Source organism: Catharus ustulatus, chromosome 12, assembly GCF_009819885.2.
Source record: "Catharus ustulatus isolate bCatUst1 chromosome 12, bCatUst1.pri.v2, whole genome shotgun sequence".
NCBI classification, from domain to species: domain Eukaryota; kingdom Metazoa; phylum Chordata; class Aves; order Passeriformes; family Turdidae; genus Catharus; species Catharus ustulatus.
Genome location: NC_046232.1, coordinates 10426215 through 10552052, shown reverse-complemented (window position 1 = coordinate 10552052; position 125838 = coordinate 10426215). Strand labels below are relative to the sequence as shown.

The 125838-nt window shown below is 40.3% G+C and overlaps 5 protein-coding genes and 1 long non-coding RNA gene across 19 annotated transcripts; 2 read left to right on the top strand and 4 right to left on the bottom strand.

Annotated features, from left to right (window-relative positions):
* Positions 1-18856: 18856 nt before the first annotated feature.
* On the bottom strand, positions 18857-25529 carry DUT (deoxyuridine triphosphatase). 2 transcript variants are annotated; one of them, XM_033070189.2, is made up of 7 exons: positions 25428-25529; positions 24708-24870; positions 23154-23245; positions 22043-22087; positions 20612-20686; positions 19600-19670; positions 18857-19189 (listed from the first exon to the last, which is right to left on the bottom strand). In XM_033070189.2, the coding sequence occupies exons 2-7, from the start codon at positions 24866-24868 to the stop codon at positions 19133-19135; spliced, it is 501 nt and encodes a 166-aa protein (XP_032926080.1). In that variant the 5' UTR covers positions 24869-24870; positions 25428-25529; the 3' UTR covers positions 18857-19132. The 2 variants fall into 2 exon arrangements, with proteins under 2 accessions (XP_032926080.1, XP_032926081.1); XM_033070190.2 differs by having other exon boundaries at positions 25253-25471.
* Positions 25530-26107: 578 nt separating this feature from the next.
* SLC12A1 (solute carrier family 12 member 1) lies at positions 26108-77337 on the bottom strand. Of its 2 annotated transcripts, none has more exons than XM_033070664.1 (26): positions 76443-77337; positions 71903-72037; positions 71628-71703; positions 67238-67333; positions 65777-65916; positions 65208-65318; positions 64171-64282; positions 63590-63717; positions 60807-60891; positions 58394-58545; positions 56713-56820; positions 55837-55960; positions 54863-54964; positions 52840-52995; positions 49936-50035; positions 49740-49851; positions 47206-47346; positions 45223-45329; positions 44305-44387; positions 41644-41787; positions 39610-39741; positions 39264-39375; positions 36618-36704; positions 34371-34506; positions 32348-32415; positions 26108-31603 (listed from the first exon to the last, which is right to left on the bottom strand). In XM_033070664.1, the coding sequence occupies exons 1-26, from the start codon at positions 76851-76853 to the stop codon at positions 31468-31470; spliced, it is 3294 nt and encodes a 1097-aa protein (XP_032926555.1). In that variant the 5' UTR covers positions 76854-77337; the 3' UTR covers positions 26108-31467. The 2 variants fall into 2 exon arrangements, with proteins under 2 accessions (XP_032926555.1, XP_032926556.1); XM_033070665.1 differs by lacking the exon at positions 67238-67333 and adding an exon at positions 66501-66596.
* On the top strand, positions 65299-80884 carry LOC117001940. Of its 2 annotated transcripts, XR_004419186.2 has the most exons (6): positions 65299-65386; positions 66687-67087; positions 73892-73982; positions 76284-76314; positions 78490-78560; positions 80346-80884. It is a non-coding gene; the product is annotated as an uncharacterized LOC117001940 (long non-coding RNA). The 2 variants fall into 2 exon arrangements; XR_004419185.2 differs by lacking the exon at positions 78490-78560.
* An 82-nt stretch (positions 80885-80966) lies between these two features.
* Positions 80967-86377, bottom strand: CTXN2 (cortexin 2). Of its 6 annotated transcripts, none has more exons than XM_033070674.2 (3): positions 85972-86377; positions 82141-85445; positions 80967-81414 (listed from the first exon to the last, which is right to left on the bottom strand). In XM_033070674.2, exon 3 carries the CDS (start codon positions 81358-81360, stop codon positions 81112-81114), a length of 249 nt encoding a protein of 82 aa, XP_032926565.1. In that variant the 5' UTR covers positions 81361-81414; positions 82141-85445; positions 85972-86377; the 3' UTR covers positions 80967-81111. The 6 variants fall into 6 exon arrangements, with proteins under 6 accessions (XP_032926565.1, XP_032926566.1, XP_032926568.1 ...); XM_033070675.2 differs by having other exon boundaries at positions 82141-82766; XM_033070677.2 differs by having other exon boundaries at positions 82141-82280.
* Positions 86378-94190: 7813 nt separating this feature from the next.
* Positions 94191-111544, top strand: MYEF2 (myelin expression factor 2). Of its 6 annotated transcripts, none has more exons than XM_033070667.2 (17): positions 94191-94458; positions 98910-99139; positions 100347-100399; positions 101655-101662; positions 101775-101868; positions 102742-102933; positions 103570-103723; positions 104120-104169; positions 104257-104320; positions 104468-104569; positions 104770-104820; positions 104896-104964; positions 105245-105343; positions 107587-107658; positions 108886-109088; positions 109199-109250; positions 111006-111544. In XM_033070667.2, the coding sequence occupies exons 1-17, from the start codon at positions 94259-94261 to the stop codon at positions 111167-111169; spliced, it is 1857 nt and encodes a 618-aa protein (XP_032926558.1). In that variant the 5' UTR covers positions 94191-94258; the 3' UTR covers positions 111170-111544. The 6 variants fall into 6 exon arrangements, with proteins under 6 accessions (XP_032926558.1, XP_032926557.1, XP_032926560.1 ...); XM_033070666.2 differs by having other exon boundaries at positions 104896-104967; XM_033070669.2 differs by having other exon boundaries at positions 94244-94458; positions 104923-104964.
* Positions 111545-111891: 347 nt separating this feature from the next.
* On the bottom strand, positions 111892-120220 carry SLC24A5 (solute carrier family 24 member 5). Its single transcript, XM_033070679.2, has 9 exons — positions 120180-120220; positions 119806-119985; positions 118436-118519; positions 118244-118347; positions 117826-117926; positions 116775-117058; positions 115630-115836; positions 112759-112860; positions 111892-112214 (listed from the first exon to the last, which is right to left on the bottom strand). Exons 2-9 carry the CDS (start codon positions 119870-119872, stop codon positions 111892-111894), a joined length of 1272 nt encoding a protein of 423 aa, XP_032926570.1. The 5' UTR covers positions 119873-119985; positions 120180-120220.
* Between the last annotated feature and the right edge of the window lie 5618 nt (positions 120221-125838).

The window sequence follows — 125838 nt, the reverse complement described above, 5'->3', positions numbered from 1 at the left end:
TCTGAAGCTGGGCTCAGTTTCAAGTATTAATAGGCCAAGTTTCAGACAAATCTAGGCCAAGTTTTGAGTAAATTTGGAGTGAACTTTAGGTGAATAAAAAATGATTTATGGTTTTAGGTTGAAACTATACCAACCATGGACTCTTTGCTTGGTTTCAACCTATAACCAGGAAATCTTGGCACTTTGGCTGAGTTTCACTTTGGTTTTGAGTTTCAGAACCATAAGAGCAGAACAACCAGAATAAAGATGTGGGTCTCAAGACAAATCACACATAAACTGGTTTACAGTGTGGGAGCCCTGCACTGCACTGAGCACATGCCTGTTATGTGCCCCCACTGCAGGTGATGCTGTGCATGGTCTGGTTTGGGTTCTACTGTGCTGCTCTATTAAATCATCCCCAAATAATTAAGCCTTCCCCAGATTCTTAATCTGAAGTTGCATGTGCAATTTCCAGGCATGGAGTGTGCTGACTTCAAGTTTGACTTATGCAACAAAGATCCAGTCCATAATGTATGTTTGCATTTTGAGGAATAAATTCAGCTAACAAGGGAATTAACGAGAAGGTTCAGGAGAGGAGACCAGTGGTCCTTATCCCCACATTGCATTTAAACATGGCTCACATCCAGGCATATAATGCAGAAATGGACTTCCTACCTGAAATGCTGAGATTCACAGTGATGTGGTGCCAGTTCTCTCAGTTGAGAGGTGCCCAACATGACTATGGGTCTCATCTTCTCAGTGCTGCCAGCTCTGCCACAGCACAGATACCTCAAAGGTGGAAAAGAGCTGAAAACATTTGTCAATGGAGATTTCTTTAGATCCATTCAGTCATTTTAAAGGAATCTTCTGATACAAAGTTCCCTTTTAAATTTTTTTTTAAATGTATCATAATTAAACCCCTTTATCACAAATTTTTTTTGCATCAAACATAAACTGTAGATGTAAAATATTTGAGCAGGAGCTGGAGTCAACAAACAGGCAGAATAATAACTGGGAATGCAAGTGGTGGGTCCAGAGAAGAAAGTGGTAGCACAAGTTGCTGCTGCTTTGAGAAACCTATGATAGAAGGGATGGGTAGGAAGAGAGGAGGAAGGTGTCAGTGCAGAGCAGACAAGGAGCATGAAGGGACCAGTCTGTATTCATACTAGGAAACTGGAAGAGAGGAGAAGGGGAATGAACAACACAGTAGCACTGGCTCTGCAGGGCAGCAGCTCAAACTTTCTGATGTGCATCACCAGCCATCTGCCTTTGTGCCATTCAGCTGCACAAGGCTGCCAGCCCTAATGCAAAGCCTTCCCTGGGGCTGATGCTCCTGAGCCAACCAGCACTTTAGGAATGACTGCAGAGCACTACACAGGGCTTTGGCTGGTAAGAAGTTACCAAATGAACCAAAGAGAAAAACCCCAGGAAGGCCCATCAGGTCTAGATCACTGTGAGACTTTAGCAAGTATTGTCTACAGATTAATAATCCCTTAAAGATAATTCAGTATTTACTGAATTGAAAACAAAAAGGTAAGTGATGAAGACAGAATTTAACAGTTTTCCCACTCCATATGTTTAAATGGTATTTGCTAAAGGGATGAACCCCCTTCACAGAAAGCTTTCTGCTATATTGTTTTTGCCTCCATTTTAAAAATATGCTTCCAGAGAGATATCCCAGTACCTTTTCAAGATCTCAGTGTTCTCACAGTACTGGGGAGAAGTAGCCACAACAAAGGATGGAAAGCTCAGAGATCATTTGTTAGTAGAACTCTTACATCAAAGCTCCCCAGAAGTGAGATGCTGCTGTGTCTTAGACCAGCATCAGCTTTTACTGTTGGGGTACAACTGTGGCATGACACAACTGAGGCCAGATCTGGAGAACCCCAGGTGGAGTCTCAGGCCTTGAAAGCTGCTAAATGGCATGGAAAAGTTTCAGTGAAGGATGGCTGGAGTCCTGAAGAGACCTGGTCTTTAAACCAAGTATCATCTGTGGGTTTCATGGTTTAAGACAGAAAGCAGCACCCAGCAATGGAAGGGAGAAAAAAAGGCTGAGAAAATCTATTACACATGCTCAGAAGAAAGGAAGCAGGAAGCAGAACTGTAATTAAAAAATTCACTCTTCAACAAAGCCAGCTCTGTGTGAATTTTTCTGTTATACATTTCCCTTATAATATGATTATGTCATTTAGGAGACTGAATTTACTACAGATCATGTTGTGACCTATACGTAGGCAAACTCCACACTCCTATATCCCAAAATATGCTGAGAACAAAAGTGTTTTCTGCAGCACAGATAAAACCATGGGAGGAAATTGTGGCTCCCAATGTGACTGCCAGGCCTGGGTTGAAGGCCAAGTCTGGCGGAGTTGCACAATGCTCTGGTCAAAAAGACCAACTATTTGTGTTGGGCTCATTTGTGCTAACCAACAGCACAGTCTTGAGCTCCCCACAGACCAGCCTGGAATTTATTTAAAAAATAGAGAATTGGTAAAGGATTTATGCAGGGGGACCTCCCCATCAGCCCCCTCAGCATTAAATATCTCATGTTCTGCATGATCTCTAACAAAAGCAGTGCTACAAGAGAAGCAGCTGAACATTGTCTTTGAGCACCAGCTGGGAAGGCAGGGTAAAAAAATAAGAAAGTAATGCTGTCTTTGGTGTCAGCTGAACCCCCACCCTGAAAAATCTGCAATTAACCAAACATCATTTGCTGCAAGTCTCAGTAGTGCCACCAGCCTGTCCCAGTCAGACACACTCTTCAAATCTACTACAACAATCAAGCCCTGAATGATAAATCCACTTAATCTGCCACATTCGAGCTGCTGTGATCTGTGCTAAAGCTGCTGCTTTGTAGCATGTGCTGGTTCAGCACAGTCACATGTCAATGGCACCTGTCTCTGCTTGAGCAGCAGAAGCTAAGTGCCCAAAGTGCCCCAAGGCTGTCACAGAGCTGCCTGGAGACAGCTCCTGTGCAGAGACTTCAGCCACGGGCCTGCAACCACTCAGGTCATTAATGCAGAAATGGCTTTTTCAAGGCAGCAGTGCAAAGGCAAGTGAAGGACCTCCAAGTGTCAGAAAGAAAATACATATGCATGGAATTATGTTCTATGGGAGGTCGGACCCTGATACTAGCTGTTCGGTTTTATGTACTTAGAAATGAGAACAAAAGTAAAATCCAAGGGTTATTTTGTGTTCCATTACTTTAGATTTGACCACCTTCTTGGGTAGATACCTTTATCAGAAAGTAGGTTTGGTGGAGGATCATTCTGCTTATGCTTCACTGCTCCAGAAATATATCATCAAATGGATCTCTTGTGACCCAGGGTCCTGCTCAGAACAGTGGAATTATGTTTATAAAGTCAAATAAGAAAGATGATGTTGATCAAAGTAATATAAACTATGGCATGGAAAATGAAATTTGAATGAAACACACAGATAAATCATTTATCCTCACCAATACCCTCTCTGTGCTTCTTATCCCAGTAATTGAGACCATGTGTTGTGCTGCAAACAATAACTATGGGAAATTACTCACAATTCTTCCTTCATAAACATGGGAAATGAAAGTGATGGGAAGTATGATCATCTTCATTTTTTTTTTAATGTTAACAGCTCTAAATTATTAGGGTGGGAAGAAAATGTCAATAGAACATAAAAGTGCTTTGTATAGTGTTCACATTTGCTCATACTTTCAAATCCACTGTGGCTTATTAGTTCATGGGAAAAATGACAAAAAGGAATAAAACCCAGAAAATGGATCCAGTATCAACATCTTGCTTCTATAGTAACAGAAATTGTAACTTTTGGGTAAAAAGTGACAATATTAGGAAATGTTTGTTGGGCAATTATGGTAATTAACCCCCTCCTTTCCCCAGTACATCCAGCCTCCCATCAGTCTGACACATTCCTGCACATTAGAGGGTGCCCAGTGCTCTGTGCTGCTCCTTGTATTAAAAACTTGGAGCTAGTGAGGGCCTTAACCTCTGTTTCAAGAGTTTATTGCTCAGCTTTAAAAATTCTCCCAGGGCTGAAACTTGACAGAAAAATGTCTCCGCCTGGGAGGAGTTTCTGTTCGGAGTTTGGTTTGAATTAGTTCAGCCCTTTTCCACTTGCAGTGGGACAATGGAGCAGGATTCCCTCTCTCCTTTTTTTCTTTTTAAATAAAGTGACCATCGTGCCAGGGCAGTACACATGGCAGGCAGCACTCAGACTGCAGTCCTCTCTGCAGCTTCAGCACAGGGTCAGTGCTGGTTGCTGTAACGAGCCAGGCTCCATCCCTTTGCTGGTGCAGCAGCTGCCTTGGAGGGTGACTTGAGCCAGCTTTGTGCTGAGGCTGCTGAGGGCCAGCTTGGCCATGGTGCAAGCTGGCAAAGATCACCCTTGCTGCTATTGCTTGAGGACTCAGCCCACTGCAAGGCAGAACCACCTGGGCTACACCTCCATGGGACTTTTGGCTTTTCCCAGAGCTGGGCTCTGGTTTTGCTCCTGTGGTGGAGGCACAAGTCAGTCCCACTCAGCTGCAAACTTACAGTGCAATGCTAGCTTGGTAGGTTTCCCAGATGAAGGGCTTGGCACAGGGAAGCTGCTCTCTGCAGACCTTGGCCTGAGCCGGGGGATTCATTTCTAGAAGCAAGAGTGCAAGATCTGTTACACTTCTGCATGGGCTGCCTGCAGGGCTGGTAAATCTATTAAAACAGTCAACACTTTATGAATGAAGTCTGGCCCCACCAAAGTCAATGGCAAAACTTCCACTGATTTCTCTGAACAAGATCCTCAAAGTGCCCCTGGGATCTCACCCATGTTCAACACAGCCATCCACAGCTCCAGCAGAGGAAAGGAAAACAAAGAGCAGAAGAGAGCCCTGGTGCTTCCTTAGTTGAGTCTGTGTCCTGCTCAGACTGATGTGCTTGGACAGATATGAGAATCTCTTTGGCAGTACCCACAGGCCTGGGTGTGAGATAGGTGCTGTGCAGATACTTTGGCTCAGAAACAGAATTTCATAGGTCACTGGAGTTTTGCTCTGAGCTCCCAGAGGGCCAGAGCATAAGTAACACAAAAATAAATATTTTTATGTATGGAGATGGAGAGATGTCCCACCCACCCAGAAATGCCTCAAGCTGATGCCAGTGATCCAGCCTCCAGAGTCACTTCTTTGTGTGCATTTAATTGACTGGACAGCCACTTGCTATCATCTAGAACTGCTTATAAAATTAAATGCTATTAAACAAAAGGGGAGACAAGTCTGCCAATGCTTATTTCAGTAATGATGCTGTGCTTTCCACTCCGCAGATCTGAACTGCCATTTGAGAACTCAAATGACCCATAACTTCACATATTTTATCCAGCTATAAATTCAAGCAGTTTCATTAGCTGGACCTGGCACTGTGTGATAATTTGTCCACCTTTTTTACAACCATTTAACAGCCTCCTGCTATTACACTTTCCTATTACCCCTGCACACATGACCTCTAGTGACAATATTTTGCCATCTACCTGAGTAAATTAACAAGTAAGATCAACTAAAGAAGTTAATTGCTGTTATGTAAGAGCTATTCCAGTGGTTTCTTATTTTGCCAACTCTCCCATACCTTACCATTTGCTAAACTGACTGAAAAGTTTTCCCCATTCTTTGATTTAAACAACATTTTTTTCTTTGACAGCTGCTTTAGAGTTGCTGTCCCACTAATCACAGGTGAGCTCATCTCTAAACTGTGCTGTGGGATTTCTCGTATATGGAGCTCTTTCAACACTAATATTGGAGTGGGAGTTCAAATCTGAAATAAGACCAGTCTGGCACCCTAAAGGCAAGACTTTTATGGCTAGGTTCAGTCAGGTCTAGTCCCCACAAGTGCATTCAGTGGTAACTCCTTCCTATTTGCTGCAGGTGAATACAGGTGAAGCTCATCCTGCTTGTTTTTATTTGGGTGGCAGCTAATCCAGCCTCTCCTTCTCTGCCTTCTTTCCTGGAAGGCATTTATGAGCTCAGCAGCTGGTTGACATTTAGCTCTTGCTTCAGTCTGGCTGCTGCTGACCAGTGGCTTTGGGCTTTGCACTTTTACTAGAAGACATTTAAATACATACACAGAGACAGCAACAGTGAATATTAAAGTTAGCTCACAGTCACTGTGGAAAACCACTGAAAAGGACTTGACACAATTTCAATGCTATATGAGAGGCTCCTTTCCACTCCTCCCTTTCTTTATAGAAGCTAATTAGAAAAATTATTTCTTACTTCCCCCCTGCCCCCAAAGTGCTGTAAAAATAAAAAAGTCCTTCAATTGCTTTGTGGTGTGATACCATAGAGGTTTTTACTTAGAGCCAAATAAGTATCAGGATGGATTCTGAAAATCAAACCATTATTTTTATTTCCCCATTTATTTGCTTTGAATGTACAGAGTTTCCTTCTGATTTTTACAGTCATTTCAGAGATTGCTGACAGTACATGGTGGCACAATCAGTGCTCCAATGAATGAAACAGTGCTCAAAACTATTTCATTTAGCTTAGCATATGAACTCCTTCATACTTTCCCCCAGGTCCTGGTCCCTTCAGGTCAGAAGAAGCAGATGACATGAAGACAAATTTATTTTCAGGAATTACAGGAATATAAACTGATCTATTAATTATGTACTGCATGCTCAGGTATAAGTACAAAACAAAAAGTGCTTGCTTATTCTCTTTTGCAGAGCTGGCAGAAGGAGACTGTGTGTCTACAATCTATTCTGGGACTTGGTTGAACTTTCTAGTCTCAACTTATCTTCAAGACATTAAGACAGTGAAGGATTAAAGAGAAGGAAACATATTCAATGAAGTCCACAGTAAGTAGATTAAATCTTCGTAGTCCTGATTTGGGAAGCTTAATATGTTTATTTGCTCACCTCAAGCAATAAAAACCTCTCTGTCCTAGAAAGTGGCAATCCAATGGTGTTAAATAATTGCCTCTTCCAAAATTAATTTTTCTACATATGCCACTAAGATGAGTTTTGGTTGCAGACTGAATAAATTCATTCTAGATGACATCATAAGCATTTTCATATGAAAAAAATAATGTAGTGAATGCAACAGCTAGCTGGAGAAAAAGAGTTCTAGGACTACATTCCTGACAGATTACTATGCAAATCAAATAATATGAACGATTGCTGGTATTGCAATATCCAGAGAAGGATGATCTATTGTAAAATAACTGTCTACTTAGATATCGTGGTTTAAGATTTAGAAAACACTTTTCAGGAAACAGATTACTGCAGAGTGGATTAGCAGCTCTAGTAGAGCTCAGGCAGACTTTCAATGAACTCTCCCTACTAGCTTCCCATCAATGAATTCAGCCATTTGCAGATTATCACCAGATACTCGTGCTAGTGTATATACTTCTGCCCAGAGGAGTTTTGGATGGGGCACTGAACCACTTGGTCTAGTGGAAGGTGTCTGCCTTGGCAGGGGGTTTGAACTAGGTAATCCTTATGTTCTTTCTAAACCAAAACAGTCCATGATTCTGTGACACTGCAATTAAAGGTAGGAGGCTGGCTGGTGTAAACAGCTGCAGCCAATAATTGTAGCTTGTTCTCATTCCCCTGCTTCTTGAGTGTTTCCAGCATTGCTGTGTTGGTGAAGGGAACATGATCAATGTGTTCAGGGTTTTAAATACTGAAGAGGTAAGTTCTGTTTTCCTCTAATCTAACCTGTTGTTATAGATGGTGTCTCTAACCCACAGTCTCTCTCAGTGGGTTATGGGCTGGTTTGGTTGCTAAAAGACTAAGAGAAATAACCCAAGAGTCATGTGAAGCTTAAACTTAAGGAGCAGCTCAGAAAATCCTTCTAGCTTAGCAAAAGACTAATTTGGTTTCCTAAGACTGAAAGGATTTCTCAGGAAAGTTTTATTAGTGAGGTATGTGGAGGGAAAGGAATTGCTCGACTGCTGTTGCTGTTTAGTTTGTATGCTGAAAACACAAGGGGAGAGGGAGTGATATCCACTGAGGATGATATTCCTCAGTCACAGCAAGGCAAGCAAAGCTTTGAAGTGCCAAGGCCAAACTGCTCTCCTGTCCTTGGCCTTTCCCCACAGCTGGGGAAGTGCCCATGGTACAAACATCACTGGAGATTTTGGAAGGCCCTGTCTAGGGTACATCTTTGCAAATTAAAAGTAGATTCCCTATTCATACTGTTCATGGCTGGCAGATGGGGAATTTTTCTCATTTGTGTGTTGATAAAGTGTTCGTGATACTAAAGGACAAATCAGCCTCCCCTGAAATGGAAGCACTCACGCTCCAGCCTCCTGATCCTTGATGACTATTGCATTAGTCAATTTGTGGCTAGCCCAGTAACTCGATAGCAGTGAATTATGTAGTTATGTGGGAACTCTGGGTTTTGGAACAGGCAGATGTTCCCAAGCTCAGGCCCAGCACTGCTAGGGTGTGTCATCTGTGTCAGATGTTTAGTGGAAAGAGAGAGCTGCGAAGCCACAGTCTCCGGTGCTCTCTGGAGCACAAAATATAGCAGTGATATTACATTAAGGTAAGAATGGGAACAAACAGAACCATTTCAGCACCAAGAACTTTTCTCTGTAGTGAGAGACTGATTGGTAACAGAATGCTGCTGCATTCAGACTTCAGATTTACTCTGGAAAGTAAACTGGATTGTGATAGAGCCAAGAAATCAACTGCTAAATTCATATGAAACATTCACAAAACCACCAATACAGCCTTTAAAAAGAGCAACCTAAATGTTACTAGGTGTCAGATTCTGTTCTGCCTTCCACATGTGTGCAGTATGATTCACTGAATAGCAGGGATACTGGCCTATGGTGGACCCTTACAGTCAGCTTTCAAGTCTGGAGGAGGTTTTTCCACAGGGGTATTCTGCAGAACATGGAAAGGTCTGGATTTTAAGATATTTTCCTAAGTCACATAGCAGGGGTATGTTTGTCTGTGAATTCCAAGAGATACAATAGTGTTGAGGTGTTCTATTTTATACAACAGCACAAGTGTTGGCTTTCATTTTATGCTTATTGATGTAAGTAAACACATGGACTTTGTAAGATTATTGTATAGTTGTGTCCAAGGCTACCATATCAAACATGTCTTTCAGAGCCAAGATTCTTGTCCAAGAACCCACCCAAAACTTTACTGTTGAGGTATGAAGCAATAATGGAACCCACTGATTCATCTTTTGATGAAACCAAGAGTGCCCAGTATTGCCCAACAGAAGGTTACATAGGGCCCTAATGAAGTGTTTCTCTTGCATAAAAGAGAACAGATGTGGCCAATCTCATGAGAAACTGAGCTGTGACCTGCTGTGAGTTCCCACTGGGCAAAGTTTCCTTCTGATCTGAGAAGTTGCTCCAGCTGAGTCAGAATATTCCTCTGGTACCACCAGTCTTCTAAAGGCCAGATTTCTAGATTCAGATCTGGGTTGCTGTAGGCTACATGCTCCCATATTTCATCTAGTTAATGTATTGGCAAAATATCTTTTGGCTTTGTGAACTGTTGGAAATCTGACTGCTGGCTGAGGAACTCGGCTCCAGGGACCAACAGAAACTGCTCACAAACTGATTCTGCCTTAGGGGCTTGTGATGTATCTGCTGTGGAGAACAAGTGACCAAGTTTTGGGTGACAAGAGAGATTGTGAATATTCCTGCTGTACTTTGAGGTAGAACTGGAACTGTTTGCCCCTTAAATAAGTCCAGTGGAAACAGGGTAACATAGAAAGTCTGGTCTTCAGACTAATGAATAAACCTGACAAAGGTGCTTTTGTGAGCTTTACCAACTTTACAAGTGGATGTGCTATAGAGAAGAGGCTTCTGGTAGGCACAGACTAGGTAAAGAGAAGAAATACTGAGATATTTGTTGCTGAATGGGGTTATCTAGATTCGTTTCTGTATCTCCTAATGAACCAAAGTCTTGGGACCAGGCCAGACACGTGAGCTTATAAATCCAAACACTATCTTGGGTAAACAGTACAATAACTGGCTATGTAGGGTTATAACAGGGTCTTTCTGCATTGAAGTAAGCAGCATGCTGACAACCACTGCAATTAGAATGTATTGATGCAAGTGTTTCAGGGGATCCTGGTATTAAAGGCCAGAATAAACCCAACTAGCATGGGGCATGTTCCCACTGCCATTCTTGTTGCCTCTCACCCCTAGAATTCATAATAGAATAATTTGCTCAGTGGTATTAGTTGTATTTCTGAGTTCCAAACCAGACCTTTATTAAGGTTTCCAGGAAAGTAAGAGCACCGTGGATGTCCACAGGGCCTTCAGTACCAAAGCCACAGAAGAAAATTACAGATGGAAAAGACCAGGTCATCTACTCAACCTACCAGCCAGTGCTGGGCTGTTGTGTGTGCTGTGTTTTTCCTTTCTTTGTCTGCATCAAGCCAGAGGGGTTTCCACAGCATCCCTGGGGAGAATATGACATAGGTCATTGCCCTTAGGAATAACTTTGAGCCTCCAGAATAATAGAAGCATTCTATGTTTCATTTTGATGGAAAAAAGGAGCTCTGAGAGAAGGTCCCTCAGTCTTATGACTATACTGTATCACAGATGTAATTCTATATTAATGACTTCTTGTATGCAGATCATATGAGGCCAATGCTGTGTCCCACCCCACAGCTGTCTCCTTTGGTAATTATTCCTTAGACAGATTTTTGTCATCTCTCAGTAGTAAATAGTGCAGAGACCCTGATCAATTGCATTTCACTTGGCAAACATTCAAAATTTACCCTGACTAGTGTTTGAAGTGTCTGTCTGACTCTCATTCCTTTTAATTGTGCCAAAGTTCTTTGGCAGTTTTTGAGCTCATGTCCCAGAAACACATAAAAACCCCATAATTCCAACATATTTTCCTTAGGTGACTTAAAACCACTCAACACATGTTTACTAAAACCAACTGCATTTATAGATAGAGGAATCTTGACAGCTATTGATTTAACACTTCCAAATGTTTTCATTCAAATTCATTGGGCACCTACTGTTGATCAAGTATAACTTTCTGGCATCTTGATCTCTTGCAAGCAATGATTCTGGCCAAATATATGAATTTTCTTTTTGATCTTGAGTATTGGGCATTAACAAACATGAACCCAAATATTTTTTCAGAAGGAATGAAACACTTCCATAGCTATTCAAACATGCAATCCTCTCACTTTTCTTGAAGACTGCGCATAGAAACTGTTTAATTGAGGATGGAGATAGTTTTAAAGCAATGCCAATACCCTTAACATTCTGATGAGGGCTGTATTGGTTTCACAGTTCTCAGCTGCTGAAAATCATATTTAGCATGCAGGATAACTTGAAAGATATTATAGAGCTACGGAAGGCCATGATTAATACCATTTGGTGATTGTTTGAATTGTGCTTCACACAATGAGCAAGGATTCAGAGGAAGCCTTTGTCTCACTGCCACTTTGGCTATGGGAAAGGGGGGAAATCTGAATACCAAACATGTCTTTGTTAGCAATTCAATGTTGTTTTCTTTTGTTTAGCATTTGCACAGGGCTCTATATAATAAAGCTTTGCCAGCAACAGCACCAGACTTTGGGAATATGCACAGACCAGTGAGACCATGGAATGCACTTTATCAGCAGAAGAGGCAACTTAATAGACCTATGATGGAGTTTAAGAAAAGAGTTTTCCCCGGACTATTGGCATGTGCTTTATAGTGCTAAGCCAGGAGCTTTGATCTTAGGTGTAATTTCGATTCTAATGCCTAACTTATAAGCGCTTTTCTTTAGTACCAGTTAAATACGGCTCAAAGTATTTCTCTATTGTTCATTAGAAGTGAGCAAGTTTCACATGAGCTTTTCAACCTGCTATTTAATCACTCCTAGCGTTGCCTGATAGCACACCTGCAGATCAAAGCTGTTTCCAGAAGGTAGAGATCAATGAGCAAAGGCATGAGGAGAAAAGGATTTATCCAGGGAGATCCTAAGACATCGTAAGATATGACTTAAGCCTAAGCTTTCTCCACATCTACTCCATTTGTGCAGTATTTGTAATAAACTCCACTTATATAATTTCTAAACTGGGTTAGTGTAAACAGTGTCTGATTAACAAGCCTATCATAATTGTGATTTTGATGTGCTGCTGTTTCTGCTGATCTGGGGCTCTAGAGGCACTTGGTGTTCTCCAGTGAAGACTGCAGGAGAAACTAATTTTCTGGGCAGATGTTGTTAGCACGTAACAATGCACGTTGTTGTGCACCAGCTCCACAGTGGGGTAAAGCTGAGTCTTCCAGACACCCATGGCTGTGACACTGCATGAGTTTCTTTAGCCTGAGTGCCAGCTTAAACCGATCCTATCCCTTTTCTCATCCAGCTGTTCTATTATTTTGGCAGCTACTCAAGATTTCCTGGAATAATTGCAAATGAGTAATAATTTTTCATTTAGCTTGTATGCAGCCCTGGAATCAATGATCATTTGCATGGTGTAATAAATATCCAGCCATGCCTTGGACATTAGCTCTGTACATTTGAATAGCAAACTTCAGGAGGAGGGGGACAGAAGTAGAATCCAATTTGTTATAATTGTTATTAGTTTAGGTTCTCAAAGTTTTAAAATCAACTTTATTAGCAGAAAATAATGATGTAAAAATAAATAGGCAGGTTCTGTTGGCAAGCAGCTGGCCAGGAACAGACAGATTAAAAAAATTAAAAGTCCTGTTGCAGGATCCAAACTACCTGGAAGTGCCTGAGCTGTTTTTCTGTTTAGTCCAGGCTGTCCCATAAATGCTAAGCATCTCAAAGGTCATCCAAGTAAAAAGTAAATGCAAACAGAGGCTTCTTTCTCCCACTCAGCAGACCTCTAGCCTGCTCAAGATACAATAGTGAAAGCTTGCCTGTTTTGACTATTAGTTTTACTCAGCTGCCACTTGGGAAAGTTATGAACAGCAGTCTGGGGGCTCTTTGCAGGTGACCTAGGGTGGGACACATCTGTGAGGCTTCCAGAAAGATGAGGGCCTCTTTAAAGCCACTCTTAAAGCTTTTCTTGGCTAGAAACCGATAACAAAGTGTACATTAAGGAAAGATTTTTGATAAAAAATACCCAGTACCTTGTTGCCTTCCTGGTGCAGCACTTTGGCTTTCCATCTGGCAGCATCCTTCCAAGCAGTGAGTTTTATCCAGTTTTTGCTGGAGAACATTTAGTAGCTTAATTGACATGATTAGTACTAAAGCCCAACTAACCAGACAAAAAATCCCATCCCAAATAAAATAACCCTCACGAAGATGAATGGAGCTCTCAGTCACCTCCTCTACATGTCCAGGGAGAGCAATGAGTTGTCTGTTGCAGAATCCATGATTTCCTGTTATTGTCACAGCTCCTTTTTCAGTTTTCTCACGTTACTAATAACTTAAATGCAAGTTGAGAAGAAAGGTAAGAACAGGACTGAAATACCACACTTTCTCCCCTAACAAAAGACCTCCTTTTCTTTGACTGCTCTAGCCTATATATGTTGCTAAGATACAGCATCATAGATAGGATGAAGAGAAATACTCTTGCAGAATTTCAATGGCTTGAATCACCTGTAATGCTGATCAGCTTGGCTTGCTGCCAGCAGTAACTCCTGTGTGGGAGCATAGGATAGTGAGACTGGTGTTTTTGTGTTTGCTGCTGTGAAAACCTGACAAGTGGAATTCCTTGATGCTGTCCTGCACCCTAAGGAAGGGTCTCTGGAATTTGGCAGTGAGCAGAGTGTAAGCTAAGCAGGTGGGAAGGTTGTTATCAGGACTGAGGTGTGTTAGCAAGACAGCACTGGATAACTACGGGGCTTGCCAGACATGGCACAATTAGTTCAGCTGCAAAGGAAAGATGTTTCCTTCCAACTAGGACACATAGTTATTTTGTCTTGGAGACAACCTTTCAGAATAGGAACTCATAAACCACAAAAATACTCATGTTAAAAGAATCTGGCCAAAGATGCTACATTCATGTCTGTTTGTTTTTCCTTTTTCCTTTTGCGAAATGAAAGCAAGCGAATTCCTTTGCTACAATCAATAGTAGACAAAAGATAACTCTCTTCAGTTCAAGGCTATGAGCAGTATTGATTGAGACAAAACTCTTATTTGTTACAAATTATACAATACAAATGTTCTCTAAAATGCTGAAGGTTAAAATAAAATTTTTGTGACAATGAAAATACCCATCAAAATGCAACGGAAAACAAGTAGGCACACACAGCTCACATGTGTTCGTTTAAACATATTTTACATGTTAAAATACAGCAGTTACTTTCTGGATGAGAGCTCTCAAATTATAAAATTAATCTGTCAGTTTTTCAGACTTGGCAGGGTAAAAGGCTTTCTTGCTGTGTTCTGAGTAGGGGAAAAGCATCACTTCAGTGGTAAAGAGCTAAATAACCACACAGTTAATGGAGGCAAAGTTTAGGAAAATAATTACGTAAATTCACTTCATCTGCAACCTTTAGCCATGCAATGACATTCTTTGCCCAGCAGCAGACCCGAATTTACACTTTGCAGAATCACATCCTTACTGAGGTAGAGACTGCCAAATAGCTGTTAGTGAGGGAAGTGCCATGTGTGCCAATTCTAGAAACCAGTAAGGCAGTACAGTCTGCCCTATATTTTCAGGCTTTTGGTAACTTACATAACTAGGTGCAAAATACTTATTTTATTTCTGGTTCTTTTCTTTGGAAGTGCAGTCATGTGCAATCAGGTGGAATAAGTGTGCTGATAATTTTCCTTCAGAAATTGTAATGGTTAGTGATGTGGACACTTTTCTTTTTAGGCAGAAACCATGAGGTACTGAAGCAAGCATTCATTTTTCTTGCACTTGAGGTCACAAATTTATGCAAGTCAAAAATGCTGGGCCTGCCAAAAACATCATGCTACACTCCACCAAATAAAAGGACACTGTTATTCTTACAAGGAAAGGTTTGACAGGACAGGAAATAGGCAGGGTCATAGAAGTTTACTTAATACCAAAACTCACTTAACCATCTTGAAGCCAAAATAGAATGATAGTTATTTAACAAAAAAACCCAAACAAAACAAAAAAAAGACAACAAAAAATTGAAGGTGAAGAGGAAGACAAATGGACAAATGCAAGAGCTCCAAACTGTGTAATTACAGGAGTAGCAACCAATACAGAAACTAGGGAACCTTAACTTACATAATTCAGGTTACTATATATCACCCACCCTTACTGAGTTAACATGCATTAAATAAGTTTTAATTTATATCCCGAACTTGCAGCCAGATGCATCTGATTTGGAAAGTCCAATGCAGAGTTTACCAGGCTATACATTACTTTCATTACAATGCAATCCTTAAGTAGACAGCATTCCACTTAAAGGAATGGAGGAAGAAAGAGCAAGAACACAGTGAGTACGAAAGATAGGAAAAATGTTGCTGTTCATTACAATTTTCCATTTTTGTTGAAACGCAGCAGGAGAGAAAAGCCACAGGCTTCTCTACTGCTCTCGCATGCCAGGAGGGATTATGCAAACACTGCAACCACCCAAATCTTATTTAAATTATAGTCATTGTTCCTCCTTTAATGGTTATACTTTTGCCTGCTTTCACTCAAATATTGCTGCATCTTGCTTTCCACCAACATAGTCCCAGTGGGAGTCATCAACTCTTAATTATAGATGAACAGAGCTTTGAAAAATACCTCTGAAAAAGAAGTGGAAAAGAAAGCAAACTTTAAGTGCCATCTAGTGGCTGAACTAGAAAACACTAAATAGATAAAAAAAATTCCTAAAATGCCATAAAGTAATATAACAGGAGCTGAGGAAACTCTGCCTAAATTCTCAACTACTAAACACCAGGTTAGCAGTCTGTGGGAAAGAAAGAACTAAAGATCAATGGTAGCAGCGGTATTACTGTCATAATTCTTAAGATTTTTGTCCAAAAGTGGAGAGTTTGAGTGGTAGGAATTGTATAGAAATCCCAAGTTTCTTCAAAACCCTCATGGGCTTATGATCCTCTGTCTTTCTATAGGCACAGAGATTATCACAAACATTGCAGAGCAAATAAAAAACCAGAGCCCTCTCAGATCTCAGAGTAGAACTCAAACCATGATGGTGACTCTGGGGCCAAGCATCTCAATTTCCTTCCAAATTCACCTGGGGTGGAAGGCTAGATTTTCTCTCTTCCTGTAACAAGTCAAAGCCATTTCTAAAGAAAAGGGAAGCAGATTGTTAGTAATGTCCTTTTCCTTACCTCACAGGAAAATGCTCTTTTCTGCTGTGGATAAGAATTCCCAACAAATCACTTTTCATTTATAAGATTCATGTTTAATTTACACAGAGGATGTTCCACAATATTGTTCTTCAAGCTTTAGTTAGTTCCTCTTGCAGATGAGAGTAGTTGAAGTAAAGAGAGCTTTGCCTGGATCTGGCCAGTGATAGTGGAGAACAGCACAATGTAATTTTTATTTAGAGGGATTTTCATTTTGTTACTTTGGAAATCACTTTATATCTCTTCAGTTTCATACTCACAGTGAGCCCTGGGGATCACACCCCAGTGGCAGACACATTTATCTGTCTGCACAGAAGCCCTGTGCACATTGTTGGGTAACTTCTGAAGTTACTTTCTTGAGCTGAAGCATATGCACTCTACGACACACTTAGGCAGTTTATCACTGAATTACAAAACTAATTTACAACTAGGTAGTCTAGGTAGGACAGGTCTCAGATAAAGTGAAAATGAAATGAAAAAGACTTTCCCAGTGCCCTCTCTCTTGCCAGATAGCAAGATAATATACTTTTGTAACGTAGATATTATAGGAAAATGAAATTGTGGGACTATAAATAAAAAAGATGTAGATAGCTTGGTTTGAATCATAGAGTAGCAAATGCTGTTTTAAGAAGCCTTTACTCAGTCCCAGTAAAAAGTTTCAAATGCAAGCCTTGATCTGCAGCAGCAGTATCAACCTAAGAACTCTCAGTACACTGGTAATTGTTGTTGCCTGGGTAGTGGTATTTGTCTTTCGTAGATTTGCTACTTTTATTGAAGCAAAGCAAACCCCAACACTACAGGAATTCTGGTAATTCCTTACCCATGTGCAATGGCTTGGTGTACAGGGAAGAGCTCAGTGTAGAGATGAGCCTGAAAGCATTTCTCCTTTCAGATAAACATTCCCAAGGTCCTACTGGGAAGGGCCTTGCAGCAATGTAAAACTCGTGACACGCTTCTCTAGAGAAGTACTAAGAAACAATGGAAAGGAAATCCACCATACTGATTTTCAAAATAAGTGAGCCTTTTCTGGTAATGACAGATAAAACTGTTTTCATGTTGTCAAACTACAGCAGGAATGCATGTCAATTTGTTTTTTTCCTCATAGGACTGAGATAGCTTCTGAGATTGTGCTTATTCCAGCAAATTCTTACCTCAGAATCTGTAGTATTAGCATTCTTTTCAAAAATGGAAATCAGATCAGTAGGTTCCTTGTAGGTTGCTGTTCCAATTGAGGCCATCTTGTAGCATCTTTTTTAAAAAATGGCTTGCATCAGTAGAACCCCTGCTGGGTTTTTGCTCTAGGAGGTGAAAACTAAAAATTGCAGCAAAACTTTATCTTGACTTACAGTCCAGCAAGAGGAAAGAGATTTTCACAGAAGGATTATAGATTTTAACACCTTTAAATAGCCTTTAAGTTCCTTTTTGGCAAGTAACAGAACTGAAGAAACTTGGTATCAAGCTCAGCTTTCCCATGTTCATGTAGACTGCATTGGTATGATGTGCTCCTTGCTTGCAATGGCCTTTGCAGGGTGTGCCTGCTTCTGGTGGTCTGTCTGGGTGTACAGATGCAAGCAGTGTTGTGATGAGGGGTAAGAACCAACAGCAAAATGACTGATCAGCATATCATGCACTTAGAGGAAAAGGCCTCTACCCTAGACAAAGATGAATCTAATCTACTTCTTGTTTCAGCACTGCCAAGCCAGTTTAACGCCTATCCCATGGCTGAAGGGATCTAAATATTGTCACACTGCTCTTTATTTTCCAACTCCTTGCAGGATAAAATGTATAAAATGTAGTGTTCACTAAAAGTAGTCCTAGACAAGAACATGAAACTAATACCAACAGGACTATCCTGAGCTGCAACTACCAAGCAGAAGAGCAGTAAGAACATCAACCTACAAAGGGCACACCTTCCACTGCTAAAACTTAAAGCAAGTATTTCCTACCTCTGATCTTCCAGATAAGAAAATCTTAAAGTACAGACAGCTGCAGGAAAAATGTGTTTGACAACTTCAGAGCCCTTCTAATTCTTTTATGTAAAGTAGAAAAATAGTCACTTTTTTCCCTTTTTTGTTTCTTCTCTTCTCTGCATGTTCTTTCATCTAAAAATTAGAGAATCATTTAAGAAATTCTGCATACTTATTAAGTCAGGTTTAGGACAGATTCCAAAAGAATTCTCTGTTAACTGGACAAAAGTGAGCTTAAAAAACCAAATTTTGCACTGCTTCAATAATTCAGAATTTTTCTTCCATACAGTAACGTATTAATAAGTTTGTAATAAATATTTCAACAGCATATTTCATAGCTCTTATTTACTACACAGAAGTTATTTCCAGATGAGTTGTGTTATTTAACTCAAACATTGTATTGCTTTTTCTTCTAATATAAGAGAGCTGAAAAAAATGGCCACTTGAAGACCAACTATGGATCAATGTCTGAACTTCAGATTTGAACAGAAACACAAGTATTTGGACAGGCTGTAGAGGATGCAATATTAAATATCTTTGTCTGATTTAGGGGTCAGAGTGGGAAGTCCTATTGATACTGTCACTGATGCTGTATGAAATAGGCTCAGTATGAAATCCTGAGCCATGTGGAAGATAGCTTTCTGATAACAAAAACTGGCAAGGGAACAATTGGCTGTTGCAGTTTAGGTGAGTAAAATAAAATAATTAAGTCATTTTTCTCATTTATTGCAGTATAATTGCCACATAAACAATGCATTCTGACTGCTGAGGCCCAAACATCTGGAAAGAAAATAACAGATCAACTAGTAAGACAAGCCAGTCATGCACATTTCCTCATTATGCAGACAAATTAATTGGAGGACAGATACAGAGAAGCTTCAATAAAACTTGAAATATTTTCATGTACTCCAAAACTCCTACTTCTAATTCAGATGAAAATTTAGAAATACTATAACAAAAAAAAATAGAAAGTGTATTCAAGTAATTTTCAGTTCTTTCCAGTAGAGCCAAAGCCACCTTCACCACGTTCTGTATCATCCAGAGCCTGAAAGACATAAATTATAAGCTGGTTTAGTGCCTTGACTTGCCTTTTGTTTCTATACAAGAGACATTGTCTGTCATTTACCTGTAACGAGCTACAATTAAGAAACTAAAAAATGAGGCACTTTAGAATATCTCTTGTACAAGCTTAAATACATGCTTGTGAGACAACCATTTCTAGTATACACTGAACTGTTTCTCAAAAACTTTGAATACTTACCAAAAAAGAAAAAAAATCCAAGCAAGTATGTTGAAAGAATCAAGACTTTCATCCAGGTAGCACTGCTGCTACACAGTTTTTCCACTGAAAGTAATTTTAGCAAAGTTTTTATCTATATAATAAATTTCATCTTATATACAAGTATCTTTAATAATCATTGAAAAAAGCAGAAATATTTTCTTTTGGTAACTTACTTCAACTTCTTCTAGCTCAGGATAATAAATGCGTTCACAGATGAGCTGGGCAATTCTATCCCCTTTTTTAACTGCAGAGAAGTTAAAATACTGTCAGTTTCTTCAAATAAGTGAACAATGATTACAGACTTTAAACAATCTCTTTTCAAGACTACCAGAATATAGTAAAAGTGAAAACATTTATTTGAAACTCAGCAAAACAGATGTTAACAGATCCAGAAAAATATAGATTAAGATAAACTTTTGTTTGGACCTCCTAAGGTGAATGTCAGCAGCTGTACCAGCTCAAGACCTTTCCATTCATTCCTGCTGCCATACTCTGGCATTTTAAGTTCATTATGCATAAGTACTGCAGAGATGGAGAGACAGCTGTATCAATAATGTAGCTCCTTTTCTGAACCAGACCCAGGAATCTGGGAGAAAAAAGGCAAACTGATAAAAGGAGAACGGAGTTTCTTACTAGTAACCAATCTGTCTCACAGAACTTCCATAAGCAATTTGTGATGTGAAGATGCAGAAGAGGCCACAAAAACACATCTTGTAACTGAGCACTGAAACTTAAAAATGACTTTTTGTAAAGAAAGATAGCATGATAAAGGGAAAATCCTGTCTTTGTTACTCATGTTTCCCAGCATTCTGGAGAAGTTTTTTATTAAATACTGCTCAGCTAATTTTTTTTTTCAGAGAAAGGTAGTAAAACAAATTAACACAAAGTTGCATTTCAGTACAGCTGGTGAATCTAAAACTTAGCTAAGTAGAGATGTTTTGGTTTCCTTTTGTGGTGGTGTAGTGGTTTTGGGGGCAGTTTTTTTGGATGCTGCTTAATTTGCTATGAGTAGAATCTTTTCATGTTCCCTTGACAGGACATTATTAAGTATCTATGTTTTTGTTAACTGAGAGAAGAAAAATGTTCCCAGCTAGTTCTACCTCTGCATAAACTTTTAAAGAAAAAATTAGTTTCTTACTCCCAGTCAGATGGCTGACAATAGGATCTGCCAGGCTTAACACTTACCTTCAAATGTCTCCTTGCCAAAGTTGAACAGTACCACACCAACATTTCCCCTGTAATCCTCATCAATAACACCAGCTGTCATGAGAAAGAATTTCAAGACATACCAAGTTAGTAAATGTCAGTGTATGAGATAACTAGATTGAGTAAAGTTTAGATTAATAAATGATTACAGTATCTCATAATGCTATCCTTTGTACTTCTGATGCACAACTATATATGCAAATACTGAGACATCTAAAAATGCTAATCAGTCTTGCAAAAGGAACTGAAAAACACCATCACATGTCAAGAAGTGCTTCACCACTGTACTACCAATTTTAGTAGTAACACCCTATCTAAAATCAAGACAGCTGGACCAAATTCAGGCTCCATTTGTTCTGCTAACTTCAGCTCTTTCAGTGTCAAGCAGAAATCTGTTCTTAACTGTAACATTTCATTTGAGAGCTTTGGATTTACACAGATCCAAATCCTGTACCTCTGGCAAGGTAGCAGAATCAGAGCTGTAAGGAAATGATTTTCATACAGCTATATTCAAGTACCAAGACTCTAAAGCTAGCTTACTCTTGGATTTTGTATGACTGTATTAATGACATAGTTCAGAAGATTAGCTACCAGCGCACACTAAAATAATTATATTCTGCTTTTTTAGAGTTTTTTTTCTCAGAGGAAATGTATTTACAGTAGAAAACATGAGTTTGGGCCTCCCTGTGGTCCCAAGTATTTTCCAGTCTACTTGCAGAAATAATTTAAATACTAAAGTTAAATGCTATTCTAAGACATTCCCTAGCTCATACAAAGAACTACCATTAGAGACTACTGATACTAGAGAAAACTGCAGTATGAGTGCACCTTGAGCTTTTAATGTTGAACCACAAAATGCATTTAAGAATAAAAACCTTCTTTGAAGTAGTTCCTTCAGCTTTTGGAGGAATCATTGTAGCATATGATCCATAGCTACCATGCAATCTCTGCAGTAGTTCCAGTGTGGAAAAGGTATTTACACAGCTCTCTTATGTAATGTTTTGGGTTAATCCAATGGCATTTCTGAACAGCTTCCTAATTAAGGTGCTAGTTACAGTGGGAGTATCCCCTGAGTTTTGAAAATTTAGAAAAACATGCAATTCTCAAGTTAACTTGCTGGTTAAAAAATGGAGAAACCAGCAAGTCATCTTTAATGCCTAAGCCAAAAAATAACTTCTAAGGCACCGCCTACAGAAGGATGATAGAGTTATTATTTTAAAAAATCAGTAATCTCTTTTATAATTGTTTTAACATAATTGTGATGACCTGTCTCTCTCAGGTGTTACCCAGGCATCTCCTTTGGCTAGACTACCCAAGAAACCATCATTTATTTGCACATTACAGTGTGAAACTAAGGCACTTCTGTGATCAATATTTACCAAGTCTTACCAAAAAGAACAAAAAGCTTACCTCCAACATCTATGAAGTGCTTTGCAGCTAAACCAGAACGTGGTGCTATAAAAAAATTTTTTTTAAGTATTATGATTTTTTTCTTTAAAAAGACAGTACTTACAGGTTATATAGTATGCTTGTACAGTCTTGGCATTGACAATTGTTTCCAGTCTTTTAAAAATAAACATACTACAGCAATTACTCTAAGAGTTTACATACATATTAAACAGAATAACAGTTGCAACAGGCTACAATAAAATTGCAGTCTTTAAGTGATGAACTGTATCTTTATTTGACCTGCAATTGCAGAGTAGGTTTGTCCAAGGAAGGCAACTGGAGCCGACAAAGACTATCTTATCTTGGTTAATTTTCAGTGACTAAGACTGGTTCAGCATCATCTCAGTAGAATATCAGGTCAATTAAGTTATGAAGGAAAGCAATATTTGGCAAGCAATTTCCTAAGCAGTATTATACACTGATAAATTATGTGTGGGGATTTGGGTTTTCACTTACCTTAGCCTACTGTGATGAGGAGCTAAAAATGGTATGATCTTCAAAATTTTCTTTGGGCTAAGAGAAATGCATGTGTTCTTTTACATTAAAGGACATGGCTAACTCTGATCATGTTCTTCCACTGGAGTGGCTACTGCTTTTTTACTTTAAGAATTTATACATAATTCAGATAGAGAATGCACAAAATAAACAGAATATATTGTACAGGTTGTCTCAACTATTCCGTCACAATAGGGAATCAAATTCTACTACACTGGTACTCTGGGGTCAATTTTTAAACATGCAGGGATGCATTTTCTGAGTGTCCATTACCTGTTAGTCTTTGTGATTTGAATTCTGAAACTGCAGGGAAATAATGAACTACTTTGAAGCCTATAAATTTGTATGTAGAGTACAGGCATTTTTGCTGATCATCCTTTTGTCACTTGACATAGACCAAAACCTCAAATGTATCTGACAAGAGGTAACAGGAAAATTCTTTTACAAGATCTAGTAAATCACAGAGTCACATGGCATCTCTTTTTTGTGTAGACTAATTCTGAAAGCTTCAGGTGGAATCTAAATGTGAAGATGGTGTCAAACCTGTTCTGCAGCTTTTTGACAACTGTGTACTCACCTACTCGGCCATAGCATCCAGAAGGAAGTGCTATTTGAATGTCTGTTTTTACCACAGCCTTTTCCATGGGTGGTATCACGCAGTCATAGGCACTACATTGAAGAAAGAAACAGTTTATAGAGAATATTTTGTAAAGTTTCTTTGCTGTAACTTAAGGCACAAAATTAGCCAGAATTAATCTGCTTGGGAATTTATACCATGAAATTTAAACAAATATTTACAGATTTGCAAAATTTAATGCAGATTCTAAAAGGGAAAATGTTGCCATTCTGATGGTGCTAGTTTAAGATTCCAGAAGTGTCATTTGAACATCATACTCCTGGCAGTTGCCAGTTTGAAATGCTTTTTTAATTAATAAGATAGACAAAACCCACAAGTTTAACTTTAAAGTAACCATTAGGTGAACATGGTTGTACATTCTTTTGTGCAAAAGCAGAAACTTTAAGGATAATACAGTCTGATTAAGCTTTCTACAGCAGATGAGCTAGTTGTAATCAAAGTTAATAATCTATTAAGTTAACTTTTAGGCAACATTGAATTTTTTCTGAGCAGTCTGATAGTTCACGATTCACATGATTCTCCTGGGAACTCTGAAATACAGAGATTTTAAGAACTTGCTGAAGCTACCCAACTGGAGGCCTAATGAAAAGCAGTGGTGATAATACTTGTCATATCTTGACCTTGATGAAGAACTGTTTTTTAAATACTGGGAAGCACTGAAAGGTTTTCTACAAAACTGAATTTTTCCAGGTCAACAGTGCAACACTGGAACAAAAACAAACCTGGTGAGGTGAAAGCGATACACAGAAAAAAGGGTAAAGTGTGGTGTAGCAAATATTCAGGAAAGAAGTCAGAAAAAGGCTGGTTATTCTACATAATACAAAAGGTAAGTCAGAAGTGGTGGCAGCAAAGTTCACTCGTTCAAAACTAGTGTCTTGATCACAGAAACACTAACAACCACAAGTGCAACTACAGGTATTCTGTACACTGAATGAACACAGTGAAAGCCACTGAACAAGGGCCATTATTAATTCAAACAAACCAGAACCTAAGTCTGTCAAGCCAGGTGGTTTCCAGCTCGGAGCCCTATCAAACTGTTCCAACGCCCTTTGGCGGGCAGCAATCCCGGAGCCAAGAGGAAAGCAGAGAAGCACAAGAGCTGCCAAGGAGGGCCCACGTGCCCTACCGCTGTTTCCTTTCAACAGGAACGAAACCTGACCAATGTGAGCAGCAACAGCAATTCTGGATGCTCTGTCAAGTGTGACTTTTAGCCAACGTCTGTATCTGTGCCTGATGAGATCAGTGCTGTGACATGGCTGGACCACAGATACCCGAAAACAGTCACGGATGGAGGAGCAAGGGAGCTACAACTCGGTCAGCTCCAGCTCTGGCCTCCTCTCCTGCATGGCCAGCGAGACTGTCCGGGGGCTCAGCTCGGCAAGAGGCCACAAGAGCCCTCTCAGCCGCCGGAGCCCCGCGCCAGGTCCCGCCCAGAGGGGCAATAAACGAGCGCGGGCTCCACGCCCCCGGTGCCGCGCCCTCACCGTCCCTCACCTGTACAGATCATAGCCCGCAGAGCGCGCGGAGCCCCTGGAGGGGGCGAAGGCGTTCTCGGACAGCTTGGTGAAGCGGAGCCGCGTGGAGGCCTCCCCAGGCCCCGAGCCCTTCTGCCTCTTGCTGGGGGACGGCTGGGGCACGGCCTCAGAGGCGGGCATGGCTGAGGGACGGGAAAAGACTGTTGGGAACGGCCGGCCAAAAACCCCGCCGAAACCCAGCGCGACCCACGGGGGATGGAGCAGGGGGGAAAACCGGCCCGTCCGCGGCCTCTCCGCGTTACGAACAACCCCATTCCCCCCTCGGTGAGAATGGCCTCGTCCAGATCCTCTAGGGTGCCCCACTCCCTCACGGAGGGTCCCGCCCCGTGCGGCAGGCGGGGCTCGCCCATCGCCCCAAACCGAGGCCGCTGCGTTGTAGGGGGCGGCCCCGGGGGATGCAGAGCGGGCCCGTGGGGCGGCTGGGGAGCGTCTGTTCCCCCCAGAGCCCTCTAGGGCTGCCGGCTGGGCAGCGTGTGCTTCCGCAGCTCCCCCACCCCTCCTTACAGCGCCCGCAGGGGGACCGGAGCCACCGGAGGGACCGGGCCAGCATAGTGCCGCCGCCGCCGTGTGGGAGGCGCGCCATGGACCGCCCGCCCGGCGCTGCCCGCCGCGGTCCGCACGGCTCATGGGGCGCGGGCGGAGGCGCCGGAGCCCCGTTCTCCCCGTGCCCGGGTTCTACCTGCCGGGGCAGCCCCTCGGGCAGCAGCCCGGCCTGCGGCGCTCCTCGGGACGCGGCTGCAGTGCTGCCGCGGGCTGGCGGGCGGACCCCGCAGGCCGCGCGGCGTTGCCGGGGGACGCGATTGTGGCTGCACGGCAGGCGGGGCCGGGGCTGGAGCGGGGGGCGCGGGAGGTCACGGCGCCCTCAGAGGAGCCGCGGGGCCTGTTCTCGTTCCTGCATCTCACAGCCGGGGCGGCGGAGCACAGCGGGCTGTGCCCCGCGGCCTGCGAACAGCCGCTGTCGTCACACAGTCACCGGGAGCTTGGGGCTGGGAGGGACCTCCGGAGAACATCCAGTCTAATCCTGCTGTTAAAGTAGATCTTGCGGCATGTTGCACAGAGTAGAGGCAGAAAGAGATTCCTTCAGAAATGGTCAGGCCATGACAGAAGCGTTTGCCTTATGAAAGGAGAACGCTTCTTGACGATGCGTTAGATGAGAAAACCTGTTAAAGTTCGGCCTGTCCTGTTACTCTGTCGTGGAGCAGAAGACTTCTTATTTCACTGTCTTTAATACTCTCTGCCCTCTTGCCATTCCATTTATGATGTAATTTCCCCCCCTATTTTTCATATATCTGTATAGTCTTTCTGTCTACATATTTATCTATATGTAGCTATATAGATATATTCTGCAGGACATAGCTATATCCCTAGGAGTAGGGAATTTCCTGCATTTCCTGTATGGCTCTTCTCTGGGCTTAAGACTGTCCATTGGATTCATGGTTTCAAAACAGTCCCTGGTAAGGCTAAAGGAGGTATTTGACTCTGCGAAATTGCTGCAGACTTTTGGATTCTTTTTGCTGGTCTAGATTTTGTCAAACAACTAGTCTTTGTAATTTTTGTTTTAAACTCCAAAGTGCATGTGATTGTCTCCTTGCTATGTTGCATTTACTAAATGCAGCCAGATGGCAGTGAAACCTTTGCAAAACATTGCAGTTCAGTTGTGAAAGGTATTTTTAAGAATGTCCCAATTTGGGCTTTCTTTTATTCCTGTTCAGTCTATTTTATTCCTATTTTCAGTCTAAAGAGTATGCGGTGTTTGAAAGAGAATATGTATGTAACACAGACCCACGTGAAAAAAACACTTAAAATATTTTATGGCTTTGTAAGCCATATGTAAGCTATCCAAAAATTGAAGTTTATAGGAATTGAAGTTGTATCAAACTAATAGATATTGTAAATGTTTATTTATATAAGCAGGACTTTATAGAGTTTATGACTGCATCCTGCGTTGTAGTGTAGAAAATGACCAATTTTATGAATGACCAGGCTTGGTGAGGCAGGCTGGGTTCTAAACTGTGCTTGAGGTAGCCTTTAACCCCATTAATAATAGAGAGGAGAACTCATCCAAAGATACGATTAAGGAGAAAGGACTCAGCTGAGTGACACTTGCTTTTTTTCCCAGATCTTTACAAGGGGAAATCCCCTCTCACTCCCAGCCTTATGCTGAAAGTCTAAAACCAAGTTTACCTTAGTTGTGGGAATGTGTTGCTTGCTCTGTAGATAGTCACTAAACCTTCCTGCATTCCTGATCGCTGATAAGTGCTGCTCTCCAGCGGGCATTTCCTCCTGACTTTGGAAAACAATACTGGGATTAACTGAAATCATCTGCCTTTCTGCCTGTGCTGAGAGCAGGAGTGGAGGCTGCTTTTTTGTACACATAAGGAAACAGAGCTTCTTTCAGGGGTAATAGCTACAATGTTCTCCCTTACTGAAGTTTTAGTGTTAAATTGAGGATTTTTATTAGAAGAAAACCATGGCTTTGAAAGGGTAACTTCCCATCTCGTTCTTAGCACAGCTGTCTCTTTCACAATGATTAAGGTTTGTAGTTTAAAAAGGCTGTTCTGATGTTGTCTGTTTATAATGAAACTCTATTTTTGATTGTATGTTTGCAGTACAGTGTGGGGGTTGTGGAATTTTGCCATTGCTTTTTACTCAGTTCCAGACAGCCTCAATGTGTTTGATTTTGTTTGAAACTTAATTTCCTCTGATGAAATTCCAGCAATGGCTTGACTGTGGGTTATTGCACTTGTTTGTGGAGAATGTGAGCTGCAACTCGCTGTATTTGTTTGTTTCCATTTTCCCTTGCGGAGCCAGGGCCAGTGTGAGCAATGCTGGCCACATGGTCTCCATGGCCTACGCAGCTGCCAAGGGCTGTGCCCTAGGTACCAGCATGAGCAGATGTTTGAACAGTGGCCTGACCTTTGCTGAAGCACAACACTTGCTAAACCTTGACTTTCCTCATCTGTAACTTGAGGGATGAGTAACTCATTTAGCATAGAGTTGCAGCACTGAAGGTTTTTGCTCTGCTACCAAGAGTTGGAGAGGTAACAAGGGAGAGAGAGCAGGATCTTGGAGTGATCCACTCTTAATTGAAGTTCAGTGACAGCCAAACCACCTGAGGAAGAGGTTTGAGGGAGACCCCTGAAATTCAAGGTGAAAGCACTGAGGGTTACTCACATTCTGTTCCCCCAGCTTTGCTCCCTGGTCAGGGAGCTCTGCCTGAGGGGAGGTGACAAGTAGCTGTGGGAGGTTAAATGAGTCAGTAGTAGCTAAGACTGCTTGTAGCTGTTTGCCCCGTACATACAACTGCAGTGCTGATTCCTGGTACCTGTTGATGTCTTGCTTGTAAACTGCTGATCAGTTGCTGAAACTGTTTTTGCCAAAAAGGTTGTGAAATCCCACATAGAATTAGAGAAAAAGAGAGAAAAAAAGAGAAATATCTAGGCTTTCTGAGGATTAGTATTGCTTAGCCAGGAAAGCTTCTGGTAGGACTTTTCAAAGATACAAGGAAAATTGCAGAGGCTTAAGATGATGAAGTTTCCTATGCTGGTGGCTGGAGCTTCATACTTTGTGATGATGAAGATTGAGTGGAAACTCCTTTGAGTGTGAAGTAGGATAACATGCTTTCTGCAGTGTAGTTGCAGTTGTTTATCCTCACAGTGGAGTGCCTTTTTGGTTAGGTAGCTTTTCTATTTGCACTGTTGGGCAACTGATTTAAAAATAAAATAAAGAAATAATCTCCTCAGAATCTCTGTTGGGGACTGAAAAATCTAGTGAAAGGCCCATTGGTAGAATGCTGTTCTGGACAGCATAATCTGGCCTGTGCTTTAGGGGTATGTGATCAAGATGGGCAACTTTCCAGTGGTTGTAAAAAGATTTAAGGAAAGTGTTATCTCTGAACTATGGTGAAATGCCTTCTGTGATACCTCTTGGAGCTCCACTAACCTTTGAAGGGAAAGGTAAGATTCACTGATGAGAGGAACCATAGGGGATTATTTTAACAGGCCCTTAGGCACAAACTTAGCTATGCAGGATGCCTAGGCTTTTGAACAAAATTCAAAATATTCTTTGTCCTTGCTTCATAGCGATGGTATTTACACACTTAAATGTCCCTGGTCACTTTACCATGTTTGCTTTTGTAGTAGCTGACCAAGTCCAGCCTAAATTATATAAACTTGTGGAATTGGTAGTGTGATATAAGCTAAAAATGTGCTGCTGTAGAGCTGTATTTTTTCTAGAGATGTAAACATGTAATTAGAGTTTAGTTACTAACTTGATGATTAAAATTCAGCACTTGTTTTATGCATAACTTATATAAAGAAGTGTCTCTTACAGAGCTCAAAATGAGGTGGGTGGACTAACAAAATTTTGCAATCTAAGTTGCAATTTAAGATAGTCCATAATTAGTATACTCTCCCAAATTGGTCCACACACATTCAGAAATCATGGTGAGGAATAGGAGGTAGAAGCTGCTAGGAAAATACTTTATATAAACTACTTGTGAATTTGTGGAAATTATACCTTCAGGTAGTTAAGTGCTGTTGCATCCTGAGTTTATCCCATTACACTGTTGTGTGGGTACATCTTCTAATTATTGTAGTGAAAGCAAGAAATTTTATAGAAGTGTGTATGTTAGTACTTAGTTTTTGATAACTATTTCTTTAGAAAGGTATCTCTTGGGATTTATTTTTGCAATGCCCACAGCAGTGTGTTTGTGAGAGAGAAGTGTGAGTAGTATTGAAAGTGCCAGTGATGGTTCATTTTGTGCTCATTCTCTTTTTGGATCTGCTTAGGTCCCCCAGAACCTAAGTTTGGGTCAATGTTCCCTATAGATTGAGAATTACAGTACTTGGGAGTATTTAGGAAACAATCCCCAGCCATGTACATAATTAAAGGGCTTAATAGAGGTGTATAATTCCTCCAGGTCCTTGTGTAGATTGTGATAAGAAACACACAAAGCCTAAGTGGAGCTTCCCCAAAAGCTTGGCTTTGGCTGGGTGCCATTCAGATTGTATCTGTGGGGTGAGAGAGGTGGAGAGGATGGTGACCATTACAATTCTACAAGGAGCTGCAAGGACCTGGCAGCATGTAACCAGCTCCAGTATCACTGCTGACATCAGTGTGAAAAATGAGAATAATCTTGTTTTGCAGGTGCAGAATGTGAACTTTTGTTTGCTCAGAATTGTGCAGGAAGTCTGGTATATGGAGGAAAGTTCTGTGTAATGCAGTTAGGTTGTAAAATGATCCTTCAGCCTGATTGTAAATGTGTAAGAAGCAAAGGAAGAACATTATGAGAAAATATCAATATTTAATATCCTGCCTTTAATAGATGAAGAAAATAAAGCATGGATTACTGGGCTTCATTACCATGTTCTGCTGAATTGCTGCTGTTGAACTCAGAAAAAATATGAATATTAAATATTTGTCATTTTTGGAGATGGAGTACTACAAGTTAAATTCTAATAATTCAAGCAAGATAGAAACTGAGGCCTGCTTTAAAATATACATTTAGTGAAATTCAGGGCTCCCTGGCTTTCATGAGGCTTACATGTTGGTTGATCTCTGCAAAGGAGTTGCAGGACTACAGAAAATAAATTAGCCATGTTCCTTGATGGTCTTTAATTTAAATAGTGCTTACACATAGGATATAGCTTTACCCATTAAAAAGAGAAGCAGCTTTTCTTGACAGCTGAAATTATAAAGTACCATAACATTGCAGAGTAGAAAATAGAAAAATTACACAACTTAATGAATTGCCTTTATTTTAAGTTAGTGTATAATTAATATTATTTAGAAAGTCAAAAAAGAGAGAATCTTTTCTATAAATCAAAAAAAGGCATTCAACTCAGCTAATGAGTTTTTGTTGTTCTCTAATCACATAAATCACTGTACATATTATCCAAATGTATAATGTCAGATTGTATTAACCCTAACATTCATAGCAAAAATTGTCAGAATATTTAGTGTTTTACTAATTTTTTGTGAAATTTACTCACCACATTTAAATATTTCAATCACACATTCCATTGCATGTCAGAGCTTGAAAATGCATTATCAAGTCTTGTAATAGAGTCCATGTTTTTATATATCTAGTTTTTTTGTTTGTCACTGAATTAGAAATGTTTGAATTAATTTAAATGAGCAGAATATTTTAGGTAAAAGCATCTGCTGTAGGCATAGGTCTTAATTTGGCAATATAGCAATCAAAAGCATTGCATATACTCTACTTGCATTCTATCAGTTCATGACTTACACCTGATGGATGCCATACAGGTTTTTGTCTCACAAATTGGTGCATTTCATTTTAATCCTACTGTGTGCTCATTAGCAACTATGATAGTGCAATTTGAAATAATTATTTAGAGATTTAATGCTTTCTGTATTATCACAGTTAATTTTTGCTTTCTAGGATAAATATCACAAACTTTTTCAATACCTTATAAGATCAGAATTACTTTTTTGTGTGCTCAAAATATTTGCTGTCTCATATGACATACAGTTAGATTTTCTGTCTTTTGCCTGTACTGGAGTGTAACACCAGCAGGGGCCAATTGCATTTTTTGTCTAATACTTTGCTGTGTTGCTTTGGATTTTTGAAAAAAAGTCTGTCAATTATTAAAGTTTTAGATTTGTATTACATGAGTGTGTTTTTGATGAACCATTGCCATTAAAAATGTAGCTGTTGGAATCAAGCAAGGCATATTCCAGGCACTGGTGTTTTTCTAAGAATAGAAAGTCAGTACATTTTTGTGGTTCCCTCTGACCATTAAGATTGGAGGAAGGTTCTTGGAGAGAATTTCTAGCCAAGCCATGTACAGGTAATCAGACACTGCTCCTTTTCTTGCCACAGGGAGGCTCCTGTTTGGGCAGAGGGAAAAATAAAATTATTATGAAGGCAGGGGTAGCCTAGGCTTCTCATTAAATACCAAGCAGAAAACATCACTGTTCATATAGGGCTCTGATATAATTAGACTACAAGATTGTTTTAATATGATAAGGCCTTAATTTGCACACCCTTGCTCGCCTGATTGTACTGGACATGAACTGCTACTGATTGTAGCCTTAAACTGGCAAAGAATATTTTTGGAGTCATAAAACTCACACATAATATGATTTTTAAAAAAGGATAAAAATGCAACACATGCACAGTTTTATAGTCCACCAGCCTGTTTTCTGATCTGCAGTTACTGTGAGATGGGAGTTCTAAAATATGGGTCAATTTATGATAGGCATTACGTGGCCACCCCTTTTTTTTGAGACTGAATTAATAGAACTGTAAAAGTTTATCTATGTATCACAAGTGCAGGCTAATTTATTGAAGCTGTGTGTAAAAATGTCTCTGTAAATAAAAATCTATTCTAGAAAGTGCCTTTTTTGGGTAATTTTATTGGTAGCCTCTTTTTTCTTTATGCAATTGCTTCATCACCAGGAAAGATTCATATTCAGTGCAGTCCCAGAGAACCATCAGTCCAGATGCAAGTCCTCCAGAAGGTACTTAAAAGATTACTTCTGTGCTCAGTGAATTAACACAAGGGTTTCTGTTTCATTTTTTGTTCTGAATCCCATTGCACATTATTCTTAGAATCAAAACTTGCAACTCACAGGACAATGAGGTTGGCTGCTCTCGAATGCTCTTGTAAGAGTTCGTTCAGACGGACTTGGCGGTAACTCTGATTAAAACACAACAGGGAAAAGAAAATAATCAGGTGAGTGATCCTCAGTTCTGGTGTCTTACAGACTTCTACACTCCCCCTTGCCTGCATGATTTTCTGCTGTTGCTTTGGCAGCACTGGAAGGCAGGTCTGCTCTGGAGTCCAGAGTCTCAGCAATGGCAAAATATGAGGCTAAGCCACACTTTTTGGTTAGTAGTGTTACATGAGGGCCACTCCAATGATTCACCCTGTGTAAGGTTTCCTGGGGATAGAGGTTATTTTTGTACTGAACTTATGGTCAAGCTCAAGCCCTCAAAATTTTTATAACTTAACCACAAGTCATGGGGAACAAGAGACTGGGGCAGGTTTGTGTAACACAGATGTATCTTAACTGATTTTGTGAATTATTTTTTCTTTCTCTGGAGAAAGTAAAAAGCAGGTTTTTCTCCATTCAGACCTTAAATTTTCCTTCTCTGCAGAAATTTCAGTGTTCTTGTACATGTTATATAGGTAAAAACCTCTATAATTTAGCCAGCTGTTACCTCATGAGAATCATCCTGTAACATCACCCTTTATCTGTGCTGCCAGGTTTTTCTCTGTTGAATTGTAAAATGTGTTCTAATGTCCTCTGTAAAATTCCCAGAACTGCCCTACTTCTGAAGATAAAAGGGCATGTCTTTCCAGATATGTAAGCTAAACTTTTTTTGCTGTTCTTTATAGAATTATTTGGCATTTTCATATTGCTGAGTCTTTTCAGCTTTTGAGGAATTTTTCTGGTTCCTTAATTAGTGACCTAGACAAGACCAAGCTTAATCACATTTTTTTCTGTCGTGTCCTCACTGTTTCTGCACACAAGTGTCTGTGATTATATTCCCGTTGTCTTTTATACTGAGGTGTTTTAAGGGCTCTGACTCTCAATTTTTGATAAATTAAGGTGAGAATAATTCTAAGGTTTTCTGCCCATAGCTGACTACTAAACCTTAGGCTGTTTATCAGCTGCATGAAGAGGGTAATGCAGTGAGCAGTCAATCTGCTTCCCAGCTGCTGCAGTCAGTATTATAGTGTGTTATCTTAAATCATCATTGATTTCTGCTTGTGTTGATATGTCAGGCTGTGACTTCTGGCAGCTCAGAGCTCAGAGTCACAATCCTTGCTCTGCTGAGGAAGTTACCAGCACCATAAAGTGGAGATAACTAAACTCCCAATGTACTCAGGTTAATTCCACAGGAATCATAACTAAAATTGCTAGATTAATTCTCTGTGAGTTATAGGAGAACTTGCCTCTTAAGGGTGAAAGAGTTTGCATCCTTTTGTCAGTGGCCTGATGAAGCCTGGTGGTTCATTGGTAAAAAGAAATTTTTCCAGCAAATTTAAAGAGCAGACTGGGCTGTAATTCACCCAGTGGATCAGCCAGCATCAGCCTAGAAGTTCCTCTGAACTGCAGCAGAGCTTCTGCATGGTAAACTGGTTTAGTCTTCCCTCTGCCATTGAGGTAAGTATTCCACCCTGCCTTTGGAGAAATTTCTAGCCTTAGCTGAAGTGTCTGGATTCAGTTCTAAATTGCCCAAAGTAGTGAATATTTGGAACTGCACCCTTTAAGAGATTCAAGCTCCAAAACAGTGGAGCCATTTAATAAACCTCAGCAGACCTAATTAGCTCAGGCTCAGTACAGTAACTGTGTGGCTTCTGGTTCAGAGGTGGTTTTCATCTGGCTGGCTTTGATGTGGGCTGAGGTTCTCATCAGTCTGGAAAATACTGTGTAAACATGCCAAGGTCTGAGAGAGCTCAATAATGCAATCAAAACACACCTCTGCAGTGTTTACAATATAAATCCAATCTGTAAATATCACACACAGGTTTGTACATGTCATGTTTCTAATGTCATATCTGGTATTTCACTTTTTCTGACTAATCACTTCAAACATCTGGTGGTAAGAAAAGGTACATATGTAAAAAGGTAGGTGAGGCTTTACCTTCTCCTTGAATGCTTCCAGCTCTGCATCTGTAATTTTCCATGGAGTCTCTCGCTTTAATTTCTCAGCAGTTGTTATATCTTTGCAGCTTTCATGGAGGCGATATGGTTCAATCATCTCTTCAAAGAATTTCCAGCTGAAACAGGAATTACAAAGGAGGCCTTGCTGCAGGGTATGAACTCACTAACTTATTTCACAGTCACTGTGTATGACGGGCCTCACTGCTAATAATTATAACTGAAAAGCAGGCAAAATCTTTCACTATTCTTTGCTACATTGTGCCCCCAGTTATATCTGTGCCACTTCTGTATGTTTGGGTTATTTGAGGATAATTAAAAGGTTATTTGAGGATAATTAAACTGCATTTAGCAGAGAATTTTCTGCATTGCCCTGGTTCTAGCAAAAATACTGAAATGAGTTTTACAGTAACTCCAAACTGCAGTATATTGGTTACTAATACGAACAATGAAAATGGGTCTCCTCATAAATACTGAACATTTTATTATTGTTTCAGCACTAGCTGGACCAAGAACCTCACTGATATGGTTTTACTGATGGTTTTAATGCAATGGATAAACAGGTGATACAAATTACCTGTGAAAAGGGGCTGAAGGAAACACAGTAGATTTTTTTGCTATATGTGGACTCAGAATTGTGTTCAGATTTTATCTCTAAATTTCAAGTTGTTTCTTGAACTTTTGAATGTTTTCATCTGGAGAACCTTATTGTCCTTCTCTACTTCCTTGCTTGCCCATTGTTGAAAATTTCTGGTATCCCACAGAGACCCCAGGGAGTTTCTTTTGTATGGATGTGAGTGAATTTCTCTGAGCACTTGGTGCTGACAGGCCTTGCTGTGAAGTGGGAGACTGGGCACAGGCTGGCCTTGGCTGTATGGCCAGGAAGCCAAGAGATGGGTTAAAGGCTGTGATATGCAGCATTTAGTGTTGCTGTTGCTGAGTTGTCAGAGTTTGCCAACATCCTAACTGTCTGTTTCAATATGTGAAATAGAGATAATCTTCTTATTGTTAATGAAATAGATGGGGTGCCAGCTGAGAGAGAGATACAGTGGTGTGTCTGGCATATAACTCACTTGTTCAGTTCAAATAGAGCTGATGCAGCAAATGTGTGTGTTTTTTATGTCAATGCCAGATATTAATTCTTTTTGATAGCTTTTATTTATGTAAAATCACTGCATTGTACTGGAGGACAAACAAGATATGTATTGCACAGTTCTTTATATGATTAAAAATATTACTTGAGAGATCAAGAGGGCACCAAAAGGAGACTTTAGGTATCTAGTTACAAAATCTTTATATTCTTCAGTTGCATTTCTTCAGTCAAAATCTCCAATGGTCCTAGAAACCCTGGTGAATCCTATATTGTTTTTCCAAAGTTCTGTGTGTGTGTGGAAACAGGACACAGAACGATTAAGAGCCTAACCAGGGATTGCACTTGAACCCAGAGGAAAGGCTTTGGTTGGATTAAGGGATGGGATGGAAGAGGATATAGCAAGGTGGGCACATTTTCAGAGGAGGAATTTAGGTTTACTTACTCCCTGAACAGCCTGCTATATACTTTTGTCTGCCCAAGCAGAACATATCTCTATGAAAGCAAGGACTTAAAGTTTGGTTTGTTTTCTTAATTTAGCTAACACAGTTGGAGGTGGTGCTTTTTGAGCACTCTTTTACGAACTTCCTAATCTCTGCTTGAGAGCATTAATTCTGTAGAAAAGTTAATTTAAAAAAATATTAAGCCTTCATTACATCTGAGTGATAGGGGAGCATTATAATATTGTCCTCATGGGACAGAGGAAGTATGCTTGTGTTTGATCAGAAAAATGTTACAAATTTATGTAAAACCCAGAAGGCTCCGTTGACAGCAATGGCAAGTTTACAGGAGAACTGCGACTGACTGGAGTCTATTGCAACCGAAATAAATATGAGAAGTCATCATAAAATGTCTGTTAAATTTTGTGGCTCATAAGTATGGTGTCTAATTAGTCTTTACAACATAAAGAAAAAGATTACACATGGGTTTGACTCTTTAAGCTGTGATTGTTAAAAGGTTCTTTCCTTTTTCTTGTTCTTGGTAATTATAAAATTATTAAAATGAAGTGACAGTGTTATTTTCTGTGTTGGGGGGTGTGGGATTTTGTTTATTTGTTTTGTTTCGAATTTTTAATATGAAATAAATAAGTTCTAGATAAAGACTGGCTGCTAAATAGTGGATTTTGGTAATACTTCTTACCTCTCTTTGTTGGGCTTTATATTGATATCACAAATGATATTAATATCAGCAAATTTTATTCTGAATTTGCTTAGTAGTGAAGCCATCCTGAAAACAGAAGAGAAAATGTTTTACCATTGTACTTCGAGTGCCTTATATCAAAGAACACTTGTAAATGAGTTAGACAACTGCATTTTATATCTTATCTTTAACTATATGACAAATTACTTTAAATGCTTTAGTGTTTCAATATCCAATTACAGAACAGGATTAATGTGACTGCTGTAGCATAATTCATTTAACTGATGATTGATGAAAATCACAAAATAAAAAGAAATTAATAGCAGACAGAGGGCAGAGTATTTACATTTTGGGAAAATAATGGTACTTGAAGTATTCCCAAAGGCTTGAGTTATAATTGAAGAATATTCAATATACAGTATGTCAGAATTCCCCCAATACTTACAGAAGGCTTCTGTTACTCTGTTACTGTCAGAATGCCTTGGATGGAGTTTTACAGTACTGGTAGTGCATGTGTTGGTGAAAATTTGGTCCAGAAGGCTGATGTCCAATTCTTGAAAGAATCTTCTTCATCTTTTTCATTTATTTATTCACATTGATTTACTCACATGTTCATGAAAGAAAGTACTTTGCTTTTCTGCCCCAGTTGGCAGAAGGAATAGTTTATAGCTTTTTGTGTGTTTGTGCTGAGGATAGAGAGGTTTACAGTAATTTCAGGACCATAAGGTGCACTGCACTATAAGGCGCACCCCCCAGGAGTCGGCAAAATTCGCAACTTTGTCCATCAGATAAGGCGCACCGGACTATAGGGCGCACTTCTGGGTTCGGGGGAAAGTTTTAGTCAAAAGGGCGTGCCTTATAGTCATGAAATTACTGTAATTAAATCAGTTTTGCCTTTGTTTGAACCATTGTTGGGATCTTGTGGTTCTTCCCCACACCTCCTTCTCCCACCTCCTTTTTTGTTTCTATTTTTGGTATGTAAGCTTTGGATTTTGAAAAGGTCAGAGAGTTCCTAGGAGCAAACCACAGTAGAAATACATATTTGTTTATGACCTGAGAGTTTACTCTTTTTTTTTTAACCTATTTATATAAAAAGAACATACTGCTTGTATAAATCTTAATGTCCCTTGTGGCAATCCCTGGTTTGAACATGATAAGGAGCAAAATCTCAACTTCTGTGGAAAGGTTCTAATATTTGGGGAATTACATGCTGGTAAAAGTCCAGTTAAATTTGACTTCTGATTTCAAAATACATGGCTGAAATTGTACTTGGGTGATTTTGTATTAGATCTACCAGGGAATGGAGGAATCACCCAGGCCAGATTTATCTCTCTGAAGGCTTTTGCATATGGCAGGTAGGTCATGTTTTGAGAACACTGGTGTTTAGGTAGCAATACAGACACACACAGTTTTCTTGGGGACAAACTGGGTCTTTGGCAGCTGTCCTGATCATGCTGTTCACTCTGGCCTTTGTGAGACAAGCAAGGTATGCAGGTGTCAGAACTGCTTCTGTGGAAGCTGTCATTTTTTGACAAATCCCATTTGGTGTCAAAACTTCATATTTTCAGCAAAATCAGGTGACTGGAGGGTCAAGGTTCGGGAGCCTATTTGAAGTCTTGAACAGCCAAGACTGGGCAGACTCTGGACAGGGAGCAGAGAACACTTCCCAGAGGGTCCCTGAACAGCTCTAGGGCTTTTTTTACCCAATTATAAGGATAGTTTTACAAGTACAAACACTTGTGAATCTCTTCTGCAGAAGTACATTAACTTTAGGGTACTTAAACAGTATCTGATGGAACCACAGTGGAGTAAAGTTTGCTCTGTGTGTTCCTTTTTGCTTTATGGGACCATCCTGTGGCAGCTGTGTTTCCAAGGCACTATGTTGTAATCCTAGTGAAGCTGGTGATTCTAACTCCTGTCCTGGCACCCCTCTCACTTGTTTACCACTGGAGTTTTGGCTGGAGGTGTTTTTAACTCTCTACATGGTGCTTCTGCTCTTTGTTAAGCAGTCACTGACTTTCATCCCAAATTGAGCTGCTTCTGCTGGTGGTGAAATGCTGCCTGTAATGTGTAAAGTGCTGAGGAAGGAAAGGTACTACATGTAGTGATGATAACAAGAAGTTTGTATTAGTACCTTTCATTTGTTCAAAGGCCAATGATGATTATGAAGTCTAGACTTTCTTAAAAACACTGACTAAAATCAACTTCGCCTTAAAGTTGGTTAACTTACTCTTTAACTTCTTTATATTTTACTACAGTTAATCACATTACATGAGCTATCTGTCTATGCTATTTGCATGTGAGAGCTTCATGTGCAATTTCACTTCCTGTTACCTAGACAGTCTCATGTAAATCCCATAAAAATAATTATACTCTCATTACAGAGTGCAAACTGCTCTTCTCAGAGAAGGGAATATTAATGGGGAAAAGTGCTGAATGTGAGTTTCCTTTGGTAGTCACCATTTGCAGAGCCTTAAGGGCTATGCCATAAGCTTAACACCTTTCAATCAAGTACATTTTTTTCACACTGCCCACAGTACAACAAACCAGTTGTGCTGAAAAATTCCCACCTTCCTACTGTATATGCATTATATTAAGCATCAATTCAAACTCTTTAAACAAGTGAGACAAAAAAGATGTATTTACACTAGTTTTTCTTCTTCAATCCTATTGACTTTTCCTCCAGTGAAGATCCTTAATTTACAATTCTTCCACTTCTTCCTAATAGTTAGAATGTAAGGAATTAGGATTGTTAGACCTGGAAGAACATAGAAAATTGGAGGAATATCAAATTAGTGCATTGGATTGTAACAATTCCATCTTTCACTTCAGCAGTGTTGGATGTAAGTTAATTTTAAAACATTTAAGCCTGACATAAAATTGATTATGTAAGCTTAATAAAACCCAGTTTTATGCAACTTCCTAAGTCTGTTTTTATATTTGGTAACAGAGAAATCTCTCTCTCTCTGTGATTCTTACTTGAATTCCTTACCTCCATCATCGAACAGCCACCAAATGTCAATTGTGCCTTTTCCTTGCTTCTTTTTAAATTGAGTGCTGGCTTCTAGCAGCCTCTGATTGAATTCACCCACATGCATTGACTGCATGGTGTTAATGGTGCTCTCTGTAATGAGAAAGAAAAAAAATGTGGAAGGATGTCTGATAAGTGAGGCAATAAGTAGCTTTAGGGAGCCAAATGGAGGGAAAGCTTCAGGAAAATGAACTGTTTCTGACATAATTTCTATCCTTTAAATCTGAAAAAAAAGGTACAGAGTAGATGCTTTGGACTTTTAATTTTCTCATACACACAGAAACCAAAGCTTGTGTAACACACTGTCACTAGATTATAACATTTTGAAAAAGGTTACCTGATTATTTGTTCTCTGTTTCTTTTTAGTTAATGTAAAATTCACCGGGGCCTTAAAAAGCAACTGGGGAATATCTGATAGATTTTAGAAGTAAATGTGTCATTTTGCATCATTTACAAGCTCAGCTGTCTTGTAAAATACAGAGCTCTCTGACAGGCACAGTCACAGGGGATGAAATGAGCCGATGGGATGCAGAGGTAGCATAGGTGAAGCTGGAAATTAGAAAACACAAGCACATATAACTGTTTCCCTATGCTGACATGGTCACTGCTAATTGGAAATAAATTTTGATTCTTGCTGTTTGCTTGGCTGGCTTTAAAAGATACAGTCTTGACTCTGTACTAACAATACCTTCTCTCATTCCACCTTTTGAGGCCTGTGGTTTTATTACTGCTTCTCTTTCAATGATTTCAAAGAGATGTCAGAGCAGTATTCTAAGTGGAACAAACAGGCTTCTTTAGAGGTTTTACTCTGGTCTACTAGGTTCTGAAAATGCTTTGTGGGGTTTTCCTGTGTTTCTGGAATGTGTACAGGCTAGTTCCAAAGCAGTTATTGGCTTTTCTCTGCAGTTCTAGCATCTCTGCTGGAAGACGGAACAACTCTGGGGAGTATGAATATGAAAACAAAACAGAGAGGTGGGGCTATTTATTAACATTATCTTATACAGAGAGCCAAAATGTGTAATATTTATCTACTTTATGCATTTCTCAACTAAATCAAAAAGGGAAGTTGAAACAGGGGTACACACTCTTGGTGGAATTGTCATAAAAATATGTTCTACTGAAACAAAATCAACTGAAACCTGCCAGCTGAAGAATAGTGGCATTTTATGTTCCCAGTCTCTAGATCTTCCTGGCACCTGGTGGGAGTTGCATGCACAACCAGATGTAACAGTCTCTGCAGGTGAAAACTCTCAAAATACATGTCTGTGTACAAGCATGGCTTCAGGTGGGTCATTATCATTACAGCCTAGCAGTTGTGAAATGAGACCTTAAATTGGGTCTGTATCATTTTGCTATATCTGAAAGGTAATATTGACTTCATCACGTACACATTGAAGTTATGTGTTAATTAGGTATTTGACAGTATGCTGAATATGTGCTTTCAGTACTTCTACCACCTTCACTTGTGCATTTTTATAAAATCATGCTTAGAATCTAGAGCACTTGTGCTATTTTTACCTGTTTTTTCAGCTGTGTACTGAGTTTGTATGTGTGCATGTTAAGTGAAGTAAGATTGCTTGTTCCCTGCATATTGTGCATATGTTCCAATTTTCTTTAGAGAGGAGGAAAAAAGGCCTCTTTAAAAGCTTAAAGCACCCTATTAAAAAGAAAAAAACAACCCCAAAACCCCCCAACCAACTTGTTCTGTATTCCTCAAACTTTAAGAACCGTGTTCTACTTTTGACAAGTAGAAGCTGAGCTGAGAAGTTTCTCTAGCAAATGAGGGGAAATGTGTTGTAGACAGTGTGTCCTGTGAGCCAAGGATGTCACTGTGCTGCATTACAGGGTTGTACCGTGGTTTGCACAAGCAAAGTTCTGTTCCAGGGGCTTCTCTGTGGCTCAGGAAAGTTTGGCTTGGAGTAAAGTCCAGTTTGCATATTGGTGAAAGTGTGATGCGTTGAAGGGCTGAGGATAAGTTGTCATTTTGGAACTTACCCTTCTTTGTTTCGTGTTTTGAGATATTCAATGTGCTGGCTTTTTTGAAGAATCCACAGATGCCCCTTTTTCCTTCTTCAAAATCATTTTCTTTAATGGTGGCTTCCAATGCCAATCTCTCCTGCTCCAGCTTCTCTAATTCCTCTATATATTAGAAAAAGTAAAAAAAAAAACCAAAAACTGGTAACACATTGCTTTCTTTTAAATTAAATCCCTTACTAAAGTAATGGTGATGATGTAATTGGTGTTGTGCTTTGTAGACAATTTAAAGCTCCTGGTACGAAAATTTCTTTTAGAATGCTTTTTCTTTGCAAACCAGTAGGGAGAAGGAAGCTGAATTCACCTCTGGAAGCCCTAGCTTGGGCTGCCTGTGCCTGCAGCTCTGTGGTGTTCCAGCTGCTCTCAGTTTGTCTCTTCCCAGTCAAATTCAGTATTATGACATTTTATAGTTACATGAGATATTATTTTTTGAGTTATGTTTTGGATGCTTAGTTGGTTTCTTTAGCCATGAATTTAAAAAGACATTAGTAAAGCTGTTTTCCTACACTAAGGAAGCTGAGGTATTCAGTTCTAACCTGTGGGTCTCTTTTCTTAGAACAAATTCTCATGGTTTATACTTTGAGACGCTCAGAAATGCGTAAGGATGCTCAACATACAATCATTCTCCATGCAGAAATATTTTTCATGTTTTAATTTTTTTAGCATTAGCTGCAAAGATGTAAGATTCAGTTAATCAGTTCTGTAAACTTAGTAATACAGAAGAACAATTTAGTCCTAGCAATATTAGACTTCTGCTGAGAAAACAGTATAATGTGTTATTGTGGAATATATTATGGTGAGGCACTAATTAATATCATCCACGCATTTGCCTGCAGAAAACTTTTTTCGTAAGGAAATCTTCTGAGTAATACATTAACTAAATATGAGGTAAGTTCATTTAAGACTTTGTGTTGAAAAAGTAGAATAAACTCTCACTAGCTAGACATTATTAGCTCTGTTAACACTCTCAGTTGCCAACAGAAAGATTATACTTTCTTTTACTTTTTAATCAATGACAGTCACATACTTCTGATTATTAGACATGGCGATAGCCACGAACTTGATGGTTACTCAAAACTAAAATTCCAGCTTTTCTATTGAACAGAATGCTGACCCAAGTATAAGAGAACACAATGATCATTGTTTAGCACTACAATGACTCTGTATCTGCTTCAAAATACTTCTTTGTACTTGAGGCTCTTGCCCCCTTAATTCTTTCTGACTCCTTGTGTCAACACTTGGAGAACATTTGCTTGTTTGTGAGATTGCAGAGTTGTTTTTCACTCTATTTTTACAGGTGTTCCAATGACTGCATATTTTGAGCACTCAGCTGCTGACTCCCATCAAGCAGAGGTAGGCAGGTTATCTCTCAGAAATCACCAGGGAGAGAAGAAAAACTTGATTATTTTGGAATCTTTTCTGAATCCCTGTAGTTTTGCCCCGTGGGTCTCCAAGCACGTCAAACTGCCAGTGGTGACTGAGTGTTCACCTGCCCTTGTTTCTGTAAGGAGTCTCTGGCGCCTTTTCATTCTGCGGGGTGATTCGCCTCGGGCTTCCCTGCGTTAGCTGAGGCTGCGGCCGCGGCCGACGGGGCTGTGCCGGCGGGCGGGCAGCAGGCGGCAGCAGAGAGCCGCGGGCCCGGCCCGGCTGCTCAAGGTCCGGCCCGGCTGCTCGGGGTCCGGCCCGGCTGCTCTGGGGTCCGGCCCGGCTGCTCGGGGCCCGGCTCGGCCCGGCTGCTCTGGGGTCCGGCCCGGCTGCTCGAGGTCTGGCCTGGCTGCACCGGGACCCGGCCCGGCTGCTCTGGGGTCCGGCCCGGCTGCTCTGGGGTCCGGCCCGGCTGCTCTGGGGTCCGGCCCGGCTGCACCGGGACCCGGCCCGGCTGCTCTGGGGTCCGGCCCGGCTGCTCTGGGGCCCGGCCCGGCTGCTCTGGGGTCCGGCCTGGCTGCACCGGGACCCGGCCCGGCTGCTCAAGGCCCGGCTGCTCTGGGGCCAGCCGGGAGAACTGGCTTGCTGGAAATGTATGGAATTGTTCGCCCTCGGCCACCCAGATGGCATGTCTCCCGAAATGGTTGTGGTGTGGCAGAATGTTTTCCCTTTCCCCCTGAGATACGCACTGCTAACCTAAGGAAGAATGGAATGAACAAAAAGGGGAGAGAGGGAACTGGTGTTTGCTGTGCCTTTCAGGTTTTTGTGGGGGCGGGAGCTCTGTGCGACTCAAGAGTTCCCCAGAGATGGTCCCAAACTGCAGCTTCCCTTTTCCGTGTGTCCCACAGATAGAGGTTGGCAGATAGAGGAAGGTGTGCTAAGGCCAAGAGGGAAACGTGCAGCAGAGTAACTGGTTGCTGTGGCACAAAGATGATTTTGTTGCTTTAGTCTGTGCCTGTGCTGGAACTGCTTTGGGAGTTGAGTTCTCTGGGGTGCAGAACCCCTTAATGTGGGAGGCTTGGACTCCTGTCACTGCCAGTGATCAGCAAGCACTTCAGGCAGGATTTAAACTGCAGAAGCAAGGATGAACTGTGGAAGTTGTGAGTGTAGGAACTATTCTAGAAAGCAGATGGTGACTCTTATGAGTGTCAGAGTCCTTCTTATGCTGTGCATCTAACCAGCAGAGTCACCACATACCTTGAACCTGAAGAACCTGAGATATATCAAATCCTTGGCTAATTCTGACGATAATTACACCGAGCTCAAAATCAAAGGCATCACTGGAAAGAAAGAAAAAGAAGAGTAAACATGATTTTACACCGTGCATGTTGATGAGGAAAGCTACTTTGAAAAGATCTGTGCAAGTGTTCACAGGGAGGACAGGCTAGGTAAAATTGCCCCAGATTAATTTGTAGTACTTCTCTTCCCTCGTTTAAAAAAAAATGTTTGATTGGGTATGGGAACAAATCAGCTATTCCTGAAATGGGTCTTTTAGACAGCACTCTTTTAGGAACTAGGTTGCCATAGGATAATTTTTCCCCCTTTCTCTGAGGAAATAACAAAACTGAGGTGGGGTTTGTTGCTCTGTAACTCACTTCAGCTTTACAAGTGAATTTTGAGCAAGCATCTATGAGAAGCCTGTTCTAAAATGACTGCTTCCTAGCTAAATCCCAACCCACAGAGCTGCTGAGCCTTAGGCACACATGAGATTTGAAGCAAAGCTCTTCCTCAGTCTCCTAGGCTTAAAAGAAGAATTCCATGATGTTCTCTTATTCCCTTAGTACGTACATTAGGGTTGTTTTTCTCTGAGCTCCTTCCCACTAAAAACGGGAAAATACAGTTCTGCAAAAGCACTGCTGGCAGCAGTGCAGCTTTTTTAGCATTGTCAAGCCACATCAGCTCTGATGGTGCCAGGTGTTTGCTAAGCAGATCCTACGAGGTGTGGGAAGCCAATGAACCTTTTTGATGGGCAATAACTTTAGCCACAGAGCTAGGATGTGTGAGCCCAGGTTTGTACATATGTTCTTGCATTGTTTCTACACATCAAATTTTGTATGGAAATCTACATTAATCTAGTCTAAGAGGAATGAAAAAGGAGGTGCTGAGCTGACTTACTGTATAATGCCCACATAGTTCTCAACTTGAGTGGCAGGTGCACTTCTCCAGTCCTTCTTAAATCCCATCACCAGGGTATTTGGTTTCATTCTACCCAAGCCTGAGGCCTGCCAATATTAAAACACTGCGTGAGAGAGGTATGCATACATGCTTTTACTGTAAATGAAAACTAATGGCAAAAGATAACTGAAGCAATGTTCTGGAGACACTTACAACTAGATTGCATTTCATAAATGTCCTTCATGCTCATACCCATGCAGAAAGCAGAAAGATTAGCTTTAAATCATTCCAACTATAAATGATTTTAGATGACAGAAGTGTAGCTTTGCTAAATTAGCATTCATTTGCATTTCTTCTGACATGCTCTCATTAAAATGGTTCAATAACTTGGAATCAAGAGGGAGTTCAAGAACTGTTTGTATGCTCATTCTAACATAATGGCATAAAGCTTTTATCAGCTTTGGAATACTCAGTAGATGAAGTGGGTCTGAAGTCTCTTAAAACATCTCAGATACACAGAGAAGGCATAGGCTCCCAAGAATGTTTTTTGGGGTTTGTTTTTGTTTTTGTTTTTTTTTTGCCTTGAATTTGGAAACTGTTGCTCTTTAATTTACTGTGTTCTTTTCTAAAGATTATCCAAAATCAGCTCAGCATGCTTTGTAGATAAAATTATCGTTTATAAACAGGAAAAATAAATGGTTTGTCAAGGTATTGGTTTGCCTTCAAAACAGGTTCTGGATTATAAAACCTGGACATGTAAGAAAAGTAAGATTCAGATTCAGCTAATCTAGTGTTATAGAAATCTAAATATTCTATGTACTGGGAACCTTTAGGAGGAGACACACAAAACACCAGCTTGTAAAGTTCTTACACTTGCCAACTTTTTAGTACTAGCAAATAGAAAATAGGTAAAAACTGTTGAAACTTTGGTGGGTTTTTTTGAATAGCACTGTTTATGTTGAAATCAGTAACTGTTGCCAATGTCTTTAGGTTGCAATAATGATGATATGGTTATCCTTCTGTTTGCTGGAAGAGAATTATTTGGGGTCCAGTAGTTGACTTTGGCAATAATTCTTAAGTAGTAATGGAAAGGAAGAGATCATCAGACCGTAGCAGGTCTCAAAAACATCAGAAAGATCTCCTGCTGAGACAATGTATAAGCCCAAGATGAAGTGTCTTTGTGAGGCTTTTACAGAACAAAGGGATCTTTATTAATAGCATTTCATCTTGCTCAATTGTACTGTCCATTCAGCAAGTGTACAAAGAGCCCTGGTAGGACACCAGTGGGTGAGTTACCCAGAGTATTTTAGTTGGTTCCCTACTGTCTCAGTTGGCACTGATGTCTTTTCAGCAGTGTATTTTGTACAAAGGATATGAATTTTCTCTACATTTTGCCTCAGTACTTATATGTTTAAATATTCATATATGTGATAGAGGAAGGGAGATGGGAAAAATGAAAACAGTGTCTCTGTGTCTTCATTATGGCCATTTTAAATGGACTGTTGGAAATGATCTCCTGCATTCCTAGAGTAATAGAAAAATATTGCAGATTTTTATTTAAATTACCTTCTCACTATTTGCAGAAAATATATATTACACATTTTCAGTTTTCGTTTATTGCCAAAGCATTCTCAGATACTTAGTATGCCGTGTAATACCAAACAATAGAATTTATTTGAAATGTGTCAAGTGTCAGCTGCATAGATATTCATATGTTGCCCTGTAGATGCTTATCTTTTTTCATAATAGTGTCTTGTTCATTTAGGAGAGAATCAATCTGCCTGTCTCATAATACCATAGCCCAGAACTAGATCTTTATGAAGTAATCTGTAATATAATATTCATGTACCCCCAGAATCCCCTTTCCATCTATAACATTACCTATATATATGTAGAGCTTCTTCACAAGCTAATAGTAATGACTCACATAAAGGGATGCTTTGATGTACACTCTTCTGTGTGTTCTGTAAACAAAAAGCTTACTTGAAGTAGACTTTTGACTCCATCTCTGAAGCTGTCAGCTGCCACTGCTGCATAAAAAGCTTTTCTTTTGTTCTTTGTAAGCCAGGCCTGCTTTTTTTCCATGCCACTGTTCATCTCCTTAACACAGAGCTTGCGTGGTCCCTGCATGATACAGTAAAATATTATTATGAAGGCTTTGTACTGTACATCACACGGTGATTTTGAAGGAGTTACCAATCTGCTGTGGGAGCAAATGGAGAGAGTCAGAAAAATACCTTTCCAAAAAGGGTCCACAGAGATTCAGCCCTTTGAAAATAACTCTGGTGCAAACATAATTCTCATTCTGTTGGAGAGGGCTGAGGCTGTTAATGGTACTTAAATGCAGTGATTCTGACAGAAAGAAGGACTACTATGGATTGTAACATCTTAAAAAAACATCTAAGGTATGATAAAGCATCTCAGAGTGAATGAAGTCCCTCCATGACTTAACTGTGTGAAAGAGTCTCAGCAGATCTAAATATACATGGTTAAGTTCCTGACTACTGACATAAGAGAAAAGAGTTGATGCAATGCAATTAAAGATGCAAATGCCTTTGTTGCCAGGTTTCTTTCAGTGGTCATCTGGTAATTTAATGGGAGAAATTGCATGTGCATATCCAAGTCACAAGACATCAATGCAACTTAAGAAGAATTTGATCCTGGATGCTTGAAAAGCTGGGAATAATAACTTGAACCATAAGCTTCAAGTTTCACTGTAAGGAGAGGCAACAAACAAGTTTTGCCCTTCTTCCCTGTCTCTCAAAGGAAAGCACCTGAAGGTGTTTTTGCAACTGGCTTGCACAATAAGTTTCTGCTGGCTAAGGGGCCAGACCCACCCCTGTCCTGGATGCCAGCCTGTCTGTGTCCTCCCATGCTCCTCCTTTGCACCTGTGGAATGTCTGTGCAATTGTACAGGGAGTCCAGGGAATTTGCAGACTGAGAACTAACCCTGAAAAAGTATTTTGCATGAAGGCAGGGAGTAAAAGCAGAAACAGTCCCTTTTACTAGAAATTCAGACTGTTCAAGCCAACATGCAGCCATAACCTCAGAGACAAGTAAACTTGCAATCATCTTCATGTTCTCTTGTGATCTTTATTTTTTCTGTTTCTGAGCTATGTATCACCATGTTCCTGGAAAGTTTCTTGCTGCCTTTTGGAAGAATAGAATGGAAGATGTTCTCTCTGGCGTGGTGTTTCAAAACTTTGTGCATTGCTAACAGCATGTCAGCTTTTGAGGCAGAACATGCTGCGTGTTACATTTATGGCTGAATAGTCTTGCTGTATTTGTTGTGATATATACTGCAGGCTGCTCTTCAATGTGATTGCTAGGAATTTTATCATCTGCTTTTTACCACAATTTTGCAATTCATAGAGGTTCATTTTGTCACACTTTTATTACCAAGAAAATTAAATTTCACTTAAGTTGCTGAAGAAATAATTTGAAAGTCCCCCTAAACAATTACAAAAGCTTATACTAACAAAATAGTCTTTGGGGTTTTTTGGGTAGACAGGACTAAAAACTCAGTTCTCCATAGAAAGAGAAACATGCCTAAGAATTCAGAAAACTTGCTGAAACACAACTTTAGGAAGCTGCATAATCTCAGGATCTTGTTGGGATTGGTTCTATCCTTACTGAATGTAGTGGGAAATGTGACAATAATAGTAGGGAAGAATTAGGACTATTCATTCTTTATAGATTTATTTGATGTGGGAAGACTCACATGTAGATCTTCCATACTCTGTTTCTGTGATGTGGCAGCATCAAATGAATTATTCCTACGCTGCTGTAGAGGAATACATTATCTCTATTATCTAGATTCTGCAGCCCCATTTAGTGCCACAAGCTGTTTTGTTCTTTTTTTTCTCTCTCAAAATTAAAAGGGCACTGTAATATTTAAAATACTTTTTCTCCCTACACTACAAGCCTATTTTTTTTCTGTCCTAATGTGAGACTAGATCTTCATCCTCTAAGATACATAATTTGCTGTGTATTTATATCTAGAAATACACTTTGGTCCTCTCCTTAGATGTCAGAAGAGCATATTTATCCTCAAAATTAGCATTGTAACAGTTTTTGAACCACTGCAAAGAGAGCAGAATTACTTGCCAAACCCCAACTCTGCAAATCAGAGACAAAGGTGAAAACAGAACCTGGTTAATTTGACTCTCACACAATAACCCTTCAAATTTTGCATTTTGTGTAGTTTGAGGGTGTTCTGTTTTCTAAGCCTAAAATCTTTCCTTGTAAGTTTTTTTTTTTTTCTTTCCTCCAAACCATTTTTTGGTTCACCTGCTATGAACTTTGAAATGCATCTCAGTGAGGCATTTACCAGCAGGCTTTATATCAGCTGATAGCTTTCGTGTCTAGAATTATGACAAAATTCATTCTCAGCGCAAATCTCCTTGGTGGTGTGCACAGCAGCAGTGGGAGCACAGTGTACTGAATGAGAGTGGAATGGAACAGGGACCTGCAGCCCCCCTGGTGCTGGGTGTGCAGATTTGGGTGAGTTCCCTTACCATGTACACTTCACAGCAGATACACAGCCCGTTGTTCTTGGTGAAGGTGTGGGTGATGTCTAGCAGAGCAGGTCTGACCATAGGAGCTCCTGTTAATGCTAGGCACTGGGGTCTGGTGGAGGAAAAAGAGGTTGTATGTAATTGGCTGATGTACAGATTCAGGACAAGCCATTCTGTTGTTCACTGGAAATCTTACCTGAAGTTTTTCACATGGTCTTCCACTGTTGTTAATGCCAGGGCGCTGTCTAAGGCATTAACAAAGTAAAGAGCCTGTGTGGAGGAGCCCCAGTTTACTTCTGCATATAATAAAGAGAAATAATGTATATTAAACCACAGGCTTTTCCCCACTTTCTGTTGCAAAAATCAGCAATGGTGTTTTTTATGAAAAGCAGAGTACTTTATAAGATACAGACCTGTTGTTCTTTGTGTTTTGCTTGTGTGATGCAGAAAACCCCATGCAAATAAATAGTTTCATTCTTTACTTAAATGTTGTAGTGAATGTTCTTCCTCTGCTTAAAAACTATTTTCTTATTTGTTTCATTAACTTTGTGTCCTTCTCCCATTTAGAAAATTGACAGCCCTGAGTCATGTATGTGGTGTGGAATTTCAGGAAGTGCAAATGAAACCAGTAGGAAGGAACATTGCTGGTGCCAGTTTGCTCTGTTCCACTGTATAGGTCAAAGATTATTCTCCAAACCCCATTTTACATCTTTTCTCATTACTGTGCAGCTGTTTGGTCAGTGGAGACATATAAGAAATGTCTTTCTACACTCTGAGATCTACATGAATGCAGATCAAGTCCTGTTATGCCAAGGTGCAAAGCCAATATTAAGTGAAACTAAGTGGAGGTTTTGTATAAAGTTGCCTTTTCTCAGGAATATTAGTTTTTTCTGAACCCTCCATTGGCTGGTAAATTAGTGCTGAACAAAAGTCACTCTCTTAGCAGGAGACAGAGAGCTTTTTGTACAGTGGCTGCAGTGAATTTAACCAAACTTTGAGGTGGTACTTTGTATCAAGGACCTGGCATTATCCAAGGAAAGGGTAGAAATCCTGAAACGTTTTTGACAACTGGCTTGAGGTGGGTGTGCTTTCCTGCAGCTGATGATACATTTACAGGAAGAGAGGTACAGACCATCCCAGTGGGTGTGAGAGAGCACAGGTAGGGAGGACAGACAACAGCAACAGAAACAATTACACAGTCTCAGACCAGGTGTTGCTGTCCCAAGCTAACTCCAATAAAAGTACATCTATTGCTGGGAACCATGCCTCTTTTATTTGTTGGTTTTGTTTGATGTTTTCTGCTGCAAAGTACAGTAAATTCACGAATACAAGCCGCACTGACTATAAGCCGCATCTCTGGGTGCTGGCAAATATTTTGGTTTTTGTCCATAGATAAGCCGCACACGAATATAAGCCGCTCTGTCGTTCGCAGCGAGGACCCGCGTGCAATTATTAACAGAACGGCGGGAGGGCGGGGCTTACTGGCTGAGCTAAGGCTGTGCAGGCTCGGCCCGCTAGGGGCCGCTGACGGGGCCAGGTGGCCCAGCCCGGTGCTGCAGCTCGGGGCCGGCCGCCGCTGCCCCTGGGCTCGGTCACCCCGGGTCGGCGCTGCCCTGCGGTGGCAGGCAGGGACGGAGCTTCCCCTGCTCCTACGGCAGCGGCGGCGGGCGGGGACGGAGCTTTCCCGCGCCCGTGGCGCCGGCGGCGGGCAGGGACGGAGTTTCCCCGCTCCTGCCGCGGCGGCGGCGGGCGGGGACAAAGCACCCCGTCGGCTCCCCGAGCCGCGGCAATGGCTGCGCGGGGCTCCCGTCGGCTCCCCGGGCCGCAGCAATGGCGGCGCGCGCTTCCCCCCCCATCCCTGGGCTGCAGCAATGGCGGCGCCGGCTTCCCCCCCCCCTCCCCGGGCCGCAGCAATGGCGGCGCCGGCTTCCCCCTCCTCCCCGGGCCGCGGTAGGGGCGGCCCGGGTCCCCCCTCTCCTCCCCGGGCCGCGGTAGGGGCGGCCCGGGTCCCCCCTCTCCTCCCCGGGCCGCGGTAGGGGCGGCCCGGGTCCCCCCTCTCCTCCCCGGGCCGCGGTAGGGCCGGCCCGGGTCCCCCCTCTCCTCCCCGGGCCGCGGTAGGGCCGGCCCGGGTCCCCCCTCTCCTCCCCGAGCTGCAGCAATGGCGGCGCCGGGCCCCCCTCCCGTCTCTCCCCTGGGCTGTGGCAGAGGAGGAAAGAGAGCTCTCCCGCCTCTCTCCCCGCCCCCCGTGCTGCCTACACGGAGCCAGGCTCCACCCGCGGTGCAACAAAGTAGCGATTTGTAACAATCGCAAAATGCCGACTTTGCAGCTGCTCGGCTCAGCACTCTGGCAGGCACTTCTGAGGTTGTATTAGCCGCTCCTGATTATTAGCCGCATTTCCGGTTTAGGAGCAAAATCTTAGTCAAATTGGTGCGGCTTGTATTCGTGAAATTACTGTAATTCAGGTGGTTAGCACTAAAATCTGGACCTGGGTTCATTTTGTACTGGATATGAATAGCCAGACTGTCTAGTCTTGTACAGCACACAGGTTTTTGAGGACAGCTCCTGTGATTTGCTGAGCTACTAAGTGTTTTTTTCCAGCAGTAAAGTGGGCCCATCTGTCTTGATTTACGGGGGATTTGTAGGGAGGTGCTGGAGGATGATCAGTTCATAAGTAATTCAGCTTGCATTTTTCTTTTATAATGGTCAGCAAGTTTACATTTTGAGTGAGGACTCTGCATGAGTCAGCTAAGAGTGCTGCAAAATTCAGGTGAGGTCTTGTGCGTGAGTGGAAAAAAATTATGAGTGGTACTCAAGTAAAAGCCCAAATGTCATAAAGATGTGGTGGGAATAAACCAGTCTGCTGGAATGTTTACAGAAAACTCTGAACCACACTTGAACTGCTTGTTAAATGGGCAGTCACCAGACTATCAGCTTAATCTATATTATATAAAGTGTAGTTTAATGGGATGCTTCAGACTTTCCTTTAAATAAAGATAGCACAGAAAAATAATTTCTAATTCTGTTAGCAGAATCTATTCCTTTAAAATCCAGTCTAGCAGCACAACATATACATGTAATAATAGTGGGGTTTGGTCTTACCTGGCTTCTTATATGTTACATAAATATATAGGAAGAACTCAATGGCATAAGTGATGAGAGCTGCCCACCAGTTGATGACAAACATCACCCCGCAGCACAGCAGGGCTCCAAAAAGTGACACCCACATGTTATAATATCTGAATGCAGGTCTCCAACCTGTTTAAAGAGAATTGAGGAAATGGGAAGAGTGTAAGATATTGATAAAATGGTGATCCATTATTTTTGTGCATAAAATCTCATGTACAGTTTGTTTCAGGCTCTGTCAGAAGGGGTGGGAGAGGTATCTGTAACTTCTTAGGCACTGCATGTACAGATATTTTCAGGTGTTGGCTGATTTATTTACAGAATAGTGGATCTTACAGGTCTTCTACTACTCTTTCTTACTGCTTTGTTCAGCCTGGCTTTGAGTAGCTATTCTGTTCATATACATTTTTTGTAAAATTAAAGTTTACTGGATCAGAATATTTCAGAACATCAGAGGATTACCTGTAACTCCAGGTTATCTCCTGATTAATCTCCTGAAGTCACCTGAAAACACTGATGACTGTGTATTTTTGATGCATATACACAGAACTTATTATTGGAAGCTAAACTCTTGCTGAGAGGAGTGTTTCTTCCAATACTGTAAGTGCACCTGTCTTAAACTTGGAAATTGCCTGGCCTGGTGGCAGAAAAATAAAATCATCTGCAATTGACTTTAAAAAGATATTATTCCTGCTGCTCTTCAGCTGCAATACTGATTCCATCCCCTGCTACCAATTAAAATGATGAGGCAAGCACTGAGCCCTCATGGTTTGCAGGTCTCTGCCAGGTGTTCCACAGAGCAGACTTTGGAGAGGGGAAAAACACAGAAGATACAAGAGGCTGAGCAACCTTGGATCATCTTTATAATGAGGGAAAGGGAAGGACCTGCTGGGAAGAAATTTTCTGTCCTGCAGCCTTGCAATTATTATAATCTGTCATTGTGAATTGGCAGAAATTAACTGGAGGAAATGAGAAAAGAAAAATGGCTACAGTTTTGTGTGAAATGTTAAGTAGTGGCAGAGTAGAGTCAGATGTACGCAGATGAAATCTGTAGAGTAATTGTCACTCAGCTCCAAGGCCGTATGGAACAGATCTGCATCTGCTCAGCTGTGCAGGTAATTAGCAGAAGTGCTCATCTTTTCTGCCCTCTAAACAAATGGCACTGTGCAGATCCATAGGAAGGAAGCTGATGCAGGCATTTATGTGACTACTGCAGTTTCTTCACACTAGAAACCAAAAATGTATTCCTCGCTCCTTGAGTTGAATAATTAATTCATAGAAGCAGGAAATTGTCTTTCCTGTGTGCTAAACCAGTGTTGCTCAGCTGATTGACTTTATTCCTGAAGGTGTTACCCCTTCATTCATGAGATGGTGGGAATCATTCTGCTGTGGCAACGCACAAGTCTGACAGCCAGAATGTTCCTTTGCTGCAAATGTAGAGGGAGGATCTCAAGTTACCCCTGAACAGGACCTCGTTGTGCTTCACAATTGTGCTTTACAATTCTGCTTCTAGGCTCTGCAGAGCTGTGCTGTGCTGTTTGATGGACCTGCTCTTGCTCTACATGTTCCCCTCCAGGCAGCATCACTTGTAGCATTGTTGTGGTGCTTAGGAATCTCCCTGTACGTTTTGCTGTAGATTTGGAGAAAGGAGTGATGACTCCCCACTCTACATTGCTTGCTTCATTGGCCAGAATTGGCATAAGCTTTTACCCACACATGCTTTCTAATAGGGGAAAAAAATACTACCCTGAGGAGAATTGTTTTTTCTCCAGTGGGATACACCAAAGCCTTTCTCATTCTGTACTGCAGGCATTGTAAGGACTAGAGCCATTTTTTTATCTTTTGGAGATAAATAAAATGCAATCATATTCAATAAAACATCAGATTACATAACTTAGATACTTTACACATACTGCAGTTATCTCTGACATACAGTCTAAAGCTTCCAGAGATCAGACTAAAAAGCCCATATTTAAATCACTGCTGAATGCAGACTCACCTGGAGATTTTGCATATGAGGCATGAAAACAGGAGAAATTAATCAAAGCATATGAAGCCAGGAAGAAATTGGAGATGATGGGAGCAATGGTATTCAGTTCAGCTGCAAGACACATACACAAGTCAGACAGAGGCACCAGTTTCCTGGACTGGGGGCTAACTTTTTCCTCATGATGCATTTAATCTGAACATTGTCTGCATTTATCATCCAGGAGCTTGGGTATTTTCCTGTCTTACTAATTTAAGGCCATGTTGATCTACCTTCATTCATATGAATTATGTCTGCTAATCCTGATTTTAATAACATTATGTGCTATGCAGTGTTATACTTGATACTGTGAGTCAGCATACTGTCTCTTAATGATGTAGAGCTGATGTAAAGTTTAGAATTTTGAATACATAATTGACAGGATGGGTGCATTTAAAAAAATATTTGGTTACAACTTAGTGGGAATCAGAATTCTCTACTAGAAATCCTATTTACTTAGTATGAGACAGTTTGAATTTCAAATCTTGGAAAAACTGATTTAGCAATCCCTGCATCCTTAAATGTGGTAGCTGGGATTTTCTTTCACCAGTGCTGGTAAACTGGGGCTTGATTTGGAGCTGATGGTGAGAAAGGCTTGGGCAGAATAAGCTTCCTAATTCTGTCAAAATTGCCTCAGAGATGTATGCAATATAAACTGGAAAACCATTTTCAAAGATTGTGACTTTGCCTTATCTGATAGAGTTCTAAGCACTCTTCCAGCAGAGTAAACAGGAATTGCAGCTACTTCAGATCTTGGGAAATGAGGCTGTGGTGGTAAGTCACTGGAATCCCTGCTGGTTTCTTTTGGCTACCAGAATTTGTAATATACTTATGTCAGAACTTACCCAACTGGAAATTTTTCAAACCACAGCTACTGACTGTATTACAGTGTCAGTTTTTTAATTTCAGAACATGGCACTATAGCAGCTGTGTAAGGTTATACAAACCAATCAAAATGAATGCCATGGCGATGACGAAAGTGAGGACATATCCCCTGATAGGCTCGTTGTTTTTTCCATATCCTTTGGCAAAGAATTCTAGCCCTTTGTAGACGTTGTCCTTGCAAAGAGCCTGGTAAGAAAATCAGCACATAATTCTATTAAGCAGCACTTTCTTGCACCAGAAGTCACTGTCTGTGAGTGGCAGCTTGCTAGGCTTTTGCTAAGCAGAAGTTAAATCTTAGTGCTTCAAGTGCATCAACTGCTGTGGCATGTGAACATTTGAATAAGGTCATAAGACAATGTACTACTATGTTATTATATTGTGGGAAATACAATCACAGGCATTTAATACTTATTCAGTGCTTTAAAAGAAAGAGGTAATTAAATAGCTAAATAGAGTCTAAATTGAGAGAAGTTGAAGCATAAATCAGTGGCTTGATGTAATTTGTCCGGCTTATCTCTTCCATGCCATCTGCTCCCAGTCTGTCCACATTGCTGCTGCCCAGACAGCTTCTGTGCAGCCTGTTAAGAGCACACCTGACAGCACCTGCATCTTATGGACCTGAGGGCTCCTGATGCTCCTGTGCTTGCAGGGTGGCTTTTTGTAAGAAGATAGAATTGGTCTTCAAAGTACCCTTGAAGCTATTTATGACAGGCACATGAGTATCCCTTGCTCCTGCAGCAAAGCTGAGCTCTGACCAAAGGAACATTATTGCCCTTGTATGATAAGAACCTGTCTTTTTCTGCTGAAAAACATTCTACATATTGTTTTCCCTGCTTCTTCCTGCCACATGTGTCAGTTTAAATGTACATTACATTTGGCACACAAAGTTCAACTTTGAAATTAAACCAAGTATAAGGAAATACATAGCTTAATTTTACCTGGAAAACTTTGGGTGCGCTGACAAGAGATGCTAGAGCTGATGACAGAGTAGCTGAGAAGATGCCAGCTGTGATGAGAGGACCAAAGCCAGACACCATGCTCATCACCTTTAGGGAAAAAATGAAGGTAGAAAGAATAGGCTTGCATTTGGATGGACTTTTTAATGACAAACCCATTTAAATGTTCTATGTGTCTCTGCTTTTCATGATTCTAAATTTAATCTGCTGTACTATTATTTCTGTTTAGTTAAAAGCAGTGGAGGCAAAGCCAGATTCTTATTCAAATATGCAGCTGTCTGCTGGGACAGATGAGTACTCTGTGAGATTTCCTCACTGCTTTTACTAATAAATTGCTGTAACAGCCTCTACTTGATGAGTAAATAGTCAGCTTGTGGCAGACAAGAAAATGGAAATGGCAGGAAAAAGCACCAATGTATGAAATATGGTTGGAGACACTTTGTTTGGGTTTTTTTCTCCCTTGTTTATTTAATATGGCTGAAAATGAGAGGAAACTGCCTGATGGTGCTGACATAACTGCAGTGCTGCAAACAGTAATGATGATCACTGTCAGGCCTCCCTCAGCCCTCCCAGCAGCACTGGGCTGGCCTCTGTGACTGCTGAAGTGAAAGGGCTCTTGAGCAGCACCAGACAAGGAAATTAAAAGATGGATGGATGTGATTGGTGATGTGTGGGCAGTACTTCAGGAAAGAAACCAGGGAATCCTGAAGATTTGTCAGATGCAGTCATAGTGATTTTCTGGCTCTAGTCTGGCAGGGTAAATGCAAGAAGTGAAAGTTCTGGCTGTAGGGAGGTCACTGGTTTTAAGGGGTGCCCTGAGTGTGGGCAGCTGAACTGAGGTGGGAGGAAGGATGGTAAATGATCAAGGAAGGAAGAGAAAGTAGTCTATGAAAGGGACAGCATATCCCTTTCAAGGTGGTTTACCCAGCCCTGTCATTTAGCAGAGCCAGCTGGGAAAAAAGCCAGTGACTTTAAAAGCTACAAATGACTGGTTGAAAAGCATGTGCAGGTGGGTGGTGAATTCCTCTCGCTGGCCATGAAGCACAGGGGCTGAATAGAGTTCTGGGACCTGTGGTTGTCAGGCTGCAGGACTGCTTTACTTTGATGCTTAGCCTAAGCTTTATTTTGAAGAATAAAAATGGCAGACAGTCTCTCTCTGGCCTAGGAGAAAGACTCCATTACTTCTCACTTGATTTTTTGCTCTACTATTTTTGGATACTTTTTTAAAAAGAAGTCAGAACTCTGGTTTTTATACTGTGACACAACCCTTTAACTGTGACCACAGCACCCCTGGGGTAAAATCACATCCATATGTCAAGAGTAGTGAGGTGACTTCCTCATCTAACAGGAGTTCCTGAGGTCTCTGTTAAGTCTGGGCTTTCAGTTTGAAGATGTTACAACATACACTGCTGCACAGAACTTGTTAAAAGGGGAGATAAAGGCCTTACCAGAGTGTTAGGAAGGCTAGTGATGGGCAGTGTGAAGGTAAACATGCAATGCAGGGGATTTTTGCCTTTCATCACTGCTGTAGTTTACTTTTTTAGATAAAACTGGTTGTAGTTGTCTGCAAATAATGGTTTTGCATGTTTGTACTTATGTATTCATGTATTGCATCTTATGCTAATATATGCTTATATGCTAATATATGTGATCTCATTAAGACCTGAAAATTATTCATCAGCCCATAATCACATGGCTGACTTGCACATCTGGAAAAATCATAGCCTAGGCCACAGGCAGATGATCCATTGCAGCTCATTCCAGGTACAATTGTATCATTGACGTTCCCAGTAGCATCTCGTACGACACAGGAGGCTGTGGAAACAACGATGTATTTTTATTTTACTTCCTTGAGATATTGGAAAAATGTTCTTGCCACACTTTGACTCCTAAACTGCACACTTTTTGTACAGCTGCTGCCTTAGACTCATCCCAAAGAGCAACATTTTGTGTTGGGCAGGGATTACTTCCTTGAACTGTGAATTTCTCATGGTGTCTCTAAGCAAATGATTGCTTCTGTTGCTTTTAAAATAATCAGCCACTTAACTAATAAGGATTAGCATATTTCTGAGATAAGAAACCCAGACAGAGATCAACAATAAATTGACTAACTTAGAAGTCTTTTGTCTTCCTGTTACCACTTTTAAAAGTGCCAGTATTCAGAGCAAACAGCTCAGAGAGGCTTTTAGGTCTAGGCATACTCTTTTTCTGTGTAACAAGGGCACAGAATTACTTTAGAGACCCAGATCCTCAGCTATTCAGATTTGTCATAAGCCTATTAATACCAATATGATGAGTAGAACTTTGAACAGGAGAAATACCTATATTTTATTTGTGTTTATTGATATATGTTGTCTTTTTTTTTATTTTTGCTTATGTCCTCGGGTGACTTTATGATGCTTGTATCCCCAACTGACTGTTCTGTTTATGCTGGGTATTAAGTTCTACACCTTTAATACTGGTTCCAAGAACTTTTTAGTTAGCTTTTTTTTAGCTAGCTGAGGCAGAGAAGTTCCCCAGACTGTGGCTTTTCTTTTTCTTGGAACTGATCAGGCCTGCTCTGGACTGAAAACCAGAAAACACCTGGAGTTCACACCTGTGACCCACCAGGGCTGGGATGTGGCATTTTCCAGCAGGAGAGACTGATAGAGACCGACTGAACTATAGCCCATGACAAGGACTTTCTGAATTTGCCAAGGACTTTCTGAATTTGCCATCTCCAGAACAGCAAGAGGTTTTATTGTTTAATATTATTCATTTTTTATGTTTGGGAACACTTTACTTGATAAATAAACAGGTTTTTTTCCAATTTTCTCCAAAGAAATCTTTTCCTGAACCAGTTGAGAGAGGGGCCACTTAAATCTGCTTTCTAGAGAAACCCTTTTGAAATTTCCTCCCAAGTTTGCCCTAAACTAGGACACCACCAGACCAGCAGAAGTGAGAAGAAAATGGTGGAGTGTTGATCTCAATGTCTTTAGTGGCCAAAATGTAAGTTTATGTGATATCTTCAAATTTGTCAAAAACATTAAGAGTCCCTAAATACCCATTGGCTATTTAGGAAGCTAACAAGCAAACATGGGGAAAAAAAAAAAAAAGAAATATTACACTGATAAATGCACAGCTCTGAAGCTGAAATACAGCTGCTGCTTGTGAGAGCAGAGCAGTGTTCTCAAATAAACAACAATTTATAATATAAAGGAAATTTATAAAAAGAAGTGAAGAATGACTACTTCAATTTTAATTGCAGTGGGAAATTTAATCCAAATAATGCAATGACTTGAGCTGAGGCTTGAGCCAAGTATTCTGCCTTATGTATAAAGTCCAAGAACCATGGAAGTTAAGAGGACTTGAGAGTTGTCTCCCAGAAAAGGGAGTTCTCTGCAGGGCTTTCTTGTGGTATTGAGGTATATGCTCATAAGAAAGAGTGTTGCTTACAACCCTCTTTCTTACAATACTATTAAATACAAACAGAAAATTATTTATTGTGTGCTTGTAATGAGAATTTAACTGCATAATCCTCCAACACAGTTCATGGCTTCAGTACAGGCCTCCTTTTTGTTCATGACTATTTTGTTACCTCACATTCCACTGCTATAGAACATGTACTTGTGTAGTCCCTTTGAGACAGGCAACTGGTTTCTGTCTTTGACATATAATGTACAAAATGTGTGTGTTACCTTGTTCCTGTGATTCTCATGAGTGTTCAATAAGAAAACAAGCAGAAGCCATGTGAAATTTCAGTATGAACCAGGAACAAAAGATCAGCAGATTGATCAGAGGTTCCTTTGATCTTTATTATGCTCATGGATACTATATGCTGGTGGTTTTTGTCACTGAATCTTATGCAAAAATAGCCATACAAGTTACCTGAAGGTCCAGCTGCCAAACAGGGACTTTTGTTTGTACTGATTGCTGATTTTTTCAAACCACTGTTTTGACATACAGTAAAATCAAAACTACTGTCTGTCTATATAATAAATGTGTGAAAAAGCAGTGAGGCCAATCATTCATTTGCATGCCAAGCTTTCAAACTTAACTGTGCAAGTGAGGACATGCAGCAGAGGTTCTGTACTTACCTGCACAAATTGCAACAGCAATGTAAGCAATTGTGGTGATCAGAATGGCCAGCATTGTCCCCTGGGGTATGGCACTTTGTGGGTCCTTAAACAAAGAGTGACACGAGAAACACTGTGAGTTTGTGTGCTGCAGCCTGATTGCATTTGCATGTTGGGAGTTCTGCCACACCGTGGTATGAAGCTACCCTAGAGAGCACATTTTTATCACTCTGACTGTGCCAGGATTTCTGGTGCCAGCATGCAGACACAGCATGCTCCTGTGGTGCAGCACTCCTACCCTGCACATAGTGAAGGATATTCTGCAGGAGCAGAGCTCACATTTATAGCAACAGAAGGGTCCTGAGGTCTGCATTTCTTGAACTCCAAACTTTCTTTACATTGCAATTGGCTTTATTTTAATGCTTCATGATGTAGTGGGTAAATGTTACTGAACCATCAGACTCTTGTGGATGACCAGATGGGACCATTTTTGCTTAATTGGTAAGATAGATGTAGTCACCCTGTACAGAATACAGTACTTCTGCAACCAGTAATTGTTAGTTAGGTCTTCAAAACAGCTAGTTGCTTTCACTGTATTGACTTAATTTAGATAATTTAATGAGGCTGGGTTATAATGCTTACAGACTGGCTCTCAACAGTATCAGCTTTGATAGTGCAACTGTAAGTAAGAGTCCAAAGATCTGCACTGTACATTTTAAAGGGATTTTTAATTCTAGATAACCTTACCATTTAGGGTGTGTTTGTTTATGCTAGGAAGAATTTTTTAATGAATTCTTTTCTTAAGTTGGTTTAGCATGGTTTTTTAAATCTAAGGTTTGTTGAATGCATTTTAAGTCACAGACTTTTTATAACTACGCTTGTTGCAGGGTAAAAAACCAAAATACAAATCTAGAGTTTATTGTGAAGCATGCATGAATTGCTTAGCTAGATTAGTAATTAATATAATTTTTTAATGAGCTGAGGATTTATTGAGCTGGAAAATAATTGTGGAGTCACTTCTGCTGCATAAGAGCCTTTGCACTCAGTCCATGGTAACTTTATGCAGTTCTGATATGCATGTTTTAGGTCATTGTTTTTGTGGAATCTTGTGGGTTTTTTAAACTCTGTAACATTGCATCTTAAGGTTAAACCTTCTTACAACTTCTGTGGTTTATGTTTTTAAAATTTAAACCCATATTTACTGTGCTGAAAGCACTTTTGGGGCTAAACCCCACTGAAGTCAGTAGGAAGTCACTAGGAAGCTGTCCCTATAAGTAGGCTCTGGAGTGCCTGCAGGAAGATGGAAGTGTTTGCAACAAATTCTAAAGAAAGTTTGACTGGTAAATTTTACACTTTTTGAACACTCCTTGGCTTGTCTTTTAGATTCTGGAGAGGCTGGTTAATTTAATTAGATTTGTTGAATGCATCTAAGCGTGCTCAGTGGGGAATTGGCTGCCTGGAGGACTTGGGTACAGAAGTCCACTTATTGTGAGACTGAAACGACTGCGGAGATCCAACGGGAGAGCTGCTTCCCTAGGTCTGCTCAGATTGTTTCAAACGGCTGATGAAAGAAGTGCTGCTGCTTTGGGAGTCTGCCATACAGACAGAGCACCATATATGGCACAAGAATCATTTTTGTTTGATAAAAGGATGGAGATTGTGTGAGGCTGGTGCAGTCTCACTGGGCAGAAGTACAATGGGTTTTGTTTTTTTAATTAAAAATGGAATCTCATTGACGCTATCAGTGGCTCAGTTTCCACGTATTTTCTCTGTGCCTGGCTTGAAAAGCAGCCCTCTGAAAACAAAGGAGCTGAGGCTTGCAGCTCAGGTTGAGGCAGGGGAAGAGAATTGGCTCTCAGGGGTGGTAGGATCTGGTGAACTTGTGACTGCTGTGCCAGTACAGAAATAGCAGACCTTTGGTTGAATCCTCTAAGGTCTGCAAGGCAATGGATTTATAGGATAAGGCCAAGTAATTTCATTTGCCATGCTGGGGTTATTGAGCTGTGAGCCATGTCTTGTTGGTGAGTTTCTTTTCTTTATTTATTTTGGTGGTTTTTTGAGTGTTTTTGTCATGAAAACTAGAGGGCACTCAAAACTAAATTCCTGTCTCTAATTTACCTGTGTGTTTAGATACTAGAAATTCCATCTCCTAAACTGCAAGAGGAGAATGGGGAACTGACAGAACAGCCACAGCAGGACAACTGGGCATCCTTGGACCTCCTTTCCCTTTCTCTTCAGACTCTTTTTTTATTATTATTATTTTTTTGGTCACAGGTGCAAGCTTGCAGCTTTTCCTTTGAGCAGCAATACTGACATGGGATTGGGACATACTTGCTTTCATTAAATGCTCTGTTTGCTCTGCCCTTGCTATGACCCTGAATACTAAAAGCTGGTCTCCACTGATTCTTGTGAGTACAAACATGAGCTTTCCAGGTATGCTTTTTGGGATGATACTTGGATTGGTTTACAAAAGATGAGCTCCAAGAGATACACACGTAATTTCTCTTATAGCATGTGCTGCTAATGGGCTGTTAATGATATATTGTTACAGGTTATTGAAACATGTTTTTAAATAATATAGCAACCCAAATCTAGCTACAGTAATTTCTGTAAATATCCATAATGCATTATGAGAGAATTTGTGAATTGGTGTTTCTAAATAATAAAGCAGGTACTTAAAAGAGAGAGCTTTGCTTCCCAAATTAAGACATGATTTAAAACTGAATACAGTGTTGATTCATGATTGGTTTTCTTGTTACTTTTCCAACTCAGGGCTAGTATTATGAAGTTCATGAAATACCTACTTTCAGATCTCCTGAGATATTGGCTCCTGCAAGAATGCCAGTGGCAGCTGGGAAAAAAATGGCAAACACTGAAAAAAATCCTTCTCCACTTCTGAAATCTGGTCCAAAGTTTTCTGCAAATATTGATGCTGCAAATATAAGTGAGAATGAAATATAACAACAGGATTTGATTCCAAAGTTACTTAATGAAGGAGGTGAATAAGGCAGTCTTTCACATCTGGACAACTGGATTTGAATCTGTCTCACATCACAAGCAAAGTGAATTTGATTTCCTTAGTCTGCTCCCCAGAAGGATATGCCTGTCTGCATCTCAGAGCTACAGATCCATGTTGAAGTGACAGAAGTGTCACTGCAGCACTTGCTCTTAGCTCTTTGTTAAAGTTTGTTTGTGCTCCTGATGTATAAATGACTCAAGCTGCATCTTACTGGTTACCAGCTGCAACTAAAAATTATAGAGGAAATCCATTCCCTTTATTTATTTATTCTGATCTTGTGACCTTTTTCAGTGGAATCCTTAGCTTACTATACTATTAAGTCAGAAGAATGCAAACAATTTTATGATAGATAGCAAGGTTGCTTACCTTGGTAATTAAAAAAGCCTCTTGCCTTCTTTTCGGTGTTGGTAGGAATGACTGTCCCAATAAAGAAGTTTGCAATGGCAACAAGGAGAACAATTAGAAGAATAACTTGAGCCTATTAATAGAAACAAAAAGATTCTCCTGTTGTTTTTAACTTTGTTGCTGTGGAGATGGCTATATAGTAAGTTATCTGTATCTGTTCCCTATAACGAGTGATTAATTTCTACAGTTTTTGAAAATACCAGGACTCAAAATAGCTGAATCAGCTAATGACAACAGCAGATGATTTTTACTAAGGGGGTAATGAAATGTAGAGTTATAATTTAATTTTAGCTTAGCTTCCTTACAAGAAAAGGCAAAAAGGAACAGCTAATGCATTAGTATCAAGTATGAGACATTTCTCTATTATAATTTTTTTTACTTGCAGGGGGTTGTCACTTGGAAGATTATAATATAAAATCATTTTCTGATCTCTTTTACAAGTTGTCCTAGTCTCCATCACAGCAAAAACAAGCATGCTGTTGAAGGTGATTTCTGGACCTGATTCTCTAAAGTATTTCCATTTGAATTTGCATTCTGACCTTTTGTACAGGTGAAGGAATAGCAGAAATTGTTAGAGATTAAGGAATGGGTAACAAATAGAGCTCTTCTGCTGAGTAGGGCTTGAGAGAGGACAGTGATAAAACCATATATTATTTTTGCTACTGTTTATTCTATCAAGCTGCATCAAAAATAAGGGCAAAGGGGGCATGTAGCCAAGGCTCTAAATGATGCCATGAATTATAAAAATAGATATAACCAAGTTGTCTGCAAAACCCAAACTTCCTCTTTGCTTTTAAATGTATGTTCAAGGAAGAGTTTAGAGTAGTTGTACTTTCATTGAATGTAATGATTAAACTACTGTTGCTTTTAGAAAGATTATGCATAAACTGAAACTGAGTGCTTTTGAAAATTCCATCTGTTGAATAGCATTTCTCACACACTAATGCTGTACAGCAGGTTAATATACTGCTTGCTTTTATATTCTTTTAAAAATTTACCTTTGCTTCCCATTCCATGCCAGCAACAGAGATGCCAAGAAGACACACCACAGTGATGGTCCCTATGATTCTGATGTCGTTGAACTCATCTACCATCAGTGTATCACTCTCCTGAAAGTGGTTAGAAATGTTATGAGAACCAGTCTTTCTCTGCCCAACTGGTGGGATCAAGTAACAAGGTAAAATAGAAAGCAGTGAGCTGTCAAAGTTTCAGAGATTTGTGAGACCGAGTGTTTGTTTGTATGTCATGTTCCAGCTGGCTTTTTGCAGTTGGGGTTATTTGGCTGTCTAATGGGATGTCTGTTCCTATCCTGATTTTGAGATTCTTGTCAAGAAATGTATGCAATATATTCAAAAGGTAGAAATAATGAAGAAGCACTCTGTGGCATGTTTAGACAGACCAGCTTCCTCCCAGCTAAAGATGCCCCTCAAGCCTTAACTAAACCATATCGCTACTTTTGCAAATACATGATGTAAAACAAACACTATTACCACCACCACCCCCAAAAAAAAGCCACACAAAACAAAACTGAACCAATTTCATCATATAATGAAACATCTATATTTACCTTAAGAAGTTCTACAACTGTTTCAGCAAATCCAACTACATACATGGCAACTGCCACTGCATTTGCAAAAGCAAAGATGAGTCCTATAGATCCACCAAACTCTGGGCCCAGACTTCTTGAGATAAGATAGTATGCTCCACCTGCAGACAGAAATGATTGTTATTTAGCACAACTAAACACTCAGCTTTTGCTTTTTTTTCCCCTCCAGATAATTCTTACTGGAGAAATCTGTGCTTTTAATCTCACAAGTATAATCAATCTTTGCCCTACATTAATAGAGGATGCTGCAAAAAAGCAATGTGTTTTATACTGGTTCTGCCTTCAGACTTTTCATTATGCCTTTTCTTCCAGAAATCTTTTTAGTGCGTATCAGTATGCAAAAGTGAATCTTGTTATAATTTTCATGATGTATGATATAGTCACACAAAAGAGAGAGAACTTCACTTCCAAAAACGTTCTAACTTAATGGATCTATCCCAATGTTAACATGAAAGGTCACATTCAGTGGTACATTGTTTAAGTTCTGCATCATAGTGATGCAGTGAATCTTTAATGTTTTTTGCATTAGATCTATACACATTTCGATTTGCTGTTGATCCACTGGGAGAAATCACTGCAAATATACACACTATTTCTTTGTTTACAACACAGTTATCTCAATTCCATTAATTTTTTAATTAAAATCTGCAGATTTTTGTATTTTTCATGAGATCTATTCACTTACCTCCTCTTACTACTCCATTAGTGCAAATGGCAGACATGGAGATACCTGTCAATGTTGTTACTACTACACTCAGAGCAATAACTATGACTCCAAGACCTGAAAAATCCGAAAAAGAAAGTATATGCAAGTGTATTGCAGTACCTGTTCTGCTTTAGTGACGTAGAAAGAACTTTCCATTTTCCACAGGGCTTAGACCAGACCAGTTAACTTAAAGACTCTGAAATGCACCAAAACTTTTTTTCACAAAATACCTGACATGGACTTTGACAGCCAAATTACTTATCCGTCTTCCAAGGAGGGGCTGAAATGTAAGGAGTGTTATAAAGAAGGCATTAAACTGAAGAAATCCACTGATCTGCATCAGTCTTCAAAATGACAGGAAGAGATGTCTCATGCTCAGTTTGTTGAAGAATATCCAACCTGGAATGTTCTGAACAAGCTGAAAGGTGAAAGAACTCCATGAAAAGCCAGAACCATCCCTTGCTCAGCAGTTGGCAGGAACATCTGAAATGTACTTCACAGACTGAACTGAAATCCGTGGTTTATTAGAAGTGACAGCTCAAACACGCCTTAAATTGTGATGAGAGGTGAGTAGAATTGTTACCTTCCAGTTCCATTAGATGTGCCCTTTGGTTTATGGTCCCTCTGGTTTATGGTCCCTCTGGTTTGTCTCATACAAAAATAATACATAAATACCCTCTGGGGCTTGAAAGCATTAGTAACCCTAAGATTTTTACCTCCACGGACAAACCCATTAGTTGCTATTGCAGAAGTTGACAACCCAGTAATTGAGGTTACCATCGTGGCGAGGAGAATTATGATTACTCCAAGACCTGTCAGTAATAAGAAGATAAAATATTTTACTCGTGTTCCATGTTTCCTACAAATCATTCTTTCTTTAAATTGAATTTTCAGGCCAGAATCAGAGCAATGAACTGAAAAGATGGTTTGTTGACCACTTGCAGTTTGCAGAACATTTTCATGAAGTCTGTGTCATGACAGTAAATTACTCCCATCAGTCTTCAAGCAGTGATTCTTTGGGATAGGAATACCCTGTCCAGGAATTCTTATGATTTCCAAAGGATGGAGGAAATAAACAAACAGGTGTCCCTTGACATGGATGCTTGTATCTGCCTTTAACACACACCCTGGCTGTTTAAATGAAGAGATAGACACATTAACCAGAACTCTTGTAACAATGCTGCTGTCTTTTACCACTTAATTAAATGCTGAATCAGAGCAAGACTGACTGTATAGATTCATAGTGCATGAGGACTAAGAGTCTGTCAGGCAGAGGGACAAGAACTGAGTGGGAGCTTTCTACATCCTCACTTGCTAAGCTATCAAGTGCTGGGCTTTCCCACTCTCTGCTCATCTGCCTCTTTCCCTGCAAAAAGTAGTTTTACTCTAACACAAAACAAATACTAGAAAATGGAAATAGTGCTTTTTAAATGCCATTTACTTTAAGAGGTCACCTGTAATGTATAGTCATAGAGAACTTAGAATCTTTTCCTTTTTTTTAGCTGATGCCACAATGATAATCAAACATCAGAATATCAGTGATAGGTGATTAGTTATAAGTAACTGGGTTTCAGTGTAAAACTGAAATCTGAGAATGTTTCCAGTCTTTGACGATATGCCTGAATTTCTGTTAACTTTGTGAAACTGCTAGAAACTGTATGAGCAGGATGTGCTTTGTATGAATTAGAATCATAGAAGCGTTGGTTTGAAGTGACATAAAGATCCACACCTCTTTGGATTACATGTTCTAGGGCTAGACCACCTGCCCAATTAAAAAGCTTTTGTTCATGTACAAACTGCAGCTCCCGAGGTTCTATTGCAGCCACTGCTGTTACATTTCTGGCACTACCTAGAGAAGTTTGTCTCTGTAGTTCTAGATCTCCTTTTTGTGAAGAAATAATACAATGTTTTTCTCTCAACTTCATTGCTATCTATGAAAAGGGAAGGAGAAAACCAGGAGAAAAAAAAAAGAACTACAGTTTGGTGCCAAGCCTGGAATCAGTTCTTTGACTTATCTGAGCTTGCTAAGGCTTATGCAATATCTGTCTTGTTTCCATAGGGTACATGGGCATTCAGTGTGGAACTGGAGAATATACATTGCTTGTAGCTCTATTTATTGATCAGGGCTCATCTAAATTGAAACTTAGATCCTACAATTGACATTGAGCTAGAAGTACTACAAACTTATTGATTTATCTGCTGTATTTCTACCATCTGACTTACAGATCAGATTCCTGAGTTCAGTTTATATTGAATGGTTATAGACATCCAGTCTCTGAACTAATGTTCTTTGCTGCTTAAATTATATCCATGTTATCACAATCCTTTGAGATAAAGCAATGTAATATGTGAGCCATAAATGATATATAACATAGTGTAGTATATTTAAAGTTATTTGAGCCTCTAATAACTCATGTTTATCTTACTGATTTCTGAACTCTTACTGTAACTAGTCATGCAAGTGTTTTATGTGCAGATTTGTATAAAAAAACCCAAATGGTCATTCCTTTTGGTCAGCTACCATTACATAGAAGGATATTGTTCAACCATGCAAATTTTGTGTCTAAGAAGTGGCTGGATATGACTTTTAGAGCTGTTAACTCTTTAATTGAGTAAGTTAGACACATAATTCTCAAAGCAGTTTTAAAATTATTTGCTAAATGTGCATCCTAAGGATACTTTTCAAGGATGTTCTATTGCATTTCACAATTCATATTGTTAACATGTATATGATATATAGGGTCAGATAATTTGCTAATCTGATGGTAACATCTTCATGGGAAGGCTTTAACGGTAAGTTTTTAAAAAATATTTTAGCATTTAAGAAGAAAAGTGCATAAAATAAAGTGACTCTACCAAAACGTCATTGTAATGTAATGTAATGTAACATAATTTTAATATTCAGGGCCAGATTTGCAGGTAGCATTAACTTGGTGTTTTTCCCTGCCTCTGTCTAACCATTCCATGTACAGGTAAAAAAAACAGATTTCAGAGAGTCCCCAGATATTAGGTGGAAATAACAGACTAGTTTTGGACCTGGAATCTTGTCAGAACCATGCTGTCCCTTTTTTCCTAGCTGATGATAGCCAGAGAACCTTGTGGAATCCTATTTTTCCCCCTGTAAGAGCTTTTGCCCAAGACAGCCTATCAGGGTACAGAAATAATTGGGTTGTGTCTCTTTGGCCCTCTAATGATGGGGATGTAAATGGTGCCCAGATGGTGGTTTAACTGTCTCATTTAATTTCCATGTTAGTAGCAGTACCCTGTGAAATCCCTGAGCCTTGGTGATGATGAGTTTCCATCACTGTTCTCCTTAAGCAGCTTGGCTGGGGACTTAAAGCTTATTGCTTATAAGGCATTCCAAAAATGCATTGAGAAATTATTCAAATGGAATTTGACATCTCATTTTCAAAAGTAAAAGTAACCCCCTTGCATAACACATGCAATTTAAAAAAGCAACAACAGAGCATTAAACCATGAGAAAGAAGAGCCTGCTTATCAATGAGTTAAAATGGTAAAATTAAAAATGAAAGCAGAAAGGTTGTAACTGATGTTGGTGAAAATTAATGTTAAAATCTGATTAAAGTTTAGATTGAAAACCAGGCATATGGCTCCTAAGTAAGTTGTTCCAAAATGAATTACTCTTGCCCATGGCTATTCTCACACCTCAAAACAAAGTAATACTTCTTGATGATCTCAATAAGTTACTAAACTGCCCTTAAAAACTAATTTTGCATGAAGCCCCAGAGCAAAGTCTTGGCAATATTAAGATGCAGAATTTTCATGGCAAGGCATATAGTTATGAGTGCCCTGGGCTGTATGTGCTCATTTGGTATGCATCATAAAATCAGAAAGCACCCTTTTGTCAGGCACAGTGCTGGAGCCATGCATGGAGCACTGCAGAAGTAGTAAAGTTCTTCCGCTTAGTTCTGCATCTTTTATTGTTGGGTTGGTTTTTCTTTTTCTGTTTGTGTCTCTGTAAGTTTGTGATTTTTTCTTAATAAGTGTTTGGGTTTTTTTATTAAAAGCTCAGTCTTTCTCAAGTGAAACTTCTGTAAAGTTACTGCTTTTTATTAGAAATGAGACTTCAACGATGCAAGCCCAAGCCCAGCAGAGCTGACACCCCTTAATATAACTGAACATTCCCATTCTGTGATCATCCACACTGAACTACTTGCCATCCTGCTTTTGCTGTTTTTTATAACATCTGGGTAGCAGTCAATGATCAGGGTCCCATTGCTCTAACTGTGTGATCATGGATCACAAAGGGACAGTGCCATGGCAGCTCAGGTTTCTGTGCTTCCCCAGAGCAGTAGCTCTAAAAAGAGAATTGTAGCACCCAGCTGTGGGACACTGCACCTTGCTGAGCTGCTCTTGCAGTGCTGGAGACTTGCAGTGTTGGGAGCACTTCCCTCTCTCACTGGTCTCACTGAACACTGCAATATACTGGATGGAGGCCTGGGGCCCAGTCTCCCAGGGATCTGGAATCTGGATTAATTAAATTGCACAACAAAGAAGCAAAGATACAGCACACAATGAAATGTACTTATTTCATTTTTTGAAAGCTGTAGCAAAGTTTTTAAAACTTAGTCTTTCATAGTACACTAGTATCAAGTGCTGTAGTTAAAAATAACAAAATCCTGATGAGATGAGACCTCCTTCCAGTTCTGTTTTCATCTTGGCAGAGAAGTGTGAAGAAGGGTTGTTTATAATATGTAGATGACAAGGTTTGGGTTTCACAGATAAGCAAAGTGTGAACTCTTAAAGGTTAACTCTGTATGCACATATTAGAAATTGGCCCGAGTCATAAAGTTTACATCTGTTACAGGATCTAAATACAAATTTCACTAAAGCTCAGAAATATTCAAATGTGATGATCATATGCATAGTTAACAGATCTATGCCTCTAAGCAGTAATTTGGCTGTGAGTCTGGAAAATTCCAATAGTTTTGAGAATTAATGTCTTTTACCCTGGCAAGCATTTGAAACCATTATTTAGTTCAACATGCAAATGCACATCTCAGATTATATATTAATCATGATCATGTATAGTTTATCCTCTTTATCCCTTTCACTGTTGAAAATGATATTAAATAAGATACATACCAATTCCTGCTTGACCTACAATCCAGGAAAGTCGAATAAAGAGCATGACACCCCAAATATTAAGCATGCATCTTACCTAGGTTTTAAAGAAAAATTACTGCATTAGTTCAATGTTGAAAGCAATGTTTAAAACCAGAAGGGTGATAAAGTGTATTTCATCCCAAACATCCCTGAAGTCTGCCTCCCTCTCTTAATTCTTCAAAGACTTAAGTGTAATAGAACTGATTTTATTTTATTTTAATTATTTTTTTTAGAAATGCACGTAAGTTTCTCACCAGCACACCCTTCACCCATCCAAACTTGACAAATCCTGTTTTGTTTTCTTCTTCCTTGCTGGCTGCTGTCTCATCTCCAGCGGTGCTTTCTCCATTTGCCACTCTCTCCACTGAGCCCGTGCTCACAGCAATGTTCTGGAGGATCACACAGAAAACAAACACATTTTTTTGTGCCAGGCAGAGGACACCTGGCTGCATAAGGGAGGCATAATAGAAAAGAATTCCAAAGATCAGGTTTTACAGTCATTGGAGTAGAGAGCAATATCCTGCTCACACCAGGCATCAGCAGGTGGGCTTGCTAACAAGGGGAGGAGATGAAAGAACCACTTAAGCAGAGTAAATACATTATTACTGATCTGATACTGACCTGTTTTTATTGTTAGCTATTCCAATATATGTTGTGTTGATGTGTTAGTAGAGCATCTAACATAATGTGAGTCTTGTGGTTGGCCTCTGCATGCTCTTGCAACAATTTATGAATAACACTAAGTGTAGAAACAGGGAAAATTGCAAACAGTGAAAAGAGACCTAACTGAGTGCTGCATGGCCAAGTCCTGTGATGAAATTTAGTGTTTCCTATTGAATGAAGTACAAAACAGAACTGCAGCAGCAGATGGGTAACATATTCCTGAAAGTAATTAGAGAAATGCCAGTGAAATGTAGAAATTGAATAATCTTTTCTGTGGCTTATCCACCACTGGTGTTACCAGAGTAGATAGGATTAGGAATTGCCATATTTATGGGGTAACCAGAGTAAGTAACCCAGAATTTTAGATTGTTCACTTCAGTTACAGACATAAATGTGTGGTTTTTTCCTCTTCAGCTCTTTGCCCCAGAATCTTTGAGGCAATTTAGCCCCATTATATGTCTCTTGTGGCTTGAATAGGAATTAGTTATTGTGCTGGGATGTATACTCGTTGTAATTGTCTTTTAATTTAATTGTATTTTTTTTTTATTCAGAGCTCTCACTGTTTCTGTGAGGAATTGGCATTATAGGTTAGCAGTTGCCTGATTTTTCTGGGTCATCCTCAAAGGCCTTCAGGAAGGACCCTGCATGTTGCCATAGTTTGGCAGAGAGTCAGGAGTGGGTTGCACTCCTGGAGAGGAATCAAAATGCTTTTAGGCTTTGGAGGATGATGAAGATATTTCCAGATTAACTATGTAGGTCAAGGAGGAAAGATATCTGTAATTCTGTGAAACATGAGATTTTAAATCTTGGTTAACTTTAAGGTTGTTTCTATATTTTGCCCATAATTTTAAAAACAGCCAGCACACAAACCCAAAACATACACAAAGACCAAATGGATATGCCTCTTATATTAATGTTTGGACTTGCCCCTCAAGGATGAGGGTTCTAGCCAAAATGATGTGAGGTTTTAGAATGCCTTTGACACAGTAAATCCCTGTGCTCACAAATGAAAAATAAGTGACTGGATAATGTGTTTTGTCATGAGCTAAACTTGGTGCCTATTGCCCTGTTGGCCCAAAGAAAAGTAGGAATACAAGATCTGTTGAAAGCCTGTGACTTTGAGCTCCTTTGAGATACTTATATAATTTTGACAATTCTTACCCTGAAATAATAATGTCTGTGTTTGCTCAAAATACAGTAAATGATTGAAGTCACTGAAAGAAGATCAGCAGAATAATATAATGGGCTTTTTCTGCAGTGTTAAAATTTCAAAGACAAAAAAATTAAAAGGGTTTGGTCTTTGTACTAGAAACAAGTTGTTTCCTCCGTACTTTGAATTAATTTGTGCTCTCTATGCCATTATCATAAATTATGGCCTTAAACCTTCCATAAATGCATTTTAAATTGGTGTGCTTTAGTGAATGATTGGTTATTTACCAAGCAGCTGTACCTGTGCTACTCATGCATTAAGGATGTGGAATAAAAGTGACAGAACATTTTGAAAAGCTATTAAAATAAAAAGTTAACCGCTTTTAAAAAATAAAATAACTAACCCAAACATTTTCCTTTCCCTGTTTCAGAATGGTTTCGTCTTCATCTCTCCTGGGGCTACAGATGATGAGCTCATCAAATCTCCATAACAAGTGTGGAGAATAGCCAAGAGGAAGAAAGGTTAGATTATTTCTTGTGTAGGGTAAATATTAAGCCCAAGTAATTATCACCAGCCATCAGCTGTGAAATAGCACTTAGACTATTTTTTAGGGATTTAATTGGCCTAATGTGTGCAAAAACTGACACATCTTGTGCTAAAAGATGACACACATTTGACTCCAGCAGTGTGGAAACTAGATATTTGAAGTTCCTTTCAGCCTGTGTTACATTGCGACATTTGAAAAATTACGTATTAAAAAAGTATTAAATATTAATATTTATCTTCTGATGTTAAGCCCAGCATCAAAGCACAATGGGAATGCTGATGTGATGTTTAGCAATCTGAAGTCAAACATATGCCACTTCGTATCAGAATCTTGCAATGGGCTCTGACAGAGCAGTTGTCTTCAAAAACTTGCGTTTCAAATTGGGGTGAGGGGGTGGGATTACCTTGGAGTATGGTGTGGTAACCCCAGATTTTAGTGGTTAAGTAAAAAAGGAATGAAGCATCTGCTTCAGAAGTGCACCTTGGGCTATCACTGTAACTCCTGTCCACGCTCAGTGTGGCATCTCCTCCTCCCCTTGCTGGGGGCTGGAGCCCCATCCAGCACATGAACAGCCCCTGCTCCTGAGGGGAGCTCTGCCTTTTCAGACATCTCAGTTCCCTTTCCTGCTAAGCTCCCATTTGGTGACCTCGTGTTTGTTTATTCTTCAGCAAAAGCCTCTGCAGACCGACGTGATTTGTCCAAGGTCACCAGGTGGGATCATGGGACAGCCAGGAATGGGCTCCAGCCATGCTAATGGGGCATCGTTTGTTCCAGAGCTGTGCTTGTGCTCCCAGACCAGGGCCACAACCCACGGAAGGGCACTGCAGGTTGCCAGTGCAACAAAAATCCCATTACCTATGACATTCACCTTCTTATTTTGAAAGGCAAAAGATTATCTTTCTCTGAGATGGATACTGGATACTGGAGAAAGTCTGGAAATCTCCAAGTTATATTATGCTGTTTTCTCTTTTTTTCTAACAGTCCCAACAGGTGAAACAATTTTCTCTTCATTTTTATTCTGTGATCTCATCTGCCTTATTTTTAATCATCTTTAAATTAAAACCTTAATAAAAACCTAAAAAAAAAATCTAATTTTGTTTAAAATATACAAACCATTGAGAGATACAACAGTAAAAACCCTAGAATTTTCTGGTTAACATCAAAACTGAAAATCCTTTAATATGCTGATGTTCAGTACATGTTCATTCAGCATTATGTTCAAAGATACAGTTTTACTCCTATCTGGCCACTACTGAAGAAAATTATTTCAATAACAGGAAATTTCTTCTGGGCATGGAAATGTGTTTAGTCCTTTGAGTTGTAGTTTGCACATCTGCAAATGAGTAGGGATACTAAATCAGTATGTTTCCTTTTTCCTATCTGCTTTGTTTTCAGCTTTGGAAATGCTTCTCCTTTTAAGCCATTTTACACAGGTCTGTGGAGAGCTTAATTTGAGTAAGTCAGGCCAAAACTAGACCCTAAAGAATCAGGTCCTAATTTAAATAGGCTATATATAATGGCTGTATTTTTTCTTGGTTTCATTACTTTATATTAACCCTCCATAGGAAAGAGGAATCTCCAAAGAACAGAAGTCTGAACAAGGTGTGGACCACCATTCAAAAATCAGAAGCTTGTCCAAGTAATTCAGACCTCAGAAGTATGAAAAATTGAGCAGTATGGAGATGAGAGGATGAGAGCTTGTTTTCTCTCAAGTTTTCTCATTTCACAATTGCCTAGCTCAAAAAAAGAACAGGAGTTTTTGCTGCAGATTGAAACTTTTAGTCTCAGTTTAACAATAGCAATGATATTTCTTTTTCCAGCCCTGCCCTGACAGGTGCACAATTAACTCCAAATTTGTTCACTGAATCAGCACCTGAAAAGTGTTGTCTGATATCTCTCAACAACCTTGTTCTTGATTCTTTCTTGCTGTTTGGGTTTGTTACAGCAACAGACAGCTAGTGCTCTGGATATCTGAGTAACCGAAATTGCAGGTGTTTCAGATAATATTTTTTATAATACTTATATTTGTTAATGAGTACAACAGAGGAATCTGTCAAAATTAGTTACGCATTGATGTAAAATTGAAGTTTAGAGTGAGTGTGAATTGTGTAGCTTGGTTAAATTATGAAGTGACATTCACCATCTGCCATCCTAACTCTTATGTGAAACAGAAGAGATTTAGTAGATCCATACTTTTAGACAAGATTAAGCTATGTTTTTCTGCCTATCAAGTGCATTATAATTACCTTTTAATGAAATTTTTTTCTTTGAGCAGAGAACAAACTGCAGCTACCAAAGGAAATATGGTAAGTAGTTACTTGTACTTCTTCTCTTGGGCAAGGTCCATGAATTTAAGGACTTTCTCTTATTAATAAACAGAATTAACAGTCTGGAAATGGAATAGAGAAAAATTTTATCTTTCCTTTTCACTTACCTTTGCCAGTTGTTCATGAATTTCTAATAAGCTTGGTCTGTTGAGCTTATTCCCACTGACACTGCCAGTGTTTCTATAATAATCAATTTTGGGAACTGGGTCCATTGTGTTATGGCCAAAAGTCTGTAGATAATACATTTTACTGTGAGTATCATAGGGATGTAAGCTGCCTTCTGTTTTCTCCCCATTTTGATGGAAATTGTCAAATAATTCTCTTTTTCCTGGTCTGTAACTGATTCTTAGTCTGTTATGTGTTTCATCAGTAAAAGATGTTTCTTCATAATGTGGTGGGTCAGAGCCCACATCCTCTTGGGTTGTTTCATTGTTGTCATGGTCTTCATTAATTATGTTAACTTGAAACCGATTTGCATTTGGATCCAAGAACACATTTGGTGCATTGTTCATTGACATCTTCAGGGATGCTACAGACTTCAGTCACTGATCTGTGTACTCTTCTGTGGCTGCAGCCACTCAGTTGCAGATACAGGAAAGGGTTTAGTGCTGTTGCATATCAGGTCTTTGCTTCTCAAATAATGAAGGGCTGAGAATTTTCTCTTGAATCTCTAAGCAGTCTTTCTGATGTTGGCTGCCAGTTTTCTGCTATAAAAGATATAAATAAACTATTTCTATTATCTTGCATGGTTAGATAAGTTTTCCACCACAAGCTCTCCTCTCTCCTCTGCCTCACCAAGTATCCATGAGACTGTCATCCTATGACTTGTTGAGTAAAAACATAGCAAAGACAGGGCTTGTGGAGATATTCCATCTGTGATGGCTGCACTTGACTCTCTAACCAAACCAGCAGTATTTTGGTACAAGCTCCAGAAGAGGTAAAGGCCTGAGCTGTAAATGGGCCAAGAACTCCTCTAGTTTCAATCTGTTTTATGAAAACCCACAAAAGAGCAGGGGGACATGAGCATCCATGCACACAAGCGTGGAACATGATCATGCAATTAACACATGGATAGCATGGGGCTCACTCCTCTGTAGCCTGCTCCCCCAATCCCTTCAGGAGTTGCTCCCTGTATGGTGCAGATGTTAAATCTGTTTGAGGTACAGGATTTGCATTTTTCCTTGTTGAATGTCATGAGATTCCTGCTGGCCCATTCCTCTGGCCTGCCTAGGTCCCCGAGTGGCAGCCCATAGAGAGGTATGCACACACAGCTGTGATCTGCTTCTCACCTCCTCTATCCCACACGGATCTCCTCAAAGAAAACAAATGAGCAAACAAAAACTCCAAGAGAAGAAGGGCTAGGTATATTCAAGGCCTTTAGAGGGTTAAGTACCTTTGCAGAAATTTAAAATATGGCTTAGAAAGCCCTGAAATGAGCCATTGAAATGATGGCAATCATGTGTCTTGAAACATATTTCTAAGGAGATTAGAGAGTGTGGTTATATAGCCCTGTATAATTCAGTAGGAGCCCAGTTTGTTCAAAGGCACTAAACCAGAGCATGCTAAGACATTGAAACTTGCAAGCATTTGTAAAAGCAGAAAGTTTTAGAAACAAAATATATCTCATAAACAAATCTGGATAAACAAGCCAATAAAGACATTTTTTCAAAGTTCCATATTTTCACAAGAGGTTGGACTAGATGAACTCCTAATTTTTTTTCAATTTAAATTTCTCAATGATTTTGTGTCATGCATTTGGTCCTTTGGCACTGAAAGATAAAATATAACATAAATATTTATAGCTCAGTGATGTAAATTTTCTCTAAAATAACATATCCAAATTATAATTTGAAGAACTGATAATCAGATGTCCTCCATCTTCAGTATGAGATGCAACTAAAGTATATTTTCTTATTTCTTCCTCCAGCTATAGGTAATATTCTGCTGTCACCTTTCTGCTAAGATACCACTTTGTCACCCCTCATATTTAGGTTAGTTTTCCTGCTTAATGTTGTGTAAGCCTCACAGCAACATACTACATTTATTTAGTTTATTTTACTTATCCTGGATTTGTATTGTTATTATTATTATTATTATCATCATCATCATCATTATCATTACACATTTATGATCATAGTATTCTGCTTCCTTCAGCCTTTTAAAGTTGCAAGGAAGTGTTTCATCTTCAGGCATGAAAAAGCAAAAACAAATCTTCTGTCATTGAGGTCAGTGAAACTATATTTGTTTCCATCTCCAAGACTGAATGAAATCCTGATTCTTTGATGACAATGAAACTTTTGCTACCAAAGATAAAATGATTCTGTCATTTCACTGCCTTATTTCCATATTAGTATTTTGCTAGGAAAAGTAAAGTCTCTTACCTTTCTGCTGTTCTTGAAAATAATACTTTGGTTTTCACAACAGATTTCCAGAGATCTCTGAACTGTTATTTGCCATTAACTTTGTGTTTAGTTTTCTAGCATTATGCATAAATAATCAAGTTTACCTTATTCAGGGTAATTTAACTTACCATTCAATCCTGAGTTTTTAGGGAAGGACAATCTGCCTCTTTTATTCATGCATACAGTGTGACCCTCTCTTTGAGGCATTACAGACTCTGCCTTATTGGCCAGATTTTTCTCCTGTTTAATATACTGAATAGATCATCCAATCCCTCTCTTTCAAAACATTTCTAGATGGTGATTTAGAAAGGCATTCTAGCTTGTTAACTTTTAACCAGCAAATGTACCTATCCATTACAATTACTGGGTTTATGGCATTGCGAAATTTCTAGGGGGGCCTGAAAATACTTTTGTTATCTCCATTTCCCTCCCAGCTAGGCCTGATTCTGCACAGATCAAATTCTCTCTGTCTTTCAGTTCTGCATATATAGTCATGCAGATAACAAGAGTTCAGGACAGGATCTGATCAGTGTATTTTTTGCAGAAGATCCAGTGAAACCAGTGGGAATCATTCTTTGGGGGTCCTCTTGTCCTACATGCGGTTTTAAACCATTTTAAACCATTTACTCCTGACCTATTTAAAGTTTTACTCTGTGTATTTAAGAAGCCTTTGAAAAATTATGGTCTTTGTATTGTTTCTGGAAAGGCTGGCTTCCTGGTCTTTTTGGGATGAAGAAAAGAGCAGGCAGGAAATGATGAAACTTTGTAATTAGAAGGGAATTAGATAATTGCTTCCAGCAATAGATTGGCTCAAGAACAAAAATAATAAGACAACGTTGGGATTATTTGGATATGTTTGCAGTGTTTTCTGTGTAGTTTAGAGATAACTGAACTATATTTAACTCAGATAACTTAAGTACCTTCAGCACTCTAACCTGACAGCCTAGAGCTCAGCTGTGCTGATTAGATGTACATAAAAAGAATGGCAGTGTCAGGTCTCTGCAGTGGATGATCCTATCCAGCAATAACAGATCACATGAATCATTGTACTGATATCTACCTTGGATTTTATCGCTAAATTAACTAGGATAAATGCAATATACTGTATCTCTGAGGGTCTGGAATTTTTTCTTATGTATAATCTGAAATGTGAAAGCTCTTACATTCACAAAATTGTTTATGTTTTATAATTTAAATGGACCAGTGTAGATTAATATTGGCTGTTCCTCTCTTCTATTTTTCAGACAGGAGATTCATGTCTTTCTCTATACAATCAAGTATTTTATGTTCTAAATGTCACTTGAGGTCTGCTGTTCCACTGTATGCTTTTGCCTAGTATATGGAGCAAAAGGAATAACATCTATTTTTCAGAATACATGAAGAAGAAAACAACTGCTGTAACTGATCTCCTTGTCTTAGCTCCTCATTGCAAACAGATCTGTTTAGCAAAAGTGACAGCGCCCAAAATTCTAATGCCAGCCTTCTTAAAAACGGAATTGAATTTCTGTCAAGTACTGTCACACTTGCTAAACAGCTGTGTGTGTGAGGGTGACCTTGAACACCCAGATTTGAGTCTCTGCTTTCACTCTTTCACTTCTGCTTTGATAGGATCTCCCACGACCAGTTCATCAGTGACAGTCCAGATCAGACACTGTGTACAACTGCAGGGGCACAAACAGAAGAACCAGCTATGGAGAGTGCTGGAGTGAACAGAGCTCCGGACCCCATCCCTCCTTGGGGGCTGGGTAAAAATGGGTAAGCAGCATGATTCTGTCTGCTTTGGCCTTGCCTGGCTGGTGTAATTACTGCTGGAGCTGGTAACCAGACAGTTTAAGTTCCACTTTAAAGTGAATCATCTTCTGTAACCAAGTGGAATAAAAACATGGACACACACCTCCTGCAGGCATCTCCTCTAAGCTACAATCAATTGTTGTCCTCCACTTTTGTATCCTCAGTGTACAAGCACAGACACTGAGTTTCAGAAAATTGTGTTGGATGAGAAGGGAGGGGCTACCACTTAAACATTCACCATTCATGAGCCTGTCTTTTTCTTCAGCCTGTCACGAGACACAGTAGACATGAGATCCCCTTCTGAAGAGCCAGGTTTCATCCAATCCTTAAAACACTGGCCATGGTAACTTTCTAGTGATTTTTTGTGTATTTGTTTGCTGTTAGCCATTTCTTCTCTACCATTCCACTGTTTATCATATGAAAGCAACATGAAGCACCTTTTGAGTTTGCAACAAATGTTTATTTAACAAAATGGATGCCACCAACATATCTCCAAAATGCAGGTATGTATAACAAATGTAACAACAGTTGGTTTCCAGAATGAAATCAACATCAAATTTAAGGCAGGATATTGTGTGAGTTTTCATGCAAGAGCATATTCAAATGTCCCTTTATCCAACCCCTCAACTTCATCTTCCCACGTGGAAGAAGGCATACTGCTGTAGGGGTCTAGCAAGATTTTGAAGCATCTGATAATTAGAAGTCCCAAGAAAACACACAAAATCCCCACAAAGGCAAAGCCAGTTTTTTGTTCTAAAGTCAGAGGGAAGGCAGACATTTCGTTGACACTCATGCTGGCTGAAGTGTTGCTGCAGTAATTACTGCTCATCATTGGGCATCACATCCTGGTGGCTCTGTGGGATTTTCACCTCTATTGCTTCTTTGCCTGCATAGAAACGTCAAATCAGTGTGGTTAGCTCTAAATGGGGTGCATATATCTGAGCTGTAGCATATGAATATTTGAAAATGAAAACCAGCTTGGAATTTAGAAATGTCCTGTTGTTTTTTCACGTTTAAATTAATGTGATAAAATCACAACTATTAGCCTCTACACACCATTCACTTACTGGCCTCTGTTTTGAGACAGCAGACTCACAATTTACTGGCTTTCTGTCTCCTCAAAACAGAAATTTCAGTTGTTGCAAACAGCTTTTTGTCAGACTGGGAATAAGTCTTCAGATTGTGATTTGGCAATACTCTCTAAGGTCTTCACATGCAGAAACCTGGTATGTTTCCTGAAATGGCTTTACATCTCTGTGCTTAAACTAGTTAAACTTGCATTGACCTCAAAGGCAATTTCAGCTAAATAATGTGGATTTTACTCATTTGATTTAGCTCAGAGTCTACAAAAATAGATCCAACTTGTAAAATAAAAGACTGTGTGCAATTGTAATGAAGTCTTGGGCTCCAGTTTCAGGAAAAAAATGCTGTGTGTATTTTGAGCTTGTAAGAAAGTGAGCAGATTGCTAAAATTACCCCTTTGCCTTTCTCTATACATGTTCACTCTTGTGTATGAGTAAAGAGAGGTGGAAGAAGAGATAACAGAATTAAATTCCCTTCCCCTAAATCTTGCTGTCATTTGTTTCTTCTCCTTGGTGTTCCCCATACATACCCTGCCATTTTTAGAGGCACATTCAACAGGAGATGTGCCCGTGCTCCTGGCGTTGCTCAGGGGACTGTCCCTGACGTGTGTCCTAGGGAAGCAGGATGCTCAAGCAACTCCACCCCGCTGCTGCTGCCACCAGGAGAGCTCTGCATGTTTCCAGAAAGGAAAAACTTCTTATATTTGTCTTTTTGAGGAGATGTTACCTATTGATTTTAGTTGGGGGTGGGGATAATTTGCTTTATTTTAGGTTTTCCACCAGATATTGAAATCACATTTTTCTTTTGTATCTATAGACAGTGGGAGAATTAGAAGGCTGGGACATCACAAGTGCTAAAGGACAAAGACATTTTTATTCTAAGGTTAGAACCTGAGGTTTTCTGGCTCTTGCTAACACCTATTTAATGAACGTGCCTCAGAGGAAACTCTTTTTGTTAACAATTCAACCTCTTTTTCCCCAGGGAATTGCCAGTATCCATTTATTTCTTGGCAGAGTAATTAGGCCACTCAAAGCTCTGTGCTGCCATGGCTACACTGCTTCAGGTACCTGCACTGCCAAGCCAGGTTAAAGGGAGTTCCAGTATCTCTACTCTGCACTGTAGCAATGGCTGAGAGGAGCCACACTCTGAGTCAGCCTACAGGTAAAAACAACAGAAAAAGTAAAAATAATTTTTGGTATTCCTGAGCAGACAGAAATGGACAGAACTTGTTTCTTGTTTGGTGTCTCCTCTCTCACTTCAGAATTTGTGGGGTTTTTGACTATTATCCTAAAGAACAAAAATTTTAGAACAAAGATCAAAAGGGAAAAACACAAGGTTGTTTTTGGGTTTTGTTGGGTGTTTTTTTTTGGGGGGGGGTTGGGTTTTTTTTGCAATAAGCCTCATTATAGTAGATATTAAATAATGTTTCCTGTTACACATTTGCCAGAGCATCACAACCAATATTCTGTTTATTCTATAGACCTGTGTATGAGATCCTTCCCTGTTTTGAATTATACTCTGCTCTTTGGGCCATGCTGTTTTAATTCCTGTTAAGCTGGAAGAAAGATCCAGATATAGCCTGTAGGAATTAGAAATAATGTCAACAACAAGCAATATTTATTTTCTGAAAATACATCACAGGTAAAGCCCACCTGCGATATGGATTTTCATTGGGCATACTTCCAATTTTTCTATTAAGTTTGACCTTCTGCAGGAAAAGAAATTACAGAAAGTTCAATATCACAAATTAATGTTAGAAGTCAGTTGATTTGAGCAAAAGCCAGTCAAGGAAAAAAAATACTTTACAAAAGTCATAGGGTATTGGGTTACAAAAATTAAAAACAAGATTTATACAGGAAAATTATACATAGTCACTACTGGAAAAGCCAGACCCAAGAAAAACAGTTGCTCTCTTGAAAGACATTGAGAAGAATATTAGGGATAGGCTGGCCATGGAGAACTCTGAATTTGAGCTGAGTTCAGACAAATATGTTTGTGTTTGACATAACATTTCTTCACCACAGAGAGTAATTTTCCAAGAATATGACTTCCAGTCTTACCAATTTTGCAGCTTACACACTGGAATTAGACAGGATTTGTTTGTACATTATGTGCTTGTCAGGAGACATTATGGGACAAATCTCTGTGCAAAGCCTGATTGATGCTGAAACATGGAGAAATTGATATCTTAGTCTTATTTAACAAAAGTTTGCATGAAAAAGCTGCATGAGAAAACTGTGTACTTTGCTGGGGGGGGATTGGTTCTGGGAAACTCTAATGAGCAACTTTGTATTCTTCTGTTCCTTGTGCTGAATTTCAGAAATTATAATTGAAGTCTTAGAGTTCACAGGAAATTTTGTTCTATTTATATATTCCCAAACCCATGGTACCTTGAGTGCCTTTTATTCCTTTCACATTTTAATGCTGCACACAGGTTAGATGTCCTCTCCCAGTTTGTCAAGATACCTTTTCATTTGCTGCAGTGTATCTGTTAAAGTCCTGAGTCAGAAGACTGGGAATGCTAACTAACCTGGCCTGGATCCCAAAATCCTCAAAGATAGCCCTCAGGAGAGCATCATGGAGACAGGCATTGTATCACTTTTAATCTGTAGAGCCATTTTGTGGGGGCTGGCCCCAGACAGAACTTGATCTTTTTCACAGATCAGGATTCTTCTCCTCCTTTGATTTGTTACCTGTATAAACACTGGCAAAAACTAAGGCTCCTTAACATCCTGCTGTGAAATAAAAGGCCACTGGAAGTCCTTCTGAGGCCAGAAGAAACAGAGTCCTACAGAAAATATGAATGAGGAAAACAGCTTAATACTGAGCTAAGAGGTATGAGCTGGAGGTGCTGGCTGCACCTGTGGGGTGATGAAGGGGAACACTACAGGTACTAGGTATTGTGAGGCAGCTGGAAGGAAGATGTTGAAATTCTTATTTTATCAAAATCACCAGCCCAACTCTGCCAGTGGGTTGAAGATCCCAGCCCCAGCTATTTGGTGGTTTGGGGTGACAGGGTGTCATTTTTTTCAGACCTGGCCTTTACTCTCAGGTTTACGGAGAGACTTCAGAAGATCAGGAAAGTAACCAGGATAATCTTCCTGGTGTTCTGGGTTTCAGTCTTTCTCTCACAGAACCCCCTACAGGATTTTTTTCAAATGGCTCAGTACTCAGGAAATGTCTATCTTTGTCAAACTGGGAGCATTCATCCTCTTGGCCTTAGGTGCCTAAAAACTCGCTTCCTACATGACAGTTTGTAACAAAACTGACCACATCAGTGGCCATCTGTTCTCTTCTTGGATGTCTGCAGCCCAGCTGCTCGTTCATGGATGTGGTCATTCTCAAAGTACTTTGAATAGCTTCAGTCCTGAGCTTGTGCTTGAGTAACAGCAAACCAAACTTGGAAAGGGACATATAAACAGGCATTCTCTGGCAGGTTTGGAAGCACCTCATTTGCCCTTAAATATCTGTTCAGGGAAACAAAACTGCATTCCAGAAATGCTATTACAGAAATTGGTCATAGAAGGTGGTAAGATGAAAAGACTAATAATAATGGAGAAGTCCTATAAAATAGACTAGAAATAAATATCAGCATGAATATGGAATTCTCTGAAGAGTCTGAGCTACCTGAGTTAACCACACATGACCAGAAATGCTGCAAAAGGAGCACTGTGACCACACAGCCAACCTGTCATACTCACGTGCTCACTGCCTGCCTGTATTCTCTAAATTGTTGAGGAGAATATTGTCTCTTGGGTTCTAAGAGATTCAGGGAGGTGAAGGTAGGAAGGCCAGGGCATGGATGCTCAGCAAATGAAGGCATGACTCACAGCTCTGCAAAGAGAGCCCCACACAGTGTTTTTGCAGCAGGGTAACTCGGGGTGCAAGCAACACTTTTCCACGTAAACAGCATTCCCCTGCAAAGAAGCAGCAGCAGAGCAGTGACACTCCCAGCCTTGCAACAAGGAATGAATTGCAAAAATAAGATTTCTTGTTAAGTGATCTAGATTTGGGTAATACAGAGATGCAGGAAAATAAAACGTTCACTGGCATCATGCTTAACTTGGGAATGTGGAAAAGTGTTGCCTGCTTCCCAGGGGCTGGAGGCTGAGAGAGACCGAGCACCTGCAAAGCAATTGTTGCTGTAGGATGGCGCGCCCAGCCTTGGCGTTCAGCGGCCCCGTTATCCCGGGAAAGGCAGGTTTAGGCGCTTACCCTGCCCCGCTCCCCCCGCCGCCCCGGTGCCTCCCTCCGCCCTCCCTGCCCCGCCATGCCGTGCCGGGCCGGGCCGGGCCGTGCCGGGCCGGGCGGCGCCGCAAGGTCAGCCCCGGCCGCGCGCCCCGCCCGCCGCGCTACGAACCCTTGTGCTCCGCGCCCGCGCTGCCCATGGTGGCGGGCGCGCCGCTCTCCGCGCTCCGCCCGCCTCGCCAGCTGTCCAAAGCGCAGCCTGCAGTCCCGACGGCTCGGGGTGCTCCCGGGCGGCGGGGGCAGCTCGCCCGGGCTCCCCTCGCCGCCCGGTGATGCGGCTCCGCCGGGAGATGCTCAAACCGCCCTAATTAAAAAATTAAACACGGCCGCTGCTGCTACCGCCTCCTCCTCCACCTCTCCGCCCGCCCCTTTCCATCGCTATTCAGCCGCGCTCCTCTCCAGCCCCGCGTTGCACGCATTAAACCCAGGAGCGTGGAAACTTCCTGCAAAACACTACGTGCGGTGCATCGGTAAGGGCCGGGCCGGGGCCGCTGCGGAGCGGAGCGGAGCGGGGCGGGAGCAGCCTCCTCCTCCTCCTCCTCCTCCGCTGCCAGGCCGGGCCGGGCCGGGGCCTCAAAGGCCGGGTGGTCTCTGCAGTGACGGAGGACAGGTACCCGCAGGAGGGGCTGCCTCCCTCCCGGGCCCGGTGCCGCCGAGCAGGACCTGTGGAGCCGCGCTGGGTGCGGCGGGAGCGCTGCTCGCCGGGAAGCAGCGGGCAGCTTTCACACGCGGGTCTGAGCGGGGCGTGCTGAGCCCAAAGCCTCTTAGGCTGTGCCCGCAGTGTGGCCCCGGGTCCTCCCAGCTGCTCTAATCGTAATAACTATTAAAGCACAGACCTCGCTTTATATCCTTTCATTAGCTGCGTTTAGCTGATGCTGGTTGTATAATAGAGAGGTTTCTATTTGCCACAACAGCAGGTGTTTAAGTTGGATTAGGAAAGAAGATTCATTTTCCCAAAGCTGGATCTGTATATATTGAATTAATAAATAGCAAATCTGTTGCAAATGATAGTGATTCCATATTTGTAAATCATCCGGGTGAATACACCCCTGCAGGGATGCACGTGGGTCAGTGGAACAGACTGTATCACACTGTCATGCATCATGAGACTTCTGAGACTGCTGCAGACAAACTAACAGAATTTGTTCTGTAGAAAATAATTTTTAAACTCCTCATGTTTCTTGCTACATGCAATAACACTGTGATATTTTAAACCTTATCCTGAAATGATCTGGGGAAAAAAGGGTTTTGCCTTGCCTGCCATTTTAATGCCCAATTCCTCTGCTGTGGCTGCAGTGAACTTCTAAGCACTGGGTTGAGTCAAAATACAGCTTTCTCCTGCTGTTAGAACCAATGGTTGAACTGATGGTTAACTATGTACTTGATAATGGTTATTGGTTTGATTTTCTAATGTTGCAGCAGTAGTCATGTGATAAACAATATCTGTAAGTCAAGATAATTTTTGAAGTGCCTCTCATGTTTAAAGATCCATGAAGACTTTATAAATAGATAGTTTTAAATAGTGTAAGATTGTGCTTTCAGAACATGTATATAGAGCCCCTACTGTTCTTAAGGAGCTCTGGTTTTCTTTTTTAGCCCTGTCCCTGATTTACTTGGGGTAAATCATGAGAGGCTTTTACATGAAGGTCTCTCCCTAGATGGAACGGTGTAGTTTGACATTTTGGGAGGAGCAAATACAAGGTCTCAGAATTTCAAAGTGCTTCCTCAACCTAGCGTAATTGTTAAGGGAGAGTGGCAGGAATCCAGGGATTCTAGTAATTGCTGAGCATTGCTGTACTTGGAGAACCTTATTGGAAAAATTACTTGGGAGTAGCCAGGACCACTCTGTCTGCTGTGGCTGGGAGTGAGGGACAGCACTGGCAAGAGAAACACATTCTGAGGGGGTGTGTCTTGCCTCTTCTGCAACAATTTAGGCATGGATGCTGGCCATTTCCATTTTCCTGGGAAAGGTTTACTTGTGGGATATTACTCCTTATAGATACATTATCCTTTTGTCTTGTTATTCTTATAGAATTGAACTTAGAGAATTTTTTTTAACACTGAAATAGTTGTCCCTCTTGTACTTTGGCATGGCAGAAGTGGCTGAAATCATGTGTTTATTTCCAGGAATCTGATACTCATGTTCTATTCTGAACACTTCTGATTTTATGTATTGAAGATCCATTTTCTGGAATTGAAAGTGGAAAAGAAACTGGCAGCCACGGCTTTTCTGTTCAAGATGGTATATTTTAAAATGGAAAAGTGATGGAATAAAAATCTTTTCCTACATTTAATTTCTTTTTCACTTGAAAATCACAAGTTTTACTTTTGCATGGGAAAAGTGATTTTTTGATAAGGCAAATGGGAAAGCAGTGTATGTGAATCATTCTGGGTATATGGACAAAGGGAGCATTCACTACTTTCAATTTCTTTATCAGGATCCATCTTTTGTGTTCAGCTGACTGTTACTATCGCTTTCATCTGACTTCAATAATATTTCTTGTTGATTTGGTGCTTATTTAGGGAGTGCTGCGTTTCCTCAAAGGAGAGTCCTTGATCAGAAATAGAGATTTTATAATCATCTAGTAATTTGTTATGTTGAGTTGGCAAGTTCAACTGGCCTAATTTAAGGTTGGGCAAGACACTTAAAGCCAAGTGGGTGCCAGTGAGTGAAACGCAATGTGTAAGTCTTAGAGCTATTAGCTGGTCAATACTTCAAATGTTTAAGGATCACTTGAGTGGTGTAGGTGTCAAGAAAATGTGACTTTTGAGGGATAACTAACTCCCTTGTAACTTGCTTTTCAGTTTATCTTAAACAGCTCTTTGACTGTTCTTTGCAAGCAAACAAACTTCTCCCTTTAATTGCTAGAAATTTTAAATGGGCTGAAGTGGGCAGAGTCAGCAAAGAATATTGTGCACAGAAGAAACAGATCAAGTTGTAACTCCCTTCCTAAGCAAATTTAAGCAAGATTTTTAGAATATGCATAATCAGAAAGCAATAGTATACAGGGGAGTTAAAAGCAGTAATAGAGGTGCACAGCAAAAGTGGGTGGATTATATATTAGGTTATGTATTGATCACAGTTGCAACTTGGAATTATTTTATGTAACTTAATTCAAGGTATTTAGCATTTTTAAAAGAATAAACATCTCTATTATACTATGGCTTTTTTACATGGTCTTAAAAAGATCTGAATCTCTCTTTGTGCTTTTTCAAAGGCTGTGCTTTTACTAGATGCTGACTTCACCAGCAACATAGAGTCTACAGCTCTGTGGGTCTGCAGGGCACTGCTTTGGTGACTGCTGGGAATGAGGCAGAAAAACAAGACCCACAAAGCAGTCTCCCCATGTTAAATGTCTGACTAGGCCCGCTCTTCAAATAGGAAACGTGTAAGGATTCAGAAACTGAAGAAGGCTGAAAATCACCCCCTGTAAATCCAATCAGTGCTAGTGTTGGGGAAGGTGGAAGAGTGCATGAATACAGTGAAAACCAACAGTGCCACCTTGTGTGGGTGGGATGGGAGAATTCGTCCATGAGAGGCACATGGCCCCAGCTCCTCCACCTGGGCACTGGGGCAAGCCCCTGAGCAAGGAACAGGGCAAAGGGAAGGATGAGTTCCCCTTGGACCTGCAGGAGGGAGGTGTTTGCTGCCTCACTTGAAAGGCACAGGTGGTGGGTATGTTAGGGACACTCGGCCTGACAGTGGAAGAAGGGCCAACAAAAAGGCAGGTTGCTCAGTTTTTGCTTTTGTAATTCAGCAGCTGGAGTAATGTCTGGGGGAAGAGGGCTAATGGGAATTCTTTCCATATAGGAACAGTAGAAGTGCTACCAGAAGTCTGGTCTTATGCAGCCTTTTAGGGGTAAAAAATAGATGATTAAGATTAAGACTCAAGCTGTGGTCAAGGGTTGCACAGCACTGAAAAAAAATTAATGAGACTTAGGGAGATGTAAGCCTTCCATGGGGGACAAAGAAGTTAGGTCCTGACAGATCAAGTAGAGCAGGTCTCCTGTGTGACTGATACCAGGTTGTTTCTCAAGCATCTTAAGATAATGCTTAAATGCAAAGAGCCTTTGGGGAAAATAGTATTTGCTTTACTATAGGTCCACTATAGGTAGGCAAAAGAGGGTGCAGAGTAGGGTTAATTTTTATTTTTTTTTTTTAGCACAAAGTAAAGCAGTGTCGGTTGGGTGCAGCCTTAGGCAGTGCAGACAGGTCTGGAAATACTTGTGTCTGTGCAAAAAGGAATCTTTAAATAAGGTATGAATGTAAAAATATTTACAAAGGAAATATATTTCTAAAGGAACCCTTTTCCAGCTGTACTTGGTGTTTCCTGGAGAATGGAGAGGGTATAAAAAATTTAAGCACATTTAGGTACCATGGCACACAAAAGAAGAATAATTATGTGTGATATATCCATCATGTAGGCATCATAGAGGTGAGAACTGAAAACAGTAATTTACAAAAACAAAATTCAAATGGATTTAAAAACTATGAGGCTCAAAAATTCACATTTTCTGCAGTTCCATACAAACTGAACATGGAGTTTTTTCCCAAGTTTCACCTGATAAAAGTATTGCTTTTGATCATGATTTAACCAGAAAAACAATTTTTAAAAATCTTGAGATAAACAAAAGACGAATTAAAGTGTTCCTTTCTAAAGGGATGATGATACTTATTTGTTAATTAGCATATTGGGAGCTATGCGTTGTTTGTCACTGAGGATTTGAGACTTGAATTTACTAGAGAGTTGCTGTTTAGAAAAAAATGCTGATACTTAAAATACACATAATTATTTTACCTCAGTAGATACTTGTACAAGACATTTTCACTAGTTCCTTTACATTGTTTATATTTACATATATATGCAAGAACATTAATAACATTCCTCAACATTCCTCAACTCTGTGCTTGCCAGAAATGCACAACCATTATGTCGTACACCCTACCTATAACTGCGAAACACTATTTATGTTAGGGGATGACAAGAGGAATTTGTTAGGACAGCAGATCAAGAACACTTGTAACAGTGTTGTACTAAATGAAGGCTCCCCTTTTAACAAGAACATTCCTCAGAAGTCTTGTCTGTCTGCTGTAAGAACATGAACAGAGGAAGAAGAGATGTTGGAAGCCCATATATCAAAAGATAATTTTTAAATATTCCCAGGAGGAATCAGTAGGGTGTAACAAAGGAGACTTTCTCAGCACAGGAAATGGCATGGAAAGACAATGGTTTCCTTTTTTTCATTTAACTATGGGAAGTAGATTTAAAAAAAAAATCAATCATTTTATACTCAAGAGTCTTGCTAGGGAAAAACTTAAAACATTTTTCAACACAGTTTTGTAGACCAAAGAAATTCTACTTTTTAATTCCAGTTCACCCCTGTCAGGTCCCTAACAGCTCTTTGTGGCATTGCTCTCCCATTTGAAATTATTGTTCTTAGAAGACAAAAATACTGAGTGATTGTGTGTGGGACTTGTAGAAAAGGAGGCAAGACTCCCATAAAAATCCTGACACAGGCAACTGAGCTGAACAGAATGCTTTAAATTGGAGTAGTGGTGTGAGGGCAAAGCTACCATAACTCCTCCAGGCTTTTGGCTAGACTATGTCCCAGTGCAGCCTTAATACAAAACACCTCTTCACACATGTTTGGATGTGTATGGATTGTGCAGTTCTGAGTATTTATTGCAAAAGCCATTGTGTCACAGCAGAGTTTACTGGTACAAAACCATGTACACTGGGCTGTGGTGGGTCGATCTTGGCTGGCCACCAAGTTGCTCTAGCACTCTTCAGAAGGATGGGTGCAAGAAAACAAGATGGAAAAAACTCATGGATCAACATAAATGCAGTTGAATAAAGCAAAGTCTGTGTATGGAAGCCAAGGAAAACAGATTTACTCTGTTTCCCATCAGCAGGCAGTGTGCAGCCACTTCCTGGGAAGCAGTTGCTCTGGAAGACAAATGTCATAACGAATACCCTCTCTCCCTGCCCTTGCCTTTCCTTTTTCTTGGCATTTGTTGCTGTGCAGATGTCATATGATATGGAATATCCCTTTGGATAGCTTGGGTCAGCTGTCCTGACTGTGTCCTGTCCCAAGACCTTGCCCACCCTCAGCCCACTGGTGAGAGGGGAATGTTGGAGATACAGCTGTGATGCTGTCCCAGCAAACACCAATGTGTTACCAACTTTTTTCCAGCTACCAGTTCAGAGCACAGCACTGAGGGCTGCTGTGGGGAAAACTGACTTCTCCTCAGCCAGACCCACGGGCCCAAAAGGCATACAAACCTGGGGAGGTAGCAATTGAAACAGCCAGTAGATTATTCAGAACGAGTAGGCAAACTGTGTGTAAGAAAGTCAGCAACTCCTGTTATATCCACAGGCCCATCAGCACAGGAATTCAGTGTCAGCTGCTTGGTGCCATAACACTGCTTTAGGGAGTATAGGATTCCAACACTTCAGATGCTCTGTGCAAAGCACAGTCAAACAGAGGGTGAGGTAACCTGAACATGGGAATTACTCCCCTTCATCCTGCAGAAGTGAGAGCTGTAAAATGTAATGACAGCAATATCAAGTAAACATTAACTATTTCAGCAGCAATTTTTATTGCAAATACCAAGATAGCTATCTAATTATGGATAATGTGTGAACAGAATTACATCTCTTATCAGACCTCTGGACATGCCTTTCTACCTTCATCTGCAATGGAGGTTACTGGGGTGTTTTGCAGTAGCTTTGAGCGCTTTCTCCAAAATCTCATGTTACCAACCCTTGTTATGGCAGTCATGAGGACAGACAAAAGAGAGTCCAGCAGCTCATAAGGAGTTTACTTCCAAAAGCCACATTAGTACAGGTCAGTGGGTCAGCAACTAGAAGCCACCAATCTAAATTCATTGCAGAGGACTGAATGGCTTTCCTAATATAATAAATATTTATATAATATTTGGTTACTCCTTTAGAAAAGCATTTTTACTTGTGGTTAGTAAAATTATTAAACTTTGTCCAAATGAGACATGATTTTTTCTTCCTTTAAAAATATTGCTTATTAGAGAGTGTCCAAAGGAGGCAACAAAGATGGTGGAGTGTCTGGAGGCCTTACGAGGAGTGACTGAGGTCAGCCTGGAGGAGATGGAGGGGAGACCTCACTGGGATCTTCTGCATTGTCACTAGGGGAAGCAGAAGCACAGCTACTGATCTCTTCTCTCTGGTGACCAGGGAAAAAACTTGAGAAAACAACACGAAGCTGACTCAAAAGAGGTTTAGGTTAGATCAGGGGAAGGTTTTTCACCCACAGGATGGTTGAACACTGGAACAACCTCCCCAGAGAAGTGGTCACAGCACCAAGCCTGAGGGAGTTCCAGAAGTGTTTGGACAATGCTCTTGGGCACATGGTGTGGTTCTTGGGGTGTTTTGTGCAGGGCCAGGAGTTGGACTGGATGAGTCCCTCCCCACTCAGCACATTCTACATGAATTCTATATTCTGTATTTTGTCTGAGCTGTCTCAACACAGGTTAAGGGTTGGTTTGTGTCCAAATCCTTCAGAATTTGGGAGCCTTCAGTTCACGATAAATGTAGGGATCTTCTTAATGTTGAGGGGTACTGAAATGCTTGGAAAAAGACCATACAAGATTTTTAAATCAGAAATGGTGTGGCCAGCAGGACTAGAGCAGTGATCATCCCCCTACACTCACACTGGTGAGGCTGTGTTCAGTTTTGGGCCCTTCTCAGAAAGGACATTGAGGTGCAGAAGTGTGTCCAGAGAAGGGCAGTGGACCTGATCAAGCATCTGGTTCATAAATCTTCTCAGGAGCATCTGAGGGAGCGTTCGGCCTGGAGAAAAGCAGGCTCAGGAGGGACATTATTGCTTTCTACAGCTGCTGAAAGGAGGATGCAGCCAGCTGGAAGTCGGTCTCTTCTCCCATGAAACAAGTGATAGAGTGATAGGAAATGGCCTGAACTTGCACGAGAGGAGCTCTAGGATGGATATTAGGAAAAATTTCTTCAGGGGTTGTCCATCACTAGCACAGGCTGCACGGGGGTGGAGTCACCATGGCAGGAGGGATTTAAAAGACGTTAAGATGTGGCACTTGGGGACTTGGCTTAGTGGTGTAGTTAGCAGTGCTATATTAAAGGGTGGACCTGAAGATCTCAGAGGTCTTTCCCAACCGAGCTGTTTCTGGGACGGAGCGATTCAGTGAGTCAGCGCTGCCGTGAGGCGCGCGGCGGCCATGGCGGCCCGGCAGTCCCCGCGTCGCCCCGGCAACGCACAAAGCCTCGGCGCGCGTGCCCTCCCCCGGCCGCGAGCGGCGCTCTCGCGAGACTTGGCGCGGCGCGGCGCGGCGAGGCCGAGGCGCTCGGGGCCCGTTTCAAACCGGCGGTCGCTGGGCCGCGGCCCGGCACGAGATGGCGGAGAGCGACAGGGCGGAGGCGGCCGCACCGCGCCGAGCCGAGGAGGCGGCCGGCCAGGCGCCACAGCCGCCGCCGCAGCAACAGCAGCAGCCGGCACCGCAACAACAGACGCCGCAACAGCCGCCGCAGGATGAGGAGGCGGCGGCGGCCGCGGCACCCGGTGGCGGCGCGGGCAGCGCTAACGGCGTCAAAATGTGTGTGAGGGCAAGGCCGGGAGGGTGGCGGGGGCTGCGCGGCCGGGGTGCGGCGGGAGGAGGCGGCCGGACCCCCCCGCCCCCGTGGCTCCTCCTCCGCGGGGCCGGGGCACGGCCGGGCTGGGGCCCGGGAGCGCGGGGGGGCCGCGGGCTGGGCGCGGGGCGGGCGGCGGTTCTGGGGCAGCGGCCCTGAGGGCGGCGAGACCGCCCCGCACGGCCGGGCTCCGGGCCCCGGGCTCCGCTACCCGGCGGACCGGTTCCCACGGGATACTTTCCAGGAGTGTTGTGCATCGCTTCTGGTGCCGTTTGCGTTTCCACTTCTTGCTGAAACGATGTTATTTGTAAAGCCGTTGAACTAGTCTTTGTTTACGTGAGAATGGGAAGACAGCCCTGTAGTAATTTACTTTCTAAAAACAAACCCCGCAAAGGCATGCACGAAGTTTCTTGGAAACTGGAACATTTCCATACACGGAGTATGTAAAATTGTGCCTTGTATAGTAGGTCTAAAAGGAACTTAGTATAAGGGAGCTGGAACTACCAGCTCTCTGGAACAATACCGTGAATAACTTTGTGTGCGTGGTTGTTCTTGATATCAGCCTTTGAGGGTTGTCGCTCTTTACATGAGCTAGGTTTTGGCCTCAGGTTGCTGGAATTTCAATATCTCTTCCAATCTCATTCAGATCTTGGAGGGAAAATACATTTGCAGTAGACTTAATGTTACAGTACATCAAAGCTGTTGGTGTCTGTGAAGTTTTGACATATTCTGAGCAGTCCTGCTCTGATGCTGTTGTGTTTAAAAAAATGCAGGTGGGATCATCTTCAATATAATGCTGGAGGAATAAAGATGTACTTCATGCCTTTACTTGACTCTGTAAAATTTAGTTTAGCGTAGAAACTATAAATTCCACTTTACTGTAAAATAGAATTTGTGAATTTGGTTTTTTACCCTCTAGTCTAGCCCTCAGCTTCCAAACTGCACCAATTAGAATTGAATTTTCACAGGACAGTTGTCACCCTTTTTGCCCCTTTTAGGCATATAAATTTTATTGCCTTTTGTGGTTGCTACTGTTGAGCTGAGATGTTTTCTCTGTATTCCTCCTGTCAACCATATCTTCTTTTCCCTCCAAAACCTCACAAGCAAATGAAAACATTCTACCTGGTAGAAATCACAACTTGAAGTTTGAAAGTAATGTGGATTCTTGGTAACGGAGATACAAATCTTATGCATATGTTTCTAATCTTCCCCCAAAGGGGTGTACAAAGAGTTAAGCTGTCAGTCTGTAGTGAAATGTATTACTTTCAAAACTGAGTTTTGTTAACCTGGTTTGCTTAGCATTCATTAAACTGGAGAGGAATCCTGGCTCAGTTTGCATACTTCCCTAAGTTTTTTGTATTGGGCAGTGGAACTGTTCAGCACAAAAAGCTAAAGGGATCGATGTGCTTTGGAATCACGTGTTGTGAACTTCCATTTCTGCTTGCTTGTCTTGTTATGGACACTTGCGAGGAGAGGAGTAGAATTTTGTTTTAAAAAAATCAAGTTTTAGGGCTTTCATGTTGATATATCTTGTGCTTATTATTTTTAGGCTTCTAGTTTTGCATGTGGAAAGCTTGTCTTTTGTCTTCAAAACTTCAGGGAAAATTCAAAAGCTTTTTCTTTTCCCAAAGGTAGAATTGGTCTTTAAAATCAATGAGCATATGTACTTTTTTTTAAAGAACTAGTTGCAGGCATCTTTTTTTTCCAGTCCTAGGAATGGTGATGGTTTGTGATTTCACAGGCAAATGTTAATTTAATGTATGAAATGTGTAGCTCATGCAAAAGGTAAAGATTAGAAATTACTATTGTTTTTTCCTTATGAAAATGTCAGTTCATAATTTCTGAGTCTGTCTTTTCTGTGGTCTGTAGGTGACTTAATGTGACATTATGTGATTGAAATAATTTTTAATATTCAAGGAGGAGGGTAAGAGTTGTAAAAGGATCTCTGCCTCTGGCCTGTTCACTGCCTGTGTTGGTTTTGGCAGATGAGTTTTGCAAGAAGGATTGTTTCTTTAATTAATCCTTTCTTTTCAGCAGCCTGGCTGTGATTCCCAGACCAAGTGCGGTGTCACTTTGTTTCCCAGATTTAGGAGTTTATGCCAGGCTTGTATCGTCTGTGCCTTTTACTGATTTGTACAGCCAGGTCTTGCAGAGCTTCTGGATTCCATATTTGGAGACCTGTCTCATCCTGTGCACTACATTGAGCACCAAGGGGCTGTTTCATAATCCTTTAAGCAGGAAAGAGCTTAAAAGGCTGAAGAGAATCCATTTCTCTAATCCTAAAACTTAAAGAAGAACTCAGATCTTTTTCCTGGGGGTCTCGTTGGGTAGGAGTTCTGCGTTTGCAAATGGGATTGGATTGGAAGGAACTGATCTGACTGGAAGACCTGATACTCTGCTCTTTGCCTCCTCCCTGAATTCCTCCAGTTCCTGCATTGTTCCCTTCATTTCACTTCATTACACAACCACACAGGAATTGTGTTGTCACAGGATGGTGTGAAGGAGGGATGATGCAGAGGGACGTTGGAGGATGCTTGAACCAGATAACGTGTTGTTGACTTGAGATGTTTTAAATTTTACAAATACTTGCCCCAGGGGAGTATCCATGCATTTCCCAGTTGCTAATCCACTCTTAATCCATATGTAAACACAAGGACTGTGAAGTTAATACCATATGAGTATTTCAAAATTGGGGAAAAAGTCATGGGAGAAATATGGATGTATTTGAATGTAGTCCTCCCTGAAAAGTGCCCAGGTTTGAGTAGGTAATACATTTAGCTTCATGAAAATCTCCTTGCATGTGCTTTTGAGTACAGAACTGCCACTTTCTGTTTTGTTGACTGTGCAGAGAGGTGAAAATTTGTCTGTTAATCAAAATCACTGGTTTTACCATATGTTGTGGTTGTAAAACTGAAATGCCTGGAACATTCCAAATGTCGAAATGAGATAAAAACTAAGCCTTCTAAAATGTGGGAAATATAGTAAAGATAGTGATGTAATTTAAGAAGGGGGTTCACAATCATTCACTTCTGTCAGTCCTGTAGGACATCACCTTCTAATTGTTCTAATTCAAGATGCTAATTCTGGCTTTTAAAAATACATGTTTCTGTAAAAGTACTTTTTAAGTTTCTCTTTAAGTAGACAGTGATGTGTAGTTAAAGATGCTAAGTAGCATCTGTCTTAGTGGATCACATTTGTGTGGCTTTATTCAGTGGATTCTTTCAGTTCAGCAGTTCTTTTTTTTGAAAGTAACAATTCAGGCATCTTGAACCTCTATTAGCATGCTAAATGACCTTGTGTTAGTAACAATATCAGGAGTGCTGAAGAGTTACACATATTTCTTCTAATTCTGTTAAAAGTGCATGGTCTTACTGAAGTTGAGATTTGGACTGCCTTAAAAGAGAGGGCAGTCCAAATTTTCTTGCATTTTCATCTAAAAAAATATATATTTTAAAAGGAGAATTTTGGTGCTGTTGGTGACGTTTTGAAAGACTGAGGGCCAGGCGTCTGTTTTGTTTTTAGTGGATAATACTTAGTTACTTAATTAGTTTTAGATTCCATAGCATGGCTTAATACAGCTGTTTGCTATGCATTTAGCAGGTTTTCAAATTTTAGTAGTGTTAAGCAGTGAAACTGAAAAAATATTTTTTGTTCTTAGTTGAATTTTGATTTCTGTCCAACAGTAGTCTGGCAAAAATTGCAAATAAAAATTACTTATGGGGTAGATAACACATAATTTGATATAAAAACAATTGGAATTGATTTTGATATATTTTTCCATTGAATGAAGCATCCTGAGCTGTTTCAGCTCTCAAGCTTACTGTTTGTACTTCCACTTCTGTGGTGAATATCCTGTACCTTGTCCAGGTGAGGAAGCACCAAGGCATGGATACTATAGCTGATTTTTCACTCTTTCTGTTTTGGGCTTTGTAGTAGTTTCATAGTTCCATCTTTCTGAGTCTTGCCAGACAGGATGTGCTGGCACAGGTTGCCCAGAGTTGTGGATGCCCCATCCCTAGAAGTGTTAGAAGTTGGATGGAGCCCTGAGTAAGGTGATCTGGTTAAAGGTGTCCCTGCCCATGGCAGGGGGCTTGGAATTAGGTGATCTTTAAGGTCCCTTCCAACCCAAACCATTCTAGGATTCTAAGGTTCTGTGAAATGGAATGCAAATGAATTAGCAAGATGTACTTTCTTTACTTAATATTGTAACATTTTTTTGTTCTTCTTAAAATAGTGTGTTTTGCAATTACTCCAATAGCATGAATTTATTTTTCCTAGTTTGAAAAGCAGCATTTGACATCCTGGGAATTCTAGTAGCATAAGAAATACTCAGTTATATAGGTAAGAAGTGGGATAGTCTAATGATCCAACACAAGACTAATAGTATTTTTGTTTGGATTTTTGTTTTTTAATGTAGGGATAATGATGAGGCAGGAAAAGAAGGGAAAGCACCTGTGAAAGAGAAATTCGTTGCAAAAGCGAAGGCAATCCCTTCTCTTGGAAACAAGAATAGATTCCACCCCTATGCAAAGGAGAAGAACGCAGGCTCTGGAGACAAGAAGGCTGTTAATCGCAACCGAGTTTTTATTAGCAACATCCCGTATGACATGAAATGGCAAGCTATTAAAGACCTGATGAGAGAGAAAGGTAACTTATCCTTGTAACACACTTCACACAGAAACCAGTAGGGCTTAAATGCAACCGATGTGTCCTTTGAGCCACACAGATTTGATTTGACTTTTTTTGTTTTGGCCTTTACTTGGTACATCTATCTCCCTTCCCCCTCTTTCATCTGAGACAATTGCATTGCAGGGTAGGCTGGGTAAATGAAGTGTTCACAATCTTCTGCCATTCTGGTGTGACAGTAGAGAGTACATGCATGACCTCATGAGTTCTTAAAGAGATTGTGTTTTGTCTAGTTGTAGTTTTTGTAGATTTTTTTTCCTCTAAGGGCTATTGTATTTAAGCAACACATGAAGTGTGTTAACCTGAATAATAAGGGATGTTTTTCAAAAGTTGTTTTGTATTTCTTTGGTGGAATCTGGCTGTGGCATTAACTTTGTCTGCATTGTCACTACTGCCATGACTGTTTGTCTGGAGCTTTTTATTAAAAGCTTGTTACTATTGTTGCAGTTCTGATAGAGAAATCTGACTACCCCAAAAGTGTTATTTTAAATTTGGGGTAAAATAATGATAATATATGGATTTTGTAAAAAGTTAGTTCTGTGTTTTCCTTGAAAAATTGATTCTTCAAAAGTAATGCAAAGCACACTTGGCTTTTAGGTTGTGAAAAATGCCAGACCCCCCTTCTGTAACTGCTGGTTTATCTGTTGTAAGGTGACGTGACTATTGATTGGTTGATTTACTTAAACTTCCTACTTTAGAAAGTGAGTCGCTTGCTGTGAAATATTTGATGTGTAAATTTGGTTATTATTGAAGGCAAACTTTTGATTGAAGATATTCAGGTAGAAAGTCACCTTAAAACAGGTGTTGTGATTAGGATGATAAATGTAACACTTTTCAGTGAACGTTGACGTTTCATTTGTTAGGTTAAGGGACTGTGTATATCTGAATTTGTTCACCAACTATATCATACTGGCCAAAATATGATCTGTAGTATGAATTAGGTTAAATATAGTTGTTTGTTTTTAGCTTTTGAGAATGTGGCTGCTGCATATTTCTGAAAATTAGCTAAATTATATAGCCATTGACAGGAGGTATGTTGGTCTGGTTTTGATTGTTGGTGAATAATAGGTGATTCTCTGTAGACTTGTGCACAGGGGCACAGTAAAGAAAGATACTGGTGTTTAAATGCATTGTCTCTTGGTATTTTCCCTTTGTATGTCTTATGTAGTTGGTGAGGTTACATACGTGGAGCTGTTTAAGGATGCTGAAGGAAAATCAAGGGTAAGTGCCGTGGGCAACAATCTGCTAGAGGTTTAAAAGTTCCTCAGCAGTTTTATTTTTGTATAATACCTGTACCAGTTATTGGAAAGTAAGTTTCATTTTTACACTGATTTTCATTAAGGTAGTCTTGAGGATTCTCTATTAGACGTAGTCTGACACCTTCATGCAACTCTCACTAGCTGGTTGTAAGGGACAAAGTACTTCTGTAAATGTTAACAAATGGCATTTACTTAATTCTTCTTTTTAGCCAACATCTTTGTCTTGGTACAAATCTGTTTCATGTAAAGGATGTTCATTAAATCAATCATTTTATTTAAATTTTGTCAGTGTAGTATGCTCTTCTTGGGCCAATAAGAACAAAATGTTAGCTAAGAATATACTGGGTGAAGTGCCTGATTTCACAGCTTTGCAGGATTGGTACTTTTAAATACTGGCTTAATGTATTTACTTTCTTAAAACTGAATGGATGGAGATGGTTGGTAGCCAACAGAGTGCCTGCAATGAGGCACTAATAATGAAGATTGTTAAAGCTCCTCTGATTCTTAATAATAGTCAAAAGTCTGGCCAATAGCAGCTCCAAACCTGCAGTGAGAATGTGAGAAATGCAGGTTTGAATCTTAACTGAGGTTGTATCAATTGTTGTAAATTACTTTAATACCTGTTAAAACTAAAACGTGCTGTCAGCTTTGCTATACTTAAAGAAATCCTCAACTCTTTGCTTTATTAGAAGGATGCTGGTGCAGTCAATAAGGTTATTTTCTTATAAGGCAATTTCTCAATTATGCTATAGTACTGAAGAGGTATGCAGACTGCTTTTTCATTGTAGTGGTGTATTTGATGTAGGTAGATTTGAATTTTGTAGTTAGTGGACAGCTTTTAATGACATTATGAGTGTCTTGATTGGTTTTTGGGTTATTTTCTTTCCACCCCTTCCCTCCCACCTCCTCTTCCCAATTGTCCTTACATGGATCTGTGTGGCATTTTTCCAGTTCTGGTTTGACTCAAAGAGCGTAAGAGACAATGTATTCTCTTGCATTGGAATGGTATGTATGCTGAGAAAGCAGGAGAAATTCAGATTGGCTACCACTAAAGAGCATATATTATGGATTTTGAAGCTGAAAATAACTTGTAGTTACTTAACAGTGAGCTGGGATCTTTAACTGGAATCTTCATTGCTCTTACATATGTGCTGACTGACTTCTTATTTTTTTGCTTGTTTTCTCTTTACATATGATGACAAATCTCGTGGATATAGGGTTGTGGGTAAGTTTCTTTTTTTTATGTGTGTGGAAGCACACTGCTATCCAAACATTGTATTAGTTTTGGCATGTTAAACTTTATTTTAATACTCTAAATGTTTTGATCTCTTTCTAAGTGTGGTTGAATTCAAAGATGAAGAATTTGTTAAGAAGGCATTAGACACTATGAACAAATATGATCTTAGTGGAAGACCCCTGAATATTAAAGAGGTATGTTTATTGCTACTGTTTTGAATTTGAAATAGTGAAGATACTAAAGCTCCTGTGATGACCATACAGTGTTTTGAGAATCTTTGATGTGTAATTTCCCGTTTCATTTTTTTTGAAATTTTATTAATGGGCTGAACTACCTGTTTGCTTGCACATTGTTGGATGCTATACCAACAAAGCGACAAAGTATGTAATGAAGTCAAAATAATCTAATGCTGTTATTTGTTAAAATAACTTTATTCCATGTTCTCTTACCTTGGTGTTGTCAGATCTTTTCCAATCTAAGTAATTCTATGTTTACATTGCTTACCTACTTCAAAATATGACATAGAATGAGCTAGTTATTAGACCACTACATATGTGCAGAAATGGGGCTGGAAATAGAGAAGTGCTCTCTGGAAAATGAAATAATGTCAGCATTTCTGTTGTATTGCTGTAGTTTATGTGATGGCATCTGATACAGTTCTTCCTGTCCTGTTACAATTTTAATCATGGTATTAATAAACAGTACAAAACCACCACCGAATTAAATTAATTCAGTTCTTGGAAGAAAGTGCTAGACTGACAGTCCTTTAGCTTGAAATCTTTTCTACTTGTCCATAGGCTAGGTACAGCATGTGAAGTGGCAGTGCACGCTTCCTCAACAAGTGCTTTGCCCATATGCCTCAGCCCTCATCTGAAAGGACCCACCTCTAGAGGTGAGGGAATTAGGTCTCCATGCTAATTCAGTTCATGATCCCTCTGACATGGACAAGTGTATTTCTTAGTTGATAATTTTGATGGGCTCATGCAGAATTTCAAATAGTACCATTTTGTTTGTTACCAGTCCAGTTGCTGATGGTTAAGTGGCTTTTGTTTGTGCCCACATTTCAGGATCCTGAAGGGGAACATGCTCGTAGGGCACTGCAGCGGGGAGGAGGGCAGTTTCCAGGAGGACATGGACCTGATGCTGCGCCTGGAATGATGAATTTGCCACCTTCTATTCTCAATAATCCAAACATTCCTCCTGAGGTTATCAGTAATTTGCAAGCGGGCAGGCTTGGTTCCACAATTTTTGTTGCCAATGTAAGCTTAAAACTGTGTTTTATCACTTTAATGTTTGATCTTTGTAAGCCTGTGTAGTTCAGTTTTAATATAAAGAGGAAGTTGGAAATAGTTCACAGTTAGTATATTCAGTTGAAAATGTTGGATATGTTTTCAGGTTTTGGACATGGAAAGACACATTAAACTCTTGAGACTGACACGCACTTCTAATTATTGTAGTCATCTGTTGATTCCAAAATATCTTATACATCTTTTCACTCTTTACAACTGCATTTCTTTTTTAATAAATATGTACTTCACTTTATCTTGCTAGTTACTTTAGACTACCACAATAAAGTTCCAACAAATACAGTGGTTCAAGTCGTTTATTAACACAAAAGACTACTGCATTTGTATGAGGTCTTGTGGAATTACAACTGCTCTTCTCAATAACCAACCCAATGGTAGCATGTTAATTAAAGTAAAATACATGTACATTAACAAATTGTTGACTTTTTGGACTTTGGCACAGTGTGTGTATATTACAAAATCTCAACTATTTACAATTATGAGGCATTTTGTCAATGAAGAGTTAACAGCAATGCAGAAAATCTTTTCCAAATGTAATGGCAGAACAGAGATGTGCACTGAAATCACTGATGTATTTCTGTGTTTAAGCTTGACTTCAAAGTTGGCTGGAAGAAACTGAAGGAGGTATTCAGCATTGCTGGGACTGTGAAGCGTGCAGACATCAAAGAAGATAAAGATGGCAAGAGTCGAGGAATGGGAACAGTTACCTTTGAACAAGCAATTGAAGCTGTTCAAGCAATATGTATCCTTGCTTTTGAAAAAGAATTGGTCATGTATTGATTAGTCTGTAATGGTTCTGCAACGCATAGATTTGCAAATGATGCTTGTTTGCCTTGTAGCTATGATTTAGGGACTAGAGTGTAATACTGTGCAGATTACATTTGTAATGACTGAATTTTCTACTAAATTTGAAAAGTTCCTCATGATGTTGAACAAAATTAAAATACCTGGCAGTGTGGCAATTGTGAAACTAATGTACCTAACAGCATGTATTGCATCTTCTGGTGCTTGATTGAAGATAAGGTAGGGAAAGATAAGAGTCATAGTAATTGTACAGAAATACAAGAAGTTATTACATTGATTCTTCAGAAACAGTTAAAATTGCCTTCTAAAGATTCCTTGACTTGCATTTCTTCAGCTATGTTCAATGGACAATTCCTGTTTGATAGACCCATGCATGTAAAAATGGTAAGTTGCTTTCATTTCTTCTTACTTTATATAGTCTCTCCCAAAACACTGAAAGGATCATAGCATAATATCCGTGTTTTCTATCAGGATGACAAATCAGTTCCTCATGAAGACTTCCGTGTTGTGGACAGCAAAAGCTCCCAATTACCTCGTGAGTGCACGCTCTGTTTTCTACTCCTTGCACTTAGTATATGGTGATCCATGTTTTGGCACAGTTTAGTAACACTTTTGCTTGCTGTGGTCTCTATGATACAGAGAAAGGTCTCTCTTCTGATCATGGTTTTTTTTTGTTTTTGAGGTGGTCTTGGTGGCATTGGTATGGGACTTGGACCAGGTGGACAGCCCATCAGTGCAACACAGCTGAGCATGGGTGGTGGAATGGGGAGCATGGGTCCAGGAGGTAAATCCATATTCTTCACTTTTAACTTATACAGAGCTAGTTTAAAAATTTAAAAGTTTAAAATTGTCATTTCTGTGTTGGGAAAAATATCAGACTTTTGACAAAGCAAGCTTTGCGTAGTTTGCTTTTGGGATTTTAACTCTGACTTTTTAAAAATCCATTAGGGTGTACTAAATGTTGTTTATCTTTTTGGTTTAAAGGTATGGGAATAGACGGCCCAGGATTTGGCGGAATGAGTAGAATGGGAGGCGGTACGTGCAATGAAGTTTTTTTCATTTAATATTTCTTTTAATACTGTATAGAAAACACTTTTCCTTATTTTGCAGGACTCCCTGGATTTCGTGGAATGGAAGGAATGCCTAACATGGGAGGATTTGGAGTTAACCGAATGGGAGGTAGTTGAACACCGTTCCTGTACACCTAGTAGTTTGTCAATATTTATTTATTAATAGCTCTCCATTTAGGGGTGGGTAATATAGATGAGTTCAAATGAAGTAGTTGCATGAGTGGAGGCCTAGGAACTGGCAGGAGAGTTGAGTGTGTAATAGGTGCCTCTGACTTGTGCATTAGGCTCACTTCTATTTAAACAAACAGCTGTGAAACAAGTGTTGTAGGAGCATGAACTTAGATGTAAATAACAGAATGTTCCTGTTTTTTTTGCTTTGTTCTTTACAGAAATGTTCCGTGGTGGAATGGGAGCAAACATGGAAAGAGAATTTGGTCGTGGGGACATGGCATTGAACCGTGGTTTTGGAGAGTCTTTTGGAAGGATGGGTATGGTAACTGTTATATTTTCCTTGACATAGTACTGGAGGAATTTTGCTAGAAGAGGGGGAGACCTGGTTTCATTTGGTCATCTTCTGTGCCTTCTCCCCCTGTCATTACTGTCAGGATCTAATCTGAGTGTTCATTACAGTTGCCACTTAAGACAGAGGTTCAACAGGTATGGAGGGCTTTTTCCCCCTCTGTAAAATATAAATGGAATAAACTATTTGAGGAAAGCATGTACCTTCATGCTGTTTATTCTGGGGTGTATTCAATCTTTGGGGTGTAGGAGTATTTGCTTCTGATAATCCTGAACAAGCTGTCCATGTACAGCCTTTGTAACTTCCATAAGCCTGTTTTGCAAATGCATGGTATAATACTGTTTTTACTGCAGATCAGGTAGCATTGGACAGAAGTGTTGAATTTTGGTGCCCTCAGTTTTCATCTTGCCTTCTGAGCTCATATAGCTCAGTATGGTATTTATTGACCTCTTCTGTAACTGAGCCAGCATTATTGTGTTTATTGCTGATGTCTTGTTTGCGGTGGGGTTGGGTCAAATGAGTTACTCTTCCATCTTCAGGGGCATGGAAGAGCTCAACAGTAGAGCCTGCTTGCCCTTTGTTACTATGCTGTTACCTGGATGAATCACAGAATTCCTTAGGTTGGAAAAGATCACAGAGTCCTACCTTTAACCAACACTGTCAAGTCCACCACTAAACCACGTCGCCAAGAGCCACATGTACATGTCTTTTAAATCCTTTCAGGATTGGTGACTCCACCACTTCGTTGGTCAGCCTGTTTGTATGATTGACAACTCTTCCTGTGAAACATTTTTTCCTAATACCCAATCTAAACCTGCCTGGTTCTATTGCTTGTTACTTAGTAGAAGAGAGTGACCCCCATATCTCTGCAACCTGCTTTCAGGTAGTTACAGAGACCAGAAAGGTCCTTCCTGAGTCTCCTTCTGTCCAGGCTAAGCACCCCAAATCCCTCAGCCATTCTTCACAAGGCTTGTGCTCCAGAGCCTTGATCAGCGCTGTTGCCCTTTTCTGGACACACTCCAGCACCTCTGTGTCCTCCTTGTTGTAAGGGGCCCAAAACTGAACACAAAATAGGAGACAGCTGTTCTTCCTCTTCCCTGTTTCTTGTACTTTTCCATTCCCTTAATTCACCTCCTTGAAAGAGAACTGCTAAGAGCATAAGGTTTGTGTGGTCTAAAAGTTGCTTTATTAATTAATTTATTTAATTAAAAAAATATTCGTTCAGGCAAGTCATAGCAAAGGGTAACTGTTGTGTGCTTCTCTTCAATACTGATAATTGTCTAGAAGTGATAAGAACATAATAAACTCATCCGTTGAGCTAGTCTTAATGCCTTGGAATGAATGTTTTAGAAATCACATGTATGCTTTCAGTCTGGCTACTTGCATAAACATCTGGTGCCTGAGTGAAAATGCAAGGCCACTTCAGTTATAAATGTTTCTGCAAGCAGTAGGCTTCTGAGTCTTCTGGTAACATGTTGTTTTAGAAATTCGTGAGCATGGCCACTGTGAGAAACTGATGTTGGGTGTCTTTCATTCAGTAGATCCAGCAGGCTGCAATTTACAATCTGTCAGTGATCTGACCATTTGAGTACTGTCCTGAGAACCAGTATTAGAGATTTCCAGCCTAACCTTAAATAATAGAAGGAAATTGTGGGGACTTTTAATAGATACTGTGTTTGATCAGCGAAGGCCCGTATGTACTCCTGTTACAATATTTAGGTTAATGGTATCTTAAAAAGAAATACTGTGAAGGCGTTTGGTTTTAGTAACCTCGAAAGCAAGGAAGGTGTCTTTGATTGGGCTATAGTATCAGAGTGGAATTGAGGATGTTTGATTTGCAGCAGAATGGTTGACTTTTTATACTATCAAGTTCATATGAGATGAAGTCTTGGGTTTTGAGGTTGTTCTTCCCAATGTAGAAAATGGCCCATTTAGTTTTACCATGTTTGTGCTGCTGGCAGGCTGTCAGAGGGCAGAAAAGCTAGAAAGAAATCAAGAGTAGCTTAAATCCTGTAGTAGAAAAGGAGAAACTAATTTTACTTACTAGATTTTCCTATGTAGTTTGTATAGTAAAGGCACACGTTAAAGTGCCCTTATAGAAAAATATTGCCAGGTAAGGTTGAGATCAGTGCACTTCATTAGCGTGTGCTTTGTTTTTTTCACTAACTGGTGGTTTCAGCGTATGTCACTTCAATATTTTTCTCTGTTTAGGTGGTGCAATGATTGGTGTTTTTGCAGGAGGAATGGGAGCACCTAGCATGGGCCCAGTAAGATCTGGAATGAGTAGGTTAACTTGTTTCAATAGAACCTAAATGCATAGGCAATGTAATAACACCTTGTACACCTACTTGTATCAGGGGAGCTTGCTGTAGTGTAGTGTCTTGCTGTTGATGGAAGTAGAACTCTGTTGCATGTGACAAGTCTAAGAGTTTTCTAAGTTGTTTTGTTGAGGTAAAAGTTCAGAGGAAAATTAGTTAATACAGTCTTTCCCTTAATCTTAGATTTGGAGTGGTTTCAACTTCTAGTTTGGAGGGAGAACTGAATAAACTAAATTTGTGTTTCAGAAAAAAAGACAGGCAGAGTTATTTGAGTAAACTTCATGAAGCTGAACCTCAGTAATCTGTCATTGAAAGGAAAAATCAGCCTTGAATTTCAGAATATCACCCAGTTTAATTTTGTGCAAAGCTCCAATACTGAGTTTGTATTGCAGCAACTCTCTGAGTTCCTCAGGCTAGAGCAGATGAGAAACTAAAATCCTGCTAGTGCCAATCTTAGAAGGCATAAGGCTTAAAGAGAGGGTCCCTCATTAATGATCTTGATAGTTTTACTGTACATTAATTTTTAATTATGAATACAGAAATATTATAGTATTTGAATGTTATTGCTTTTAGTTCCTTATATAAAATCAGTATGTTCTATGTATGTACTTTTTATTTGGGTTTAAACCATGACACATAGGAAAGTTCTTGCTCTTTACAGTACTTGCGGTAAATTCTGTTCTCGGCAAAAGAAAAAAAAAGCCTTCTCTAGAAGATTCTGTAATTAGGTGTGGGTATGGTTGCATTAAGTAAAGCTGAATATAAATGCAGGAAGCCAAATATTTTTAAAATAGTGTATCTGGTCAACTTACCTGTATCGAAGTATTGCCACAGTTATTCATTTGATCTTTTTGGTAAAGGGTATAATTTTTATTAATTTAACAAGACAGACTTTAAATCTGAATTCTTGTGTTCAACATTTTGCTACATTAGATGGTATGACTAATAGCTTGATGCAGTTTGGTTTTACTATTATTTTAGAACTGACACTCTGTATCTTATAATACTTGGTCTTAAAATACTAGCCATGCTCCTTGATAAATCACTGTGCATGTATAAGTGACAGTTTATATTACAGCAGTTTTAATAAAGTTCTTCTCCTGACACAAGAACTTTATTTTATACCAAATACTTGTGTGTTTATTACTAAAAGGAGATTTTATTTTATCCTCCCATTTTTTTCTCTGTGTAGGTGGTGGAATGGGTGGTATGAACAACATGGCTGGAGGAATGGGGATGGATCGGATGGGTTCCGGTTTTGATCGAATGGGACCGGCCATGGGTGGAGGCCTGGACAGGAACATGGACATCGATCGAGGATTTGTGCCTGGCCCAATGGGAAGTGGCATGAGAGAGAGATTAGGCTCTAAAGGCAACCAGATATTTGTGAGAAATGTAAGTAATTCAATATATAGAAACCACAAGCTTATTTTGTGTGTATGCTTGATTACATGCTCTTATTCTCAATGTAATATTTTGTTATCAATAATACTTTTTTATTCTAGCTTCCTTTTGACTTGACCTGGCAGAAGCTAAAGGAGAAATTCAGTCAATGTGGTATGTATATGAACCTTGCTCATATCCATGGACTTTGTGTTACGTGGTGTTTATTAGATAACAACAGGAAGACTGTTGTCTGACTCTTCTTCAGAGTCTGCATAGCTTAATCTTTCTTATTTCACCCAGCTTTCATGAGCTATATAAACAATTTTTAGGCATGACAGAACACAAGATCAAGGTACACTGTGGGCTGTGTTGGCTCTGAGTGCTCACTTGCTATAAACTTTAACCTATTCCATGAATAAAATTACTCTGTGAAATTTTTCTTTTTTTGACACATTCCCTGGCCAGTAAAAGTGTATAATGTAGTGTTTCCTATGAGATAAATATGTGCAGGAGCCTGGGTCTGTCCAGGTCATGCATTACTTCAGAAATGGTGCAGCATCAAATCAGAGTTAGTAATTTTGCCAGTGTAGCATTACAGGTTTTCTTATACATATAGATGATCCTGATGAGCATATTTGCAGGCTGTAGTGTTCCCCTTTATCTTAAGAAATAAAGAAAGAAAGCATCAAAAATTGTTTTTATCTAATACTGAAATTTGGTAATTTCACAGAAATAAGTGAAAAGTAAAGCTTGGGTGTAGAAATAAATGACATGTTTTTCATGTCATAAAAATGTGAAAGCACATTTTTAGAACAGAGAGCTTTAACTGAATCACAGGATGTCTTCTTATTTTGGATAGACAGAAAAGATAAATAATTTAAAACATACTGCTGATGCCTAAGACAGCATTTTACAACTGTTTACAGATTTGGTATAAATTAGACCTCACATTTCAACTATGAAAAAATTATAAGCTGTTGATGGGTTTTTTTTGTAGATGGAGAATATAGCACAACAGGCAACACGGTCTTTCTTTTACTAAGTCTTAACCTCCTGTGCAACTTTCAGACAGTTCAGAATTATTTTTCATTATCTCTGAACTAATGGATGTAGTAATTATGTTCAATTGCTTTTAAGAATTATAAGCAACAGATTGTGTTCGTGTCAGAATCATAAGGAAATACAAAGACTGTTTCCCTGTGTTCAATTTCTTTCAGTGAAAGGCTAGTCTTATATTTAAAAATAAAAGGCTTTGTATTTCAGGGAAAAGTTTTTTTTTCTAGTGACATTCAGGGGCTCAGGAAGGTGTGCTACAACATACCATAAGCAAAAACTCATTAGCTCCAGGGAACTAAACATTCTAAGAGGTACCAAGACATCTTTATAAAAATGTTTATTTGTGAGTTGAGTGTCCAACCTCAAGGAAGCTCAGCAGGAATTGGATAATGCATGCAACTTTTCCACCACTCCCAACCTGGGAGCTTTATTGTTCTAAAGGTTTTAATTTTGCTCTGCAGCTTCTTAACGAAATTGCCTGGTTGTGACTATTGCTTGGTATGTGTTTGTGATGAAGGTGGTGGACTGAATTAAGCTACAGTTCAGTTAATGCCTATTAATACTCACACTTCTGTCAGTATGAAGCACAAACCTTTCCCTGAGTCTTATAAGGCACTCTGTTTCAAACTTGAGATCAAATATGGCATAATTTAGGAAAGATTCAAGATAGCAGATCTGGATTTGGATTCTTTCCTGCTGTTTTGTCGTGCCACCTTGCCTGAATGAGTGAATGCACCATCAGTCTGAAAGTGCCAATTTAATATGTTCCCCCAGATTATACTTAGAAATGTTTTTTTATCACTTCTGAGTTCTTTAAGTTGTTAGTACACTGAGGACTTGAAATAACCGCTGTTTAACTTATTTATTCAGGTCATGTAATGTTTGCAGAAATAAAAATGGAGAATGGAAAATCAAAGGGCTGTGGAACAGTCAGATTTGACTCACCAGAATCTGCTGAAAAGGCCTGTAGGATAATGAACGGCATAAAAATCAGTGGCAGAGAAATTGATGTCCGCTTGGATCGCAATGCATAATTTAAAACTGTGTGTTCAGGAACATTCCTATGTCTGTTTAGCTTCTCTATCTTAGTAAGTCATTTTTAGTAACATTGTATGCTTACAAAAGCTGTAAAAAGGAACTTTTAAATCCCACCAGCCTTTAACAGTATAGTGTTTAATATACTGTGATTCTTGTTAACTGAATCTTACTATGTTTGGTTTTTAAAGACAATTTGCCTGATTTTTGTTGTTTTTTTAGAGGCACTGAGCACCTGCAGGTCCCTATAGACTGTGGATTCTTTGGATGCTCAGTGCCTTTGGAAAATTAGGCCAAGTGTCTCTAGTCATTCAGTTTAAATGAATGGTTATACTGTTTTTAATAAAATAAGCCATTTTCTCTGTTAATCTCCAGATTGCATAGTGGGATTTATTTAGTGTTTTCTGATTTTTTTTTTTTTCCCTCCAGTGTGTCTCAACATTGTAATGTAAAAAGTAGATGTCTTTTTCAGAATTTTGGTTTTATATGTGCATTGTAGTCATACTGTAATTCTTGACTCTAAAAGAAAGGGCTCCAATTAGGCTGTGATGTTTTTGTTCTACTAAATATTACTTTAATGACATGACTTAGTTCTGTATATAAGATTTAGAGCCCAATGGGAGTTTGGAGTTGGTTTTTTTAATTTTATTTTGACTAAATGAAGAAACTGATTGTTTTCTCCTGCTTTTATTTTTTTCATCAGCATAATCACTGATTAAAACTAGTTACCACAGACCCTTGTAGGATTGTTTCCTATGATGCCAAGTTCATATAAAATTGATAATACAGTAAATACTAAGTACAGGACAAGACAAATTGTTCCCAATTTTTTATCTATTTTCCAGCCATTCAGGTGAACTGCCAGAAAAATAAAACCAACAGAACAGATAAGAGAAATGGCTGTGTATGTCAGACCACTGCTGTTCACTTCTATGGGTCCTGATGTATTTATGAAGGCAGTTTTTATAAACCAGGGTATTCCCAAACAGAGCATATCAAATACATTGGATCCTACAATGTTAGACATAGCCATGTCTCCATTTCCTGTAAAAGAAGAAATATAAATAAGTTGGCTTAATTGTATTGCATGAAATTGCCAAACTGTTTTGGAGGAACAGACTGCCAGCCCTCAGTTTCTCACAGAGCACCCTTTTCAGATTTTGCATTGGAAGAACTATAGTCACGATTCTACAGAACATGGGTACCACAACCATAAAAAGTCTCCCTAAATCACCAGCATCTGCACAGTTGCACTTAAAATTAAGCTAGACAGGCTATTATAAAGCCCAGTTAAGTTTAAAATACTGAGACCTACAGTTGTGTTATACAGTAAAACTGTCATACTTAATCAACAACAAACCAATCTAGAATACTTCTCTGAGATACTCTGAGAAGTTTTTAAATGTCTGAGCCACAGCTTTTTCAGGTAAGCTATTTATTCATTTTTAGTAAATTTAAGCTCTAGAATCCGGAGCATGGATTTTGTGGTTACACCTTGAATTTATCAAAATGTTGATTAGAATTCTTTCTTTTTGTAGTACGTTTTAAACACATCCATTGGCATGAGCCTAAATACTAAAATCTTTACCTTTTCGAGCAACCAGCACACTTGCAACTGTGTCTGGTACACTTGTTCCTGCTGCAAGTAATGTGAGACCCATGACTGACTCTGGGATTCCCAGCGTTTCACCTGCAGTTGAGAAATAAGGGTAGAAAATGCAAGTGTGGTTTTAGTTAGGGTTCATCCAAAGAAAGTGCTCTGGACTTTGTTTGCTGGAGAAAGAAATCAGTAATCATACAGTAATTTCAAATGGAATGTGTCAGCTAACTTAACTACATGTGAAGTGACTGAACCACAAAGCAGTTAAAGCAAAGAGGAATAACAAATACCCTTGTTCTTCAAGTCTGCAGTGGTCAAGACAATAGTAATTATGATTTTTTTCTTGCAGATCAAGTAGAAGTTTAATTATCTGACAAATTACTACTCTTTCCCCTCAACTACTAGAAAATACTATAGTGTCTCTTACAGTTTTGGGCATCTCCTTGTTAGTGTTCAAAAATCTCATGAAGCAATAACTCTTATAATCTTTCTTTTTAATCCCCTCAGGGGGAGGGGAAAAAGCACATGAATTTTCTTGGGGAGGACAGTCATTGAGATATGAGAATACTGTCTCAACTACATGCCTTTAACCATTTCACTCCAATTAGAAAGTGACTTGGAAGAATCAACATGCAGAATTTTTATATGACTTGTAAGTACAAGTAACCCCATAGAAGTGTAAGTTCCTTTAGGGAAATACTTGTTTGAATTTTAAAAAAAAGTTTTAAACTGTTATTAGAAGGTCAGCTTATTTTTCCCTAATCTCTATTTTTCTTATCCCCAAATGTCCTTAACCATATTAATTTCTAACTTAAAATGCAGGGATTCTTCAAAACTGTTCTAGCAGTTGAACCATTCAGAAGCATCATTATGCTGAAGTATTTGATACCTCTAGTCAAGCTGTGAAGTAATTAATTTTTCTTAAACTTTTGTTCACTAAAATGTATCTTAATTTTTTTAAATGTTGAAATCTGAGTTCTTACTTGAAATACTTTGACACATTTAATAAGAGCAATTTCATTTAAATAAGAGGCAGTATGCTAAGCTAGGTCAGCAAAGCTTGTCTATTACTTACCAGCTTAGTCTAGAGCAGCCCCATAAATTTATGTTTGAAATTGTTTGTTGGTTTCAGAAGGACTAACATGATCCTGTTGCAGAATTTGTACTCTTTTTATCCTTCCATCACTTCTAATAGATTTGTAGGATGAGGGACCAACAAATCAGCTTTTTAAACCATCCAGGCTGGAAAATAATGGTTCAAACCAAGGTGAAATATGAATGAACCAGCCTTATGTACCCAACATTATTTTCTAGCCCTCTGAAGGTTATAAGACAGAATATAAACTCAGGAGAAACTAATTTTTCTTTTTAGAAGACAGATTTATCTTCTATTTAATGTGTAGTGGATTATTTTTTTTTTCTGGCAACTGACCATCAAGACAGAATAGTCTTTATTTTTCTAGGCTTTTGCTAATTTTGTGTATGAGTAGTGATGTGTTGCTATAAGTAGTTAAATTTTCTTTGCCAGCAACATAAAAATGTTCTAAGTTAGGTTTGTTGTTGACCATCCCAGTTTAGTGCCCAGCTATGATACCTTTGTGACATTCTGATAGGGCTGATTATGCAATGATAGAACCTTTGAGTCAACCTTCATGAGAGCCTGAACTTGAATATACTGTGTGCTTAACTTGTAGTGTTTTAACATGTAAATAGACTATAATTTACCTAGAAGTAGTGGGCCAAAGACCCCAGTACTACCTGTGATGACTCTTGAAAGTGAATCTGAACACTCTCTGAATCTCCACTGTACCTACTTTCATATGAATTAATGCTTTGTCTTGTAGAACAGCAATAATGTTGACTTGAATCCTGTTTCAAAGGTTTCTAGCATCCAGATGGTGAATCCTTGCTCTTTAGGTCCAAGTGGAAAATTATTTAACCAAGGGGTTTACAGGGTGGGTATAATATCCAGTGATCTACTAGTAATTTCTCAAGGGTTTTCTGAATGTGTAGGTCTGTTTCTGCACTGAACAAGGAGTTATTCATATCGGAACTAGAAGAATACTTGAGTAGGATTAGTGAGCTATAATGTGAAAATGGCAAGCTTTGAAAAATTTCTCTAGAGTTTTAGTTTTGTTTTCTGCTTGTTCTTAAAATTAAAAACTGGATGTCTTTCAAGCTGACTGGAGAAAAAATGAAATGAAGAGACCTTTAATACCTCAAAGTATTTTAGGAGATTTTTTACATCCAAGTTCATACCCCTTCTTTCACTTAAATGCAATCTGTTTGCTGCCCTGCTTTTTTTAAGAGGTCCGCATATACACTCCAAGAATGTTTAATAAACACATTTGAGAAGTTTTTTGGCAGTTAATTTAATGCCAAACCTCTTACTGTAATGTTTGTGAAAAACACAGGTGTAGAAATTACAGATTTTTTCCAAAAACTTTGACCTGTAATTCCAGTCTTGGTGGATTTCATGTTTGTCAGCCTTCAGCGTGACAAGTTTATTGCTGTGTGTTTAATTGTTTTGCTTAATGAAGCAGTTTAGTGAAACTCTGTTTTTAAAAAAAGACTGGGGTTTTTGTAGCTACATAAAGTTCTAATTCATGTGATGGCAAGCAGTGTGAAGCAGTGAAGCAGCTAAACTCTAAAGTGTTGGATTATTGGACAGAAGAGGGTGGCAAACTAAGCAGTCAAACATAAGTTTCTGGTTTTATTGTTTTTGGGGGTTTTTTTTGTTTTTTTTTTACATCAACGTCTGGGTTGCTGAACTGACTTTAAAGGGAGACCTCACAGGGAAACCTCACAACTTTTTCAGTGATCCTTGACTGGTATAGCAACACCACTTTTGGTACCTACCTGCTATTGTTACCATCCATACAAGAACATAAGTTATTGCAGAAATCCATGCTGCTGAAATTAAAAATGTCACCATGAACCAGTTCCTCCAAAACTGTCTTCTGCAATCTGGTATAGTTAAATAGAGTAGTGTGATAATAGGAAGGGATAACACCCACAAAATTCTCTTCATATCTGCTTCAGGCATGGTGAAGACATTCGGATGATCTGTTAAAGAAAAAGCAAATTTAAATTGTAGCATTAAGTTTGAATCCACAGCATACAGTATATTACTGTCCTCTACTTGTGAGAATACTGGAAAAAGGTGAAAAATACTTCTTTCTCAAGTTTCAGCTGTAGTATTACCCACTACCTACATCTCTCTGGACAAAATTCTGAAATTAGATGACTTCTGGGGAGATTCTGCTTGTACACAAGAAAACTTTTATTCACAGTGAGAACAATCACTAGTAAAATAGTCTCCCCAGGAAGTGGTGATTCCCCAATATTGGACACTTCTAAGATTCAGCTGAACAGGTGCTGCCCCATCTGGGACCATGCTTTTGCCAGGAAAGATTGGACCAGGTGATCCTTGAGATCCCTTTTGAACCTGGTATTCTATGATTAAAATGTTTTTTATTACAGCACCAGGGGAGAACTAAGGTGGATGAAAATGGAATTTCTTGATAAGGGTTTACCCATAACATTTACCAAGAGTAAGTACCAACTGCTGCTTTTTGCCTAAGAGCAACCACCACCTGTTGCCACATCTCAGCTATCCCTTACTTTGATATTATGCATATTTTGGGCTGTGAACCTGCCACTATAAGGAAATCGTGTATATTAGTACAGTACCCATGTGGCTTTCAGGTGACAGTGCATTTTACAGGCAGAGTTGCTGAAAAGTTTCAAACACAAGGACAGAAGTTCTACGTGAATTATTCTATGTGACAAATGAGCAACTATCCTTGCACTCCTTTAGTAACTAACTTCATATGAAAACCATTACTCTGATTTTGCTCAGTGTTATATTCCAGGTTAGAATAATGATCTGCTTAAATACTAGGCTGGAGTTGTTTTATGAGCAAAATCTTAATACTGTCTGACAATCTGCTCTTGATGAGAATTGATGCAGACAGGTGTGTGGAGTGCTGTAATACCTATACCTGCAGATATTTCATCCAGCCCATGTAAGCTTGTTGAAAGTTGAGAGTAGTCCAGCTCATCTTGAAAAATTCCACTGTCTGTTCTCGACTGTTGACGAATTAGAGGTCCACTCTCATCCCTCCATCCAACCAGTGGCTGCTGCTCTGCATTCTCTTCCATAGCTTTTGTAAAACATGTACAGCAGGGACTGAACTTTTTCATGAGGTATTGGTTGATTTTAATGTCAAAACATAGTACCAGAATGTAACACCCATATATCAGTAATAGGGATGCACTTTCATACCTAGAATGAAAAACAAATTTTATATAACATGTAGTATAAAAGAACCCAATTGTTGGCATAAGGAGAGAGAGAAAAAAAATTGCATGAATAGCAAAAGGAGAACACACAAAAGCATCTATTTGCAATTGTATGGCTACTGTCATGGAAGTTTGTGAGTGTCCCCATGTCTTTCAGCAGTTTGATTAACTCCCCTCCCCTGCAGAATCTTGTGTATTGTATAGCTGCATGTTTTTTCAGGGGATCTTAAATGATTGAACATTTTCCTGATGTTTGCAAAATATTGAGTCTTCATGTGATGCTTGAATTATAAACTTCAAGAGACTTAATGCTGGACCTGACTGTCTTGTTGAAGTAACAGGAGTTTCAGTGTTGATGGAGGAGTTAAAACATCAGAAACTCATGATCTCCTTTTGGCATACAAATGTTTTTTCTGAACAATGCTGCTATGAAAGGAAAGGCTCAAAAGGAGTAAATGCTGAACACTAATTGCGATGTCAGAACAGTTGTGATAGAAATTGTGAAGTCTGTACAGACAAATTTATGCAGATCAAACTTCATAAATATGCAGAGTTTGAATGTTTAGGTAATAATCTTTGCAAGCATTGTGACCTTTTAAGTTTTTTAAAGCCAACAGGATGTTTATTTCTGTTAGTGAATGGCAGTTCAGGCTACTTGAAGTTTGGGGCTTGGGGATTTTAGTTTGTTTTTCAAAACAGTGTCTCACAAATCTCCAGTCAAGAGGAATTCAACACTACTTGTGCTCTTACCAGTAAATTCTGTTGTCAGATATCATCGCAAGGACCGCTGCTGCACTGATGGTGTATGCCAGACAGTCTCTGAACAGCGGCCAACAGGACAGCCTCGAAACCTGCAGATCAGTCATGTACTTTCCTTAAACCTCTCTGTAATACTTTCACTAAGTGCTGTAAATGCTGCATCAATATGTTGTTTCTATATTATGTAAAAATTAAAGATTCTTAGGAATGACTTAAGTATGATATTTAACAAGTTAGTGTTTTTAAAAACTTTCATAGCAAGTTATCTTAAAACTGATTACATGCTGGTTTTGCTACTAAATAATAAACTTGGCAGTTGTCATAGTAAGTCTGTCTTGGCTTTTGTTGGCAAATGAGAAAGGATACCTGTTTGGTGCTTAGGAGCGCAGCTATCAAAGTGGATACATACCACACTGGAAAACAGCCCACAAGCTGCAGAAATACCAAGAAGATTATATATTGCTGATCCAAGGATGGTGCTGACCCCGATATCTCCCTTTGTCACGAAAGCTCCTGGAAGGAAAATGGCTCTCTGGTATCTTTCAGTCTGGCATGCAAGGAAAAGAATTCTAATTACAAGGAGTCAAAGCACATCTCTTACCTAGAAAAGCAGTGACAAGCTCTGGAGCAGAGCTTCCAGCAGCCATAAAAGTTGCTCCAGCAACATCCTGTGAGAGGCCAAGGCCTGAGGATAGAACAAAATAATTGCTTAAAAAAATTGATACTTCCATAGCCTGCACCCTTTACTCTCATTACTATATAATGCTAACTACTACTATAGTTTAATAGAATAAAGTTTATTTTCATACAGTCAATGCATTTATAGGAGATTCATAAAATAATAGATTGAAGATTATCCTGATCTATTGGGCTAGTTTAATTCTAACTTCATTACAGAAATTAATTTAAGTATCTTGTAAAACTAGCATTTGTATGCAGGATTTAACTATGTTTCCTGTTGGTAATAATTGTGGGGAAATTCCATGGACTGTAGTGTGATCTTGTTATATGATCCATATCAAGTCTGTCTATCTTCCTGTGTCTTCACTTACCAGTAATGTTAGTTAAATTCAAACCAGTGCTGTGATCTTAAAATCAAATTTTCATTTTGTATAGACAGTATAAGAGTCTGTGTCTTGCTTAAGAGAAACAAGATTTTTTTTTTCTGGCAAATTGACTTCCTGAAATGTAACTCACTCTGTGGATCAAGTCCTGCACTCAAAGTACTGGGACGTATGGCTGACCATGGCAAAAGTCTGACAAATGCTTATATATCATCAGTGAACTAAACACCAGCTCTTAATGCAGTGTTTAAGCTTACATGTGCTGTAAATGTTCTGATTTGGAGAGAGTTTTCCAGTTCAGGGATGAGTTTCCCTAGGGAATTTTGTTAATTCTTGGCAGTGAAAAGCTGAACTCCCTGCCAAAGCCAATCTCTTTACTTCAGTGGTCTGCTGAATCCAGGGGAATTGTTGCAGGTTGATTAAATTTCTTAGAACTGTGTTAACCATAGAATTCTGCTACCTCCTGTGTCATACCTTTAATATGTGAGCAGTAGCTCATCCTTGTTCACTTCTTTCAGAAAAAAAAACCTAGAAAGAGTTTTGGTTCCATACATTGCCATCCCTCCTTTTTCTTTCTTTTTCTTTTACTAGTAGTTAACCTGTACATAGTACTGTGCAATCCAAAGTTACATCATCAGTTTAGTTAATACTGAGGATTCCTAAGATTTTCCTCCAGGCAGAAAGAAAGCAAATATTAAATTAATATCTGTGCAGTGTAATCAGTAGGTTTTTTCAATAAAATATTGATCCTGTGTACCAAATTAAATATTGTAGGGACACATCTGTTCATGGAAAATGAAACTTTCAGTTTTCTTTTAGAGCACTCTAACTTTGAAGCTTTTTAGAAGAGAAAGTTTTATGCCAAGCTGCTCAGTTTTCCAGGAAGAAAGATCAGGATGTCACTTACATTCACTGATGATCTCTAGGGAAGGTAGGAAGTAATCATCACACACAATGGACACGGCCAAAAACATGTACAGTATGATTATGAAGTAGATAACGATTCCTCCATCCTTCCTCTCCTGAGGTGTGAAAAATCCTTCAGGAAACTCCGATGAAGACGAGAGGACGCAACGCGTCCCGTTTTCTGAAAATTGAGGGCAAAAGTGTTACACCTTCCCATTCCTCAGGCCGCGGGACGTCTGGGGCTTCGAGCTGCGGCGGATTCCGCTCTCCAGCCCAGCAAGGACCGCTGCAGCGATGCCCCCGGAGCGCCGCACACCTGCGGCGGGGCCCGCGGGAGCCCCCCGGTGTCCCGGTCCCCTCACGGTCCCCCCGTACCCGCGGGGTCCCGGGGCCGCTGCGCCCGCGCTCCCCAGGCCGCGAGCGCCGCCAGCACCACCAGCGCCGCGCGCCGCCGCGCGCCCGCCCGCATCGCCCGGCCCGCTCCGAGCGCGGGCGGCTCCTCCGAGAACGGGCAGCTCCTCCGAGCGCGGGCAGCGGCTCCTCTGAGAGCGGGCAGCGGCTCCTCCGAGCGCGGGCAGCGGCTCCTCTGAGAGCGGGCAGCTCCTCCGAGAGCGCGATACGCGGCGAGGGGCGCAGGCGGTGGCGAGGGGTGCGAGCGTCACGTGGAGCCGCGCCCTCCCCTCCCTCCTCCACCGCGCCTCAGGGACCCACCCCCACTGCTCAGGGTCCCACCGGCTCCCCAATCCCACCGCCCCTCAGGGACCCGCCCCCACTGCACAGGGTCCCACCGGCTCCCCAAATCCCACCGCCCCTCAGGGACCCGCCCCCACCGCTCAGGGTCCCACCGGCTCCCCAATCCCACCGCCCCTCAGGGACCCGCCCCCACCGCTCAGGGTCCCACCGGCTCCCCAAATCCCACCGCCCTCAGAGACCCGCCCCCACCGCTCAGGGTCCCACCGGCTCCCCAATCCCACCGCCCCTCAGGGACCCGCCCCCACCGCTCAGGGTCCCACCGGCTCCCCAAATCCCACCGCCCCTCAGGGACCCGCCCCCACCGCTCAGGGTCTCGCCGGCTCCCCAAATCCCACCGCCCCTCTCAGCGCTGCGCCGCTCGCCGCCGGCAGTGAGGGGCCCGGGGGTCAGTGAGGGGCCCGGGGGTCTGCGGGCAGCGCCTCCGAGCCCGAGGGGCCCTCAGGGAGCCGCGCTCCGGCCTCGCTCTGTCCTGGCTCTGTCCTGCCTTGTGTCGGGGGAGAGCGAAGGTTTGGCCATGGCGAGTTGGCCCTTGGTGCAAGGCGCTGACCGCGATACCCAGGTGCTGTGTGGTGTCTCGGGACGTAGACGGTGAATTTAAACCTGCTCCTCAGTACCTTTTTTCTGCTGTGAAATTCTGCTTATTCCCACCGATTCCCAGGGTTTCTGTGCCGGGCTGCGAGCACCGGGCTCGCCCTTCATCGGGGCACATGGCCGTGCTGGTTACGGGAGTGGTTTGCAGGAGCAAAGCTCAGACCCACGCACGGTTCCTCCCTTCAGACCCAGTTCACTGAACCCCTTTGTCTGGTGACCTTTCCACAATGAAGTCATGAGTATAAGCGAAGATTATAGAGTAAAATGCAGTCTTTAAGCTTTGTCAAGTCATCAGCCCTGCCCCTTCCCCAGTCAGTGTTTCTCAGGAAGGGAGTTGTGTTTCCCTTGTATCACTTGCAGACACGTCTCCAGAAATGTTTGCAACCCCGTGATACCAAATGGAGTTTTGGGGTGTCCTTATTGTTACTTGTTTGTGAGGTGCTGTGCTGATCTCACATTTGTGAGCAAGAGCTGTCAATGGGAACAGATTGTTTTGCTTCATTGCATCTAATCCCTCTCAAGTTCCTTACATCCATGGTGTTTGGCTAATATGTGATCAACCCTGCTCTAGGATACAGGAGATAAGGTGAAAAAGTGGGTATTTTCCTTTTTATTGAATTAAACATAATTATACAGCCACTATTCTAGTATGAGCAATGAGAAAATTGGCCTGGAACAACAAATTCTGCAGCAATTGCTGTTGCCTGTTTCTGATCTCTCTGTGGCCCAAAATGCTTTTTGCTAGAGCATTTACTAGAGCAAGAATGATTTCAATAGTCAAGATTTTTATGGGCATCAACTAACTTTCACCAATGAGCTCTGTGTGCTCTCTGAAAATCAGACTGCAGCAGAGAAGATGCTGCTTCTCCAGCTTTACAGAAAAAAACAGATTTTTTTCTGGAAAGACTTAAGGATTTTCTTCTGAATCTCACTCTCCACCAGAGAAAACAGTACAAAATTCCCTGTCTAAATTACTGGTGGCTCTTTCTTTACATAGGTCAACAGAAAGGGTTTTGTTATCAAGCTAAGTGGCTTCGTTGCCACTGCTTCTCTTCCTTGAAATGCATCATTGTCTTACATTTAAAACTCCATCACAGTTTTCTAATATCAGCTGCTTCATTTCAAAGACATTATTTTTTGCTGGTGTGCTCTTTCTTAAATTGCTTTAAAGTCCTTACAAGCCTGCTGTTCTGATGGGAACGAGCTCTCTGCTACAGCAACATGTTCACTGCATGCTTAGGAAAGCTCAGTCATGTGAGTTCAGGATTTGAAAGTTTTTGCTCTGCTCTGCTTTTACTCTGTGTTCAAGCTCTAATTCCTTTCTATAGGCACCCCCTCTCCATGCATAGCTGAAGCAAAGCCAGAGCTTTGATTTTACTGAAGGCTTAAGTTCACTTGGTTTGCTGAGAAGTCACTGAGTGAGGGTGCTGCACCCTCCTTGCCAAGAGCTCCCCTGCAGAGAGCAACAAACAGAAAAAAAAAGCCCACCGTGTCCCAGCATGAGGAACCACGAGCTGCCTGTCTGCATGCCTGACCCAGCACAGAAACGCGGCCAGCCAGAGGAGCTTTGGCTCAGCATTGCTGGCTGCCAGGTCTGGGCTATTGCAGTGTGAGAGAATTCTGTGAAGCTGAGATCTCTCAGATATAAGTGCAGATTCAATGTGTGCTGCTGTGGTTTTTTGGCTGCTGTGAAGGTAAAGTTCTCTCTGGTAGTAAATGTAATGAATAAAAAAATTTTTCAGAGCTTCTGAAGGAGAGAGATGGCTGAGGGTTTGCTAGTTAGATTGCTAACACTAATGCTCCTCCAGGAACGTGCAGAAAGGCTCCTATGGCTGCCTGAGCACAGCCATCAGGAAGGGTAAGGGAGCACCAAACTACGGCAGCTGCAGCTCCTTTCCCAGTGATCATAATCCCGTGTGAGCTGGCTACAATGCTCTGAGTGTCCCACACAGCTGAGCACAGGGATTTGGCTGCCCAACAGAGCAAAAGGAGCTTGGGCTGGCTACAGGTGTGACTCCAGCTGTGTGTAGTTTAGGGGGCAGGTGGGAGAGAAAACGTTAGTTGGGATCACTTTTGTATCTCCACAAAACAGGTGAGGAGAGTGGGACTCCAGCACAAGACAAAAGAGTTTTTCTATAAGCAGGGAGTTTGCTTTGGCTTGTTTGAAAGTTCTTTTCTTCTACTTTTTTTTTTTTTTTTTTTTTTTTTTTTTCCCCCCACAATTTGAGTAGACAGACCATGGATAGTAAGGGAGAAAAGCAGGTGAGTTTATCAGAACTTAAGGGGAGTATTAGTCCTTGTTGGTAGTACCAGTCCTTAGATAAATGAAATGGGGGATGGCATGATGAGTTCATGACTAGCTTAAAATAATAACAACAAAGCATTATTATGTGGTGTGGGGTCCAGTCTTTTTGGGAGAAGGGAAGGCTGGTATTGATCCTTGTAAGGAATTTGTGGTTAACTTAAGTATAAGTGATCATACCTGTTTAGGAATCCTGAGTTTCTCTGGCTTCCTTAGTTATAAACACATTTCAAATTTCTCTTATAACTTAAGCTGCAACCTGCTATTTTAATCACAGTGATTAAAACAGATCAGTGTCTGCATCATCCTTGCCTTGTGGTTTTGCTTTTTGAGATTTGTTTGGGGTTCTGTGTTTTGGGTTTTTTTGGTGGTGCAGTATCTAAAAATAATCTGGGGTGGGTTTGGATGAGGGTGCTCAGCCGGCCCCAGGGCTGATATGAGGGCAGCTTGGTGTTAGCTGTCCCTCAGTGTTCTGGCTCTTACCCCAGGATGTAGAGCCTGTGCACAGCTGTGCTTTTCTTGTGTGACAGCCTGTGCACATACACTACTTATGCTCCCAGTCACAAGGCCTAATGTGCTGGGAAACAAAATAAGTGAAGAAGTTTTCATCCTCAAAATATACCCTAAACCTCAATATCGTTGTGATAATCTGCTATGGTCCCTGTTTGGCAGAACAGAAGTTGAGGATGAGCAGGGCACTGGCTGCTTGGCCTGCTGCTGCAGCGGGAGGCTGCACAAGGGCTGCTCAGAAGGTCACTTTCCACACTCCTTTTCTTCTGTTTGTGCAACTCCTCTGGCATCTCTGGAGTGGAGAATGGTGGCCTTTAAAAGAGCTGATAGAATAAATTCTCTCACCCAGAGGTGCTCAGATACCAACCTAAGGTGATGAGATAAATACTTTAGTGATGCAAAGTTAAAATGAGTCTCTTCAGTGTAACTCCATTATTCTTCATTTAAAAGATAAATATACCATCATTGTCAGATCAGATATTCCCCTTTGTCAGCATTTCATGGCTCACTTCCTGGGTCTAGATAGATTGATGATGGCTGTTTAATATTCTTTCCTTCATAACCATCAATTTGAGAGTTGCCAACTCTCATGATGGCTGCTGTTCTTCTTAAAGCACCAGCTTGATGTACATTAGCCACACAAGAATTAGAGCTTACTTTCTCTTTATTTCAAATAAATAATTGTGAAGAAAGCTTGAAAATGGGGATCTGAACATCTAATACTGGAGTTAAATACACACATTACAATATTATTTTCAAGCTAATCTCATGACTTAAGAAAGGGATGATAGGTTCATTCATGGCTTTAGAACAATGTCAAAGGGAAGGATTTGATTTCTGACCTTTAGCTCCAAGATCTAAATGCTCTTGCTTGGAATATCTCTGAAGATCACTGGAAGATACAACTCAACTGCAGTCCCTGGTGACAACCAGGAAAGCTGCTGAGCTAAGGAATGATTTCTGGTAGCTGGTGCAGGCTGCTATGAGTCACACTTATTCTAGGTCTCTTGGCCTTTGTGTTCTGACCTTGCACGTGTGACAAAGAGTTTTTGTTGACTCTAAGCTGTGCAGTTATGAACACTGTATGTGTTTAGGTGGTCCATAATTAGACTTCAGTGTTGTTTATATGTAAGCTAAATGCAGGGAGCTTCCAGCTCTTCAATAGTGCTGTCTGTCTGCTTTCAGAGGAATTTCAGTCACCAGGAGTGAGCAACATGGTTGGTTTTGCATGTGGGCCATGGAAGGATTCAGATGACATAATCAAGGGGAAGTAGGTGAGGGTGGGGAGCTGTTGAGACTGCTCTTCTGAGGGGATTGCAATTGTGGAATATTTCTCATGTATGCTGTGGAATACAGTCACCAGTGACAGTGTGGCTCATAGCCAGATAAAGGTTTATCTAATGGGTACCCACAATGTCAAAAAAGCTAAGAACTACTTAGCAGAATGTTTTTGTTTGGTGGTTCTCAAGTGAGTTCAAGAGAATGCCTGTTTAAAGGAGGGTGTATTAATTTTAGTTGAAGAAAATTTAATCTGTTGATTTTGGTGATTTGAGGACTTTTATTTTCCCAGCAATTCAAGTGTACAAAATTGCACCTTGCATCTTGAGGCCTGAAGACCTATGTGGTAAAGTTTTACAGCAGTTCTCATGGTCTTAGCTTGCTTATCAGGTGGTTTGTTCATCCATTTAGGACATGGAAGGAATCTCTCAAACTGAAAATGAAACATGTCTCAGATTAAATGTTCTTGAGATTTTAGTATGAATTTCTCTAGTATTATATGACTGCTCCTCCATGTTAACTGCTTTCCTTTGGTTAGAAGTTATCATTAAGACAATTGGGATATATTGTGAATGTCAGTGTTTGTGGTGTCATGAAACT

Coding starts and splice junctions, on each gene's coding strand:
- DUT (XM_033070190.2), bottom strand. CDS start 25,331: ATGGCGCGCCTCCCACACGGCGGCGGCGGCACTATGCTGGCCCGGTCC. Junction 20,687..22,042: donor GCACTTCATAGATGTTGGAG/GTAAGCTTTTTG, acceptor TTCTCATGACAG/CTGGTGTTATTGATGAGGAT. Junction 19,671..20,611: donor TGGCAAGGAGACATTTGAAG/GTAAGTGTTAAG, acceptor ACTTCTCTGCAG/TTAAAAAAGGGGATAGAATT.
- SLC12A1 (XM_033070664.1), bottom strand. CDS start 76,853: ATGTCAATGAACAATGCACCAAATGTGTTCTTGGATCCAAATGCAAAT. Junction 50,036..52,839: donor TGTAACATATAAGAAGCCAG/GTAAGACCAAAC, acceptor TATTATATGCAG/AAGTAAACTGGGGCTCCTCC. Junction 39,742..41,643: donor AAAACACGAAACAAAGAAGG/GTAAGTTCCAAA, acceptor TTCTCATTACAG/AGAGCACCATTAACACCATG.
- CTXN2 (XM_033070674.2), bottom strand. CDS start 81,360: ATGATGAGCAGTAATTACTGCAGCAACACTTCAGCCAGCATGAGTGTC.
- SLC24A5 (XM_033070679.2), bottom strand. CDS start 119,872: ATGTTTTTGGCCGTGTCCATTGTGTGTGATGATTACTTCCTACCTTCC. Junction 117,927..118,243: donor GTGGGCTGTTTTCCAGTGTG/GTATGTATCCAC, acceptor ACTGATCTGCAG/GTTTCGAGGCTGTCCTGTTG. Junction 112,215..112,758: donor TGTGCTGGTTGCTCGAAAAG/GTAAAGATTTTA, acceptor CTTCTTTTACAG/GAAATGGAGACATGGCTATG.
- MYEF2 (XM_033070666.2), top strand. CDS start 94,259: ATGGCGGAGAGCGACAGGGCGGAGGCGGCCGCACCGCGCCGAGCCGAG. Junction 101,869..102,741: donor GACCCCTGAATATTAAAGAG/GTATGTTTATTG, acceptor CCCACATTTCAG/GATCCTGAAGGGGAACATGC. Junction 104,821..104,895: donor AATGAGTAGAATGGGAGGCG/GTACGTGCAATG, acceptor CTTATTTTGCAG/GACTCCCTGGATTTCGTGGA.